Source organism: Pongo pygmaeus, chromosome 5 (assembly GCF_028885625.2).
Source record: "Pongo pygmaeus isolate AG05252 chromosome 5, NHGRI_mPonPyg2-v2.0_pri, whole genome shotgun sequence".
Lineage (NCBI taxonomy): Eukaryota > Metazoa > Chordata > Mammalia > Primates > Hominidae > Pongo > Pongo pygmaeus.
This window is the reverse complement of record NC_072378.2, coordinates 85,446,269-85,590,447: the sequence shown is the minus strand read 5'-3', so window position 1 is coordinate 85,590,447 and position 144,179 is coordinate 85,446,269. Positions and strand designations below refer to the sequence as shown.

General features: G+C 38.1%; 1 long non-coding RNA gene and 1 other non-coding gene across 6 annotated transcripts; one reads left to right on the top strand and one right to left on the bottom strand.

The window, feature by feature from the left end:
• Positions 1-45,952: 45,952 nt before the first annotated feature.
• On the bottom strand, positions 45,953-125,898 carry LOC134739739 (uncharacterized). Of its 5 annotated transcripts, XR_010126743.1 has the most exons (11): positions 124,793-125,898; positions 123,542-123,704; positions 98,323-98,507; positions 93,114-93,249; positions 89,817-89,944; positions 89,519-89,668; positions 80,683-80,767; positions 64,674-64,749; positions 63,800-64,105; positions 51,871-52,131; positions 45,953-47,391 (listed from the first exon to the last, which is right to left on the bottom strand). It is a non-coding gene; the product is annotated as an uncharacterized LOC134739739 (long non-coding RNA). The 5 variants fall into 5 exon arrangements; XR_010126744.1 differs by having other exon boundaries at positions 89,519-89,692; positions 123,542-125,898; XR_010126742.1 differs by having other exon boundaries at positions 123,542-125,898.
• Positions 52,353-52,493, top strand: LOC129039654 (U4 spliceosomal RNA). The gene has a single exon (XR_008503379.2). It is a non-coding gene; the product is annotated as a U4 spliceosomal RNA (small nuclear RNA).
• Positions 125,899-144,179: the final 18,281 nt, after the last annotated feature.

Below are 144,179 nucleotides of genomic sequence, written 5' to 3'. Positions count from 1 at the left end.
TAACCTTAAATGTAAAAGAGCTAAATGCCTCAATTAAAAGACACAGACTGGCAAACTGGATAGTCAAGACCCATCAGTGTGCTGTATTCAGGAGACCCATCTCCTGTGCAAAGACATACATAGACTCAAAATAAAGGGATGGAGTAATATTTACCAAGCAAAAGGGAAGAAAAAAAAAGCCAGGGTTGCAATCCTAGTCTCTGATAAAACAGACTTTAAACCAATAAAGATCAAAAGAGACAAAGAAGGGACATTACATAATGGTAAAGGGATCAATGCAACAGAAGGGCTAACCATCCTAAATATAAATGCACCCAATACAGGAGCACCCAGATTCATAAAGCAAGTTCTTAGAGACCTACAAAGAGACTTAGACTCTCACACAATAATAGTGGGAGACTTTAACACCCTACTGTCAATATAAGACAGACCAACATGACTGAAAATTAACAAGGATATTCAGAACTTGAACTCAGCTCCAGACCAAGGAGACCTAATAGACATCTACAGAACTCTCCACCCCAAATCAAGAGAATATACATTATTTTCAGCACCACATCACAATTATTCTAAAATTGACCACATAATTAGAAGTAAAACACTCCTCAGCAAATGCAAAAGAACGAAAATCATAACAAACAGTCTCTCAGACCACAGTACAATCAAATTAGACCTCAGGATTAAGAAACTCACTCAAAACAGCAAAACCACCTGCAAACTGAACAACCTGCTCCTGAATGACTACTGGGTAAATAACGAAATTAAGGCAGAAATAAATAAGTTCTTTGAAAGCATTGATAATAAGGGCACAACATACCAGAATCTCTGGGACACATTTAAGGCAGTGTTTAGAGGGAAATTTGTAGCACAAAATGCCCACAGGAGAAAGCAGCAAATATCTGAAATTGACACCCTAACATCACAATTAAAGCAACTAGAGAAGCAAGAGCAAACAAATTCAAACACTAGAAGAAGACAAGAAATAACTAAGCTCAGAGCAGAAGTGAAGGAGATAGAGACTCGAAAAACCCTTCAAAAAATCAATGAATCCAGGAGCTGGTTTTTTGAAAAGATTAACAAAATACATAGATCGCTAACCAGAATAATCAAGAAGAAAAAGAGAAGAATCAAATAGATGCAATAAAAAATGATAAAGAGGATATCACCACCAATCCCATAGAAATAAAAGCTGCCATCAGAGATTGCTATAAACACCTCTATGCAAATAAACTAGAAAATATAGAAGAAATGGATAAATTCCTGGACACATACACCCTCCCAAGGCTAAACTAGGAAGAAGTAGAATTTCTGAATAGACCAATAGCAAGTTCTGAAATTGAAACAGTATTTAATAGTCTGCCAATCAAAAAAAAACCATGGACCAGACAGATTCACAGCCGAATTCTACCACAGGTACAAAGAGGAGCTTGTATCATTCCTTCTGAAACCATTTGAAACAAAAGAAAAAGAGGGACTTCCCCCTAACTCATTTTATGAGGCCGGCATCATCCTGATACCAAAACCTGGGAGGGACATAATAAAAAAAGAAAATTTCTGGCCAATATCCCTGATGAACATCGAAGCAAAAACCCTCAATAAAATACTGGCAAACCGAAGCCAGCAGCACATCGAAAAGCTTATCCACCATGATCAAGCTGGCTTCATCCCTGGGATGCAAGGCAGTTTCAACATATGCAAATCAATAAACATAATCCATCACATAAACAGAATCAGTGACAAAAAACACATGATTATCTCAGTAGATACAGAAAAGGCCTTCGATAAGATAAAACACCCGTTCATGCTAAAAACTCTCAATAAGCTAGGTAGTGATGGAACTACCTCAAAATAATAAGAGATATTTTTGGCGAACCCACAGCCAATTTCATACTGAATGGGCAAAAGCTGGAAGCATTCCCTTTGAAAATCGGCACAAGACGAGGATACCCTCTCTCACCACTCGCATTCAACATAGTATTGGAATTTCTGGCCTGGTCAATCAGGCAAGAGAAAGAAATAAAGTGTATTCAAATAGAATGAGAGGAAGTCAAATTGTCACTGTTTGCAGATGACGTGATTGTATATTTAGAAAATTCCATCATCTCAGCCCAAAATCTCCTTAAGGTGACAAGCAACTTCAGAAAAGTCTCAGGATGCAAAATCAATGGGCAAAAATCACAAGTGTTCCTATACACCAATAACAGACAAACAGCCAAATCATGAGTGAACTCTCATTCACAACTGCAACAAATATAATAAAATACCAAGGAATACAACTTACAAAGATGTAAGGACCTCTTCAAGAAGAACTACAAACCACTGGTCAAGAAAATAAGAGACTACACAATCGAATGGAAAAACATTCCATGCTCATTGATAGGAAGAACGAATATCATGAAAAGGGCCATATTGCCCAAGGTAATTTATAGATTCAATGCCATCCCCATGAAGCTACCAATGACTTTCTTCACAGAATTGGAAGAACTAAAGTTCATATGGAACCAAAAAAGAGCCTGCATTGCCAAGACAATCCTAAGCATAAAGAACAAAGCTGAAAGCATCATGCTACCTGACTTCAAACTACACTACAAGGCTACAGTCACTAAAACAGCATGTTACTGGTACCAAAACAAACATATAGACCAATGGAACAGAACAGAGGCCTCAGAAATAATGTCACACATCTGCAACCATCTGATCTTTGACAAACCTGACAAAAATAAGCAATGGGGAAAGGATTCCCTATTTAATAAATGATGTTGAGAAAACTGGCTAGCCATATGCAGAAAACTGAAACTGGACCCCTTCTTTAGACCTTATGCAAAAATTAACTCAAGATGAATTAAAAACTTAAATGTAAGTCCCAAAACTATAAAAACCCCAGAAGAAAAATTAGGCAATACCATTCAGGACATAGGTATGGGCAAAGACTTTATGACGAAAACAACAAAAGCAATGGCAACAAAAGCCAAAATTGACAAATTGGATCTAATTAAACTAAAGAGCTTCTGCAGAGCAAAAGAAACTATCATCAGAGTGAACAGGCAGCCTATAAATTCGGAGAAAATTTTTGCAATCTGTGCATCTGACAAAGGGCTAGTATATCCAGAATCTACAAGGGACTTAAATGAATTTACAAGAAAAATTAAACAACCCCATCAAAAAGTGAGCAAATGATATGAACATACACTTCCCAAAGGAAGACATTTATGTAACCAACAAACTTTTGAAAAAAAGCTCATCATCACTGGTCATTAGAGAAATGGAAATCAAAAACCACAGTGAGATATCATCTCATGCCAGTTAGAATGGTGATCACTAAAAGTCAGGAAACAACAGATGCTGGAGAGGCTGTGGAGAAATAGTTAACACTTTTACACTGTTGGTGGGAGTGTAAATTATTTCAACCATTGTGGAAGACACTGTGGTGATTTCTCAAGGATCTAGAACCAGAAATACCATTTGACCCAGCAATCCCATTACTGGGTATATACCCAAAAGATTATAAATCATTCTACTATAAAGACTCATGCACATATATGTTTATGGCAACACTATTCACAATAGCAGAGACTTGGAACCAACCCAAATGCCCATCAATGGTAGAGTGGATAAAGAAAATGTGGCACATATACACCATGAAATACTATGCAGCCATAAAACGGATGAGTTTATGTACTTTATAGGAACATGGATGAAGCTGGAAACCATAATTCTCAACAAACTAACACAGTAACAGAAAACCAAACACCACATGTTCTTAATCATAAGTGAGAGTTAAACAATGAGAACACATGGACACAGGGAGGGAAACATCACACACCAGAGCATGTCATGGGGTGGTGGGCTAGGGGAGGTATAGCATTAGGAGAAATACCTAATGTAGATGATGGGTTGATGGGTGCAGCAAACCACCATGGCACATGTATACCTACGTAAGAAACCTGCATGTTCTGCACATGTATCCCAGAACTTAAAGTACGTTTTAAAAAATCAATTTAAAAAAATTTAAGAAATTAACATACTTTATGAAATTAGTCATTGAAAATTGTACACATATCTCTATTAAAATAATTTCTGCTTCAATTGTTTTATAATTTGTAGTCAAATAATTCCATATTCTTATAAAATCAATTTTTAACATACTGATATTTCAAAAGTATATTTAAATTGGAGAACCACCAAATTACATTCCTGATAAAAGATTTATCACTAAAAAATTGCTAAAGACCTACTCAGTATTACTGGAACATTGCTTTATTCTCACTGAAAGTCACTTTTTTTTTTCTGGAAAAGGCAACTTGTCTTTCATTTTTTTAACCAGTTAACCTCTTGTGACCCAGCTTCTAAACAGACACTGGAAAATAAAATTGGCCAATTCCCATCTTTCAAAATAAACCAAACAACTTAGAACAGATATTGGAAAAAAAAGGTGGAGGACTCCAACACCTTACTGACAGCGCTAGATAGATTATTGAGACAGAAATCAACAAAAAACACTGTACATAAACTGGACTTTAGACCAAATACCTAACAGACATTTACAGAACACTTTACTCAATAACCACAGAATATATATTCCTCTCATTAGAAGAATTAGAAAATTCTCTAATCTAAAATATTTGTTAGGCCACAAAACAAGACTCAATAAATTTTTAAAAATTAAAATCATACCAAGTTGCTTCTTGGATCACAACAGAATAAAACTAGAAATTAACTCCAAGAGAACCTCTTAAAACTATGCAAATATGCAATAACTAAAAAACATACTCCTCAACAATTTTGGGGTCAATGATGGAATCAATTTATTTTAAAAGAAATTTTTTGAAATAGGTGAAATTGGAAATACCAAAACCTCCGGGAAACAGTAAAATCAGTGCTAAAATTAGAGTTTATAGTATTAAATAGCTACGTCAAAAAATAGAAAGATCACAAATTAACAACCTAACATCTCACCTCAAGGAACTAGAAAAACAAGAACAAACCATATGCAAAGCTAGCAGAAGAAAAGAAACAATGAAGATTAGCGTATAAACAAATAAAATTGAGACTCCAAAAAATACAAAATATCAATGTAACAAAAACTTGGTTATTTGAAAAGATAAATAAAATTGATAGACCGTTAAAAAGAATAAGGAAAGAAGATAAAAGATCCAAGTAATCCTAATCATAAATGAAAAGAAGACATTGCAAATAATCTCAAAGAAATATAAAAGATCAGAGACTAATAGGAAGAAATATTTACCCACAAATTAGAAAACTGACAGAAAATTGATAAATTCCTAGAAACATACAATCTCTCAAGATTGAAAAAGGAAGAAATAAAAATTCTAAACAGATCAATGATAAAGTATGAGATTGAATCAGTAATGAAACACCTCACAACAACAAGAAAATACAAGACTAGATGGATTCACATGACGTACAAAAAAGAAATGGTACAAATCCTTCCCAAAACTTTTCTGAAAAATTGAGGAACAGAAATTTCTCCCTAATTCAGTCTGTGAAGCCAGTGTAACCTTGATACCAAAGCTAGACAGGAACACAACAAATAAAATAATAAAACTTTACACCAATATCCCTGATGTGTAAATACTCAAGAAAATACTAGTAAATTCAACAGCACATGGAAAAGATAATGCAACATGATCAAGTGTGTTTTATTCCAGGAGTGCAAGGATGATTCAACATACACAAATCAATAGATGTGATCCATCATGTAAACAGAATTAAAGACAAAAACCATATGATAAGTTCAATAGAGGCAGAATAAGCAAGCATTCAATAAATATCAGCATCTCTTCTGGATAAAAAATCTCGGCCGGGCGCAGTGGCTCACGCCTGTAATCCCAGCACTTTGGGAGGCTGAGGCGGGCAGATCACGAGGTCAGGAGATCAAGATCATTCTGGCTAACACAGTGAAACCCCGTCTCTACTAAAAATACAAAAAAATTAGCCAGGTGTGGTGGCAGGCGCCTGTAGTCCCAGCTACTCGGGAGGCTGAGGCAGGAGAATGGCATGAACCCGGGAGGCAGAGCTTGCAGTGAGCCGAGATCAGGCCTCTGCACTCCAGCCTGGGCGACAGAGCGAGACTCCATCTCAAAAAAAAAAAAAAAAAAAAAAAACTAAAAAATAGGCATAGATGAAACATATCTCAAAATAATAATAGCTGTATATGACAAACCCTCAGCCAACATAATACTGAGCAGAAAAAAGTCAAAAGTAATTCCCGTATGAACTGGAACAGATAAAAATATCCACTTTCACCACTCCTATTCAAACATAATACTGAAAGGTTGAGCCAGAGCAATCAGATAAGAGAAAACATATAAAAGTCATTTAATTTGAAAAAGAGAAAGATAAATTATCTCTCTTTGCTGATGATATGATCTTGTGTATAGAAAATCCTTAACAATACTCCAAAAAACTCCTATTTGATAAACAAATTCAGAAAGTTTTAAGATCTAAAGTCAATGTGCAAAATTTAAAGGCATTTCAATACCAATAACAATCAAGCTGAGAACCAAATCAAGAAGTCAATTTCATTTATAATAGCTACAAAAATCCCACCTAGGAATATGTTTTTTGTTGTTGTTGTTTTGTTTATATATATATACTTTACGTTCTGGGATACATGTGCAGAACATGCAGGTTTGTTACATGAGTATACACATGCCATGGTGGTTTGCTGCACCCATAAACCTGTCATCTACATTAGGTATTTCTCTTAATGCTATTCCTTGCCTAGCCCCCCATCTCCCTACAGGCCCTGCTGTGTGTTGTTCCTGTCCCTGTGTCCATGTGTTCTCATTGTTCAACTCCTACTTATGAGTGAGAAAATGCAGTGTTTGGTTTTCTTTTCCTGTGTTAGTTTGCTGAGAACGATGGTTTCCAGCTTCACCCATGTCCCTGCAAAGTACATGAACTCATCCTTTTTATGGCTACATAGTATTCCACCTAGGAATATGTTTAAACAGGTAGGTGAAAGATCTCTACAAGGACAACTACAAAACACTGACGGAAGAAATCATAGATGACACAAATGAGTGGAGAAACATTCCATGTTCATGGATCAGAATTAGTCTGGTTGAAATGACCATATTGCCCAAAGCAATCTACAGAGTGAAAGCAATCCCTTTCAAAATTCCAATGCCATTTTTCAAAAAATTAGAAAAAAAGAAATCCTAAAAATCATATGAAACCAAAAATGTACTTGAATGGCAAAGTGATCCTAAGTAAAAAGACCAAAGCTGGAGGCATCATATTACCTGACTTCAAGTGTTACTACAACGCTACAGTAACCAAAATAGCATGGTACTAGTATAAAAATAGACACACAGATCAATGGAATAGAACAAAAAATTCAGAAATAAAGTTACATATCTACAGACAACTGGCCTTTGGCTGTCAACAAAAATATACAATGGGAAAAGAACACCCTTTACATAAAGTGGTCTTGGGAAAATCGGATTGCCATTTGCAAAAGACAAAAATTGGATCCCTATCTCTTACCATATGCCAAAATCAACTCAAGAAGAATTATAGGCTTAACTGTAAGACCCGATACTATAAAAATACTAGCAGAAAACCTAGGAAAACTCTCCTGGACATTGATCTCGATAAAGAAGCCATGACTAAGACCTCAGAAGCATAAGCAATGAAAACAAAAATAGACAATAGGATGTAATTAAACTATAGAGCTTCTGCACAGCAAAAGAAATAATTGACAGATTTAACAGACAACCTGCAGGATGAAAGAAAATATTTGCAAGCTATTCCTCTGACAGCAGAGTAATATTCCAAATATACAGGAAACTCAAATGAGTCAACAAGAAATTACCTCCTAAATAATCCAATTAAAAAGTAGGCAAAGGACTTTAATAGGTATTTTTCAAGGAAGTCATACAAATGGTGAACAAGTATATATAAAAATTATCAATATCAGTAATTATTACAAAAATGCAATCAAAACTGCAATGAGATATCACTTTACCCCAATGATAATGGCTATTATTAAACAGAAAAAATAATACATGTGGTGAGGATGTGGAGAAAGGAGAATGCTTATACACTGTTGATAGAAATGTAACTTAGTACAACCTCCATGAAAAACAGTATGAAGATTTTTCAAAGGACTAAAACTAGAACTGCCATTCAATCCAGCAATCCCACTACTGAATATACACCCAAAGAGAAAAAAATCATTATATCATTACATTATAAAGATATCTGCACTCACACGTTTATAGCAGCACTATTCACATTAGCAAAAATATGAAAACAACCTAAGTATCCATCAGTGGATGACTGATAAAGAAATTGTAATTCAATTCTTTGCCTTCTACTTTTAAACTTAACTTCCTCGTAAAGCAACCTTTTTCAATTACCTACTCCACCCTAACTCATTCTGATCACCTGCTCCACCCTAACTCATTCTGATTACCTGCTACCTGCTCTGCCCTGACTCTTGCGAAAGCACTCACCCCATCATTCTCTTTAAATTAGCTAATCGGAATTAGTTTAGCCTGTGCTGTCTAACCCTAGTCAACAGGGGAACCACACAGCAGCAGGGGCCACGTGTGTCAGGGATAAGGACTCCTTCCCCTCCCTTGTCCAAATGTGCGCTCACCATTGTTCCATCTGTAAGGGCGCACCCTTCTATATAGAAGTAACTTCCCTTACTGAGAATTAAAAAGAAAATTAAAAAAAAAGAAATTGTAATAAATATAATAGTATTAAATACACACACACACACACACACACACACACACACACGCTAGAATACTATTCAGCCATAAAAAGGAAGCAATCATGTCTTCTTCAGCAACATGGATGGAACTGGAGGCCATCATTTTAAGTGAAACAACTCAGAATCAGAAAGTCAAATACCATATGTTCTCACTTAAAAGTGGGAGTTAAATAAAGTGTACATATGGGCTTAGAGTATGGAATAATAGTCACTGGAGACTCAGAGGGTGGAAGGATAGGAGGGGGTTGAAGAATACTCAATCACTTAATGGGTACAATGTACACTATTCTGGTGATGGATACACTAACTAAAAGCCCAGAGTTCACCGTTACTCAGTATATCCATAGAACAAAAGTGCACTTTTACCACCTAAATTTACACAAATAAAAAGAAACCAATTCAATCTACAAAATAATAAAATACCTAGGATTTAATTGAACCAAAGTGAAAGATCACTATTAGGAAAACTGTAAAATACTGATGAAAGGAATTGAAGAGGAAACCAAAAAATGGAAAGATATCTCATGCTCATGGATTGGAAGAATCAATATTTTGAAAATGTCTATACTGCAAGTGTTCTGCAGATTCAATGCAATCTCTATCAAAATACCAATGACATTCTTCACATAAATAGAAAAACAAATTTTAAAATTCATATGGAATCACAAAAGACCCCAAATAGTTTAATCAATTCTAACCATAAAAGAGGAAGCTGAGGTATCATACCACCTGATTTCAAATTGTACTATAAAGCTATAATATCCAAATCAGCCTGATAGTGGCATAAAAACAGACACATAGACTACAGGAACAGAATAGAGAGTCAGAAATAAATCCACACACCTACAGCCAACTCATTTTCAACAAAGGTGCCACAAACATACATTGAGGAAAGGACAATCTCATTAGTAAGTGGTGCTGGGTAAACTGGATATATGTATGCAGAAGAATAACCCTAGATCTCTGCATTATAACATATACAAAATTCAACTCAAAATGGCTTGAAGACTTAAAAGTAAAACCTGAACCTATGAAACTACTAGAAGAAAACATTGGGAAAATACTACAGGACATTGGTCTGGGCAAAGAGTTTTTAAATAAGACCTCAAAAGCACAGGCATCAAAAGAAAAATAGATGAATTAGATTATATTAAGCTAAAAAGCTTCTATATAGCAAAGAAAATAATTAACAAAGTGAAGAAACAGTTTACAGAATGGGTAAAAATATTTACAAACTATTCATCTGACAAGGAATTAATAACTAAAATATATGAGGAACTTAATAGCAAATAAATGAAGATAATAATAGTAATCCAATTTTTAAGTGGGCAAAAACCCTGAATAGATATTTCTTAGATGAAGATATAAAAATAACAACTAGTTACATGAAAAAAATGCTCAACATCAGGTAAATGCCAATCAAAACCACAATCAGACATCATCTCACTCAAGTTAGAATAGATATCATCTAAAAGACAAAAAATTACAAGTGCTAGTAAGGTTGCAGAGAAAACATACACTATTGATGGGAGTGTAAAGTTGTAAAGCCAGTATGGGAAATCAGTATGGCGTTCATCAAAACACTAAAAATAGAACTATCATATGATCAAGCAAGTCCACCACTGGATATATATCCAAAAGAAAGAAAATCCATTTATCAAAGAGGAATCTGCACTCCCATGTTTACTACAGCACTATTCACAATAGCCAAGACATAGAATCAACCTAAATGCTCACCAACAGATGAATGGATAAAATAAATGTGGTATATATACAAAATTGAATACTATACAGGCATAAAAAATAATAAAATTCTGTTGTTTGCAGCAACATGGATGGAAGTGGAGATCATTATGTTAAGTGAAATAAGCCAGCACAGACAGACAAATAGTGCATGTTCTCACTCACATGTATGTGCTAAAAATGTGAAACTCATGAAGGTAGAGAGTAGAATGGTGCTTACCAGAGACCAGGAAAAGAAAGAGGTGGGGGATGTAGAGATGTTGCTTAATGGGTACAAAAATACAGTTAAATAGAAAGAATATGTTCTAATATTTGATAGTACAGTAGGAAAATTATAGTTAACAATAATTTATTGTATATTTCAAAATAGCTAGAAGACTAGAATTTTAATGTTCCCAACACAAAGAAAAGATAAGCATTTGAGTTGATGGATATCCCAATTACCCTGATTTGATAGTTACACATTGTATACATGTATCAAAATATCACATGTCCAATAAAATGTACAACTATGATATGTTAATTAAAAATAACCAAAAAGGTAAAGTGGCTCATGAAGAACAAATTTAAGGTACAAAAGTTAACATCCTTAATGCATTAAAAACTCTTAAAAATGAATTTTAAAAAATTAACAGAAAATTGGCAAAAGACATGAGCATACAAGTCATACATCCAACAGAAACACAAATCATTAAAAAATACATTCTAAAATGTTCAGACAAATTGAAATTAAAGCTGGGAATTGTGACTCTCACCTGTAATCCCAACACTTTGAAAGGCTGAGGTGGTAGGATTGGTTGACCTCAGAAGTTCAAGGCTATAGTGAGTTGTGATCATGCTACTGCACTCCAGCCAGCCTGGGTGACATAACAAGACCCTGTCTCAAAGGAGGGAAGGGAGAGAGACATTTTTCATCTATCAAATAAACAGAAATGGTACTGTGGGTAAAACACTGGTGCTGTGAGAGATGAAATGTCAAAGTCTGCTAGTATGAGTATAAATTGATACTTGTTTGAAGGATAGAGAGGATTCATTATTCAGTCTTCAAATTGTTCATACACTTTCAATCAATTATCCCACTTCTTGAAACCTTATGTAAATAAAGAAAAAAATTTTAATGTGGAAAATAACATATATAAAGTTAAAAAAACTTGAAAATAAACTGAATATGAGAATAGCTAAATACATTATGAACCTCTATAAAATGGAATATAATGTGGTCATTCAAATCATAATTTTGAAGAATATTTAAGGCAAATTCTCAAGATATAATGTTAATGAAAGAACAGGATGAAAAACTACACTAAAAATAACCATGTATTTTTAAACTCTTCAGATACATATCAAACAAAAAAGACCAAAAAAAAGTTTTAATGGTTAACAGATATCAATTCTGGGTGTGGAAGTTTTAGTAGTTTTTAATTTCTTCTTACCCTCTTCAGTACACTTCAGGTTTCCTACAGAAAGCATCTATTACTTTTATTTATTACATTTGATAGCAGAAAAAGATATTATAGCATATATTGTTATGTATGAAGGGGCTCTGGAGTCTATTATATTGACTACACATTGATGATAAGTGCACCATTGGGTAATTTAAGACCAATTACTCTAAATTGCCGACACTGAGGCAAATACACAGGTTGATCTAATCATTGTGTTAAAACTGTATTTGAAATTGAGATAAGTGGTACAAACAAATCACACATTTTCAGAACCACAATCTGTTAGCAAAACATTTTTTTAACATCAGAAACCATCTTGATGTTTATTTGGGTACAAGAATTAAAAGTGAAGTAAGAGAAGATAAAAAACAAGTTCAAAATCATTTAACTGCAATTACCCAATTTAGAATTTTGAAAATTCAATAGGAATTGGACCTTGATCTTTCATTAACAGTACTGAGACTGGGACACTGAAATCACATCACTCTTCTAACTTTGACATGTCATTTCTACAACTGATTTATCACCAAAGCAAATCTGACTCCAGCCATATCTAGGGCAACAGAAGTTTCACCTCTGAGGAACAGAAAAGCAGCCAGAACATCTGATGATCTCTTTTGATTACAGTTAATATTGGTGGTTAACTTAATGTCTTCTGGAGCTAACTTAAGTTTCTGAAAATCAGTGCCATTATAATCTTCCTCTATCCTAATCCTAAAAATAGACAAAGATGGTTTCTAGATCTAAACATGTAAATCCCCTTTTACAGTTGTTTTAAAAACACCAATACATGGCAAAAGCCTGAGAAAGAGTTTTAATGAAGAATGTGAAGAAAATGTTGGTGTGGAGACAACTGTATTAATGAATTCCACTTTACATTCAGTGATACTGAGAAAGGGTTTCAAGGGTTAGGAAAAGGTTGATAGCCTTTAGACATTCACAATGATTCACTTTCCCAGCACTTTCTGAAAGAGAATCATGAACTGAGTAACAATCAATAAATACATGCAAAACTATCTTCACTTTATTCTCTAACTTTCTGGTAAGAAGACTGACATCTATATAACTATGGATTTTGAGAAAACCATAATTTATCACTTTAGAAGGAAACATGAGAATAAGAGTAGAATTGAGGCTGGTCACAGTGGCTCACGCCTGTAATCCAACACTTTGGGAGGCTAAAACAGTTGGATGACTTGAGCCTAGGAGTTCAAGACTAGCCTGGCCAACATGGTGAAACCCCATCTCTACTAAAAATACAAAAATTAGCCAGGCATGGTGGCCCATGCCTGAAATCTCAGCTACTCAGGAGGCTGAGGCAAGAGAATCCCTTGAACCTGGGAGGCAGATCTTGCAGGGAGCCTAGATCGTGCCACTGCACTCTAGCCTGGGTGACAGAGCAAGACTCTGTCTCAAAAAAAAAAAAGACTTGATTATCACTTTTAAAATTTTATTTGAAGAGAAGTAAAAGGAAAATAGCAACTGGCAGAATAAACAGATATAACTTACTGATATTTCCTCATTTTTTCACATAAAGAATATGTTGTTAATCTTTCACCTCAAAGCAAATCCTAGTAAGAAATATATTTACTTTGACTGATTTTTATAACTTCTAAAATTATGTAAAATGTAAAACACATTTTATAAGTTTTAGGAAATTTATATAAAAGGAGTCAGCATATCTACCAGTAAGTATGGTACCTGATTTTACTTGTGGTTACTTGTGATTTTCAGTAAACAAGTTTAATGAGGCATATCAAAATGGTACTAAATAGAGATTTTCTCATTTTTGCAGGCTTTACTTTGGATATTATATTATCTTTAAGAGAAAATATTTTTAGCAGGGAATAATATCACTAACATATATAACATTGTCAGGAAATGTTATAAAAAATAAAAATTCAACATTGGTTTAATGCAGTAAAATAGTGTACTTTTGATTACAGATTTTAAAAAATTGTTTCCCTAACAGAACAGAAAAAAAGTAAAAAAGCAGCAGCATTAATTCAAAGAGAAATCAAGTATCTAACACCAAAAAGATTTTGAGTCAAGACTTGACATAGTATTTACACCATAAACAGTCAAACCCTAGCATGGTGAATCTTCATACACACACAAAAACAGAAAAGAAAAAAAAAAAGTAACAATTCTCAGGGAAAGTTAATCACACAAAATAAGCATGTGAAGAAAAAGCGAGTTTATAACATGCTTTGTTATGTATACAACCAGTATTTGATGGTAAATTATCAGCCAAAAGAAAAAACATTTTTACAAACATTGTGAAAATGAGATTTATTATAGCTTAATTAAGTATAAAGAGTTATTTGTCAAAATACTAAGTAAAATCTGACTAAATCCATTACGTAATTTGCTTAAAACAATAATTTAAAATAATATCTTTTCTGAATCCTTTTCTTTTTGTTCAAATTTTATTTAAAAAGGAAAGCAACCACTAACTCTGAAGTCAGCAACTTGTATATGTAGTAATAATCCCTGGCTATTTCTGTGTGCTATAAAGATGTGGGCCTGGGAATTTTCACTGGATTGAGGGTAGATTTTTATTTTCATTTACACATAAACAAACTCATTGAGTTTGATTTAAGGAAACCTGTAACTGTTAGTATTTCTATTGACATGACATATATACTTCAAGGTTTCATTCTGTCCCTTGACAAACAATAAATAAAAATAAGATTATCATTCTATAAGTGGCTTTACACGTTGTCATGACAAAAATAAAAGAACTAAAGATGAATGAGAAGGAAGAAGAGAAAATTAAGGAATGGAAAGAGAGAAGGAGAAAGAAAAAAGCAAACATGAGCTTCATGTTCTTGAAGGAAAACTTGACTTTGGGATTAGATTTTTAAATATGGCAGTTACTGCCATAAAAGTACAGTCATCATTCCAAGGTAAGAAGAACTTATGAACACAAAGAAGAAATTATAGGCACTGGGGTCTACTTGAGGCAGGGGTGGAAGGAGGGAGAAGAGCAGAAAAAATAACTATTGTATAGTGAGCTTAATACTTGGGTGATGAAATAATATGTACAGCAAACCCCTATGACACGTTTACCTATCTAACAAATCTTCACATGTATGCCCAAACCTAAAAGTTAAAGAAAAAAAAAAAGAAAGAACTGGAGACAGACACAGTCTTGGGGAACAAATGACAATTTCTGTGCAACTCAAAATTTCTGCTTGTTTTTTAAACTAAAATTGACCACCGCTAAAGCCTAGGTAGCTTAACAGTGCTTGATCTATAGGAAACACTCATTAAATATACTTCTTGATTGACTGAGTGACTGAAGACTTTGAAAAGTCAATATTTTATCTATGTTAGTATTTATATAATCACTTTTTAAACTCTGATCTGTGGAAATTAGTTGTGTCTGGGACTTACCCTGGGATAGTAACCATATAAAAGCAGTGACCATCTAGTGACTTTTGGTAAAATAAACCCTTAAAAAAATGCACATTCTTAACTTTAAAGAAATGTATAAAAATATATTTAATAATATTAATACCTCAATGAAACATTTGACAGACAATAAAGAATTTTAAAGATACATTTAAATTTTTTCTTATTCTATTTATCATCAGTGAAAACAAACCTCATTTTCTTTTAAATCAAGGTCAAAAAAGGCAGTGCCATAATTAATTTTTAGTGCCTCTTGACTAGATCAGGTTTTTAGTTTTATTTAATTTAAAAATTATAATCACAGACCTCAGAAACTTCACAGCATTTCTCAAGGAGACTAAATTCTTCCAATATATAATTTTATGATTTCCTCTTTTATTTCAGATTCAAGGGGTACATGTGCTTATTTGTTAGGTGGGTATATTGCATGATACTGAGGTTTGGGTTATGAATGACCCCGTTAGCCAGGTACTGAGCATAGTACCTAATATGTAGATTTTCAGCCGTTTCCCCCTTCCTCTCTCCCCATTCTACTAGTCTCCAGCTTCTGTTGTTGCCGTCTTTATGCCCATGTGTACCCAATATTCAGCATTTACTTATAAGTGAAAACATGTGGTATTTGCTTTTCTGTTCCTATGTTAATTTGCTTAAGATAATGGCCTTCTGTTGCATCCATGTTGCTGCAAAGGACATAATTTTATTCTTTTTATGGCTGTGTAGTATTTCATGGTGTATATGTACCACATTTTCTTTACCCAGTCCACCACTGATGAGAACCTGGGTTGATTCCCTGTCTTTGCTATCGTGTATAGTGATGCAATGAACATAAGAGTACATGTGTCTTTTGGTAGAACAATTCATTTTCCTTTGAGTATATACACAATAATGGTATTGCTGAGTTTAATGGTAGTTCTGCTTTATGTTCTTTGAGGAATCTCCAAACTGCTTTCCACAGTGAATAAACTCATTTACATTTTCACCAACAGTGTATAAGAATTACCTTTTCTCTGCAGCCTTGCTAGCATGTTATTTTTTGACTTTTTAGTAATAGCCATTCTAACTGGTGTGATATGATATGTCATTGTGGTTTTGATTTGCATTTCTCTGATTAGTGATGTTGAGCATTTTTTCATATGCTTGTTGGCTGCTTGCATGTCTTCCTTTGAGAAGTGTCTGTTGATGTCTTTTGTCCACTTTTAATTAGGTTTTTTTTGGCATGTTCAATTGTTGCTTATAGACTGTGGATATTAGAATTTTGTTGGGTGCATAGTTTGCAAGTATTTTCTTCCATTCTGTAGGTTGTTTACTCTGTTCATCGTGGGTTTTTTTCTTTTTCTTTTTTTTTTTTTTCTTTTTTTTTTTGCTGTGCAGAAGCTATTTCGTTTCATTAGGCCTCATTTGTCAATTTTTATTTTTGTTGCAATTGCTTTTGAGGAGTTAGTCATAATTTCTTTCCTGGGTTGATATACAGAATGGTATTTTCTAGGTTTTCTTCTAGGATTCTTATAGTGTGTGGTCTTACATTTAAACCTTTAAGCCAACTTGATTTAATTTTTGTATATGGTGAAAGGTAGAGGTCCTGTTTGCATATTCTTCATCTGACTAGCCAGCTATCTCAGCACCATTTATTGAATAGGGAGTCGTTTCCCCATTGCTTATTTTTGTCAACTTCATCAAAGATCAGATGGCTGTAAGTGTGTTATTTCTGGGTGCTGTATTCTGTTCCATTGATGTATCTATTTTTTTTCTTTTTTTAATTTATTTTGTGAGACAGGTTCTCACTGTGTTGCCCAGGCTGGAGTATAGTGGCGCAATCTCAGCTCACTGCATTCTAACTTCCTGGCTCAAGCATCCTCCCACCTCAGCCTCCCAGGTAGCTAGGACCATAGGCATGCATTGCCACACCCAGCTAATTTATTTTTTATAGAGATAAGTTCTCCTTATGTTTTCCAGGCTGGCCTCAAACTCCTGGGCTCAAGTGATCCTCCCGCCTCAGCCTCCCAAAATGCTAGAATTACAGTTATGAGCCACCATACCTGGCTAATCTATTTTTCTATATCATTTCTGTAATCTATTTTTAATTTATTTTAAAACTTACATACTAATTATGAAAGTATTTTTAGAATTTAATCAAATTGTTAAAATCATTTTATAATATATTGGCATTTACCTTAAACATATTTTTGTCTTCACACAGAAAAGTGGTAACTAATATTTTTATCCACTGCTTAAGTTTGTAATTAGCTGCAAATCAAGTAATGTGGCAAATAGTAAGCAATGATTAGTATGAAACTGAAATAATTAAGTAATTCCAAAATATGTTTTTTAACCACTGGGTTTTCTCACTCTTCAATTTTCCAATCAAGTATTTAATTGGAGCTATTAAATATTTTCAATAGTCTATTTTTACTTCATATTCCATATTTCTCTCTCAGATCTCTAGTAGAGACAAGAGAAGAAAAATGACCACTAAGTAAGCATCAAGGAGACTAGACATCAACTGACAACTGTGAGAGCCAACTACACATAAGGCACTATCCTAGGCCATTTTGAATTTGATAAATTTAGCAATCTTTAAATGATTGATAATGGCAAGAGATTTCCACCTTTTCATTTTTCTAAATTAAAACATTTGAAAGCAACAACCATCTAATCTCAAAATCATTTCATGTTTAAAATAAAGATATTTTGACAACAAAAAAATGTTAAAAGTTGTCTCAGAATAAGTTACAATCCTTTAAATTCTGCATCTTCAGGTTTATGGAAGACAATGGTTTTATTTTTCTCATTTGGCTGAAGCCTAGAACAAATTTTATCACAGTTCAGTGTTTATCTATGGATCTGTTCTTAGGAAAACCTGGTTTGTGAGTTTGTGGAGTGAAAAGATGAATAATACACAGTAACTGCCTTTAATAAATTTAGGATCTAGAAGAGAGATAAGAGTAGTGCACAAAAAATTAAAATGGACACAGCAGTTGCACATAATAAAAACTGCAAAAAAGGCATAATTGGTATAGTTATTATGTATTGAGTCATTCCAGTTGCTTGTCATGAACCCATATGGTAGATACTGTTACTATTCTCATTTCAGATGAGGATACTAAGGCTGGGAAAAGGTATGTAATTTATTCTAAGTGACAGTTTCTAAGTGATGAGCTGGGATTCTCACATATATCAATTTGACACTAAAATTCTCTGTTACTGGAGGAATTCAAGCAGAACCTACAGAATTTGATTTGTGGAAGAAGTTTCAAGTAGATGACCCCTAAGAACCCTTTAACCTTTCTCCTCCATTTGTAGCAGGCTATGTTCTCACAGGAGGTTGAAAACTTAAAAAGGGATGCTTGACCAAGAATTCAGAGAGGGGTGGGTGTGTGCATGCATGCATATGCAGGTAAGCACATTCCTGTGTGTGGAGTGGTGGGGGGTGGTTGTTGTCCATATAGAGGGGCAGAGTTGCAGCAAGCTGTCTTGAATGAGACTTTCACTGTACAATGTGGAAAGAAAAGAGTAGATGATTTAGCCAAACCTTGTGGAATATTTCCATTTGGGGAACAGCAAGATAATATTGTTAAAGCAAATAGAAAAGGAATAATCAAAGTAACAGAAGAGATAATATTTATGGATAAACCACCCACAAAGAAGCATAGGCAACTGCACATGTATTGAAACATTTGTCATCCCTCTTCAACTAAGACATCTTTCCATATCATTATAAACTGAAGTCATATCACTCTAAATTTCCAGTGAAAGGCGTTTGTAGAATTATAAAATCATAAATCAGAGTGGATCTCAAATTCTGTTCCTTTTAAGGCTTAGAGATTTTAGAAAGAAATTGTTGGGAAATTTTAAATCCTTTAGAAAGAAGAAGTTGGGAAATTTTAAATCCTTTCTTTTTCTTTTCACATGAGAACCCTGAACTTGCACAAGAGAAACAACCTGTCCTTTGAATTTGATTGTCTTTATTTTTTAGTCAATTTAAGGATAAGCTTCAGAGTGTTGTATATTCTCTGAAAATAAATGTGTCTGCTTCTGAAGCACATGTTTCCTATTGAATATCTTTATAACTCATCATTAAATTTTCAGTCTTCTATTCATTTTCAACCTATCTAATTTTCCCAAGCCTTTTGCTCATGAATGCGAATTACTGGACTTCTAAAAGTAATTATCTAATTTATCCAAATATAAGTTGAAAGGCTTAGAGTTTATTTAGTCTCTCGGTGGTATCAAGGATTAATGAAAGCCCCCAAGAAAAAGCAAAGGAAATGACATAATTTCAATATTAGTTTGAGCTCAACATCTCCATAATAAAAAGGAAGAACATCTGAAAACTTTTTCTTGGCAAATCTAAATATTGCTAGGAAAGGGTTCTCAGAACCAGTGATCCAGAGTTCATCAGATCTGAAGGATTTCTCAGACAGAGCCTAAGATGCTGACTAGTGACCATTTCTAAATTATAGAAAAACAAAAACTTAGATATCATAATTAATACATTTTTGAGAAAAAGGAAGCGAGTTGTAATTTTTCTCAAGGTAACACTGTTACCTGAGTTAACATATATAACAGCAATGCCTCATTGATCCAAAAGCCTGCGGGAAAGTGGTACTGCACCAAAGCAGTGTCCAGCTAACCGAAGCTTACTCCTTTAGGCAAGATGCTATTTGAGTCATTCTTATTAGAAATCTTTTAATACCTTCATTGATACCCACCTTACTAAACAGAAAACTCTGCTCTTCATCTTTTCTTCATGATTTGAACACTCTTACTATGATCCTCAGTTATTGTCAGGAGAGATGCACAAAAAATAGTGCATGTGCAGCACATGATATAGAAGTACCTCAGAAGCTACTAGGGAATGGTGAGTCATCTGCCTTCAGCTGAGTGGTTTTTATACTTCCTCTGATTCCACTGTCAGCCCTGACAGTGTCTACTGCTGTATCTCTGTCCTTTCTATTTTCAATTATTTTTATTACTGTGTATAGAATTCTGAAAGAACCATAAAAAGGCCTATTGAAAACTTAAAATGAGTAGTGTGTGTGTGTGTGTGTGTGTGTGTGTGTGTGTGTGCGTGTTATTTTTTATTTATTTATTTATTTTGAGATGGAGTTTCACTCTGTTGCACAGTCTGGAGTGCACTGGCGTGATCTCAGCTCACTGCAACCTCCACCTCCCAGGTTCAAGCAATTCTCCTGCCTCAGCCTCCGGAGAAGCTGGGTTCACAGGTGTGTGCCACCATGCCCAGCTAATTTTTGTATTTTTACTAGAGACAGGGTCTCACCATGTTGGCCAGGCTGGTCTCGAACACCTGACCTCAGGTGATCCACTCACCTCGGCCTCCGAAAGTGCTAAGATTACAGGTGTGAGCCACCACACCCAGCCACGTATAATTTTTTTTACTATATGATAGGTTATCAATAAAGATGTCTTTTGTTTGTTCCTGGGATTAAATCTGTGTTCCAAAGAAACAGCAATTCAAACTCCAAGTAAGTACTAATTGTAGTTTTTTGTTTTCATTGCATAACTTCTCTATTACCATTTTTGTCACTGAAACCTGTCAAACGAGACAATGAGGAGTGTGCTGAGAACAGTGGCTCACTATGGCCTCACTTGGAGGTCAAGGCACTGGGATTACAGGCATGAGCTACTGCACTCAGGAAGATTGCTTAAGGCCAGGAATTTGAGACCAGCCTGGGATCCTGTCTACAAAAAAAAAAAAATTTAAACATTGACAATAATTAGTCAGGCATGGTGGCACAAACCTGTAGTCCTAGCTACTTGGGAGGTTGTGGCAGGAGGGTTGCTTGAGCCCAGGAGTTCATGGTGACAGTGAGCTATGATCATGCTACTGCACTTCAGCCTATGTGACAGAACAAGACCCTGTCTCAAAAACAAAAAAAGGTGAAACATCAATCAAAATTATACCATATGGTTATATAAGCAGAATTACCTTTCATGAACAACTTTTTTTTAATATACTTTAAGTTCTGGGATATATGTGCCAAACGTGCCGGTTTGTTACACAGGTATACACGTGCCATGGTGGTTTGCTGCACCCATCAACCCATCAACTATGTTAGGTATTTCTCCTAATGTTATCCCTCCCCTAGCCCCCCAACAACTGACAGGCCCTGGTGTGTGACATTCCTCTCCCTGTGTCCATGTGTTCTCATTGTTCAACTCCCACTTATGAGTGAGAACATGAGATGTTTGGATTTCTGTTCCTGTGTTAGTTTGCTGAGAATGATGGTTTCCAGCTTTAGCCATGTCCCTGCAAAGGACATGAACTCATCCTTGTTTTTATTATACTTTAAGTGCTGGGGTACATATGCAGAACATGCAGGTTTGTTACATAGGTATACATGTGCCAAAGTGATCTGCTGTACCCATCACCCTGTCATCTACATAGGTAATTCTCCTAATGCTATCCCTCCCCTAGCTCCACACCCACCGACAGGCCCCAGTGTGTGATGCTCCCCTCCACTGTGTCCATGTTTTCTCATTGTTCAACTCCCACTTATGAGTGAGAACATGTAGTGTTTGGTTTTCTATTCCTGTGTTAGTTTGCTGAGAATGATGGCATCTAGCTTCATCCGTGTCCCTGCAAAGGACATGAATTCATCCTTTTTTCATGGTTGCATAGTATTCCATGGTGTCTGTGTGCCACATTTTCTTCATGCAGTCTATCACTGATGGGCATTAGGGTTGGTTCCAAATCTTTGCTATTGTGAACATTACTGCAGTAAACATATGTGTGCATGTGTCTTTATAGTAGAATGATTTATAATCCTTTGGGTGCATACTCAGTAATGGTGTTTCTGGGTCAAATGGTATTTCTGATTCTAGATCCTGAAGGAATCACCACACTGTCATCCACAATGGTTGAACTAATTTACACTCCCACCAACAACATAAAAGCGTTCCTATTTCTCCACATACTCTCCAGCACCTGTTGTTCCTAACTTTTTAATGGTCACCATTCTAACTGGCATGAGAGGGTATCTCATTGTGGTTTTGATTTGGATTTGTTTAATGACCAGTGATGATGAGCTTTTTTTCATTTTTCTTGGCCACATAAATGTCTTCTTCTGAGAAGTGTCTGTTCATATGCTTTGCCCACTTTTTGATGGTTTTTTTTTCTTGTAAATTTGTTTAAGTCCCTTGTAGATTCTGGATATTAACCCTTTGTCAGATAGATAGATTGTAAAAATTTTCTCCCATCCTGTAGGTTGCCTGTTCACTCTGATGATAGTTTCCTTTGCTGTGCAGAAGCTCTTTGATTTAATTATATCTCATTTGTCAATTTTGGCTTTTGTTGCTGTTGCTTTTGGTGTTTTAGTCATAAAGTCTGCCCATGCCTATGTCCTAAATTGTACAGCCTAGGTTTTCTTCTAGGGTTTTTATGGTTTTAGGTTTTACGTTTATGTCTTTAATCCATCTTAAATTAATTTTTGTACAAGTTGTAAGGGAGGGATCCAGTTTCAGTTTTCTGCATATGACTAGCCAGTTTTCCCAATACCACTTATTAAATAGGGAATCTTTTCCCCATTACTTGTTATTGTCAGGTTTGTCAAAGATCAGATGGTTGCAGATGTGTGGCATTATTTCTGAGGCCTCTGTTCTGTTCCATCGGTCTGTATATCTGTTTTGGTACCAGGCTATTTTGGTGACTGTAGCCTTGTAATATAGTTTGAAGTCAGGTAGTATGATGCCTCCAGCTTTGTTCTTTTTGCTTAGGATTGTCTTGGCTAGACTGGCTCTTTTTTGGTTCCATATGAAATTTAAAGTAGTTTTCTCTATTTCTGTAAAGAAAGTCAATGGTAGCTTGATGGGGATAGCATTGAATCTATAAATTACTTTGGGCAGTATAGTCATTTTCACGATATTAATTCTTCCTATCCATGAGCATGGAATAAGTAGGGAATCTTTTCCCCATTGCTTGTTTTTGTCAGGTTTTGATGGGCAGTATTTTATTGAGGATTTTTGCATTGATGTTCCTCAGGTATATTGACCTGAAATTTTCTTGTTGTTGTTGTTCCATTTGATTGTGTCCTCTCTTGTTTTCTTGAGCAGTGGTTTGTAGTTCTCCTTGAAGAGGTCCTTTACATCCACTGTAAGTTGTATTCCTAAGTATTTTATTATCTTTGTTGCAATTGTGAATGAGAGTTCACTCATGATTTTGCTATTATTGGTATATAGAAATGTTTGTTATATTTGCAAATTGATTTTGTATTCTGAAACTTTTTTGAAGTTGCTTATCAGCTTAAGGAGATTTGGAGGTGAGACGATGGGGTTTTCTAAATATACAGTCATGTCATCTGCAAACAGAGAAAATTTGACTTCCTCTCTTCCTATTTTAATACCCTTTCTTTCTCTTGCCTGATTGCACTGGCCAGAACTTCCAATACCATGTTGAATAGGAGTGGTGAGAGAGGGCATCCTTGTCTTGTGCCAATTTTCAAAGGGAAAGTTTCCAGCTTTTGCCCATTCAGTATGATATTGGCTGTGGGTTTATCATAAATAGCTTTATTTTGAGATACGTTTCATCAATACCTAGTTTATTGAGAGTTTTTAGCATGAAAGGCTGTTTAATTTTATCTAAGGCCTTTTCTGAATCTATTGAGATAATTATGTAGTTTTGTCATTGGTTCTGTTTATGTGATGGATTACATTTATTGATTTGCGTATGTTGAACCAACTTTGCATCCTAGGGATGAAGCTGACTTGATCGTGATGGATAAGCTTTTTGATATACTGTTGGATTCAGTTTGCCAGTATTTTATTGAGGATTTTTGCATTGATGTTCCTCAGGTATATTGACCTGAAATTTTCTTTTTGTTGTTGTTGTTGTTGTGTCTCTGCTAGGTTTTGGTATCAGGATGATGCTGGCCTCATAAAATGAGTTAATGAGAATTCCCTGTTTTTCTATTGCTTGGAATAGTTTCAGAAGGGATGGTACCAGCTCCTCTTTGTACTTCTGTTGGAATTTGGGTGTGAGTCCATCTGGTCCAGGGCTTTTTTTGGTTGGTAGGCTATTAACTACTGCCTCAATTTCAGAACTTGTTATTGGTCTATTCAGGGATTTGACTTCTTCCTGGTTTAGTCTTGGGAAGGTATATGTGTAAAGGAATTTATCCATTTCTTCTAAATTACGATGGACTTTTCCTTTCCATTTTGTTCATTTTTGTGTAGTTGATATTTTTAGTGATTATATTTATCCTTCTCTAGAGATAAAATTATATTACATACTAAATATCTTTTTTTTAAACTTGTATTCAAATGTGTCCCTCTAGGAACACTGAGAGTCACTGATCTAGTTTTTCAACTGGAAATCAGAAAGTTTTATTATTAAATAGACCCACATATTTATTAATTTAAAAATCACTGAACATTACCATAGAAAGCTCAGGGAGAAATCTAAGACTATAAGATATACACAATTGGCTGGGCACTGTAGCTCACGCCTGTAATCCCAGCACTTTGGGAGGACGAGGTGGGTAGATCACGAGGTCAGGACCAGCCTGACCAACATGGTGAAACCCTGTCTCTACTAAAAATACAAAAATTAGCTGGGTGTGGTGGCACACACCTGTAATACCAGCTACTCAGGAGGCTGAGGCAGGAGAATCACTTGAACCCAGGAGGTGGAAGTTGCAGTGAGTTGAGATCACACCACTGCACTCCAGCCTGGGTGACAGCAAGACTCCGTCTGAAAAAATAAAAATAAAAAATACACACAAGTGAATTCTTAGAGAATTAGTGGCTGATTTTTCAAAACGATTAATGGTATTAGAAGGCTTCTTGTCTTTAGCAAGTATGATAATCACATGAACTCTGCTTCAGTGTGCTTTGGAGTGACAGAATATCTATCCCTTACCCCTGCCCAAGCCCTGCCTCAGGGATGGAAGTTGGTAATAGGCTCTGCCTTACATAGAGTGTGAGGATATTGAAGAGCTGCTAATTTTAAAAGCTAAAAATATTAGTTTGCTTGTTAAAATGTGTGTGGCCTTTAAATAGCTTTATCAAAATAGCTACATCAAAATATTTCAATGAAAGTGTCCAGTACCTATCCAGACAGTGCCTGTTGAACACTGCACACATGCTTGAGCACATAGTAGTGTTCAATAAATGGTGACTGTCAGTATCATTTATCTTCACTACAACCATTCTAGATTCCTAGTGCTGGCAAAAAATTCAGCAAACATTTGCTAAGGACCTACTCTGTCCCTAGGACTGGCCCAGCATCTACGAGGACAGAGAAGAGCTATCAGCTCCAGCAGTAGCTTTCCTTATTTTTCTGGAGCTTTCCCAGGAGCTGACCCAGCAACATAAAAACTCTGCCAAGGCTGGCATGCAGAATGCAAGAACTGGCCTGGAATGTTTTATTTGAGCTCCAACTGATTTATTATTGCGTTTTTATTTATGCTCACAGCTGTGGCTATAGTGAGTATTATTTTTAGAAGCTGAAAAACAAAAGTAAGGGGAAAGAAAAGGTGCTTTTCCCTACCAAATTCTTTAACATTTGAAAACCAATAAATTGTAAAATTCAGGGGGATATTTAGAGAAAATGGTAAAAACAGAAAATATTTTCAGATAGTTTTGTGCTTCCAATGCATTTGGAAAATAGTTCTGAAAAAAGTAATGAAAAATGCAATGCATAGATCCAGGGAGGGCAGGGATTAAAAGCTAAAACATCAGTGTCCGATGCCCCCAATATTCCTATAAAGCCAGGCACTTGGTTCATACAGTTATGGAATTTTATATTCATAAAAATGATCCAGGCATATTCATATATTTATTTAAGATGAGACATACTTTACATTATACATGGGGACCTAGTTTGTTATGGAGGAAAAATAAAATGTGCTTTCAGTCTAACTAAAATTCTCTCTAAATCTAAAGTTTGAATATACCTCAAGTAATGAGAACTTCAGAATATTCCTATAATTGAAGGTCAGGGAAAATTATACAGTTATAGTCTGTATTTGAAACTTCATGCTGAATACAAATCTACAGTGTTTTTTAGAATTCTTGAGACTGGAGAAAAGCCTTGGTTAGGTATCATCACATAGCGGGAAAGTCAGAGACCTCAAGAAAAGCAAAACTGACAGTTCAGATTTCAAAAACATACCTAGGTTAATGATTAACTGTCCAGAATTGTGGTCAAGTTAAAGTTTACAGGAAGAGGCAGGGATGGATCTAGATTTTTGTGAGATACTGAAGTTTATATAATTGAGAGTAGAGGAGTCCTCTTTAAGAAAAAGAAATAGGCCGGGCGCAGTGGCTCACGCCTGTAATCCTAGCACTTCGGGAGGCCGAGGCGGGCCGATTGTCTAAGGTCAGGAGTTTGAGACCAGCCTAAGCAACACGGTGAAACCCCATCTCTACTAAAATACCAAAGAAATTAGCCAGGAGTGGTGGCATGCACCTGTAGTCCCAGCTACTTGGGAGGCTGAGGCAGGAGAATTGCTTGAACCCGGGAGGCGGAGGTTGGTTGCAGTGAGCCAAGATCGCGCCACTGCACTCCAGCCTGGGCAACAGAGGGAGACTCTGTCTCTACAAAAAAAAAAAAGAAAAAAAAAAGGAAAAGAAAAGAAAAAGAAATAAAAATTACAAATACAAAATTAGATCCATATGAGTTAGCTATTATGCTAAATGCTGGGGATACTAAAGTTAACAAGACAGGTAAGGCCTCTGTCCTTGTGGAGCTTCATTTGAGTTGAGGATGAGAGATTACAAATGAGTAAGAAAAAGGTACAGCAAAATGCAGTAATTTCAGCTAGTGATAATACCGCTTAAGAACATAAAACAGGAGAATGGAATAAGGGGCATTCATTTATTAAATTAACTTCTCTGATATATCATTGTAAAACATGCAATTGTGAAGGAAATGTCATCATGACCCTCAAGAAGCTCATCTAGTCAAACAAATAAAATATTCTACAATGCATGGAAGGCAAGCAGCATCAAATATGGAAAGGGAAGTAGAAGAAAAAAAGTCTGGGATGTTCAAAGGAAGGAGGAAGAACAAAGAAGGTTACCTGAAGAAGGAGTTGCTATTTCAGCTGGGCTTTAAAAGATGGACAGATTTTACCTAGACAACTATAGGAGTAGAAGAAGCAGTACATCCCATGTGAGTATCTGAGATGCTAAAGTTTAAATCTCAAAGTTCAGTGAGATAACATCCCTCTTTAGAATTCACACTTGAGCATCTGTAAATGCCCAGCAAAATATTTTAACTTTTTTATTTTTTCTAGTGTCATCTATATATTCCACATAGCTATGGTACTTTCTTGAGAAAACTTAGTTGATGTGCAAGTTAGAGTTCTGTTAATATATATCAGTATTATTTTTCATTAACTGTGACATAGTTACAGCAGCTTACTAATTAAGGTGCAGTTTATTAACACATTGAAACTGTTTCCACTAATAGCAAAAACTCACTTGTATTGCTAAATAGCATTCATGTTATTTATTGTTGAGAGCATCGTAAAGATTTGAGCTGCAAGGATATTTGTCTGCAAACCAAAATAATTTGAAGACAGAGTTGACATACATTTTAAATTTTATTAAAACATATTAAATGGAAATAAAATTACTTTAAAAACAACATAAAAGATTAGGCAGCTATAAACCTACTCTAGAAGCCAGTGGCAAACTTCAAGTTCCCATTCAAAGACAGCAAGCTTTCTCCTGTTATTTTCTTCTCAAACCTAATCCTTTTCAGTTATTTGGTTGTGGTGGTGGCCGTGGTCGTGGTAATAATGGTAGTGGTGGTGATGGCTCTAGCCATCTTCAGTGCCTGTCATAATGTGAGCTGCTTGGGAATGAGGTGTGTCTGACCTTGTCAATATCAGCCAGGGAGAAAGAGGATTTCACCAGAACCAGGTAACAGATGATTAGGAAGCAATATATAGACATTATATCCAGAGCATGGTACATAAAGCTCATAGGAGGGTGAGACCTCAAGGTCTCTTGATTGCCATTGAGAGACAATCTTGCAGGTTTATCACAATCCAAGGAAATTCTGCTCTTATGGGGATGCAGTGCCTGCTCTTTAGGAAGCAACAATTAAGTAAAAACTTCTACTTGTTATTTACTATTAGCAATCAAACTGCTGATATACTTCCTGCTCAGAAACTGAAGAATTCTTGGTCTTTCAGTGGGGACAGAAAGATATTACTATGTAAATATGAAGGGAAAGGCTGGAGCTGATAGCCAGAAATTTAGAAACTGTCTTAGAGACATCTCATCTGTTTTTCAGTTGCAAGTGTAAAGTTACTTTAAATCACTTCTCATCAAAACCATGGTCACAGGCTTGCCAATGAGATAACTTTTTTTCTCACATAGAGTACAATTTTAACTAAGATAATTGCTTTCCAGATTAATACCAAAGATAAATACTACCCCAAGAAGGAAAACTGCAAAAGAGTTCTCAGAAGAAAGGGAGTAAGGTTAGAATCCCATTTTAATCATCTTTTCTTGCATTCACGGAAAATCGTTTGCAAGGCATCACTTTGGTGGTCTCTAGGGGAATGCAACACAAGAGTGCCTGTAGTTTGGTTAAGAAAAGCAACATTCAGTTATTCTTCTACTGGCCCATGTTCCAGTTATGATGATGGTCTCCCTTCCAAGCCCCAGCCCCAATAGGTCCCCAGGGCAAACAGCTTGCCACTCTCCACTCTGAGAGCCAACTCTGACACTGGTACTCCTGGACTCTCCATCCTGCTCCTGTTGTAATCACCTTCCTTGCCCAAACCCCAGCCTATATTCAATGCCTGAATCTCCTGTGTGACTGCCCCCAGAATCCCGACTAATACTCTCTGCCCATTTCTCCATTTCTGGAGACATCTTGGTACTTCATATTGAGCTCTTTGTTGACAACTGTTTGCAGAAGTCTGACTCTGTTGCAGCCTCCAATGGGTACAATTTTAAGTTCTAATCCAGCCAACTTCTGTCAATCCCAAGACACAACACCCTGTCAATAAACCCTAACCATTGCCTCACCTTTTCCATGAAAAGAGAATGCCTTGTACATCCTAGGAAGCTCATAGTCCTGGGGCATAGCAACCCAAAATAAAAATAAAGAAAGCATTTAATCAGGCCGGGCACAGTGGCTAACGCCTGTAATCCCAGCACTGTGGGAGGCCGAGGTGGCTAGATCACAAGGTCAGGAGATCCAGACCATCCTGGCTAACACGGTGAAACCCTGTCTCTACTAAAAATACAAAAAATTAGCCAGACGTGGTGGCGGGCACCTGTAGTCCCAGCTACTCGGGAGGCTGAGGCAGAAGAAAGGCATGGACCCGGGAGGCGGAGCTGGCAGTGAGCCGAGATTGCGCCACTGCACTCCAGCCTGGGTGATAGAGAGAGACTCTGTCTCAAAAAAAAAAAAAAAAAAAAAAAAAGCATTTAATCAGAAGTAAGAAAGGGGATGTATCTGTTTTCTATCCTGTGTATAACTGATGAGATCATGCCCAAGATACTCTGAGTATTCTTAAAGGGAATCTGAAATAAGCTAATAAAAACAAAAATGTGTCCAAACACGAAGAGAGTAGTTGATGAAGAAAAACCTTGAAAATGTTAAATATCTCAGAAAAGACATAATGAAAGAAGTGTCAATGAACATTTAAAAATGTAAACTAAGAAAACAAGTGTTTAGTGAAATAAAACAACCAAAAGAAATATAATCAAGAAAAACATAACATTAAAAAAGTAATAGAAGTAACAGTGAGTTGGATATCAATAATTAACTTTCAAAGGAAAGTTAATTGCTGTCATGTCCATTGCCCACATAGAGCAAATTGACTATAACATAAGAAAGCTTTGCCCAATAGCAATGAAGCAATCACTACGTAGCCAGAGCACTTGAATAAGATAGGAGTGTAAGGGCAGCATTATAACCTATTCCTCTAGGAATCGAGCTCTGCATACCTCTGATCTAAGTAGGTGTGATTAGATTTTAATATAGGCAACACCCTAAGCCAACAAACTACTAAATGAGGCTGTTAATAGATACTCAGTCTAAAACCCCAGTTATACTAGAACACTATTGAATGCCAATTTTTTTTTCATAAAGTAAAGCACAATTTTCCCCCAGAAATTGTCCCTCATCTCATCCAAAAATTGCTTTGCCTTATTAGCCTTGCAACTCTGGAAGCTAAAACTGGAAGTTAAATTCCATTCTGGCCTTGCTCTTCCAAAATCAGTGTAGGGTATGGGACTAGAACGCTAGACTTAGTATAAGGACAGATACTAGTCCTGACCCCATCATTAATAAGCTTTTTGGCCCTGAACAAGTCACTTCTCCTGATCCCCTTCTCATTCATTAACTGAGAATGCTCTTAATTAATAGCTGCCTTTCTTAAATCTTTAGTGCTATGAGTATAAAATGAGATGATGGTTGTAAAAGGGGTTGAAGCCTGGAGGATTCGAGGAGGGCTGCCCAGGGATGCCTAAGCTGACTGAAAGTACAGACAGTAGGCACATGGCAAGGGGTCATTTAAGGAAGAGGGAACATAGATGCAACCAAAATAATGTGGTTTCCAGAGAACCATAAGTGATGACTTATGTATGTCAGAAGACTGAGCTGCAGAAGGACTCAATTAAGAGAGACTGTGTGCCAGGCTAATTAGCTCACATTTTATCCTTGTGGAGAAAGTTGTGCTCAAGTTTGACCTCTTGCAGTTTTCCTCTCTCAAAGAATCAGTAAGTGCAGAAGCCTCCTAACAGCATGTGGCCACATATATTTTCATTAAAGTATGTTTAACACAGACAAAGGTTGGAGAAAGATCAGCAGTGTGCTGCCTTTTTCAGAGCATTTAGGCTACCAAATCAACAATATTCTGCTGATAACAAACTTCCATGAAGCCATGGAAATAGCTTGATTATATAAAAAGTGTAACTTAGATGATCTGGTAATCCTGATTCCAGCAAGGGTGGGTGGTAAGGGACCAGAGATAAAGCTTGAGTTCTCTTTTCCAAGGCCCTATGAATTCAATATTCAGATTTAAGGATCTTCCTCTAAAATTATAGAACTGTGATGCCTTAGGCTTTTGAATGAGTGGTACTTCCTCCTAAATTAAAAATGCTTTTGTGGAACACCTTCCACATAGCATACACTGAAGTAGGTACTTTCACATATAACATCCCTTTTAATTCTCCTAAAAACATTTTTTTTCCTTTAAATTTAGTATCAAAAATTAATTATATTCTGCGAACTTCATAATATCCTTTGAGATCATTAGCATAGCTCTAGAGGGTCCTCCCTGACACCATAAGAATCACTAGTTTATAGAGAGTCATCTGTCAGTAGCTTTGGCGTTAACTACCTTTACTCCTAATCTTTGAACACCTGTTTTGAAACAGTTATTAAATCCTCATCCATGTTGCTGCTATTTTCTCTCCTTTTTATTAAATTGCAATAGAAATGGATAGTCAATCCATCCAACATTTTAAGATGTCTCTCTTTTTTGTGAACAGAATGAGTAGCCAATAGCAAAACACATCCTTACATAGAATTCTAAGTTACACTTCATTTCACAAAATTCTGGTGCCAAAGTTGTCCCCAGAAATAAATAATCTGCAAATATCACTGAAACAGATCAGGACCGATGGATAAATCAATCATGATCATAAAGGAATAAATAATTTTCCTTTTACTTTCTCATGTCACCAACTCGGTAATGACAAGATCCTCTTTGAAAAGATATAGATTTAAAAGCTGTCTCGCCCATTATATTGTGAGTACATTTTCCCTTCCTCAGACATCTCCAGTTAAGGAGGTACAGAATACCAAATAAAAGGTGATATTAAAATTATTAGCCAAGTTTTCAGCAGTCAGCTACAATTACTGATATGTTGCAAGAAGTTTCCAAAATTATTGACTGCTGCCCCTAAAAATATTTCAATAAAAGTTACTTCTATGGACAGTGTTGTTTATAGTTTCACACTTATTGACCCTTCATAGCTTGATATATTAGGGGAAACTGCCCCCAATATTTCAACATAGGTTCTTTCTATTTTCTATAAGTGTTGGCCAGCTGAGAAATAAAGAGAAAGAGCACAAAGAGAGGAGTTTCACAGCTGGGCCACTGGGGCTGACATCATATGTGGGTAGGACCACGATGCCCACCTGAGTCTCAGACCAGCAAGTTTTTATTAAGGGTTTCAAAAGGGGAGGGGGTGTAAGAACAGGGAGTAGGTACAAAGATCACAGGCTTCAAAGGGCAAAATGCAGAACTACTACTAAGGGTCTAACAAAGATCACATGCTTCTGAGGGAATAGGACAAAGGGAAAAAGCAGAACCACTGATAAGGGTCTATGTTCAGCGGTGCACATATTGTCTTGATAAACATCTTAAATAACAGAAAACAGGGTTTGAGAGCAGAGAACCGATCTGACCACAAATTTACCAGGGTGGAGTTTTTCCCCACCCTAGTAAGCCTGAGGGTACTGCAGGAGGCCAGGGCATATCTCAGTCCTTATCTCAAATGCATAAGACAGACATTCCCAGAGTGGCCATTTATAGACCTCTCCCCAGGAATGCATTCCTTTCCTAGGGTCTTACTATTAATATTCCTTGCTAGGAACAGAATTTAGCAATATCTCTCCTACTTGCACGTCTGTTTACAGGCTCTCTGCAAGAAGAAAAATATGGCTCTTTTTGCCCAACCCCGCAGGCAGTCAGACCTTATGGCTGTCTTCCCTTGTTCCCTAAAAATCGCTATTATTCTGTTCTTTTTCAAGGTGAACTGATTTCATATTGTTCAAACACACATGTTTTACAATCAATTTGTAGTTAACACAATTATCACAGTGGTCCTGAGATGACGTATATCCTCAGCTTATAAAGATAGCAGGATTAAGAAATTAAAGTAAAGACAGGCATAAGAAATTATAAAAGTATTATTTGGGAACTGATAAATGTCCATGAAATCTTCACAATTTATGTTCCTCTCCCGCGGCTCCAGCTGGTCCCTCCGTTCAGGGTCCCTGACATCCTGCAACATTGATATGTCTAAAGTTTGTGATTCACGTCAAATTCTCTTCATGAAATTTTGATTACTTTCAGAGCTGCCTCCTCTGGAACATTTATTTATACTTGATTTTTTTTCTCAAAAAAAAAAAGTACTCCACTAGGGGTTAGGAAAACAATTATCTAATCTACTTAAACTTGTAAGTTAATTAAAATTAATAAAATTCTGTATGTTAGAACTCCCCAAAAGCACTTTTATGGCCTAAAATTTTGTGTTTGTTTTAATGAAAGCTAGTTTAGGGGCAAGGAATTAACATCATTTCAACTGATTCAAATAAAAAGGAACTCACAGGACAGGGAACTAGGGATAAGGAAGCCATCAGGAATCCAAGCAAATACTCCCTTGGCCGCTTGGTCTGTTTCTTAATCTCTCTCCCCACCACTCCCACCTCACCTGTCCTGCAACCCAGCATTGGCTTCCATCTGTTTCTCTTTGCTGTATTCTGTCACTGCATTTCTACTCTTATCCATAATTTCTTTGCCCACAGCTTTAGCTTCTAGATGGTTTTGGCTCTAAACACACAGACCCTGACCCCAATGTTACATAAACTCAAGATCCAGCACCCATCACAAACTGAGTCTTTTGACTCAAGTTCTTAAGAGGAAGAATTTTGGGGGCACATGCCAGACAATAGCGTCAGCCTGCTGTCCAGATAACCATTGTAGTCCAAACTGCTTGGCCAGATAACAAGGTCACATGGACACTTAGGCACATCATAGCACAGCCTATGTAGGGTGCAGTCCCCAGAGAAAGTGGTGAAACTGGGCAGCCTCTAGTGTTGCTTCTGAGGTATCATTAGGTTCTCTCAGGAGGCTGATGATTTACATAATTCCTCAGCTACACACCCAAAATGACTGGAGCTGGATAAAACTGAGAATCTTGGTAGCACTGGGCATGCTGAACTCAGCTTTTCCACTCCTGACACACTCTGCCTCAAAGGACAAATAAAAGCCCCCTGAGTTAGGCAATACTTTTAGTTACAAAGTGTCCCACTCTTACCCTTAATATGACATTGGGTTTAAATGAAATTTCTCCTGAAAAGCAAAACAGTTTTTAGAAATATTACTAAAGTATTGATGTCAATTGACTTTTTTCTCTCAAAATAAAAAAAAAAGTACTCCTTTAGGGGTTAGAAAACAATTATCTGAGCTACTTAAACTTGTAAGTTAATTAAAATTAATGAAATTCTGTAATACATTAAAACTCCCCAAAGGTACAGGCATTTGCTTCTGCTACAAACACAGCTGACCTCTCTCTAGCTATTCACATACACCTGCCAGATTTATCAGCCTGAAATGAGCATGAAACCTTAACAGAGCTGGGATCCTGGGACATTCGCAACCCTCCCTTTCCCCCCACCCCCCTTCCTCCCTGGTCTGTGCAGAGCTCCCAGGTCTTTCTGACTAAACCTCAGCAACAGGCTCCAAACCTTTTGCTACAGTGGCCTCACCTGCATCCCACTGCTTGTTTGTCAGAGTCTCTTTGACTGCCTTCTTCATCTCTGGGATTCTGACCTAGCTGACCCACCAGGAGCTCAAAATCCTGTCTCTACCCCACACCCCTCTTTCTTACTTCTCACACCTGTTTTCCTGTGTCATGCCTCACACTTGTAAACTGATTCTAACAACTCCAGATTTCGTTTTCCTGCCCATATCTGTGGTGTTTTTACACCCCCTCCCTGTCCAACTGCTCTAATCCCTTGGGCTGACCAGACCTTCCACATCCTGCACCAGCCTGCCTCCACACTTAATTCTCTGCCTGTTCATTTACCAGATTAAGTGCTGTTATTCAAGTTAATGTCTCAGAGAAATTAGTTCATTTGCCTCTGAGATAAGAACTAAAGAAACTCCTTGAAAGTACTGCATATGACTCAGAACATTTACCAGACTTGTCAAAGCATCCAAACATGAACAAGGAAAATTGACCTCTGAGGTGAAAGTTGCCAAACATTTCAGTCTGCTTGGAAATGCCAACATGATTGATGTTTCCTATACAAATTCCACAAGGCTGTGAATAGAAATAAAAACAAATTTGGCCAGGTGCAGTAGCTCAAGCCTATAATCCCAGCACTTTGGGAGGCTGAGACGAGTGGATCACCTGAGGTTAGGAGTTCAAGACCAGCCTGGCCAACATGATGTCTCTACTAAAAATACAAAAATTAGCCAGGCGTGGTGGCGGGCACCTGTAATCCCAGCTACTCAGGAGGCTGAGGCAGGAGAATCACTTGAACCCCTGGACTGTCAAGAGATGGAGGCTGCAGTGAGCTGAGATCACGCCACTGCACTCCAGCATGGGGGACAGAGTGAGACTTCATCTCAAAAAAAAAAAAAAAAAAAGAAAGAAAAACATATTTAACCAAATAAAAAGACGAGAAGACTAATGGAGAGTTAAAGGATGACCTGCTCTTTCAGATTCAGATCTTAAATTGCATTATAAAAATCATATTTAAGAATTAAACCTAGTAAAATATCAGTTAAATTATATATTTGAAACTTAGTCCATCAAGTAAACTTGCTTGGTAAAACTGTGTATGTACTTTGAAAAATAATGCACTCACATCGTAGAGTAGAAAAAAATTATTTTGAAGTGTGGCTTGAATCTTGGACTTGGTAACAATCTTCTATGTTAATTTCCTAAAACAGGTAAAACTTGGAAATACTGTCTTAATAGGGTCTCTCCCATTAAACTGTATTCCATTTTATAAAGCCCTCAATGGGATGACACAGAAAAGGTCTGATGTCCTTTGGAGTACTATTCTCACTGTGTTATATAATAAACTTTTTTCTTTTTATTTTTTTGAGACAGGGTCCCACTTTGTCACCTAGGCTGGAGTGCAGTAGCGTGATCTCCGCTCACTGCAGCCTCAACCTCCTGGATTCAAGCAATCCCCCTGCCTCAGCCCCCCAAGTAGCTGGTACTACAGATATGCACCATCACATCCAGCTAATTTTTGTATTTTTTGTAGAGACAGGGTTTCATCATGTTGCCCAGGCTGTTCCCGAGCTCCTGAGCTCAACCAATCACCTGCCTCAGCCTTCCAAAGTGCTGGGATTACAGGCATAAGCCACTGCACCTGGCTATAATGAACTTTTTAACGTACTTTCTATAGCCTTAAGTCTTACTTAAATGAGAATTAGTTAATCATATCGGACAAAAGCGTAATGAAGTATAGGCTAAGATAGAGAATACTGATAACCCACACATTTAAAAAGTTTTTGTTTTTTGTTTTTTTTTTTTTTTTTGAGACAGAGTCTCGTTCAGTCACCCAGGCTGGAGTGCAGTGGCCCAGGCTGGAGTGCAGTGGTGCGATCTCAGTTCACTGCAACCTCTGCCTCTCGGGTTCAAGCAATTCTCCTGCCTCAGCCTCCCAAGTAGCTGGGATTACAGGTGCACACCACCATGCCTGGCTAATTTTTGTACTTTTAGTATAGATGGGATTTTACTACCTTTCTTCAGCTTCAGGTATATATGTGCTGTTGAGAGGCCATTTTTCCCTGATTAACAAATTTGGGGAATGAGAAAAATTTTCAATAACTACTGAAACTGAAAAATTTTTGTCAAGCCAAGAGAATTATTGGGAGACTTGCTATATTAGTCTTCTAGGGCTACCATAACAAGGTACACAGACTGGGTGGCCTAAAAAACAGAAATTTATCTTCCACAGTTTTGGAGGGTGAAAGTCCAAGATCAAGGTGCCAGCAGATTTGGTTTCTCCTGAGGCCTCTTGTCTTGGCTGGCAAACAGCAACCTTCTCTCTGAACCCTCATATGGCGTTTTCTCTGGGTGTCCCCATCATGGGTGTCTGTGTGTCCAAATTTCCTGTCTTTATTAGGACACAAGTCATATTGGATTAGGGCCCACCTAAACAACCTCATTTTAACTCATCACCTCTTTAAAAGTCCTATCTCCAAATACAGTCATATTCTGAGGTATTGGGGATTAGAGCTTCAACATAAGAATTTTGGAGAGACACATTTCAGCCCATTAAACTTGTCAAGAGATGTTCATAAAATTTGGAATAATTATTAATCTAACTGAGATTCTTAAATAGAGGACACAGTCTCCTCACAGCTTCCATAGCATTATCCTGCTGAATTCACAAAACAAAGGAGGACTGTGTTATATTCACCAAGGCCACAAAGCAATGTACTTGTTGATTATGCTAGTATAGCTGTCACAGGATGCCCTAATTTACAATGCCATAGAGAGCTCCTACATTTACTAAAACTGTGATTTGATTGTTAAACTCTTAAAAACCTAGTTGTATACACTCCAAAATGGACAGTGGGGTAAAATTTTTTGCCATATATTCTGATTTTAAGTCTTGAATATTATAATATTCTCATAGATATGGATTTTCAGAGATTCTTTTTAAACAACTTTAAAGCAGTTCTTTACAGATTATAAGTGTATATAACATAATCAAAATAAATGAAATGTGGTATTAAAACTTCTTACATTATTCAACAAAAATGAACCATTAAAAAGGGCTTTACAGCTTTAATTTGCTATAGCATTAATTAAAAGGAACAAATGAAATAAATTATTGGTAATGCAGACAAAAAGTAACAAAAGCATATCAATTTCTTAAAAATCAAAGTATTAATGTTTCATATAGAAGGAAAGAATACATTTATGAACAAGAATTAAGGCAATATATGAAATAGAAATAGCAAAATAAAGTTTCTAGTTGTATAGAGTTTCACCAGTAAATCAATTAGAGATTATTTGCACTCTGTAGACAGATAACCTACAAAATGGGAGAAAATATTTGCAAACTATGCATCCTACAAGTGTCTAACATCCAGATTGTATAAGAAAATTAAATTTATAAGCAAAAAACAACCCCTTAAAAAGTGGCAAAGGACATGAACATTTTTCAAAAGAAGACATACATGTGGCCAACAAGTATATGAAAAAACGCTCAATATCACTAATCATTAGAGAAATGTAAATCAAAAAAACTGCAATGAGATACCATCTCACACCAGTCAACAGTTATTATTAAAAAGTCAAAAAATAACAGATGCTGGTGAGGTTCTGGTAAAAAGGGAACCCTTATACACCATTGGTGGGATTGTAAATTAGTTCAACCATTGTGGAAAGCAGTATGGCAATTCCTCAAAAAGCTAAAGGTAGAACTACCATTCAACCTCACTATCCCATTATTGGGTATATACCCAAAGGAAAATAAATAATTCTGTCATCAAAACACATGCACATGTATGTTCATCACAGGACTATTCACAATAGCAAAGATATGAAATCATCCTAAATGCCTATCAGTGAAAGACTGGATGTTTAAAAAATGTTGTACATTTGCATCATGGAATACTGCACAGCCATAAAAAAGAATGACATCATGTTCTTTGCAGCAACATGGATGGAACTGGAGGCCATTATCCTAAGTGAACTAATACAGGAACAGAAAACCAAATACTGCATATTCTCACTTGTAAGTGGGAGCTAAACATTGAGTACATATGGACACAATGAAGGGAACAATAGATACCAGGCCTACTTGAGGGTGGAGGGTAGGAGGAGGGTGATGATTGAAAAACTACCTATCAGGTACTGTTCTTATTACCTGGATGACAAAATAATCTGTAAGCCAAACCCCCATGACACAGTTTACCTATGACAAACCTGTACATGTACCCCTGAACTTAAAATTAAAAAAGAAATCATTTGTATTCTGGGACAAAAAATAAAAATCACTCTAAAAGATTGAAATGACATGCCAAAAGGAATTTTAAATCACAACTGATGGACATGTAAAGAAGTAGAAATAAACTAAAAATATGAACCTGAATTATAGAAGTAAATAAAATAGACCTCTTTGAAAGGAGTTATTATGGGGATTTCAATAAAAATTATAACAAAACAAGTCAAGGAAACAATGACATTAGAATTAGTGTCAACTGAGCCACGTATTTTGTTGCAATTCTCTGCAAAACAAAGGATGATGCCACCATTGAATGCCTAGTTTAAACTGTGCTTTTAAGCTACTGTGGAAAAATCTATGGTAATCAGAATAATATAAACACAAAAATCTAAGATTTAGAATCTTTCAAAAAATATAAATTTCTCCCAAAAATTTGTTTAATTTAACTCGTAGGTCAAAAATGTTTTATGTTTGATTTTTTTTTGGTTCTTTGCTAACAAAAGACAGCAAAGAGATGCCACTCCCAAAAGAGATATTTTCCAAAATGAATGAAATGAAAATGGAATTCCTACCATTTGGCAATTCAATATTTATTAAATACCTAACAGAAAACACCTGAAACCAGGCCAGGCTTTGTGCTAGGCAGATATATCAATGATTAAAATATCAAGTACTTACTAACTGATTACTATGTGCCAGGCACTGCTGTAAACATTTTATATTCATTATCTCATTAAATTTTCACCAAAAAAGCCTATGGGGTCACTCCCATGACCAGAGGCAAGGACAGGTGAATGACAGAGCTAGAGCTAGAAACTGGGACATGTGATTTCAGGGCATAAACTCTTCAATGTCACTACCAAGCTAAGGAGGACCCGTTACCTGTGGAAGGTATCTGAGTTACCGGTGGCCTATCCGTACAGGTCTGCAGCGATGTCAATTCTTGCCTCCTCAGAAGAAGGAATTCGACAGAGGGCCGTAAGGCAAAAAAGACCTAAGTGAGTTTTCAAGCAGGAGTGGGAGTTTAAAAAAAAGGCTTTAGAACAGTAAGGAAAGAAAATAAAAGAAGGAAAGTACAACTTGGAAGAGGGCCAAGCAGGCTACTTGAGAAACCAAGTGCTCAGCTTGACCTCTTGACTCCGGATTTTATATGTTGGCATACTTCTGGGCTCTTGAATTACTTCTCCCCACTCCTGAGATCTTATTGGGAAGCTGCTGATCAATTTCAGGTGTTTTCTTTTTCTTTTTTTTTTTTTTTATCTTGTGATCTTATTGGGAAGCTGCTGATCAATTTCAGGTGTTTTCTTTTCCTTTTTTTTTTTTTTTTTTTTTTCCTTTGGAGACAAGAGTCTCACTCTGTTTCCCAGGCTGGCATGCAGTGGAGTGATCTCAGCTCACTGCAACCTCCACCTGCCAGGTTCAAGTGATTCTCATGCCTCAGCCGCTGCCACCCCCCACCACCAACACTCCCCACTATAGCTGGGATTACAGGTGTGTGCTACCACACCTGGCTATTTTTTGTATTTTTAATAGAGATGGGATTTCACCGCGTTGGCCAGGCTTGTCTCAAACTCCTGGCCTCAAGTGATCCACCTGCCTTTGCCTCCCAAAGTGCTGGGATTACAGGCATGAGCTGCTGTGCCTGGCCTGGTTTCAGGTGTTTTCTGTTAGGAGACAGCCAGTCCCTGACACCAGCTGTGACCAATTATTACTCTAGAGAAACAGTTAACAACTACCTGACCATCACCTGATGGTCACCCTACACTCCTAGTGTCTGTGCTGGGGGGTTGGAGAGGGAGCCCTCTCCTGCCCTACTCATACCTAATGCTACCCACTGTAACAGACCCAGGGCTAGGTCCCAGAGGGGTCATAAGTGAGTTATAGAATCATGAATGATAAAATGCAGGTCATAAAGGACATTAAAGAGTCATTTGTTTATTCATTCAACAAATATTTGTTGGGTGGTTACTCAATAAAGGTTCTGTTTTAGATACCAAAGATCCAGCAGTAAAGACAAAATTGCTGATCTCATGGAATGTGCATTCACTTGAAGAAACACACAATAAAAAAAGTGAACAATTTCAGTTAGTGATAAGTTCAAAGAAGAAATACACAGGGTTTCCAAGAAAGCCCCTCTCTCTAAGGAGATGGCATCTGGATGGAGACTTGAATCTCAGCAATGAGAAGGCACTACTCCTGCAACTACCCAAGGGAGAAGGTTCCAGGTAGAGGGAAAAACATATGTAAAGACTCTAAGTCTAGACAAAGATGTATGCATTCCAGGTCCCAGGGAGATGGAAAAACTGAACCAGTTAGATATAAAGTCAAAGAAACAGTAGAAATGAGAGTAAACAGGAACTTTAAGATTACCTTCTTAATCTTCTTTTGGGGAAGAAATTTCATACTTGAAAGAATAACACCACAAAGGTCCGCATTCTCTTTATCCATATTTGTCTAGTGTTAACATTTAACCCATTTGCTATATCATTTGTTTTCTCTTTACATGTGTCTGGGTGTATGTAGATACATTTTTTAACCATTTCAGAGTGAGTTGCATGCATCCTGGCCCTTTGCCCCTAAACACATCAATGTGTATTTTCTAACAATAGGAATGTGTCTTACATAACCACCTGATAATAATAAACTTGAGTAAAATTAACATTAATACAGTACTTTGATCTCCCATCTGTGATCCAATTTAATCAATTGGCCTAAAACTGTCCTTTTTCCCTCTACTCAGAATCTCATCTAGTAATCAGATACTTCATTTTGTTGTCATGTCTCAGATAAAACATTACTCATTTTGGTTTTGTCCAATGGTTCTTTTGTGATTAGGTTCAGATACTGGATCCCAGCCAGACTAGTACCTTAGTGATGTGTCCTCCTAAGGTTAGTGTATATAGAGAAACTCAATGTCCATCTGCCCCTCACTGATAATGTTAACGTTGATCACCCAGCCAAGGTGTTATCTGATTTCTCCACTATAAAATTATCATTTTTGTTCTTCCAACTAATAAGCAATCTGGAGAAAATCATGCAAACATCCTAGTCTTTGTCCAAATCTCCCTCTAGATTTATACTCCATTAATGATTTGTACCTGACCCCATCTTTACTATGACAGTTGCAAAATGGCTATCTCAAACTCCAGAATTCCCTCCCCATTTACCACTGGTCTTCGGCATTCTACTATAAGCAAGAGTACTCTCTTCTCTCTAATTTAATTATGTTACTTGTCATCAGTGTGAATGGATTTGTATTCTTCCAATGGTATACAAGTTACTAATGTTTCTAATCATTTTAATATTTTCTGTTATTTCAATGCCCACATTTTCCTAGTCTTGGCCAGTATGAGACCCTTTAATCTGGTTTGTATGTCATTGTGATTATTATTTCTTGGAGCATTCCTTTGTACTTGCTAGCATAATGCTGTCCAGTGAACTTTCTGCAATGATGGAAATGTTCCGAATCTGGGCTATTCAGTAGTTTAGCCACTAGCCATGTGTAGCTATTGAGCATTTGAAATGTGGCCAGTGCAACTGAGGAACTGACTTATTGATTTTATTTAATTTTAATTAATGTAATTTTAAATAGCCACAACAGGAATGCTTCCAGTTTTTGCCCATTCAGTATGATATTGGCTGTGGGTTTGTCAAAAAGAGGTCTTATTATTTTGAGATACGTCCCATCAATACCTAATTTATTGAGAGTTTTTAGCATGAAGGGCTGCTGAATTTTGTCAAAAGCCTTTTCTGCATCTATTGAGATAATCATATGGTTTTTGTCTTTGGTTCTGTTTATATGGTGGATTATGTTTATTGATTTGCATATGTTGAACCAGACTTGCATCCCAGGGATGAAGCCAACTTGATCATGGTGGCTAAGCTTTTTGATGTGCTGCTGGATTCAGTTTGCCAGTATTTTGTTGAGGATTTTAGCATCGATGTTCATCAGGGACATTGGTCTAAAATTCTCTTTTTTTGTTGTGTTTCTGCCCGGCTTTGGTATCAGGATGATGCTGGCCTCATAAAATGAGTTAGGGAGGATTCCCTCTTTTTCTACTGATTGGAAGAGTTTCAGAAGGAATGGTAACACTCCTCCTTGTACCTCTCATAAAATTCAACTGTGAATCCATCTGGCCCTGGGCTTTTTTAGGTTGGTAGGCTATTAATTATTGCCTTAATTTCAGAGCCTGTTATTGGTCTATCCAGGGATTCAACTTCTTCCTGGTTTAGTCTTGGGAGGGTGTATGTGTCCAGGAATTTATCTATTTATTCTAGATTTTCTAGTTTATTTGCATAGAGGTGTTTACAGTATTCTCTGATGGTAGTTTGTATTTCTGTGGGATCGGTGGTGATATCCCCTTTGTCATTTTTTATCGTGTCTATTTGATTCTTCTCTCTTTTCTTCTTTATTAGTCTTGCTAGCAGTTTATCAAGACTGCTAGACTTGATCTTTTCAAAAAACCAGCTCCTGGATTCATTGATTTTTTGAAAGGTTTTTTGTGTCTCTACTCCTTCAGTTCTGCTCTGATCTTAGTTATTTCTTGCCTTCTGCTAGCTTTTGAATGTGTTTGCTCTTGCTTCTCTACTTCTTTCAATTGTGATGTTAGGGTGTCAATTTTAGATCTTTCCTGCTTTCTCTTGTGGGCACTTAGTGCTATAAATTTCCCTCTACACACTGCTTTAAATGTGTCCCAGAGATTCTGGTATGCTGTGTCTTTGTTCTCATTGCTTTCAAAGAATATCATTATTTCTGCCTTCATTTCGTTATGTACCCAGTAGTCATTCAGGAGCAGGTTGTTCAGTTTCCACGTAGTTGAGTGGTTTTGAGTGACTTTCTTAATCCTCAGTTCTAGTTTGATTGCACTCTGGTCTGAGAGACAGTTTGTTGTAATTTCTGTTCTTTTACATTTGTTAAGGAGTACTTCACTTCCAACTATGTGATCAATTTTGGAATAAGTGTGATGTGGTGCTGAGAAGAATGTATATTCTGTTGATTTGGGGTGGAGAGTTCTGTAGATGTCTATTAGGTCCATTTGGTGCAGAGCTGAGTTCAATTCCTGGGTATCCTTGTTAACTTTCTGTCTCATTGATCTGTCTAATGCTGACAGTGGTGTGTTAAAGTCTCCCATTATTATTGTGTGGGAGTCTAAGTCTCTTTGTATGTCTCTGAGGACTTGCTTTATGAATCTGGGTGCTCCTGTATTGAGTATATATATATTTAGGATAGTTAGCTCTTCTTGTTGAATTGATCCCTTTAGCATTATGTAACGGCATTGTCTCTTTTGGTCTTTGTTAGTTTAAAATCTGTTTTATCAGAGACTAAGATTGCAACCCCTGCCTTTTTTTGTTTTCCATTTGCTTGGTAGATCTTCCTCCATCCCTTTATTTTGAGCCTATGTGTGTCTCTGCATGTGAGATGGGTCTCCTGAACACAGCATACTGATGGGTCTGGACTCTTTATCCAATTTGCCAGCCTGTGTCTTTTAATCGGAGCATTTAACCCATTTACATTTAAGGTTAATATTGTTATGTGTGAACTTGATCCTGTCATTATGATGTTAGCTGGTTATTTTGCTCGTTAGTTGATGCAGTTTCTTCCTAGCCTCGATGGTCTTTACAATTTGGCATGATTTTGCAGTGGCTGGTACCAGTTGTTCCTTTCCATGTTTAGTGCTTCCTTCAGGAGCTCTTTTAGGGCAGGGCTGGTGGTGACAAAATCTCTCAGCATTTGCTTGTCTGTAAAGGATTTTATTTCTCCTTCACTTATGAAGCTTAGTTTGGCTAGATATGAAATTCTTGGTTGAAAATTCTTTCCTTTAAGAATGTTGAATATTGGCCCTCACTCTCTTCTGGCTTTTAGAGTTTCTGCTGAGGAAAAGAGGAAGTCAAATTGTCCCTGTTTGCAGATGACATGATGGTATATTTAGAAAACCCCATCGTCTCAGCCCCAAATCTCCTTAAGCTGATAAGCAACTTCAGCAAAGTCTCAGGATACAAAATCAATGTGCAAAAATCACAAGCATTTCTATAAACTAATAATAGCAAACAGAGAGCCAAATCATGAGTGAACTCCCATTCACAATTGCTTCAAACAGAATAAAATACCTAGGAATCCAACTTACAAGGGATGTGAAGGACCTCTTCAAGGAGAACTACAAACCACAGCTCAATGAGATAAACGAGGACACAAACAAATGGAATAACTTTCCATGCTCATGGGTAGGAAGAATCAATATCATGAAAATGGCCATACTGCCCAAGGTAATTTATAGATTCAATGTCATCCCCATCAAGCTACCAATGACTTTCTTCACAGAATTGGAAAAAACTACCTTAAAGTTCATATGGAACCAAAAAAGAGCCCGCATTGCCAAGTCAATCCTAAGCCAAAAGAACAAAGCTGGAGGCATCACACTACCTGACTTCAAACTATGCTACAAGGCTACAGTACCCAAAACAGCATGGTACTGGTACCAAAACAGAGATATAGACCAATGGAACAGAACAGAGGCCTCAGAAATAATACCACACATCCACAACCATCTCATCTTTGACAAACCTGACAAAAACAAGAAATGGGGAAAGGATTCCCTATTTAATAAATGGTGCTGGGAAAACTGGCTAGCCATATGTAGAAAGCTGAAACTAGATCCCTTCCTTACACCTTATACAAAAATTAATTTAAGATGAATTAAAGGCTTAAATGTTAGACCTAACCACAAAAGCCCTAGAAGAAAACCTACGCAATACCATTCAGGACATAGGCATGGGCAAGGACTTCTTGACTAAAACACCAAAACCAATGGCAACAAAAGCCAAAATTGACAGATGGGATCTCATTAAACTAAAGAGCTTCTGCACAGCAAAAGAAACTACCATCTGAGTGAACAGGCAACCTACAGAATGGGAGAAAATTTTTGCAATCTACCCATCTGACAAAGGGCTAATATCCGGAATCTACAAAGAACTTAAACAAATTTACAAGAAAAAAACAACCCCATCAAAAAGTGGGCAAAGGATAAGAACAGACACTTCTCAAAAGAAGACAGTTATGCAGCCAACATACACATGAAAAAATGCTCATTATCACTGGCCATCAGAGAAATGCAAATCAAAACCACAATGAGATACCACCTCAGTTAGAATGGCGGTCATTAAAAAGTCAGGAAACAACAGGTGCTGGAGAGGATGTGGAGAAACAGGAACACTTTTTCACTGTTGGTGAGACTGTAAACTAGTTCAACCATTGTGGAAGACAGTGTGACAATTCCTCAAGCATCTAGAACTAGAAACACCATTTGACCCAGCCATTCCATTACTGGGTATATACCCAAAGGATTATAAATCATGCTGCTATAAAGACACATGCACACATATGTTTATTGTGGCACTATTCACAATAGCAAAGACTTGGAACCAACCCGAATGTCCATCAGTGATAGACTGGATTAAGAAAATGTGGCACATATACATCATGGAATACTATGCAGCCATAAAAAAGGATGAGTTCATGTCCTCTGTAGGGACATGGATGAAACTGGAAACCATCATTCTGAGCAAACTTTCGCAAGGACAGAAAACCAAACACTGCATGTTCTCACTCACAGGTAGGAATTGAACAATGAAAACACTTGGACACAGGATGGGGATCATCACATACTGGTGCCTGTCATGGGGTGGGGGGAGGGAGGAGGGATAGCATTAGGAGATATACCTAATGTAAATGGCGAGTTAATGGGTGCAGCACACCAACATGGCAGATGTATACATATGCAACAAACCTGCACGTTGTGCACATGCACACTAGAACTTAAAGTATAATAATAAAAATAAATAAATAAATAGCACAAGAGACTAGTGGCTACCATATTGAACCCCACAGTAATCTAACAGAATGAGATTACTGATTTTAGGATCATGTATTACCTTTTCTGCTACAGCACTGGAATCAGCAATTTCTCCAACAGATCCTGTTTTGTTTTGTTTTTTTTTAACAGGGAACAATCTTAGAGACCAAGATCCACTACAAGATCTTTGCTTGTGGACCCTTTCAGTAGACAAAGCTAGGAAATATATACATGTGTACATATATGTATACATATATATTACACACACATTTAAACATACATACATAAACTTCTGGATATATACAAGCATAGACATTAATATATAACAATTTTAGAATCATGGTTCATACTAATGCTTCCAATTCCAATCCGTCTCTTCGGAGATCTTCTTTGCCTTCCTCCATTTTACTTTTCTGTGTCTCTTCATCCACTGAGAACTCTGGTTCCCAACAGTCAATATCAACTCATTTCATTGTGTGCTCAAACCTATAAATATCAAAAGTAATTTTAGAATTGTTTCACTCATACCAACATAAAAATCAAACCTATTAAGAAGAGCTGAGGATGTGTTTGCTTTTCCCTCCCTACCTTCCCCCAAACTACAATGCCACCCAAGACAGAGGTTATAGTGTTGTTCAAAAAATCAAAATTAAACAAAGAGTATACTGAGAGATGTGTGACTGTATGACCTATCCTTTCCACCCTGTTCCCCTTCCCTAACCATTCCATATAGGTAACCAACTTCATCTTTTTGTGGATGATACTTCTGGTGTTTCTTTTTCTAAAGATAGGTAGATTTGTCCATACTTTCTTCTTTCCTCTTATTTCTCACAAAAAACGTAGCATACCATATACACTTTTAGCACTTTGATTTAGCATTTAACAACAAAGGAGATTAATTTTTACTGTTAGTGTGATATGAAGCCATTGAAGAGTTTTAAGTCTGAGAGTGATGGAATCTGATTTATGTTTCTGAAAAATCACTTTGGGCTCCTGTACTGGGAGCATGAGAAGAACTGGGGAGACCATTAGGGAGGCTGTTGATATATTCAGGTCAGAGATGATAAAGGCCAGAACCAGGGTGAAATTGTACAGAGTATTATTTGTTCCCAACATTTTTCTTCCACTCGGCCTTTGTTGTGGCTTTTCTGCTGGTGAAGTGTACTTCTCTGATCTACTGACTTGTGGCTTGGCCATGTGATTTAGTTTGACCAATAGAATATGAGCAGAAGTGAAAGTGCCAATTTTGAGCAAAGCTGTTAGAAAGCCTTGCCCATTTCTACTTGACCACGTGTGCTCCTATTCTGTGAGAACAGAGAGAAACATGCTCTGACTAGACTCGACACTTTTGACCTGTGTCCAAGAATGAGAAACAGATGAGGCATACCTGAACATCACTCATAGTCTTGCAGAGTCATAGACAACCCATAGACTTGTAGGTCAGAAAAAAATTTCAGTTCTTAGCCATGAATATTTCGGAGCTATTTTTTACCATCATTACCACAGCAAAGCCTGACTAATGCAGGTGGCAGTAGTAGTGAGCTGAGAGTTGACAGATTTAGGATGGATTTTTATGATAAAGTTTATTGACACTGCTACATTAGATGCAGGGAGTAAGGTAAAGCAAAAAATTCAAGGATGAGACCTAGGTTTGGAGATGGATAGTGGTCCCTTTTACTCAGGTAGAGAAAAATAAGGAGGTTCAGAATTTGTTGGAAGCTAGAATAAAGTACTGGTATTTCATCAGAAGTGATTTTGTCCATGAGGGGAGATTTAACAACCAGGAGGTGCTACTGGCATATAGTGGATAGAGGCCAGGGATGCTTCTAAGCATCCTACAGTGCACAGGACAGTCCCCCAAAACAAGAATTATCCAGCCCAAAATTTCAATAGTCCCAGGGCTAAGAGATTCTAGAATACAGTGGTGTGTTAGGTTTGAAGTGTCTATTAAATATCCAAGTGGATAAATTGTAAAAGTGATTTCTAGAGATTAGAGGAAGATCAAGGAGATAAAAGGTTGTGAGTAATTAATATACATAGACAATATTTAAAATATGGAACTGAATGAGACCACCTAGGGGAGGATATAAAGAGAGAAAAGAAGAGGCTTGAGGATTTGTCCCTCGTCCCTCCAACATTTAGAGATTGTAATGAAGAGGCAAACCCAGCTAGGAGATTAAGAACATTTAGTCAATGACGTAGGAGTAGACCAAGAGTCTGATATCCTGGAACCAAGCCAAGAAAGTATTTTAAGGAAAAGAACACCTATTATGGTAAATTTATTATTTAACATTGAATTTCCATTGTACAATTGGTGATATTTAATATTATAAACTGAAAATAAAACCTTGCATTTTACACTTTATACATGTCAATGAGCTTTCAGACACAATGTCTTGTATGGTTCTCACTACTGCACTGAATGAAATAAGGACAAAATTTGAGGTTACTAAAATTCAAACAGCCTCTGCTCTGATTTTACATAACAAGCTAATGACAAACCCAGGCCATAATTCATAATAAGAACAATCCAGAGACTGAAACAAATATTCCTGAGAAAAATCAACACTTATTGGAGATAATGAATCAAAATGGTTACAAACATGATTTTAATAGCAACAACTAAAATAAATATTTATCCTGTACATCCTAAATATCTGTCAAAGTTCTAAGACTACAGCAGTGAACAAAACAAAATCACTGCCCTTGGAGTTTACCTTACAGGGGCTCTCCAAAAGACCTGGGCTTGTATCCCAGTTCTGCTCTGTGACCTTGAGCAATTAACTTCCTGCAAACTTAGTTTTCTTTTCTAATGGCATTGATGATTCCTACCTCAGATTTCTGATTGAACATGGTGGAGCAAACTCAAGGTTCGTCTCTACACTCTCCTGAAACTCTATACTAAAATTACACTAAAGGAAGCAAAAGGAATAAACCCACAAAGACAAAAAAATTGAAAGAAAATAAAATGATAATGAACTTTGAAACCTAGAAAATAGATCAATAAATAGTAAACAATTTAGTAAATCAGAAAGCACTCAAATCCAAGGCAGCAATAGGGGAAATCCAGAAGCAGGTTGATTCATACTGTAGTGTAGTACAGTGGTCAGTACATTTTTTATGTAAAGGTCCAGATAGTAAATATTTCAAGCTTTCCATGCCATAGGGTCTCTGTCACAACTGTCCGTCTCTGCAGTCATAGATAATACATGTCTATGGGCATGGCTGTGTTCCAAGAAAACTTTATTTATAAAAACAGGCAAAGATTGAAAGGACAAAGCAAATCATGATTTGGTTGGCAGATTACAGTTTGCCAAACCCTGGTATAACACCTCAGGGATGAAGGTAACAGATACTTCTGAAAGCAGCAGAGTAGGATCTAAAAATAGGATTGAAAGTGTGTAAAAAGAGGCAGATAGAATCCCAGGGCTCCTTTTCCATCCATCACAGACAGCTGACAGACCCCCATATCATACCAGGAGTCTTGAGGATTACCATCTGGAAAACTGAATTCAGGGGATGCCGGATGCAGGCATAGATTAAGGTGAATATGAGATTCCCTGATAAAAACAAGGGTATTAACTAAAAGAAATTCTCAAGCCCTAGTCCCCTGTCAGCTGGAAGAACCTGCAAGCAGGCTTAGATTCTTTTGACAAAAGATTAGTGGAGTCCTCTCTGGAGAAAGTTACCAACCCTCCAAAAATACCTAAAGATACTGCAAGTTGATGGCTCTCCAACAAAAAGGCCCAGCCAGAACCTCCTTGGGTAAAGCCTACCAGTTTATATCCATTCTCCATCCAAATATAGTTTCTAGTCTGTTTTGTTATTACTTCTATCTTAAAGAATCGCCCTCTCTTGAAAGACAGGACTCAAAATGAAAACAGAGGAGACAAAAACGTTAAAAAGAAAGAAAATCCAAGAAACAGAGAAAATAGCCAAGAAAGTTTCAAAATATAATAATTAATCTTGTAAAAGCAGAGAGTATATTGTATCCATGAAATAAAAACAGGAGGCTGAAAAAACAAAGAACCATCAGAGAACAAAAAAAAAAGGCTCTTGGAAATTGAAAATGCAATATAGGAAGTGAAGAATTCAAAAGAAGGGTTGAAAAATAAAGTTGAGAAAATCTGCCAGAGACTAGAACAAGAAAATAAGAAAAAATAATAATAAAATGAGATGATTGACCAAGGAGGGTCTAACTTCCAAATAACAATCATTCCAATAAGAAAGACCAGAGAAAAATATGCTGTTTTCTAAAACTTTGATGTATTTTTATGAAACCTTCCATTTTTTGGAGAACAAAGAAATAATGTCATAAATTCATAACCCTTTAGATGTCTCTGTTGAGGAGAAACCTCCAGACAAGCCAGAAAAGGATCATTCACATTTCAACTCCAGTTTCTTCCAACACATATTATTCAAATCAGAAAAGCACTAACAAGTTAGTTTCGTCTTTTCCCAGACATATGAAAATGTCTCAAAAATTTCAATAAAATTCTCTTAAAATTCTCTACTATTTCTACTGAAAGATTTTATCAAGGCTTATCATCCCACCTTCATTTGGGCCTGAGCATCCCTAGAATTCAATCTCTCCAGACATAATCCTCCAGTATTCTGATAGATGTGGGAGGATCTTTCCCTGGCTGCAGTGGTAGGACATGAATCCAGGATCCTAGCTGCCTCTTTTAAGCACTTTCAATCCATCATCCTGTTCAGATTCATTGCTCCACCACTTTCAGGTGTATCTCGTGCCTTCGATTCCTGCACCTTTTTCATGTGCCTTCTGTTAAATTAGACGTTAAACCCTTCAGACATTTGTGCACAAATGACAAATTCCTATAATCAATTAACCCCCAAAAGTTTTCCCATAAAAGTCACTAGACACAGATGCAAAAGGGCTACAGTTATGAATAGACACTTATAAAAAACCAATTTATTTGTATGCAAAAAGAGAAAAGTACTTACGGAGATGTGGCCGCCTGTTTTACAATTTCAGCCAAGGTCAAGAGCAAATACTATAGATCTATGAAAGTCCATTACTGTTAACCTTTCAAATTGTCATGGACCTTCAGATACTTTCACACAGTTCAAAGACTCTCCAGCACAAATCCTGATTTTCAGTCTCTGAACTGAACTGAACAACAGGAGGTGAATCAGGTCCACCAGGCTCTCATCCTATACACAGCTTCTGGCATCCAGACTAGATCCTTTAGAATGCAGGATTCTCTGTTTAAAAAAAAAACAGTATTTTTATTATTTAATTGATTTTCAACCAGCAGTCATGATTTTAGAAACAGATTATTTTAGTTTCAATTTTATAAATGATAGAGATGTTTTAACCATGAATGGGTACAAAACAATAGCGTGAATAAGACCTAGTATTTATAGGACAACAGGGTGACTACATTCAATACTAACTTAATTGTACATTTTAAAATAACTAAAAGAGCTTTGCACCATGGCAGTATTGTAGCCAATGAGGTTTATCTGAGGTGTGATTATTACTAATTGAAAACTTTTCCCAATACTCCACCATGACGACTTTTAACATAGTCAGTATTGGCAATTTTTGACAGTTTCTAGGGAGATGGAGACTGAATATTTCAGTAAAAAAAAAAAATATATATATATATATATAAAATAAATAAATAAAATACTAGTTGGATTGTTTGAAACACAAAGAATAAATGCTTGAGGGGATGGATACTCCACTCGCCATCATGTGATTATTTCACATTGCATGCTTGTATCAAAACATCCCACATAGCCCATAAATATATACATCTTCAATATACCCATAAAAATTAAAAATTAAAAACCTAAAAAGAGACATTTTAACCAAGACAGACATGTCAATGGCCATCTTTGACTCATGAACTTTGAAACTGAACACACTTGTCACCCTCTCATTAAAAACTCAATAGTCAGTAGTAACAGCATCAGAACATGAAAGTCAAGGAGTCACAAAAGGCTTAAAGTTACAGTTGTTGTGATATTCCTTGATCCAGGGGCTGCTTCTCTGTTACACTGCATGCTTACAAGGTGAGTGAGAGTTTTGTTTTTGTTGTTGTTGTTGTTGTTGTTGAAACCAAGAAAAATAGCAAAGATAATTTTATCAGCAATCAGAAAATCAAATATTCAATGGCACAGAAAGCGGTGTGAGTAACTTGTCAACCCCACAGTTGAGAAAGACTATTAGTCCAACTAAACCAAAATCTGGTGGCCTCAAAGCAAAGACATGGGTGTCCCAAGTGCCAGGAGATAAGACACTCCTTAAGAAATAGAAAACAAAAAGGTCATACATAAATAGTCATCTATATTGCCTGTTATCTTCTACCAAAAGCGAAGACATGCAGTGTTTTTGATAGCAAAGTCAAAAAAACAAAAACATATTCCAACATTTCCTCCATTAATGAAGGCAATAGAAGAGTGGCATAAAAAAACAGAACTAGACTTAATCTAGAATCAAAGTAAGTGAAAGTGAAATCTTTATCACAAGATGGTAAGGTTCACCCTGAGAGTTGAGAAAGGCCAATCTGGGTTCAAGGGGCCCATGAGATTGCATATCTCAAACAATACAGTGTAGGTGACTCCAATAATTGGATGGGTCTGTGTAATCTTATCAAGGTCTCCATGGTAACTGTCCAAAGAAGACCCAAAGTTTAGCACTTTCATCCCTATCGAGCTACCAATGACTTTCTTCCAGAATTGGAAAAAACTACTTTAAAGTTCATATGGAACTAAAAAAGATCCCACATCACCAAGTCAATCCTAAGCCAAAAGAACAAAGCTGGAGGCATCACGCTACCTGACTTCAAACTATACTACAAGGTTACAGTAACCAAAACAGCATGGTAATGGTACCAAAACAGAGATATAGATCAATGGAACAGAACAGAGCCCTCAGAAATAATGCCACATATCTACAACTATCTGATCTTTGACAAACCTGACAAAAACAAGAAATGGGGAAAGGATTCCCTATTTAATAAATGGTGCTGGGAAAACTGGCTAGCCATATGTAGAAAGCTGAAACTCGATCCCTTCCTTACACCTTATACAAAAATTAATTCAAGATGGATTAAAGACTTAAACTTCAGACCTAAAACCATAAAAACCCTAGAAGAAAACCTAGGCATTACCATTCAGGACATAGGCATGGGCAAGGACTTCATGTCTAAAACACCAAAAGCAATGGCAACAAAAGCCAAAATTGACAAATGGGATCTAATTAAACTCAAGAGCTTCTGCACAGCAAAAGAAACTACCATCACAGTGAATAGGCAACCTACAAAATGAGAGAAAATTTTTGCAACCTACATATCTGACAAAGGGCTAATATCCAGAATCTACAATGAGCACAAACAAATTTACAAGAAAAAAACAAACAACCCCATCAAAAAGTGGGCAAAGGACATGAACAGACACTTCTCAAAAGAAGACATTTATGCAGCCAAAAAACACATGAAAAAATGCTCACCATCACTGGCCATCAGAGAAATGCAAATCAAAACCACAATGAGATATCATCTCACACCAGTTAGAATGGCAATCATTAAAAAGTCAGGAAACAACAGGTGCTGGAGAGGATGTGGAGAAATAGGAACACTTTTACACTGTTGGTGGGACTGTAAACTAGTTCAACCATTGTGGAAGTCAGTGTGGCGATTCCTCAGGGATCTAGAACTAGAAATACCATTTGACCCAGCCATCCCATTACTGGGTATATACCCAAAGGACTATAAATCATGCTGCTATAAAGACACATGCACACATATGTTTATTGCGGCACTATTCACAATAGCAAAGACTTGGAGCCAACCCAAATGTCCAACAATGATAGACTGGATTAAGAAAATGTGGCACATATACACCATGGAGTACTATGCAGCCATAAAAAATGGTGAGTTCATGTCCTTTGTAGGGACATGGATGAAATTGGAAATCATCATTCTCAGTAAGCTATCACAAGAACAAAAAACCAAACACCGCATGTTCTCATTCGTAGTTGGGAATTGAACAATGAGAACACATGGACACAGGAAGGGGAACATCACACTCTGAGGACTGTTGTGGGGTAGGGGGAGGGGGGAGGGATAGCATTAGGAGATATACCTAATGCTAAATGACGAGTTAATGGGTGCAGCACACCAGCATGGCACATGTATACATATGTAACTAACCTGCACATTGTGCACATGTACCCTAAAACTTAAATTATAATAATAATAAAATAAAATAAAATAAAAATAAAAAAGTAATTTTATTTGCAAAATTTTATAAGGGGTTGTATCTGTTAGACAAAGTGGGTTCTCAATAAAGGGTATGCCAAATATTTAAATTTAAAAACCTCTGGCCGGGTGCAGTGGCTCACACCTGTAATCCCAGCACTTTGGGAGGCGGAGGTGGGCGGATCACCTGAGGTCAAGAGTTTGAGACCAGCCTGGCCAACATGGAGAAACCTCTACTAAAATTACACACAAAAAATTAGCTGGTTGTAGTGGCGCACACCTGTAGTTCCAGCTACTCGGGGAGGCTGAACCAGGAGAATCACTTGAACCCAGGAGGTGGAGATTGCAGTGAGCCAAGATCACACCACTGCACTGCAGCCTGGGCAACAGAGGGATACTCTGTAAAAAAAAAAAAAAAAAAAAAAAAAAACCTTCAACTTTTCAGTCTGTTTATAATTCTCTTTGGTGGAAAATAACAACTACACATAATTACCCTGTTTGCAAGGATCTTATGTATCCGTCAATATCAGCATTTTATTTAAGGAATCATCAACTTACAGGAAATGAAATTAAGGCTTCATCTACATTAGAGACTAGAAGAAAATACTGCATTCACAGGCACACGTGTGTGCATGCAGGTGTGTGTGTGGTTTATCTCAGAGTGTTTCAATGTTATTAAACAAAATTGCAGCAGAGTAGGATATCTGTTTTGCTTCCTCACACTTCTATGACCTAATTGCATCTTCTGTTTAAAGTACTTCACACATAAAGCTCATATTATAGCTAATACCACAGAGAGCTTTATTTGAATGCCAGTTATGTCTTAGGAACTATTCTAAACACTGGAAATATAGTGGTTAAGAAGATAGGAAAATCCCCTGCCCTCACCTGTGAAAACTGAGTAACATCCCCCAAAGAAAATTACTCAGTACCTCACACGTACACAAAATAGATGTCTAAGAAATATTTGCTATTAAACCTAGAAATTGTATTCATCCTTTCATGACTGGGGCCTGAGTTCCCTAGCCCCTCTCCTTCTTTTTTTTAGAGGAGATTTAGCACACTCTCAGTTATTTAAACATGCAACATTTCTTGAGTATGTATGTTGAGGCCATCTGAGCTCATAGCTGATTCAGTAACCAGTTTCATGCTGTGTCATTCACACTCACTACTTAATACTGCCATGGTGAAAATGTGGAGGAAAAATGTATCCATGTGTGTCTGGGAAGCATATACACTTGTACATTTTTTAATACTCTGATTGTGTAACATTTCTGAGTTTTGTTTTACAGAAAAAAAAAAGTGATAAAGCAATCAGAAGACCGAGAGTTTTACTATTGATGCTTAGGGTCATCTGACCTTGGCTGGCCAATAGACCTACACGGCCAAATTAATTTATGAGAGTAATAATTTTTCAAAAGCCAATTTTTTTCTGTATTTTCTGTATGAAACTGCCAATATCATGAATAGAAAGGGAGAACCACAAAGGAGAAAGAACATGATGTTCTGTTATGTTCGTGTGAACCTAAAGAAACAATGTGGAGGCAGGCGCGATCAGCCGAACTCTAGGGACTTGATGGTGTTGCTTGGAAGGCATCCATACCTGCATTTTGCATTCTTCATATGTAATCGTATTGCCAAAGACAAACTATTTCATCATTTATTGTAAATAACACTTTTCCCCAGACCTACCATAAAGTTTCTGTGATGTATTGTCTTCCAGTTGCAACAAAAATTACTGAGTTGCATCAATTGAAAAAAAAAAAAAAGAAATATTTGCTGATTTAACTGAATTTTTATTAGGAGTTGAGTTCTAAGTGAAATTGTATTGTAGCAAGCTATTTGTAAATGGATAGTTGGGTGCATTTATTAAATCAACCAAATGTGAATTAATTAAAACTCATTATTTTTCACGCACGTATACACAAATAATGAAGCTAATGTTTGTTAGAAGGAGTCAGCCAAATTAATGATTGTTAAATACTAACACATTAGTACCTAACAATAGCTGCTTTAATCTTAATCTTTTGACTATTTCCATTTCTAAGTCATTACAATTAAAAGTTCTCTTATATTTGTCCATAGACACCTGAACTCCTCCTTTTAAATTAAAAATGAAGGTCGGGTGTGGTGGCTCACACCTGTAATCCTAACATTCTGGGAGGCCAAGATGAGCAGATTCCTTGAGTCCAGGAGTTCAAGATCCACCTGGACAACATAACGAAACCCTGTCTCTACTAAAAAGTACAAAAAATTAGCCAGGCACAGTGGTGCATGCCTGTAGTCCCAGCTACTCAGAGGCTGAGGTGGGAGGATCACCTGAGCTGAAGAGATCAAGGCTGTAGTGAGCTGAGATCACACCACTATACTCCAGCCTGGGTAACTAGAGTAAGACTCTGTCTCAAAAAAAATAATTAATTAATTAATTAATTAAAAATGAATTGTTGGCTGGGGCAGTGGCTCACGCCTGTAATCCCAGCACTTTGGGAGGCTGAGATAGGCGGATCACGAGGTCAGCAGATCGAGACCATCCTGGCTAACATGGTGAAACCCCATCTCTACTAAAAATACAAAAAATTAGCTGAGCATGTTGGTGGGCGCCTGTAGTCCCAGCTACTCAGGAGGCTGAGGCAGGAGAATGGTGTGAACCCGGGAGGTGGAGCTTGCAGTGAGCCGGGATAGCACCACTGCACTCCAACCTGGGGGACAGAGCGAGACTCCCTCTCAAAAAAAAAAAAAATGAATTGTTAAAGGGATTTCATATATTGCAATTTAGCAAAACTTTTTTAATGCAAATTTGGCTCACAATGAGTACAGTTTTTTTCTTCAGTCACTAATATTGACAGATCCCTTCCCAAGTCACCCAAAGTTTGTGAAGCTGTGGGCAACTCTGAGGCAAGGACTCTCTCCTCAAAAAGTCCAGCACACCACCAGACATAGAGCAAAACTGCAGCCAATGACTGTTAGATTGGCCAAATTTATTGCTTTCCACTAGAAAGCCAGTGTTAACACAACATTGCAACTAATTTCTTTTCATATTTCTTTTTTAGAATTTGGCTTATGATACAGTGATGTCAGGAAGATGGAGTGAATCCATCCTTTGTCTCTCACATAGAGAACAACTGGACAGCTATCCATGGATAAAAATAGCTCTGGAAGAGCTCAGGAGTCCACTTAAGAAGCTACAGAAATGCAGTGGAAAAAATCCAAAAATAACCACATAAAATGGGGAGAAAAAACAGTTTTTACTTTACCTGCATCATCCTATCCCCTGGCCATCACTTCTCATCACAGAGAGGGAATATTCTAGCTCATGAGTTCCCCTCAAGGAAAAAAAGAATAAGTTAACCAACTTCCTTAGACTTCTGGGGCACTGCCTGAATTATGTTCTTCTGCTTCACCCCATCTAGATCACTGGGGAGACTGGCATAACTAAGATGTCTGGAGACAGCTTGGAACAAAGAGTGGGCACTAACAATATCAGCCACACAATGGGAGCTACCATGGTTCCCCATGGCCTACTCTGCACAAGAATTCTGAAGCCCCCTCCACTGAGGAGTTCAACAGCCCTTGAAGCCATTGTGCAACCCCACAGCTTTCACTGCTGAAGAACCATGCCCCAACCCTGCCAGAGTTTGCCATGACAGACCCCAGTGGCCTACTCTGCAGAGGACCCTAGCAGCTTTTACTGGTGAAGAAACCCACAGCCATCACAGCTGCAGCAGAATCCCACAACTTTCACCACCAGGTTGTGCCTGCCACCATCCCTGGCTTCTGCAGCTGTGTGTGCCAAGTAGTGGGTCCCAACTCCCACCACCAGTCCTTACCACCATTCTTACTTCTACAGCTGGACCCTGCAGTCAAACATATACATACCAAAAACCTGGTTCTCACAGCTGTGCACTTTTGGTATCAAAGTCTATTTTATCTGATATGAATATAGCTAACTCTGCTCTCTTTTGGTTTTAATTTGCTTCAAATATCTTCTATCTCTTCACTTTTAGTCTATGTTCACTTTTTTATGTCCTTAAAAGTGAAGTGAGTCTTCTCAGCAGCGTATAGTTGGGTCTGTTTTTTATCCATTGAGTCACTGTATGTCTTTTGATTGATAAATCCCACCCTCATCATAAGCTATCACAACCAAATATGGGACCATAGCTGGCCTGTGTAGCTATGCACATAATCAGCATCATTCCTGGCCCCTGCAGATGCAAACACACAATCAGCTGGTTCTGACTCCTATTGCCAGCCCCTACTACCAAACACATGCCTGCAGCTGGCCCATGCAGCTATATACATGTTCACCAGCAGCCCTAGCCCCCATAGCTGCATATGGGCAAGCAATCAGCCCCACTGCCCAGAACCTACACCCACCAGCATGTTTGCACTCACAGCCAGCCCCTGCAACCACACATATGCCCACTGCTAACTTGGGCCCACAGCTGCACACAAACACAATCCCTGTTGCTGTTACCTACTTTTGGGCATGTACTCATAGCTCTCTTTGCAACCACACACATGCATGCTGTCCTGGTTCCTATAGCCATGCACACGCATACCACTGGCCACCACCACCATATGTCTGCCTATAGTCTGCCCCGGGACTCTCCCCTGACTCTGGCCCTCACTGCTGTACATGTACCCTCAACTAGCCTCTATCATCACAAATGTGTTTCAGCCAGCCACTTCAGCCAAGCGTATACACAATGACAGCCCCTACTGCTGAACACCTCAGTCCCTTGATGCCGGACTCACAGGCAATATAGAGGATGACAACAGCCCTCACAGCTACTGCAGACATTCTGCAGTTCTTGCCTCCAAGGACCATGTAGTTGTCAATGTCACAGACCTCAGCTGTGTAAGAAGACAAGTCACCCTACTCTTCCAAGACCTGGAGCCACTGCATTCCCCCCAACCTTGGTGTCCCACATCTCTAGATCCAATGTCACAGCACACTTCAGCATGCCCCCCCATAGGTGAATGTCTTTTACTACCAAAGCCAGTCCATTAAGTCTGGAAGATATGAATGCATCTTCAAATGTGTAGAAAAGACTACAAGGATCACAATAAATCAGGAAACATGACATCACTAAAGAAATACAATAAATTTCCAGTAACAAATCCCAAAGAATTGGAGATGTGCATATTTCCTGACAAAGAATTCAAGATAATTGTTCTAAAGAAACTCAACAAGCTACAAGAGAACATAAATAATTTTATGAATTCATAGAAGAATAAAATAAGTTCAACAAAAAGATAGACAATTTTTAATAAAAGTTTTGAAGATGAAGAATACAATGACAATTATAAAATACAATAGAGAGCTTCAACAGTATAATAATCAAACACAAGAGAGAATAGACAACCTTGAAGAGAGATCATTTTGAATTATCTAGTCAAAAGGGAAAAAATAAAAAAATAATGAAAGTGAATGTTTTAAGCCTATAGGATTTATGGGATACCATCAAGAGACCTAACATTTACATTATAGGGGTTCCAAAAGAAGAAAAAAGGATAGAAAGTTTATTTGAAAAAATAATGCTTGAAAACTTCCCAAATCTTGGGAAAAATATGGATACCCAGAAACATGAAGCTCAGAGATCTCTAATAACATTCAACCAAATGTTTAATCAAGGCACATTATCATCAAACTCAAATATCAAAGAAAGAGAGATGAGTTTGAAGATACCATGAGAAAAGAAGCATACCACATCCAAAGGAACATAAATAAAGCTATCAGCTGATTTCTCAGAAGAAATCTTGCAGGGTAGGAGAAAGTGGGTTGACATATTCAAAGTGGTAAAAGAAAAAGAACCATGAGCACAAATAATTTACTCAGCAAATCTGCCCTTCAGAAACTAAGGAAAGATAAGGGCTTTCTGAGACAAACAGAAGCTAAGGGACTTTATCACCACTAGACCTGCCTTACAATAAATGTTAAAGAAAATACTTCAAGCTGAAGAAAAGCCACTAATTAGTACCATAAAAACATATGAAAGTATAAAACTCACTATTAAAGTGAATTTGTGCTCAGAATATTCAAATACTGTCATGGTGGTGTATAAATTACCTATAGCTCTATTATAAAGGTTAAAAGACAAAAGTATGGCACAAGACAGGGATGCCCTCTCTCACCACTCCTATTCAACATAGTGTTGGAAGTTCTGGCCAGGGCAATTAGGCAGGACAAGGAAATAAAGGGTATTCAATTAGGAAAAGAGGAAGTCAAATTGTCCCTGTTTGCAGACGACATGATTGTATATCTAGAAAACCCCATCGTCTCAGCCCAAAATCTCCTTAAGCTGATAAGCAACTTCAGCAAAGTCTCAGGATACAAAATCAATGTGCAAAAATCACAAGCATTCTTATACACCAACAACAGACAAACAGAGAGCCAAATCATGAGTGAACTCCCATTCACAATTGCTTCAAAGAGAATAAAATACCTAGGAATCCAACTTACAAGGGATGTGAAGGAACTCTTCAAGGAGAACTACAAACCACTGCTCAAGGAAATAAAAGAGGATACAAACAAATGGAAGAACATTCCATGCTCATGGGTAGGAAGAATCAATATCGTGAAAATGGCCATACTGCCCAAGGTAATTTACAGATTCAATGCCATCCCCATCAAGCTACCAATGACTTTCTTCACAGAATTGGAAAAAACTACTTCAAAGTTCATATGGAACCAAAAAAGAGCCCGCATCGCCAAGTCAATTCTAAGCCAAAAGAACAAAGCTGGAGGCATCACGCTACCTGACTTCAAACTATACTACAAGTCTACAGTAACCAAAACAGCATGGTACTGGTACCAAAACAGAGATATAGATCAATGGAACAGAACAGAGCCATCAGAAATAACGCCACATATCTACAACTATCTGATCTTTGACAAACCTGAGAAAAACAAGAAATGGGGAAAGGATTCCCTATTTAATAAATGGTGCTGGAAAAACTGGCTAGCCATATGTAGAAAGCTGAAACTAGATCCCTTCCTTACACCTTATACAAAAATCAATTCAAGATGGATTAAAGACTTAAACGTCAGACCTAAAACCATAAAAACCCTAGAAGAAAACCTAGGCAATACCATTCAGGACATAGGCATGGGCAAGGACTTCATGTCTAAAATGCCAAAAGCAATGGCAACAAAAGCCAAAATTGACAAATGGGATCTAATTAAACTCAAGAGCTTCTGCACAGCAAAAGAAACTACCATCAGAGTGAACAGGCAACCTACAAAATGGGAGAAAATTTTCACAACCTACTCATCTGACAAAGGGCTAATATCCAGAATTTACAATGAACTCAAACAAATTTACAAGAAAAAAACAAACAACCCCATCGAAAAGTGGGCGAAAGACATGAACAGACACTTCTCAAAAGAAGACATTTATGCAGCCAAAAAACACATGAAAAAATGCTCACCATCACTGGCCATCAGAGAAATGCAAATCAAAACCACAATGAGATACCATCTCACACCAGTTAGAATGGCAATCATTAAAAAGTCAGGAAACAACAGGTGCTGGAGAGGATGTGGAGAAATAGGAAGACTTTTACACTGTTGGTGGGACTGTAAACTAGTTCGGCCCTTGTGGAAGTCAGTGTGGTGATTCCTCAGGGATCTAGAACTAGAAATTCCATTTGACCCAGCCATCCCATTACTGGGTATAAATCCAAAGGACTATAAATCATGCAGCTATAAAGACACATGCACACGTATGTTTCTTGTGGCATTATTCACAATAGCAAAGACTTGGAACCAACCCAAACGTCCAACAATGATAGACTGGATTAAGAAAGTGTGGCACATATACACCATGGAATACTATGCAGCCATAAAAAATGATGAGTTCATGTCCTTTGTAGGGACATGGATGAAATTGGAAATCATCATTCTCAGTAAACTATCGCAAGAACAAAAAACCAAACACCGCATATTCTCACTCATAGGTGGGAATTGAACAATGAGAACACATGGACACAGGAAGGGGAACATCACACTTTGGGGACTGTTGTGGGGTGGGGGGAGGGGGGAGGGATAGCATTGGGAGATATACCTAATGCTAGGTGATGAGTTAGTGGGTGCAGTGCACCAGAATGGCACACGTATACATATGTAACTAACCTTCACATTGCGCACATGTACCATAAAACCTAAGTATAATAATAATTAAAAAAAACTGATCTATCAAAAAAAAGACAAAAGTATTAAAAATAACTATAGCTATAATAATTTGTCAATGATACACAATATAAAATGATGTGAATTGTGATATCAAAAACATAAAATGTGAGAGGGATAGTAAAAGTGCCCAGCTTTTGTATGCTAAAGTTAAGTTGTTGTTAACTTAAAACAGGCTTGTAAAACTATGAGATGTTTTATGTATGCCTCATCATAAACACAAAACAAAAACCCATAGTTGATACATAGAAGACAAGGGAATCAAAGCAAACCACTACAGAAAAATCATCAAATCAGAGAAGAAGGCAACAAGAGAGAAAGAAAGGAGTTAAGGATCTATAAAACAATCAGAAAATAATTAATAAAATGGCAATAGTGAATTCTTACCTACCAATAATTGCTATAGATGAAAATGGATTAAAATTTACAAATCAAAAAACATAGCATTATGTCTACAAGAGACTCACATTACCTTTAGAAAATGCTGTGATGGTTAACATTAGTTGTCATCTTGACTGGATTAAAGGATTCCTAGATGGCTGGTAAAGTATTGTTTCGGGGTGTGTCTGTTAGGATGTTGCCAAAGGAAATTCACATTTGGGTCAGTGGACTGGAAGAGGAAGACCCAGGTGGAAGAAGGCATGGGGGTAGGCTTGCTTGCTGAGTCTTCTGGCTCCCTCTTTCTTTCCATGTCAGTTGCTTGCTTCGTCTCCTCCTGCCCTTGGACATCAGACTCCAGGTTTTTCAGCCTTTAGACTCTGAGACTTGCAGAAGTGCCCTTGATATGGGAAAGGGAGTCAATGGAGATTATTTTGGAGCTTTTAAGATGTAACAACTGCCCTGCTGGGTTTTGAACTTGAATGGGGCCTGTAGCCCCTTTCTTTTCTCACTTTTGGAACAGGAATGTTTATACAATGCCTGTATTCCTATTGTATCTTGAAAATAAATAATTTGTTTTTTATTTTATAGGCTCATAGGCAGAAGGAAATTGTGATATCTGAGCATACTTTGGACTTTGGGCTTTTGAATTGATGCTGGAATAAGTTAAGACCTGGGGAACAATTAGGAAGGCGTGATTTTATTTTGCAATGGGAGAGGGACATGAGATTTGGGGGTGCCAGAGGCAGAATGATAGAGCTTAGATATTTGTCCCTGCCCAAATCTCATGTTGAAATGTAATCCCCAATGTTGGAGATGAGGCTGGTGGAAGGTGTTTGGATTGTAGGGGAGGATCTCTCATGAGTTGGTGCTGTCCTTATGACAGTAAATGAGCTCTCAAGTGATTTGGTTGTTTAAAAGTGTGGCACTTCCCCCTTCCTTGCTCCTGCTTTCACTTTGTGACTTACTGTTTCCACTTTGCTCTCTGCCATGAGTAAAAGCTCACCAGAAGCCAAGCAGGTACTGTCATCATGCTTGTATAGCCTGCAAGAACAGTGAACCAATTAAATCTCTTTTTTCAAAAATTAACCAGTCTCAGGTATTTCTTTATAGTAATACAAGAACAGCCTGATACATATGCAAACACTTAAAGTGAAGGGAGAGGAGAAGATATTCTATGAAAATGGAAAGCAAAAGCATAGCAGGGGTATCTATACTTATACCTAACAAAATAGATTTTAAGTCAAAAACTGTAACAAGAGATTAAAAAATGTTATTATATCATGATAAAGAGGACAACACATCAATAGGACACAATAAGTGTAAATATATATGCACCCAACATTGGAGAAATTAGTATATTTTTAAAATATTAACAGGGCTGATGGGAGAAATGAACAGCAGTACAGTAACAGTTGAGGACTTTAATGCCCCACAACAATGGGCAGATCATCTAAAGAGAAAATCAATAAGAGAACACTGGACTTGAACTATATTCTAAACAGACCTAACAGACATAAAGAACATTCCATCTAACAGCAACAGAACACACATTCTTTTCAAGCACACAGGAAACATTCTCCAGGATATATTATATATTAGGCCAGAAAATAAGTCCCAAAATACTTAAGAACACTGAAATCATAATCAAGTATCTTTTCTGACCACAATGTTATGAAACTAGAAATCAATAACAGAAGGAAAATTCACAAGTATGTGGAAATTAAATGACATGCTCATAAAAAATCATGAATCAAAGTAGCAATTCAAAAAGGAAAATAAAAAATACATTAAGAAACACAACATACCAAAACTTATAAGATGCAATGAAAGCAGTTCTGAGGGAAGATAGTAACAATAAACAACTACATTAAAAAAGATGTCAATTTTTTAATTAGCATGGCAGATTAGAGGCTTTTAGCATGTCTCGGCCACTTGAAAATAGCAAGATAGTGTATAAAGATCAACTCTATCAAGCTTTAATCCAAGAAGTAAAATGAGAATCCACTGAATCATGAAGGACAACACAGATCCCAGTGAGGATAAAGCTGACAACCAACCAATGCAACAGTGTCCATCTGATAAAAATGAGTAAAGTCCAAGTATGTAAGAGAGGCAGAGAGCTTCCCTCTGTGATTCATTCACCTCTCTACTGGTGATCAGAGCAACCCATGCCAAGGTAGAGCACTTTGATTTTCCCTAGCCCTTGAGTTAACTTGGGGAGAGGCTTGGAGACATCATGAAGAAAAGACACTGGGAAAAGGTGTAGACATTTCCTCGGACCCAGGACCAAGTGCAGGTTGCCATTTTTAATATGAGTGCATATAAATTTAGCCATTCTTTAGCAACCTGGCAGCATGGCCATGCAGGCATTTTAGTCTCAGGCCAGAGACAGAAGCACCTGCTCAAGAGTGGGGCAGGAGCCACCACAGACAGAACTATGGAAAGAGTCTCAGCAGTAGGAGCTGGAAATTTGTTTTCACCTGTTGCAAGCCTGGGGCAGGAGGAGAGCAGCTAGCATTGCAGATTCTTTTGAGCAGTAAGATTTCAGCCAAGGCTAGCTTGCTGTCCTGGAACTGGTCTGTATGTGACATTGCTGGGTGCCCCATACTGCTCACCAGAAATTGTGGTGCAGCAGGACCCTCTCTAATCCATCCCAGGCAGAAATCCAGGCATTTAAAGCACATGTTTGCCTGGACTAGAAGCCTGAGTTGCCCCACAGTTTATGGAAATAGATCAGGGTACAGCAACATCCTCTCTGCCCCTTTACCAGACAGATCACCAGGAATCTGGAGCACTCATGTGCCTAGTTCAGCAGCCTGAGCCATGTCAACCTTCCCATATGTAGATTGAGGTACCATGGGTCCTTCTCACTCCATGCACATTCAGATATCCAGGGATTTGGAGTACCTAGTCACCTGAATCACTAGCCTGAGCTGCCCTACACTTCCCGTGCAGAGATCCCAGTGCAAGGAGGCCGTCTCAGATTCACGCTCAAGCAGATCTCCAGGCATTCACAGTACCTACTCATCTGGCTCAGTGGCCTGAGCCACTCCACACATTCTGAACATAGATCCTGGTGCAGTGAGGCCCTCTCTGTGCCAAACCCAGGCAGATCTCCAGGCATTCGAAGCACCAGTTCACCTTAATCAGCAGCATAAGCTGCATCACCATTTCTTGTGCAGAGATCCAGGTATGAGGGGGAAGGAGGCTCTCAGCTACACACTCAGGCAGATCTCCAGGTATTCAGAGCAACTGTCTACTTGGATTAACACCCTAAGTCAGTCCACTCAATCGTGCAGAGATCTTGGTGCAGTGGGACCCTCCCCACAAGCCACAGCAAATCTCTAGGCATTCAGAGCACACACTAGCCTGCAATAGCAGCCTGAATTGCCCAAATATTCCTGTCAAAACTGTGATATAGGAAACTCTCCCTGCTCCATGTCCAAGCAGATCTCCAGGCATCTGGAACACTCACTCTCTTGGGTTAGGAGTGTAGGCAACCTCCCAGCCCCATGCAAGAACCTGGAGCCAAGGAGATTTAACAGATTCATGCCTAGGCACACCTCTGGGTACTTAGCAGCTGCTCACTAGATTCTCCCCTGGTACTGTTGTCATGCCTGTTATTTGGGGACCTGTAGGTGGACTACCCCAGTTCAATCCCACCCATTTTTGTCCCCACCACCCGGGGACTGAGCAGGGAACTCAGACCACTGTGCACTGAATTTTGTTCAGTTCTGCTTTGATCATAGTTTTTTCTTTTCTTTTGCTAACTTTGGGGTTAGTTTGTTCTTATCTTTTGAGTTTCTCTAGATGTGGTGTTAGATCATTAATTTGAGATCTTGCTAACACTTGGAGGTAGGTCTTTAGCACTATACGCTTTCCTCTTAACCCTGCTTCTGTTGCATCCCAGAGATTTTGGTACATTGTGCCTCTGTTTTCATTTATTTCACAGATTTTTTTGATTTCTGTGTTAATGTTGTTTACCCAAAAGTCATTTAGGAGCAAGTTGTTTAATTTCCATGTAATTTTGCTGTTTTGAGAGATCTTCTTGGTATTAATTACTGTTTTTATTTCACTTTTACTGAGAGTGTGCTTAGTATGATTTTCATTCTTAAAAATATATTGACGTTTGCTCTATATCTGTGCATGTGTTTGATCTTCGAGTTCCATGTGGAGACAAGAATGTATATTCTGTGGCTGATGGGTAGAGTGTTCTGTAGATGTCTATTAGGTCTACCTGGTCACATGTCAAGTTAAAGCCCAGAATTTTTTGTCAGTTTTCTGCCTCTATGATCTGTCTAGTGTTGTTTGTGGGGTTTTGAAGTTCCCTACTACTATTTTGTGGCTGTCTATGTCTTTCCATAGGTCTGTAAGTACTTGTTTTATGCATCTGGGTGCACCCATGTTAGGTGCAGATATATTTAGAATAGTTAAGTCTTCTTGTTGAATTGAACCCTTTATTGGTTTCAATTTATCCTTTTTTTACTTTTGTTGGTTTAAAGTCTGTTTAATCTGATATAAGAATAGTGACCCCTGCTCTTATTTGTTTTCCATTTGTGGAGTTGATCTTTCTCCCTTTACTTTGAGCCTATAGGTATTGTTAAGTGTGAAATGGGTGTCTTGAAGACAGCAGACTGATAGGTCTTTTTTTAGCCACCTTGCCATTCTGCAATTTAAGTGGGGCATTTAGAACATTTATATTCAAGATTCAAGATTCATTTAGATTCAGGATTAATATTTATACGTGACCTTTTGATCCTATCATGAAGTTGTTAGCTGGCTGCTTTGTAATTTCTATTGTGTGGTTGCTTTGTAGCATATATGGACTATGTACGAGTGTTTTTGTGGTTGCAGATATCTTTGCTTTGTTTCCATGTTTAGAATTCTCTTAAGCATCTCTTCTAAGTCTGGTCTAGTGATTAAGAAAATTCTCTTAGTGCTTGCTTGTCTGGATAGGATGTTATTTCTCCTCTACTTATGAAGCTTTGTTTGGTGAAATATGAAATTCTTGGTTGGAATTTCTTTTTTTAATGAATGCTTAAAATAGGCCCCCAATCTTTCCTGGCTTGTAATTTTTCTGCTGAGAAGTCTGCTCTTAGACTAATTAGGCTCCCTTTTTAGGTTATATGACATGTTTCTTTAACTGGCTTTAAGATTTTTTTATTGAGCATTGACCTTGGACAGTCTGGTGACTCCATGCCTTGGTGATGTTTGTTTTATACAGTATCTCACAGGTGTTCTCTGGATGTCTACCTCTCTAGTAAGATTTGAGAAATTTTCATGAATTATTCCCTCAAATATGTTTTCCAGGTTGTTTACTTTTTCTCTTTCTCTCTCAGGAATGCCTAAACTTATAGGTTTCCTTGCTTTACATAATCCCATATTTGTCAAAAATTGTTCATTTTTTAAAATTCCCTTTGCTTTATTTTTGTCTGACCGGGCTAGAGTTTGAAAGACTAGTCTTCAAGCTCTGCAATTCTTTCTTCTGCTTGGTCCAGTCTATTACTATAGGTTTCAATTGTATTTTGAAAGTCCTTAAGTAGGTTTATCAATTCCAGCAGCTCTGATTTATTCTTTTCAGTATGCTTATCTCTCCCTACATTTCCTGGAGTGCTTTAGAAATTTCTTTGTATTTATTTTGTCTCAGAGCTCATTGAACCTTCCTTGCAGTTGTGAAAGGAAAATATCTTGAGCCCCTTCAATCTGGGAACCACTCAGGGCAAATCTGCCTCCCATTTTATTCAAAGTCATCCCTTTTGCTCACAGAGATAGATGCATATTCTGATTACCTCCTTTGGAAAGACTTATCAGAAACTCAAAAAAATGCAACCATCTGTCTCTCACCAACCTGTGACCTGGAATCCCCCAGGGGGTGGGGGGGTGGGGTCCTTGCTTTGAGCTGTCTCCGCCTTTCTAGATAGAACTAATCTACTTCTTACATATTGATTGAGGTCTCATGTCTCCCTAAAATATATAAAACCAAGCTGTGCACATGTCATCAGGGCACCTTGGGCACATGTCATCAGGACTTCCAGAGGCTGTGTCACAGGCACGTCCTCATCCTTGGCAAAACAAACTTTCTAAATTAACTGAGATCTGTCTCAGATTTCCTGGGTTCACACAGTCGTTTCTTTGAATTCTTTATCTGTCATTTCTGAGTTTCCATTTTGGTTAGGAGAGCCAGTGCAGTCCTTTGGTGGTATCAGCACATTCAGATTTTTTGTAGTACCAGAATTCTTGTGCTGGTTCCTTCTCATCTGGAGATGTTGTACCTTCTAACTTTTGTATTTATTTTCATAGGCAGGATTTTTTCCTTTCCTTTCTTTTTCCTATAATATTATTCGGGAGTTTCTCTTTTCCTTTCCATCCCTGCCCCCTGCCCTGCTCTCTAGTGAATATGACTGTAGAGAATGCTGGGTAGGATCTTTTGGCTTTGCTTTTGCAGCCCTATGCACTTCTAATGGCAGGTTTTATACTGGGCTGTGTAGTGGACCTGCTGGGCTGTAGATGGTGCTTATAAATAAGAGTGAGCTGTAGCCATAGTGGCTGGGTAAATACTTGATCCTTGTTTACTGGGAGAGGCTCTCTGTTACCTCAGGCAATGGGCTGATCCATGGAGTGCAGAGTGGTCTGAGCTCCCTGCTCAGCCCTAGGGTGGTGGGGACAAAGATGGGTGAGACTGAACTGGGGCAGTCCACATACAGGTCCCCAGATGACAGGCATAAGCACCAGTGCCAGGAGAGAATCTTGTGAGCAGCTGCTAAGCACCCAGAGGTGTGCCTAGGCATGAATCTGTTAAACCTCCTTGGCCCCAGGTTCTTGCATGGGGATGGGACGTTGCCTACACTCCTAATCCAGAAGAGTAAGTGTTCCAGATGGAGTGTCTTTCACAATTCCAGTGCATTCCCATTTTCATCTTGAATTAAAGCTCACAGTTTATGTATTATCTTCCTCACAGTTTATCTTTCTGTATTATCTTGCTCTTTTCAACTGGCTAAGGCACACTAAAAGCCTCTAATCTTGGGGGAGAAAAGGTTCCTTACGACTTTTAAAAGTAACTCAGAAGTAGCTTTTGTTTTGTCATTTGGGTTTCCTAGATTATATTAGATGCCTCAAGTTGTTTCTTTGTTTCTGAGGAAAAAACTCAGACTCCTCGTCATTATTTCTTTGTTCTGATTTGTATTGCAAGAAAGAAAACATTTCTGTTCCTCCCAGACACAAAGCTATTCTCTCTAGTACAAAAAAGTATCTCCTGATTAAATATGTTTTACACCAGCACTTTCTTGAAAAGAGGGACAGTCTGAACATATGTATTAGGATAAATGTCCATATGTTCAGCTATGCAAAAAGCACATATTTATTCTCTTGTAACAATATAATTTTCTTCTTCCTATGAGAGGTAATATAATCTTAGGCAAACTTGCTAAATTGGGTATTTTAGTTAAAATTCAAAAAACTTAGTTTAAAAAATAGGCATAGGACTGGGTGCAGTGGCTCACACCTGTAATCCTAACATTTAGGAGGCCAAGGCTGGCAGATCATGAGGTCAGGAGATCGAGACCATCCTGGCTAATGTGGTGAAACCCTGTCTCTACTAAAAATACAAAAAATCAGCTGGGCATGGTGGCATGCACCTATAATCCCAGATACATGTGAGGCTGAGGCAGGAGAATTGCTTGAACCTAGGAGGCAGAGATTGCAGTGAGCCAAGATCACGCCATTGCACTCCAGCCTGGGCAAAAGAGTGAGACTCCATCTCAAAAAAATAAATAAATAAATAGGCATAGAACTTTCCCATCACCATTTTTTCCCTTTAGCATTTTCTAAGCTCCTGAGGCAGGCATTACCTAGCATCATGACATGAGGAAGAGGCATTTGTGTGTTCTGGATTCTCTGTCCAGACTATACTTGTTTTCCACATTAGCACCCTGTGGTTCTCAGATGTTGTCTTTTATCTACACTGGCATCTATAGAAGTGTCCACACTCTTTGCCAGACTCTGGTTATATACTCTGCTTTATTTCCACCAAAATCATCACTCATCACAACTCTAAACCACTCTAAGTTGGCCATCTCTCTTTCTCAGCCTGGAGAGGCAGAAAACTCGACACAATGGGCTAGGGCCCCCTCAGTTCCTCATACTGAAGCTCTCTTTGTCTACTATGTGCAGTGATTATCTCTACTTTCTTGCCCCCACACCAAGGTGGTAACAGGAACTGCAATGTCATGGTTTTAGGAAAGAGGAAGAAAAACCTCCCTACTGTTCTCAGACTCTCACACCTATTGATGGCTCTGTTATCCCTCCTTGGTGTGAATCTGATGGGGAGGGGCAAGAAACATAGCCTCCATTTCAGAAACCTTCAAAAGTTTCTAAGTATCTTGCTTTTCTCTCCTACAGTTTTTGCCTCCTTCCTACCTTTCAGAATGAGGGGTGGAGTTGGCAGGACTTCCTTGGCCAGTTTAGGGACTTTTGTAAAAGATTCCTGTGACTCAGTGTTTTGAGTTCTTAACCAATCGAGTGAAGGATTCAAAATTAACCACTCCAAGGGAGGACTGAAAAAGAACTACTCTCTCTGGACAAAAAGAAAGGGGAGGAGGTAAGACAGGGACATAAGCCTTAGCCACCCGAGCCAGCAACAGCAACCCTTCCAGGTCCCCTTCCACCATGTGGAGGCTTTCCTTTCACTTTGTTTAATAAACTGTGCTGCTGCTCACTCTCCTGGTCTGTGGACTCTTTTTGAGCTGTAACATTCACCGCCAAGGTCCGTAGCTTCATTCTTTGAAGTTAGTGAGACCACGAACCCATCAGCAGGAAAAACTCCTGACTCATCAAGGGGGCTTGCCTGGGATTTCCAAAGTGGTGAGTAACATCGGAATTCTTTCACTTGCTACTCTGCTCTATTTTTCTTTAGAACTGGGGGTGAACACCAGGCACCTGTCTGCCATTTAAAAGCAACAAGTGTGGTCGCCGGACTAAAGACACAGGTGGAAGGCTTTCTGGGAAAGGGCTCTCTAACAACCCCCCGACCCTTCTGAGTCAGGAGTGTTGGTTTGCCTGGAATGAGTTCTCACTTTCTCTGCATTTTCTGGTTGAACCGAGGGCCAGCCAAGGGTGGAAAACAGTAGCCCTGAGATCCCGGTACCACCCGGTCGAGATCATGGTGCTGTGTGAAACCTTTGTTAAAAAGCCTCCCAAACGTTCTTCACCCACCCTTCTAGACCCATGCCTCCTGGGTCCAAATGTCTGTAGGGAAGACTTTCTTGAGACCCTGTCTTCCAGGATTTTCTCTACCTCTGGGATGAAAACTCTCTGGATTAGGAATCTAAAACAATTAGGATGGCAACCCTCAGATCCATGTTTCTGGTATCCCATGGCTTATTCTTATGTAGATGGGCAACAGTACAAATATACAGGAACTGTTCCTCATATTCAGCACCCGAGGCAACACCCAGGACAATATAGTGTGTGCCAATGGTTACTGGAAGACTTAGGCCATTTCTCTTTTTGTCATCTCCACCTCACTGGGAACCGTTTCACTTATCATCTTTCTTGTTTGTGATCAGCAGTCCGAACTATGGAGCTCTTCTACTTGGGGTACCACTCATTCTTGTGGGAGTTAAGTAATATAATAGACCATTGACTGGGAGATCAAAAGTCATATTCTTATGATGGAAATCGGGGACAAAAGGCCTTAGTACATGAGATGCTATTTCAACCTTGGCCCAATGCCCTGTTGCCCCCCACCTTAAAATTGCTATGTCTATGTACAATCTTTAAGGAGTTTATCTTACTGGGGCAGTTTCAAGCTCAGAAATATGCTAACGGGAGCCTCATCAACCACCTAAGAATACACCCTGGACTTAGAACCCACTCACAGGAAAAAAAACTGTTTCAGGCGTGCTGGTAAGAGGCCACTAAACTCAGCAGCCTGGCCTCCTTCTTTGTGGCTAAGAGAGGGAAAAGAGTGTAGTTGAAACTGCTACGTTGGTAAGCACAATTAAATCTGATAAGCAGCGTTCCATGAGTGATTGCGCACCCTGGAAAAAGGACACTAAAACAGTATGGGACTCCCTAGAATCAGTGTCCACAGGGAATGACTAGGGATGTGGGCATCCCTATGCTCTCCTTTCAGACGGGAGACGTTGCCTCCAAAGCAAAGTCGCCCCTGAGGTGTATTCTGAATAACTGGGACCAATTTGGTCCCCAGACATTGAAAAAGAAGCGGCTCATATTTTTCTGCAGCACTGCCTGACCACAATATCCTCTTCCAGGAGGAGAACAATGGCCACCTGAGGGAAGTATAAACTATAATACCATCCTGCAACTAGATCTTTTTTGTGAACGAGAAGGCAAGTGGAGTGAGGTACCATTATGTTCAGACCTTCTTCTCATTAAGGGGTAACCCATGATTGTGTAAGACATGTAACCTGCACCCCACAAGGAGTCCTCAAAGTCTACTCCCATACCCAGGCCTCCCCACAGCTCCTCCTAGTAATGCTGAAGCCTCTCTGGCCTCTACAGCCCAAAAGGGAACAAATAAAAGAGCCTCCAAAGAGCCAAGAGACCCCATTGCTCCCTGCTTCCTGTCCCTGGAGCACGAGTTTTTCTTAATGCAGCTAGCCACCAGTTTGCCTTAGAGGAACCCCATAATTTGTCCTTGGCAAATTCTATTCAGCTCCAACCACTAGGAGTGGCTCATTAGTCCCGAAGCCTCAAATCATGGGAATGAGAAATTAATGCAGACTGACCTCAGCCCTTATTAGATTTTCAGCTACAGGGGTGTATAGAACCCCAGCAAGGAGTTTTCTCTGTGTGTGGAAGATCCTTCTATATTTGCCTCCCCACCAACTGGATGGGAACTTGTACTTTAGCTTACATAGTACCTCCTGTGACTTATTCCTTTTCAGAAGAGGCAGTAGCTGTGCCCATTCATGCTAAGCTTCAGCCAAGAGCAATCTCACTACTTCCTCTATCAGCTGGTTTAGGATTTACTACCACCCTAGGAACTGGAACCACTGGACTCACAGTGTCCTTAACACTCTCTAAAGAATTAAGAGAAAGCCTAGATGAAATCTCTGTCCAACTTATTCAAATCCAGGACCAAATAACTCATTAGGAGCCGTGGTTCTCCAGAACCGGCAAGCACTAGATCTCCTCACTGCTGAAAGGGGAAGAACATGCCTTTTTCTGAACGAGGAATCTTGTTTTTATGTCAATAAATCAAGTAGTCAGAGATGGAATTAAATGACTTCAGGATAGAGCCAGCAGACTACACAGTGGGACAACTGAAGCTACCTCATGGTTCTCACAGCATGTTCTCCCCTGGCTTCTTCCATTCTTAGGTCCCCTCCTTATGATTATTCTAGGAGTAACCTTTGGCCCAAGTCTTTTCAATTCCCTCATCCATTTCTTCCCGAATAGAATCAATGAAACTACAAATGGTACTGCAGATGGAACCTCAGATGACTTCAACCAGCACCTATTATCAAGGACCTCTAGACCAGCCTGCCAGCCCATACCCGGACGTTGACACCCAAACCACCTCTCATGAGGAAACCTCAGGTGCAGGGCCCCTTCTATGCCCCTATTCAGCAGGAAGCAGTTAGAGTGGTCATTGTCTCACACCCCAACAGCAGTTGGGCTCCCCTGTTGAGAGGGAGGACTGAGGGGTGGAGTTGGCGGGACTTCCTGGGCCAGTTTGGGGACTTTTGCAAAAGACCCTTGTGACTCAGGGTTTTGAGTTCTTAACCAATCGAGTGAAGGATTCAAAATTAACCACTCCAAGGGAGGATTGAAAAAGAACCACTCTCTGGACAAAAAGAAAGAAAGCGGAGGGCGTAACACAGGGATATAAGCCCTAGCCACCCAAGCCAGCGACAGCAACCCTTCCAGCTCCCCTTCCACCATGTGGAAGCTTTCCTTTCACTTTGTTCAATAAACTGTGCTGCTGCTCACTCTCCTGGTCCGTAGACTCTTTTGGAGCTGTAACACTCACTGTGAAGGTCCGCAGCTTCATTCTTCGAAGTTAGCAAGACCACAAACCCATCAGCAGGAAAAACTCCTAACTCAAGAATATTTATATAGTCAGAGAGGGAGACAGAAAATACTTATTGTTTATGAGAAAAAATTTGTGTCCCAAGACCTCTGCATTTGAGAAACCAAAATTCAAAGTCTTAAAGCTCGACATTTTTGTCTCTGCTTTGGCCTTGGAAAGAATACTTTAAAAAAACAAAAACACTTATCAGTAGTCTTTCACTCCTGCACTTCCACAGTGACAATCTAACCTGAAGACAACAATCTTAGTATGTTTCAGCTACCTTGGCTTTGGGAAAGCTAAGATACATGCACAGCTCAGGGTCCAGGATGTAAAATTGATATTTCAAATGCAAGAAGTTTAATACAGGAAGTTGTTTAATAGGCTTTTGAACTCAAAGCTAATAGAACAAAAATTAGAGTTTTGGGTAACTCTAGAAGGCAACCACCACCCCTAGAGCTTAGAGAACAGAAGAGAAAACATAGAGCAAAAGAGGTGGTGCTGTGCAGCTGAGGTTCTGACCATACAAGAGGTGCTCCAAACTCATGTACACCCCTGTGGACCTGGGTGGGCCCCACATGGCTGACACTTGGACCTCTGATGGGACACTGCAATTCAGTGCTTGGACTCCTAAGGAAGGCACCACATGTTAGGCTTTCAGAACATAGAGGAAAGCACTGCTAATCTGGTGCTTGGACCTGACTGGGCTCCTTGAACAACTGGTACTCAAAGATTAGAGATGGCACTGCCCATCTAATTTTTGAGTTTTTGTGGGAGGGGATGCATGTGTCTTACAAAGGCACTCAGATCTCTAAATCAGGGCTTCTTTGGGGCTGTTTTTCAAGTATGTTGAGGAAATACTGCACATCTGGTGCTTAGGCCTTTGAGGGGAGTGCCTTGCAGCTGCTGCTTAGCATACCAAAAAATGCAAGAGCTGGAGTTGTCTGTGGCTTCTGTAGCTACTGCTGTTGAGATGCTTACAAAACCTGGGAACAGGAGGAGCATGCCTTCTCTCTTCCTCCTGTTTTTGAATCTCCTGCCAACTCCTCCCAGTAGAGCTACAAAGGAGTCCTGAAAATTTAGTTTGCAGATTCAGCCTGGCATCATGAAGCCAAGGATATGTTAAGAAACAGTAAGTAAGTAGCTAGCACAGCACAAAAAGAAAACATGTCACTGGAGAGGACAATGAGGATACTCCAAAATGTTGTGAAGGACATACTTTTCAAACTAACAGATACTGCAGAAGTACTTAGACTCTGGCATGAATTTTCTCATCTGTTTTCAATTGAAGGAGCTTATATTTTTATTAACAAAAGGTTGGTATTTGCTGTCTTAAACTACTTAGACTACTAACACTTGGCTATGCTAGGCATTCAGTAACATTCTAATAAAATGAGACACAGGACAAGTATATTTTGCTGGAGAAATAAGGGAAACAAAATCCTAGCCTCTGCCCGCTTGAGCAAGACCTGCAGTGGGAAGCCTTGGGAGTTTTGATCTATTATCTTTACCATCACCCAGTGAACTAAGCTAAATCTAAAAAGGCATGATGGGGTCAAGCTCAGCATCAGTACAACTTGTATCTTGTGATTTCCCTGCCCTGACCAACCAGACATAGCTGTTTACTTCCCATCACAGACACTGAGTTTGTCTATGGCTCCTCTTAGGCTCCTGGCCTAGCTCTTCCTCTTCATGTGGGCTTTCACTGTCCCTCTTTTGGTGCCAATGGTGGTTAATTTTATGTGTCATCTTGGCTAGGCTATGGTGCCCAATCATTTTGTCAAACACTAGTCTACATATTGCTGTGAAGGTATGTTTTAGATGTGATTAACATTAAAATCAGCAGACTCTAAGTGAAGCAGATTATCTTCCCATAGTGTGAGTGAGCCTCATCCAATCAGCTGAAGGCCTTAAGAGAAAACAGACTGAGGTTTCTCAAAGAAGAAATTCTGCCTCAAGACGACAACATAAAAACCCTGACTGCCTCTAACCTGCTGGCCCGCTCTATAGACTTTGGACTTGCTAGCTCCTCAATCACATTAGCTAATTCTTTAAAATAAATAAATAAATATATATATATATTTATATATATTATATTTTTATATATACTTATATATATTATATTTATATATATACTTATATATATTATATTGATATATATACTTATATATTATATTTATATATTATATTTATATATACTTATATATATTATATTTATATATTATATTTATATATATACTTTTATATATATTATATTTATATATATTATATTTATATATATTTATATATATTATATTTATATATATTTATATATATTATATTTATATATATTTATATATATTATATTTATATATTATATTTATACATATATTATATTTATATATATTATATTTATATATATTATATTTATATATATAGTATGTGTGTGTATGTATGTATAACCAATAGAAGATATAGATAAACATATCTCCTATTGATTCTGTTTCTCTACAGAACCTTAACAAATACAGTTACCATATACCCCGCACTTCTCCCTGCTCCCTCCTACCCTTATTAATTCAAGTCATCTCTGGTTCCTACTATCTAGGGCTTCCAATTTCAACTTTGAGCACAATTTTTGAAATGCACCTTGCTGAGTTAAGTATATCCTTCACCTGATCTATATATGTCAAAACACTTTCAAGGTCTCCGGCAGCCCTAACCCAGCCTCCTGTCCACCTGAGTGACTGGGGATGGAGAGTCATTCCATTATTATTCCATGATTATTTTTTGGCTCCTAATCACTGTGGTATGACCTGCCTAGGGTTCTCACATTCTGGCTGAAATTAGTTATGTGGTTGTTGACAGCCTTTCCCCTGGTCTAACTGAGCAGCTGGGGCCCTGGCGGTCTGTTAGAAGAGTAAGTGGAGATGTTGAAATGAGGGGTCTGGGGACTTACACAGAAACCTGGCAGGGTGAGGGTTGCTGCCAGGACCTTCATCTGCTACCCCATTGTGTGCCCCCAAGGTTTTGGGGATAAGCCTGTCATGAAGGAAAGAACTGTGGCTTTATACCTATATTTTTTTAACATAACTCAAAAAGTGAAAGATTAAGTACTGTTCTCATGATGAAGCATCCAGCTGCCAAATCATTTTACTTTCCTTAGAAAAGAAAGCAAGCCTTGGGTGTTTTCAGACTGATTACAAAGGTTTTGCTCTGAATTTTATTGAAGCAGATGCATTTGGCTGCTTTTTCATGGCTAAAAGCATGCTCACCCAAATCACTCATATCTTTCTGTCACTTTAATTGCTCCACAATTCACTTTCAGAAGCTCTTAACAGCTTTTCTTTCTATTTTGAAGTATTGCATGGAGAGGTGAGGTTGGTGTTCAAGCATGCAGCCTTACCTTCAAGCCTCTCAGTGCCCAGACTGTGAAAGTTAAATATACTTACTAAACCTCTTCTCCCCAAGATCAGCAGAGACCTTCATAAAGCCAAATCCAATGACCTTTTATCCATCCTTATTCTATTTAACCTCTTACATTCATTCAGAAAAAAAATATTTACTGAAAGCTTACTGGGTATCTGGCTTTAACTAGGCAGTAGGGACAAAGAAATTGGCAAGAAAGATACAGTTACCATTCCCAAATAGAGTAAAAGAAGAAGGTTGAGATAAACATTAAATAAATAATGTTGAGCTAAACATTAAAATATAATATGATGGCTCCACAAGAGCATGTGAATTAAAGGTATGCATGAAGGAGCACAGAGAAATACTGCCTTATTCAGGCTGGGATTTAAAGGGATGGCTTCCTGGTAAAGGTAGCAGGAAATAATTTATAAAGCATAATTCAGAATTAGCTCAATGGATAAGGGAAAGAAAGGTGACCCAAAAGAATAAATCACCTGTGTAAAAATAGCAAGGCATAAGAGAGCAGGAAGCATTCTAAGAACTACCAGAAGAATGACTGGAGGAAAACAAGTTTATGGGAAGTAGCTAGATGTGAGACAGGATAAAATGAGGGTAGGGATGGGGCCCATAGGATTTTAAAAGAGCATTCTGGCAGCAACATGGAGGTAGATTGCTATCATATGGGGGAATAAGGAGCAAAAAGATTCTTCAGCAAGTTACTAGAATAGTCCATGTAAGAAATAATGAGAACCTGGCCTAGGGTATTTACAGCGAGGGTAGAAAGAAGGGCATGGAGAGGAATTGGTAGTGATTTGGATTGGGAGGTTTGGAAATGAGAAGGTAGGAGGCCAATGTTGGGGGTTCTGGGGAAAGAAGGAGTCTAAGGTGTCAGTGTGGAACTGGTTGAATTCTCCCACCATTAAATGAGATGGCACACACAAGAGAAGAAAGCATTCACTGGTGAATGGATTCAGTGTGTTGACTTTAAGGCACCTACAGATTAACCAGATACAAGGTTCAGGGTTAGAATATAGATTTGGAAAATCAGGGCATGCTTAGCAATTAAAATAATTAGTATGGTTAAGATTATTCAGTATAGAGAATGAGAGGAACAATGGCCTGCAAATGGAACTTTTGAAAGGAGCAATATTTCATAGAGGCACAAAGGGTGATGAGCCTGAAAATTAGAGAAAGAGCAGCCAGGAGAAGAAAAAAATCAAGAAACAGCAATATCAGAGAACCATTTAAAAACATTGGCCAGCTAGGAGAGGATGGTAGAATATGGGTCTAAAGGTAATTATCTCAAATTTTACAAATGTGCTTTGTTCCTTTCACTTTTCTGAGTATATCATACTTTACATTAAGCATCCATCTGGCAATAGGTAGATTAAATTTGTTATATAAGAAATGTAAGGAAAAGAACAAAGAGAAAGTTTGTTTTTTGCCCCTACATACAAATTGGACATGCAGCAAGACAATAAACTTTGCTCACCAGAATGTTATCTTGGGGAAGAATGTTTTACTTGTCTTTATTCCCTTCATTAACTTACCAACAACTTAGGCTGATGGATTTAGAATCTAGGGTTTGCTAATGTGGAGGGGTGTCTCATACTCCTACCAACAGCCAGGATCACTCTATAGAAGAAGAAAAGATAAAGGAGAAATAAAATAAGCATCTGGCTTGGGAGACAATGAGAAGAAAACAGAAAGAGGGATTGAAAATTATCAAACTGATGTCCCCCTTTTACCCTCCCTGGATTTCAGGGGGATGTGTGTCACATAAGTGAAAATAAAATAAATGTTAAAGATAAGAGCTATAGTGAACTACTTCTCATGGAAGACTCTGGAAAATGAGCACCTTTCAAGTTGTTCCCTTCTCCCTAAATACAACAGCCTGGGATGCAGCCACAGCTACTTGGCTATGCACTATGTGCAAAAAAAAGAAAGGTTATGAGGTTGAGTTTTCCCAAATCTCTCCAGTTCCTGCATGTTTGTAGCTGAGAGACAATGGGCCTGACACAGGGCCTGCTGGGCAGACAAGTGACCTCACAGAGGAGACTTGGGGGTAGACACCAGGGTGGCAGGCTCACAGAGGAGCAAGGTGAGGCCACGTCAGCCAGGAGCCCTGCTGAGGGACAGCAAATAGAGTTCCATTAGGTGTACACTGTCTATAACAGGGCCGGCAGCACTCAGTCATCCAAGAGACACTGCCCCTAAGACCAGCAGAAAACAGCAAGCCTTTATCCCAGGATGAGCACAAGCCAGGGAGCCCTGTCCTTGACACACCTTAGGGCAAAAAGCCAAGGCTGGCGAAGGCCATCTGAGAGACTGAGTAAATATTTATCCCAAAAAAGAAACCAAAAACTCAACATATTGGTCTTTGTTTATCACACATGACATGAGTTCATTTGTTTCCCTGCTACTTCACAGATAAAATCTTGGGAAAAAGAAGAGATTCATTGTAGATAAAATAATTTACTTTTTTCCCTACGTTAAAATGTCAGACGCAATACAACCTTTCTGTACAAGTAAAAATGAGGAATAATATTTCCCAAAGTATGTTCCACAGAACACTAATTCCTTAGAATACTGAAAGATTTTATATAGGTCAAAAAAAATTGTGGTCATTTAAATTGAGGGAATTGGTTTAAAAAACAAACAAAAAATTTAATGCAAAGCCTTCAGAGAGCATAGAGTAATATGGAATGCCTCATTTCCTGAATATATTTATCCACAGAACTTCATTTTCTTTTTTTTTTTTTTTTGCTTTTTTTTTTCTTGTTTTGAGACAGAGTTTCACTCTTGTTGCCCAGGCTGGAGTGCAATGGTGCAGTCTTGGCTCACTGCAATCTCCACCTCCCGAGTTCAAGCGATTCTCCTGCCTCAGCCTCCCGAGTAACTGGGATTACAGGCGCCCACCACCACACCCGGCTAATGTTTTGTATTTTTAGTAGAGACAGGGTTTCACCATGTTGGCCAGACTGGTCTTGAACTCCTGACCTCAGTTGATCCACCCGCCTCAGCCTCCCAAAGTGCTGTGATTACAGGCGTGAGCCACCACGCCTGGCCCAGAGCTTCATTTTCAAAGATCACCTCTCATAAACACTTTTGGAACTAATTCTCACATTTGAAAAATGGATATACCCCCAAATCTTTAGAACAGTTAAGATCACAAGCCCTACTCCACTGCTTCCCCTATGCTATAGTTCATCAGTTGGTGACATAAGATTTTGCCAAACAGAGGCCAGTCACAATGGCTCATGCCTGTAATACCAGCACTTTGGGAGGCTGAGGTGGGAGGATTGTTTGATCCCAGGAGTTCAAGGCTGCAGTGAGCTGTGGTCATACCCCAACACTCCAGCCTCAGCAACAGAATGCAACCCTATCTCTCATATAAAATAACACAAAATAATACCATATTGCCAAACAGAAAAGTACAGCCTTGAGCCAAATGTTAAGATGCAAGAAACAAACATTTGATGGGTACAGAATTCTATCTCCCCTCACTTTGGGCACATTTCTTCCCCCTCCCTACCTCCTAATAAAACTTAACTTGTCAGATTTCTCATTTATTCTAAACTACATTGGATCTATTTATGAATCCTGACAGTGGACGAACCACACAAATTTGCCTCATCTTTCTCACAGGAATCAAAGGAGTATTGTGTAGTGGGGGAGAGCCGGGAGCCAGACTACCTGAGTTTGAATCTTGCCTTACTACTTCCTAGCTGTGTGATGATCTTGGGAAAGTTACTAACTTTTCTGACCCTAGCGTCCTTATCTTCAAAGTAGATAGAAAAACGCTACTTACCTGTTGTACTGAGAACAGTTGTTCTCTGTTTATATATATTAAATAAGTGTGTGTGTGTTAGGACATATTTATGCTACATACATTTTAGTGGGTTTGTTTTTTATTTGGTTGTTTGTTGAGACAGGCTCTTGCTTTGTCACCCGGGCTAGAGTATGGTGGCACAATCACAGTTCACTGCAGCCTCAATCTCCTAGGCTCAAGTGATTCTCCTGCCTTGGCCTCTCAAGTAACATTTTATCTATTCTTTTAGCTTCCCAAAATATTAGCAAAGGAATAAAAATGAAATGAACTGACAACAACAAAGACAAGAGAAGGAGCCATCAATACAGTTATATCAATGAATATATAAAAGACACAAAGGAGATAAAAGAACACTACTGACAGAACAGAGCAGAGGACCTACCACCTAGTGTCAGGGATGGCATACTGTTTCTATAAATGCCATATGGTAAATATTTTAGGTTCTGTAGGCCAAGAGGCAAAATAAAGGATATTATTTAAGTCTCTGTTACCACTACTCAATTATGTCATTGTAGCATGAAACCAGCCATAGACAATATAGACATGAATAAACATGACTACATTCCAATAAAACTTCACTTATGGACACTGAAATTTTACTTTTATATAATTTTATGTGCCACAAAATATTATTTCTTGGATATATTTTAAAATTCAATTTAAAATATAAATATTAAAGTGTAATTTAAAATGTAGAAACCATTCTTGGTTCTCAGGCTATACAAAAACAGATGACTGGCAAGATTTGGGCCACAGAACATAGCTTGCCAATCCCTATGCTATGACATGTTAATGTGAGAAATAGTTAAGAAGTTTTTAGACTTAAAAAAAAATCAGACACCATGGAAAGCAGAAAAAAAGGAAACTAAAAACAGTGGGATTCACTGAAAGTCTATATATGGAACAGCCATTCCCCTGACCCTCCCTAAACTCCTCTGGAGAAAGGAACTTGACTTGAGAAATAAGAAACCCCTCTCCAGTCCCCTTCTCTGCCATTAATTGGAGGGACCATGCATCCTTAGTTACTTGCTAAGTATTTATCTTGCCCTATGTGATAAAAGGTTTGGTTTCTTTCTCTTTTTATTTTAACATGTTCCTTTTTGTTACCTATGCTGATACCTGAGTAAGTGTCATGCTTACTTGATTCCTCTCTGGGTTATTTTCAGCACTGCTGACATTAGAACACCTCTGGAAATACTTTCATGCCTTCCCTGCCCACCTAAGCTCTTCAGGGCTGGAGAGCTGCTCAAATTAGAGCTCCCCATGGCGGGAGCCTATCAGGCACCTTGGGGGATTGTTCTCCCCTGTAGCTTTTCTCTTTGCTTAGCCTTAGGCTCTGTTTCTTCCCTCTCCTTTATGAAATCCTAGAGAACATTACTGAGTTTTTGGAGATGCACATATTCATATACAAGCTACATTAAAAACTATACTACCTTTTGATAATTTCTTAATATCAACACTATTTGAATATTTTAGGAAATTCTAAAAAGGGGTCAGAGGGAAATATACCTTTTCTTTTCTATAGCAGAGAAGGAAAAGATTCTAAGAAAAAAGGGGAAAGAGTGAAGCTATATGAGATCAGGAAAGCTACCACCCAGGAAAAGTGAAGGGGCTAGGAGCAGTTGATTTTTAGAATCAAGGACATATCAGATCCTAAAAATTCTTTAAACACATTAAAAGGAATATAAAATAAATGCAATGCTTCTAGAATTGATTAGTACAGGTATTAGAAAACTATTAGAAAATCATGAATAACATAGATTTAAATATATTAATGTCTTTTTTATTATATTATTCAATTTACTTTTTCTTATGCAGCTACAGTTATACTCCATTGCCTTGAGAGACTAGGATACCTTCCCAACCAGCTAAGTTTGCAGTTAGAGTTTGAAAATCTTAAAAACAAAAACCCTATCATCATCTCAATAGATGCAGATAAGGCATTTGATAAAATTCAGTATTCCTTTGTAATAAAAACCCTCATCATACTAGATATTGAGGGAACATGCCTTAAAATAATAAAAACCATATAGGACAAACCCACAGGAACTTCCTACTGAACATGGAAAAGTTGAAAGCATTCCCCCTAAGAACTGGAACAAGACATGGATGCCAGCTTTCATGACTGCTATTCAACATAGTACTGAAAGTCCTAGCCAGAGCAATCAGACAAGAGAAGGAAAAAAAGGCATCCAAATAGAAAAAGATGAAGTAAAATTAGCTCTGTTTGCTGATAATCTTACACCTAGAAAACCCTAAAGACTCCTCCAAAATACTCCTAAATTTGATAAATGAATTCAGGAAAGTTTCAGAATACAAAATCAATGTAAAAAAAATCAGTAGCATTTATATATACCAAAAGTTATTATATTAAACTGAGAACCAAATCAAGAAGTCAATCCCATTTATAATAGCTACAAAACAAATATACTTAGGAATATATATAACTAAGGTGGTAAAAGATCTCTACAAGGAAAACTACAAAACACTGATGAAAGAAATTATAGGTGACACAAACAAATAGAAAAACATCCCATACCCATGGATGGGAAGAATCATGACCATACTGCCCAAAACATCTACACATTCAATGCAATCCTTATAAAAATTCCAATGTCACTTTTCACAGAATTAGAAAAACCAATCTTAAAATTGTTTTTTAAATTCAATTCATATTGAACCAAAAAAGAGCCCAAAGAGCCAAAGCAGTCCTAAGCAAAAAGAACAAAGCTGAAGGCACCACATTATGGGACTTCAAATTATGCTATAGATTATAGTAACCAAAATAGCATGTTACTGGTATAAAAATAGTCATAGATCAATGGAATAGAACAGATAATCCAGAAATAAAACCACATACCTACAGCCAACGGATATTTGACAGTCACCAAAAACATATACCAAGAAAAGGACCATCATATTCAATAAGTGGTGCTGGGAAAATTGGATTGCCGTATGCAAAAAAAAAAAGAAAGAAAGAAAGAAAAAGAAACTGGACCCCTATCTCTTGCCATATACAAAAATTAACTCAAGATAGATTAGAGATTTAAATGTAAGATCTGAAACTACAAAAATGCTAGAAGAAAACCTAGGAAAAATCTTCTGGATACCTGGACATTAACATGGGCAAAGAATTTATGACTAAGACCTCAAAAGCACATGCAAAACCAATAATAAATGAATGTGACTTAATTAAACTAAAAAGCTTATGTACAGTAAAAATAATAACAGCAAAATAATAACAGACGGCACCTGGAAAATCGGGTCACTCCCACCCTAATACTGCCCTTTTCCAATGATAGCAAAGACTTGGAACCAACCCAAGTGTCCAACAATGATAGACTGGATTAAGAGAATGTGGCACATATACACCATGGAATACTATGCAGCCATAAAAAATGATGAGTTTATGTCCTTTGTAGGGACATCGATGAAGCTGGAAACCATCATTCTCAGCAAACTATCGCAAGGACAAAAAAACCAAACACCACATGTTCTCGCTCATAGGTGGGAATTGAACAATGAGAACACATGGACACAGGAAGGGGAACATCACACACCGGGGCCTGTTGTGGGGTGGGGGGATGAGGGAGGGATAGCATTAGGAGATATACCTAATGTTAAATGACGAGTTAATGGGTGCAGCACACCAACATGGCACATGTATACATATGTAACAAACCTGCACGTTGTGCACATGTACCCTAAACCTTTAAGTATAAAAAAAAAAGAAAGAAACTGAGTTCACACAATATGGCAAAAAAAAAAAAAAAAAAGAAAAAAAGAAAATTGCCAACTTAGACAAAATAGAAAAAGGTATTGAAATACACAAATCACTAAAAGTTATTTCAGAAGAAATAGTCAAATGGCTTAATATCTGTTAGAGAAATTGAGTTTATTGTTTAAAAACCTTGCCACAAATAAACTATAAGTTTAGATGGTTTTACAAAAAAATAATAATAATGAAATAATGTCTTTTGCATCAACTTGGATGAAACTGGAAGCCCTTATAGTTTGTTAATGTAATAACTCAGCAATAAAAAACCAAATACTGTATGTTTTCATTGTAAGTGGGGGCTAAGGTATGGGCACGCAAAGGCATACAGATTGGTATAGTGGACACTGGAGACACAGAAGGGGAAGGGTGGGAGGGGGGTGAGAAATTTAAAAGAAAGCTACATATTGGGTACAATGTACACTATTTGGCTGTTGAGTGCACTAAAATTAGAGTTCACAACTATACAATTTATCTGAGTACAAAAAAACCACTTGTACCCCCCAAGTCACTGAGATAAAAAGTATATATTAAAAATAAACAAGTAAATAAAAATAAAATGTTGTGTTATCTATCTGATGTTCACCACTTTAAGTATACAAATTACCTTGTATATATTATCTCATTTAATCATAATCATAATCATATGAGGAATTATTCTTTTTTTTGAGGGTCATTTTCTTTTATTGTTATTATTATTATACTTTAAGTTCTGGGATCCATGTGCAGAATGTACAAGTTTGTTACATAGGTATACACATGCCATGGTTGTTTGCTGCACCCATCAACCTGTTATCTACATTAGGTATTTCTCCTAATGCTATTCCTTCCCTAGGTCCCCACCCCCCAACAGGCCCTGGTGTGTGATGTTCCCCTCCCTGTGTCCCTGTGTTCTCATTGTTCAACTCCCACTTACAACTGAGAACATGTGGTGTTTGGTTTTCTGCTCCTGTGTTAGTTTGCTGAGAATGATGGTTTCCAGCTTCATCCGTGCCTCTGCAAAAGACATGAACTCATCCTTTTTATGGCTGCATAGTATTCCATGGTGTATATGTGCCACATTTTCTTTATCCAGTCTATCATTAATGAGCATTTGGGTTGGTTCCAAGTTTTGCTATTGTGAACAGTGCTGCAATAAACATACGTGTGCATGTGTCTTTATAGTAGAATGATTTATAATCCTTTGGGTATATACCCACTAATGGGATTGCTGGGTCAAATGGTATTTCTCGTTCTAGATCCTTGAGGAATCGCCACAGTGTCTTCCACAATGGTTGAACCAAATTACACTCCTACCAACAGTGTAAAAGCATTCCTATTTCTCCACATCCTCTCCAGCATCTGTTGTTTCCTGACTTTTTAATGGTCGCCATTGTAACTGGTGTGAGATGGTATCTCATTGTGGTTTTGATTTGCATTTCTCTGATGACCAGTGATGATAAGCTTTTTCTCATGTTTGTTGGCTGCATAAATGTCTTCTTTTGAGAAGTGTCTGTTCATATCCTTCACCCGCTTTTTGATGGGATTGTTTGTTTGTTTTTTCCTTGTAAATCTGTTTAACTTTTTTGTAGATTCTGGATATTAGCCCTTTGTCAGATGGATAGAGTGCAAAAATTTTCTCCCATTCTGTAGGTTGCCTGTTCACTCTGATGATAGTTTCCTTTGCTGTACAGAAGCTCTTTAGTTTAATTAGATTCCATTTGTCAATTGTGGCTTTTGTTGTCATTGCTTTTGGTGTTTTAATCATGAAGTCCTTCCCCATGCCTATGTCCTGAATGTTATTGCCTAGGTTGTCTTCTAAGGTTTTTAGGATTTTAGGTCTTTTGTTTAAGTCTTTAATCCATCTTGAGTTAATTTTTGTATAAGGTGTAAGGAAGGATTCCAGTTTCAGTTTTCTGCATGTGGCTAGCCAGTTTTCCCAAAACCATTTATTAAATAGGGAATCCTTTCCCCATTGCTTGTTTTTATCAGGTTTGTCAAAGATCAGATGGTTGTAGATGTGTAGTGTTATCACTGAGGCCTCTGTTCTGTTTCATTTGTCTATATGTCTGTTTTGGTACCAGTACCATGCTGTTTTGGTTACTGTAGCCCTGTAGTATAGTTTGAAGTCAGGTAGCATGATGCCTCCAGCTTTGCTCTTTTTGCTTAGGATTGTCTTGGCTACATGGGCACTTTTTTTGTTCCATATGAAATTTGAAGTAGTTTTTTCTAATTCTGTGAAGAAAGTCAATGGTAGCTTAATGGGGATAGCATGGCATCTATAAATTACTTTGCGTGGTATGGCCATTTTCACAATATTGGTTCTTCCAATCCATGAGCACGGAATATTTTTCCATTTGTTTGTGTCCTCTCATATTTTCCTGAGTGGTGGTTTCTAATTCTCCTTAAAGAGGCCCTTCACATCCCTTGTAAGTTGTATTCCTAGGTATTTTATTCTCTTTGTAGCAATTGTGAATGGGAGTTCACTCATGATTTAGCTCTCTATTATTGATATATAGGAATGTTTGTGATTTTTGCATATTTATTTTGTATCCTGAGATTTTGCTGAAGTTGCTTATCAGCTTAAGGAGATTTGGGGCTGAGATGATGGGGTTTTCTAAATATATAATCATGTCATCTGCAAAAAGAGACAATTTGACTTCCCATATGAGGAATTATTCCTATCCCCAACCTAAATTTTTAAAATTGATGCTCTGAGAGTCTTAAAAGTTTACCCTAGGTTACACAACTACAAAGTAACAGAATAAGCTTAAAATAAATAAATAACTTCTCTGCTTACCTCATTTTTCAACTATTCATCTTCATTGTTCTGTTCTTCCAGGGAAAATTTCTGTGTCCCACAGCTTAAGTCCAGTGGACAAGTTGACTGAGGGAACTGTTTCAACCAAGTGATCTGAAGTAAGGTAGCCAAAGACTGGGTCCTGGAGAACTAGAAACATAGCCCAAAAAAATGCTGCCAAACATAAAATTTCAAGAGACAGAAGAGAACAAAAATGGGAAGATTGGCATGAAAGTTACTAGGACAAAAGAAGGTGCAAAGAGAAGATCACAGAGGCCAATGAGTGCCTAGAGCTCACCATTTATGCAGCACCTGGAGGAGAGCAGCTAGACTTGGTTTTCAGTTTGGGAAGATAAAGCTTGTAAAGTCCTGTATAGTCCTGGACATGATTTCCAAGTTTTTCTAAGAATTCTGATATCCTGTAGACTTAGATTAAAAGAATATAGATTTGTAGAGAAGAGTTTAAACATTAGTTATATTATTTCATGTGCCTATTTTTGAGATAGAATAAGAAAAAAACACACATGTAAAATATAAAGTTCTCCAGTTTATTTAATGGAATGAGATTTGGGGCAGAATTTCATAATTGGGGTATCCAACATATTATTCTTATATGCCTTTGAAGATCTGGGTAGAACAAGTTTAATATAGACTCTGCATCTCTTTTCAGCCTCTACTTTTATCAGTAGCATTTTAACTTTCACTATGTTTCACATTCAAATTCCTGAGAGAGAGAATTTCCTAAGCTCAGTTGATCATCATCATCTTTGCTGGGTAGAACTCTGGGTTTGATCACCTCAAGGTCCACTGCTCAGACCATCCATGGACTAGCCTTGGATCAGATGCCTGTTCTTCCTGCATCCTATGGCAAGGTGTTTGTGCTATGTTGTGTAGATCATGGCCACTTGTTCATTTTTGAAGATGATTTATAGATGAAGAGTTGTTCTACTAGGCAAAACTTTTTCTATCTATCAAGTTGTTCCCTTAAAGGTCTCTATTTTCCTCAAAAATTTTAATTATATTTTGTAAGTATAATTCCCTCCTTTTGAGGAAGGTGGAATGCCTTATTTAAACTTGAAAATAATTAAACTCTACGATTTGAAAATTCATTCATACTAACATGCTGAGGGTAAGGTCAACATGAATTTATAAACAAACTTCTTTAGGTTGCTTTGGAGTTGTCTGAGTATTATTTTAAAAGTCTAGTTTTTCATGTATGTGTTTTTCATAGTTGCCCAATTGAAAAATCCTTGAAAGCAAGAACCATAGTTTATTACTTTTTATCCCTGACAACATCTAAGATGTTGTGCTCACCAAGCGTGTTAAATATTGCTGAGTGACTGAGCCTATGGATCTCTGGGAGTTATTGAATAGTTGACTTTAACTGCTTCATTAGCTGTCTGTATCCACAGAAATTTGAGATCAGCTGTTTGGAATAATGCACACAAAAGCCTTCTTTCTGTAATGTCAGTAAAAGATATTTAAATTAGAGCAATGGAGTCCTAAATGTGAACCATAAAGGAAATTATTTCCACTCTATGTGAGAAGAACTGGATGCTCCTTATTTCTTTGCAAACTAATAAAATTCTCGTTAATAGACCAATAGCATGTAATTGAAATTTTCCAGGCCCAGAGCTAATTTTGTTTAAAGTGACCCAACCCTGTTTCTTAAGGTTCCAAAGCAAAGGGAAAAGTCAAGCAGGCAAGGATTTTTCTTTTCATGTCAGGGCTTCCTCCTTTAAATGAATCTTGCCCATCTTTGAGATTTTGTTTTTAAGAAACATGCCAGCCCAGTAGAAAGTTATTTTAGGCATTTAGCAAACCCACCAAATCTAGGTGACTGTGAATAGTAAAATAAACTTGGTTTACTGCAGTGGCTCTCTTAGGCCTTAGCAGCAAGTACATACGCCTTGTAATCAAGCTTTATATACCATTAAGAGTAATCTGAAACTTTGTATACATAACATTTTAACTGCAAAGTCACATAAATTTTTTTAAAATGCTCCATTTGTTTTAGGTAAAATCTTTGCTTGGAGACTCCCTCCCTCTTTTGCTTTTTTCTTTTCTTTTCTTTTTTTTTTTTTTTTTTTTTGAGACAGAGTTTTGCTCTCGTTGCCCAGGCTGGAGTGCAATGGCATGATGTCAGCTCACCACAGCCTCCGCCTCCCGGGTTAAAGTGTTTTTCCTGCCTCAGCCTGCCGAGCACCCGGGATTACAGGCATGCACCACCATGCCCTGCTAATTTTGTATTTTTAGTACAGATGTGGTTTCTCCAGGTTGGTCAGGCTGGTCTCGAACTCCCAAACTCAGGTGATCTGCCCACCTCGGCCTCCCAAAGTGCTGGGATTACAGGCATGAACCACCACACCCGGCCTTCTTTTGTTTTTTGTTTTTTTTTTTTTGAGTCAGACTATTGCTCTGTCACCAGGCTGGAGTGTAGTGGTGCAATCTTGGCTCACTGCAACCTCTGCCTCCTGGGTTCAAGTGATTCTCCTGCCTCAGCCTCCTGAGTAGCTGGGGCTACAGGCACGCACCACCAAGCCCAGCTAACTTCTGTATTTTTAGTAGAGACGGGGTTTCACCATGTTGGACAGGATGGTGTCAATTTCTTGACCTCATGATCCGCTTGCCTCAGCCTCCCAAAGTGCTTGGATTACAGACAAGAGCCACTGAGCACGGTAAACTCCCACCATCTTAAAGAGCTGTAGAGATTTTTAGTTGTCCCTCTTATTGAAGAGATTAATAATAGGTTTCTTCACTGTCACCAGAAAAAAAAAATCTCATTTGTCTTTAACCTCAATATATCAGGGTTATCTCAATATTACAATCAGCAAATAACATGAGTTTTTGTTTTTCAATGTGGAATCAGTTCTCCCACGCAAAAGTTAGATAAAAAATTAGATTTTTCTTTTAATCTGCCACATTGGGAAGGGTCTTCTTGCCAAAAATCTTCAGCTCAGAAGTCATGACCTCTCCTCAGTACTCTTTATAACTCCACTCACAAACAAATACAAAAGGAAGAAAAATTATACATAATATATAAAGGTACAAACTACAACCCTATGCAGGAAGCTACCTGTAGAAGCATTTTTAACTCTTCCCCAATTGTAATATGCCATGCTTCAAATGTACAATACTACACACTAGATCATAAGTTCCTCCAAGTCAGGATTTTATCCATATTTTATAATTTCACTGCTTCACAGTACCCTTTCCTCTGGCAATTACAGTCTCATATACTGTAGGCACTGCTTAACAAATACCTTGAAACGTCATTAAATGGAAACAAACTAAGCTCCCAGTACAGTTATTTGCTTTGATATAGGAAGAGAAAGAGAAGAAGTTTATCCCAGCATTCCCCAAACCATGTACCCACATTTATAAATAAATAAATAAATAAATAAATAAATAAATAAATGGTAGTCAAAATGATTTTAGATACTTCATACACCAGATTACATTCCTGGAAATTCACAATGTGCATAAGCATATTGTAGGCTACAAGGTATGTTGTCAAAAAAAATTGTTTAAGTTGATTTAGGACATAATTTCCCATGAGTATTTGACAACAGAGCCCTTTGCAGAGGATACATACCTACTAACATTTAGAGGAACATCAGTATCCTGTGGAGCAAGATTTGAGAAATCTTTAGTTGTCCAGTATTTTTGTTGTTTTTTTGTCTGTTTGTCCAGCTTTTTGTTCTTCTCCAAAGGAAAGACTACCCATTTCCCTTAGGAGGATAGAAGAAAGAGGAAAGTAGCATTCCCTTAGGATAGTAGTTACTTACAGATGTGGGAAAATTAGGAACAATTAGGAATCAGTTCTCTTGTCCTGCAATTAACTGAGAAAACAAAACATAAAATTTATTCTAAAATACTAACTTATCCATGCTAAGAAAAAAGTATAATGGTAAAAGCAAGAGAAATGGGAGATATGGGAAAGACCCTTTTCTGCCAGGCATGTGAAACAGTGAACTTCAGAAGACTGTCTGTGGGTTTGCAAAAGAATAGAACAGCATTTGTATCAAACCCAAATTCTCTGAACATTCTGCACACTTCAGAGCAGGACAGGCTGAACATAAGGTTTTTGTCACCTAACACTGGGGATTTGGGCCTAACTCTAATTCATCAACTGCAGAAATCCAGTCCAACCGAGATATTCAGTTTCTTTTCAGTTAGTATTGATGTGTGGTAACAATATCTCAGTCCTTGAAAAAGAACAGCCAGCCTGTACCACAGACAGAAAAAAAAAAAAAAACACAAAAAAAAAAACTCAAAAGCATTACAATTGGAAAGACAGATTAGAAAAATTTACTCACCAAATCTCCAACTACTGCATTAGACTTGTCAGTATGTTACACAGGGGTTTAATTTAGTAGCTTTCTGACATATGGGCAACAATATGGTCTCAATGGTTCCCTGCTACTGGCGTGGTTGAGGAGGAGGGAGAAATAATTAGACATCTGACAGGCAAGTGACTGCTCTCACAGCTCAGCCAAGGCTTTTGCAGAGGACACTAGGTATTTTTAAACCACACTTCTGTGACAGCTAAAGAAATTGTACATTTTTTTTTCCACATAAATAGGTATTAGTTTCTTTCAGAGTCTGATGATAAAGAAATGAAAGAAGTCATAAACCCTCTAATCCTAATTCTTTCATCTAGTTTTCCATGAAAAATTATGTATGCTGCATATAATATACAAAGGGGGATACTAGGAAGCAAAAACATTGATATTATTTTTATTCTCCTCTTCTTGAGAATGCATCCATCTAAACAATTTGTTTTTAGTTGTCAGAATCTTCATTTTGCACATTAAATGAGGGGGAACCTGAGGATTCTGTACAAAGCCAGCAAAACAAATCATAGACATATACATGGGTGAGAGCTAGAGCAACAAATGCTTTCCTCCATCAACCTGTAAACTGCTCAAGGCCAGTGAATCTACCTTGATTCCCACCCACAACACCACCACAACATGAGCAACCAGAATAGGACTGGGTATCCAGCAGCATTTCATAAATATCGACCAATGTATTGATATTTATTCATTATGTAGGCTCTGTGTGCATGAATTCTGGGAAAGTGCAACAAAATCACCCAGGATAAAAGTGTAATGCTTTTTCTTTGAGCTCATCTGTCTTACGACACACAACAGGACCTGACAGAAGGTTAGCCCACAGGAAGGTTTAATTTGTCTGAGATCAGACACTTTTTTGAAAGTAAATAGGATTTTCTCCAAAGAAACCCACATATAAATTTCAACCAAGTTTTACTTCTTACGCTTTCTTTGTAAAACAAAGAGTGTGTACTTTTACGATCTAAAGAAGAAAATTTCTTGTCTAATGCTCATCTCTTGTTCTTATCCAGTGTTGGAGACAATGTTTGTGACTCCACAAAATTCATATGTTGTAGTCCTAAGCCCCCAATGTGATGGTGTTGGGACATGGGGCCTTTTGGAGTTAATTAGGTTTAGATGAGTTCATGAAGATGATGCCCTCTTGATGAAACTGGTGCCCTAATAAGATGAGATACCATCAAGGTTGCTCTCTCTCTCTCTTTCTCTCTATCATGTGAGGACACAGAAAGAAGTCTCCTTCTCCAAGTCAGGAAGAAGGCCCTCACAAGAACTCAATCATGCTGACACCCTGATCTTGGACTTCCAGCCTTCAGAATTGTGAAAAAATAAATGTCTGTTGTTTAAACCACTTGGTCTATGGTATTTTGTTATAGAAGCCCAAGAAGACTGACATCCAGTAAAACAATGACTAAGAAACGTGATTAAGAATACAGCTAGTGGTCACAAGGGAAAGGACAGCAGTGATACATATATTCATAATACCAGGATATGTTTTCCCCTTCTAATCTTTTAAAAGATTAGAAGTTATAGGAATTCTCAGAGTCAGAAAAGGTAAGTCTGCCTTTGTCAGAGGTCACTTTGTTAGAGGGTTAGGCATTACTGCTATGAAAATTTAAAAGTTCTGTGACAGGACACAAAACTTAGTGAGCTTGAAGGTGAACAAACAGGTCTCCAACAGCAACCCTATGAGACAGATACACACCAACAACATTTGAAAACTCAGATCTTTGATGCAATTTCCAGACTCATTGGAACTTAGTTCTATGGATTCAAAAGTCCAATCAACTCTCAGGCTTCTATTTTCATAAAGAGGAATGAGAGGTCGTTATTATCTAAAACCCCCTAAAGCATTTTACTTGTCTCTATAAATTTGCTCTAGAGAATGGCATTGTATTAGTCAGGTTCTTCAGAAAAACGAACCAATAAGAGATAGACATAGATACACACACCCACACATACATGATAGATAGACAGATAGATAGATATAGAGATATACACAGAGAAATTTATTTCAATGAATTGATTCATGTGACGTGGAGTCTGGCAAGTCCAAAACATACAGGGCAGGCTAGGAATTTAGGTAAGAGTTGATGTTGGCCGGGCGCAGTGGCTCACTCCTGTAATCCCAGGACTTTGGGAGGCCGAGGCGGGTGGATTACGAGGTCAGGAGATTGAGACCATCCTGGCTAACACAGTGAAACCCTGTCTCTACTAAATATACAAAAAATTAGCCGGGCGCGGTGGCAGGCGCCTGTATTCCCAGCTACTCGGGAGGCTGAGGCAGGAGAATGGCGTGAACCCAGTGGGCGGAGCTTGCAGTGAGCCGAGATCGCGCCACTGCACTCCAGCCTGGGCAACAGAGCAAAACGCTGTCTCAACAAAAAAAAAAAGAGTTGATGCTGCAGTCTTGAGTTTGAAATCTTCAGGCTATCAGGTTAAAAATTCAGGCAGCAATTCTGAATTGTATGCTTGAGAACTTCTTCTTTGGGAAACCTCAGTCTTTGCTCTTAAGACCTTCAAGTGATTAGATAAGGCTTATCTACATTACGGGAGAATAATCCGTTTTACTCAAAGTCTACTGATTATAAATGTTAATCATGTCTAAAACATACCTCCACAGTAATGTATAAACTAGTGTTTAACCAAACAATTGGGCTCCATAGACTTGTCAAGTTGACACCAAAAATTAACCACCAAAACATAAAATGGGAAGTGAAAGGGACAACAAACTTCCAAATTCTTCAAATTTCTCATCTGTCCTCACTAGCAAATGTTCTTAGGTATCTGCTTTATTCATTATCTCATTAAACAGCTCCCTGAATGCAAGATGGTCTATTATGTCTAAATGAGTACCTTGCATTTTTACTAATGTCAACACTGCAAATGCAAGATCAGTTATCTGGAATGCAAGAAATAAACATGGTCAGCCCTGAACCATGAGACATCAAAAGAGTCAACTAAGGCAAAGCTTATAAAAAAGATGTGCTCATGAAGGATGCGATACTCCTTCTATGTTTAGCATTTTAGCCTCATGGGCTAGCCTTATGCCCTGGCACATGGTTGGTGCCCCAAAAATATTTGTTAAATGAATACATGAATGAATTAGGGAGTTAAAAGAGCTTAAAATTATTGAAGGTGCTTCCTACTTTGAGATAACATTGTTTACCTGTTTTTTGCACATCATTACAAAATAGATATTAATAATTACTTCTGCAAATTCAACAAGTTGTGAGTTTACTGTAACTACTCTTAGTTCTTAAGTCAGTAAGATATCTTGGGTATTTTGGACCTATAAACTTTCATTCATGTTGTAGCATTCAGAATTCAGTAAGCATTTTTATTTTTTTTCAGAGGCAGTGTCTTGCTCTCTCGCACAGGCTGGAGTGCAATGGCACAATGTCAGCTCACTGCAACCTCCACCTCCCAGGTTCAAGCGATTCTCCTGCCTCAGCCTCCTGAGTAGCTGGGATTACAGGCGCATGCCACCACACCTGGCTAATTTTTTGTATTTTTAGTAGAGACGGGGTTCCACCATGTTAGCCAGAATGGTCTTGATCTCTTGAACTCGTGATCCACCTGCCTTGGCCTCCCAAGTGCTGCAATTATAGGTATGAGCCACCATGCCTGGCCACAGTAAGCATTTTTACTAGCTGTGTGACCTTGGCTAATAACAATAATAGCTAACATTTATTGGGCATTTACATAATGCCTAGTCCTGCTCTTATTGTCTATATTTGCCCATTATATTCCCATGGTATGAGTTTTATTATTAGCCCCCTTTTTACAGAGAGGAAACTATAGCAAAAATAACTTCAGGAACTCACTCAAAAGTCAGACTAGTAGTTAATGGCTGAGTTGGAACTTGAGCTCAAACAGTTCCACACATCTCTATACTGCAGTTACTTACTTACTCAGAGCCTCACTGTGCTCACTTACAAAAGGAAGATAATAGTTCTCCCCCTGCAGAATTCTCTTAGGATTGGAGCCAATTTATATAACGCTCATAGCACTGTCCTGGCTCACAGCTTATAGACCCTGAGTAAATGACAGTAGTCAATAGGACATGTATCATCTCTACAACTTGATTCATAAAATTAATAATAAAACTCATACTAATAAATGTGAATTCAGGAATGCAGATTAATCACTTTAAATTGTTTGTCATGCCACTCACTGTTAACACAAAATTTTAGACTAAAATTTTAGAATGTGGTAGATTAAAGATGACCACAAATTCTTTGCTACTCCTCTTATTGAAGGCTAGATTTTAATTTCCCTCTCCATGAATCTGGACTAGCCTTAGTGAGTGGCTTGGCCAATAGAATGTGACAGAACTGACAGTTCGCAAATTCTAAGACGAGGTCATGGGAGCCTTTCAGCTTCTTCCTGGGCCACTTGGAATACTTGCCCTAGGAGCCCTGAGCTTCATGGAAGGAGTCTACTTACCTTGAGTTGCTAAGGTCAGTCTTCTAGCCATGTCCATCAAAGTGGCAGACATCTAAGTAAAGCCATCTTGGGGTCTGCAGATCAGTCCATCTGCCAGCTGAATACCACCAAGAGACCTCCATTAATGCCACAGGAAACAGTTATATCACCCAAATTTCCAAATTTCTGATCAAGAAGATAGTGAGCTGTAATAAAACAGTTGTTTTAAGCCTTTTGTTCTGTGGGCAGTTTGTTAAATAGTTTGTTAACTGGACAAAAAGAATTCAAAAAAATACCAAATGAGAAATTGCACAGCACTATGTCCTGAGAGAGAATACTTTTGGATTCAGCTGCCAATCAATAAAATCCACATGAATGATGCTGAGCAGACAGCCCTCACTGGAGAGGAATATTTTTACTGGAAAAACATTTATCAGGATTAGTAAGTAGGAGTAGAATATGTGATGTCAGTGAATTCAAGGTAATGCTTACAAGTCACCAAGACCAGCTGGAGATAAAATAAGACAGCAGAAACTACATAATGTTTTCATTCTTGCTATCACAAAATTGAAACAAATCTAGAACAGAATTTGATCAGATGGAGGATCCAACTGAGACTAAAATACATGTGTCATGTAGATTCCCTTACAAACAGGACTATCTTAGGTTAATAATATTGCAGTGAGAAAGTCAGATGTAAATTAAGTTTACAGTAGTTAAAGGCGAGATGCATGTGTCTTGCCAATGCCACTTTAAGAGGGTCTGGAGAGGAGTGAGGGAGCCATTTCTGCAGCAGACAGAAGATGAGATCCTGAGTACAAAAATCACTACAATCCAATACCAAATTATATATAATTTCCCAGCAGTATGAAACCTAAAGAAATTCTGACCCACAAATACTGATTTCTTTATCTGCTAAAAAAAAAAAAAAAAATTACATTTGAGGAGATATACAGCTTCAGAAATGTCTTTTGCTGGTTTTAGAAATAAAAGAGACCAAAGATTTTGTTATAAATAAAGACAGTCAAAAATCCTTGAGTCACAAACCATTTTCTAAACTATTTAGAAAAAATATTCTCTTCCCTACGTAATGTAAACATAGGCTTAAGACAGCCCCAAAGAGAAAATAAAAGATTTTATTTTTAAATGTTAATTAATAAAATACCAAGTTTTATCTTGTAACTTAAAAATAAATACATAATAAGCTGCCGGTAATTTCTTTTGGATCTATAATCAATTACTGGACAGCTGCCAGTAATTTTCTGTTTTCTTTTGGATCTGTAATCAATTACACCGTCATGTATTGTTTCATCTTTCTTTTCTCTCCCAGAAGGTTTTGAATTCTGAAGCTCAGGAACTGTTTCCGTTTGAATTCTCACTACTGAAAGTATAATTCTAGAAATACAAGATAATCTGTTTTTCTTAATCTAAACTTCACACAAATTGATATAGTACATGTTTGATAATGTGTGATAGATCTTTTTCCCAGAATTATGCAAGCTTTTTAGAAAGTTGATGAAGGATTCTTTATACAACTATTTAAAACAATTTATTATTGTTTATTAATAATAAATTTATATAAACATGATTAACATTTTTATCCTAGAAAGCAAAAGTTTCAAAGATCAAATAGTGAGTATTACTAATTCCAAGCACATATGCTAAGACCATTTAAAACACTAACAGAAATATTAGAAATATTTTCTATTAATATCTTTGAATATTAATAGGAAATATTTTACTAAAAAAATAAATGGAAAAAAATAGGAGGTGAGATATTTAGGCTGTAATCACTAATGAAAGAATGATACATAAATTATAGTCTACTAAATTTCCACAGAGATGTCCAGGAAAAAAAATGTGACATATATACCACTGTGATTTCTAGAAGCCTTATCCTTTTTTTTTTTTTTTTTTTAGAGAGGAGGTCTGGCTTTGTCAACCGGGCTGGGATGCAATAGCATAATCATAGCTCACTGTAACCTTGAATGCTTGGGCTCAAGCAATCCTCTGGTCTCAGTCTCCCAAATAGCTAAGTCTATAGGCATATGCCACCATGCCCAGCTAATCTTTTTAAGTTTTTTGTAGCAACAGAGTCTCATTATGTTGCTCAGGCTGGTCTGGAACTCCTGGCCTCAAGCAGTCCTCCTGCCTCGACCTTCCAAAGTGTTGGAATTACAGGCATGAGCTAACGCTACTGGCCTCCATAAGCATTTTAAATGATTGAGTTTGAACTTCCAAGTTAACATGTAGACAGATTTTACGTAATAAGATAAACCTGAGGGCCAGAAGAAGTGGCTCATGCCTGTAATTCCAACACTTTGGGAGGCTGAGGCGGGCAGATCACTTGAGGTCAAGAGTTCAAGGCCAGCCTGGTCAACTAAAACTACAAAAATTGGGCATGGTGGTGGGCACCTGTAATCCAAGCTACTCGGGAGGCTGGGGCAAGAGAATCCTTACACCCAGGAGGCTGAAGTTGCAGTAGCTGAGAGCACACACCACTGCACTCCAGCCTGGGCAACACAGCAAGACTCCGTCTCCAAAAAAATAATAATAAATAAACCTGATAGGCTTCTTCTTAACTTTCTAATAAAATACTTAGGCTTCTTCTTAACTTCTTTTTTTTTATTATAATTTAAGTTTTAGGGTACATGTGCACAACGTGCAGGTTTGTTACATATGTATACATGTGCCATGTTGGTGTGCTGCACCCATTAACTCTTCATTTAACATTAGGTATATCTCCTAATGCTATCCCTCCCCCCTCCCCCCACCCCACAACAGTCCCCAGTGTGTGATGTTCCCTTTCCTGTGTCCATGTGTTCTCATTGTTCAATTGCCACCTATGAGTGAGAACATGCGGTGTTTGGATTTTTGTCCTTGCGATAGTTTGCTGAGAATGATGGTTTCCAGTTTCATCCATGTCCCAACAAAGGACATGAACTCATCCTTTTTTATGGCTGCATAGTATTCCATGGTGTATATGTGCCACATTTTCTTAATCCAGTCTATCATTGTTGGACATTTGGGTTGGTTCCAAGTCTTTGCTATTGTGAATAGTGCCACAATAAACATACGTGTGCATGTGTCTTTATAGTAGCATGATTTATAATCCTTTGGGTATATATCCAGTAATGGGATTGCTGGGTCAAATGGTATTTCCAGTTCTAGATCCCTGAGGAATCGCCACACTGACTAATACTCTTGAAGACAGACAAAACTGTGAAAGCTTGGACTTGGAACCCCGTGGTAAAAGAAGACCTTGGAAAATACGGTGGAATTTCTACTAAATGCATCACCATTCAAGATAGAGTAGTATGTTATTGAACCACATATTACATACTCTATCCTCTGAAATAGAAGAGAAAGCCACCCCACCCTCAGCAAGTCATTATTGAAAAGCAAGAAGCACAATAGAAAAACAAAGAGAAAACAATGAGAGGAGATAATATATTTGGAAGGTAAAGGACAAACAGCCAGCTAAGATTATAAATGTTTCAATAAAAGAAAAAAAGTTATTTCTCTGATGTGCTGAACAAAAAGAAAAAAAAATAAAACAGAGTAATAATCAACTAGAAGAAAATATCTTAGCCACAAAAATATCTGAGCCTATGTGTTCTTAGAGTCCTAGGAAAAAATAGAATAAAATGCAAAAATTATATATATAGATGTATACATATGTATGTATGTAGGCTGCAACATTTCATAATTTCAAAGATAAAGGAAACACTATAAGCATCTGGAGAAAATATCTGACTTCGTATTTTTCCCCAACTCTAAATACACCAGAAGACAGTAAAGCAATCAAAGTCTACTGAATGATGAGATAAAACAGCTGTGACCTAGGAATTACATATTCATCCAAGTAATTATTTATTTGTGACAACAACAGAAAGACTTCCTCAAATAAGTAAATAGCAAAAGTTATACTACTGAAGAATGCTCTTTTTTAAATTTGAAGATAATCACAAGCATTTTGTTTAAATAATACATCTGCAGAGTAATTTTATTTTACCTCAACCATGTGAAATAAAAAGGAAATACCAAGGCTTTCCTTCAGACTTCCAGAGTTCACAAATCGTATACCTTTTATGAGAAAGTGATGTCTACATCCAAATTATTTCCAATGAAACACATTATTAAGTAAAACAACCAATCAAAGTTAGTTACTAACTTTTCAGGAGTTAAACATTACTGTCAAAGTATTTAGCAACAATCTCTGAAGACGAGGTCTCTTATAAGAATTTTTATCTAGCGTTAATATAAATGAGAACAGTTTCCATTTTTCTCTGCAAATGCAGGAAAAGAGGAACAAATATTTCCTTCTTATATTGAAGTGTCTTCTTTTATTCATTATTAGAAGGCTAAGACTTAAGTACTGGGATTTCATCAATTAACACTGGCAGAAAAAGAAGCAGACCTGAGAATCTCAAGGCATATAATAAGGAAAAAAAAAAAAAGGAGAAAACAGCATTATATACAACGGAATGTGGGATGTACAACGCTTTGCATCTAAACTTTCCAAAACATGCTAACAAGAGATTGATTCCAACTGTCTGAAGAATAAGTCAATATGGGCCACATGTGCTGTTTCATGCCTGTAATTCTAGCACTCTAGGACTGCTTGAGCCCAGGAGTTCCAGTCCAGCCTGGGCAAATAGCAAGATCCTGTATCTACCAAAAAAGTTTAAAACATTAGCCAGGCGGGAGGGTGGAGCCATGATGGCCAAATGGGAACAGCTCCAGTCTACAGCTCCCAGTGTGAGCGATGCAGAAGACGGGTGATTTCTGCATTTCCATCTGAGGTACCAGGTTCATCTCACTGGGGAGTGCCAGACAGTGGGTGCAGGAAGTGGGTGCAGTGCACCGTGTGTGAGCCAAAGCAGGGTGAGGCATCGCCTCACCCGGGAAGTGCAACGGGTCAGGGAATTCCCTTTCCTAGTCAAAGAAAGGGGTGACAGATGGCACCTGGAAAATTGGGTCACTCCCACCCTAATACTGCACTTTTCCAATGGGTTAAACAACCAGCACACCAGGAGATTATATCCCACACCTGGCTTGGAGGGTCCTATGCCCATGGAGCCTCGCTCATTGCTAGCACAGCAGTCTGAGATCAAACTGCAAGGTGGCAGTGAGGCTGGGGCATCGGCCATTGCCCAGGCTTGAGTAGGTAAACAAAGTGGCCTGGAAGCTCGAACTGGGTGGAGCCCACCACAGCTCAAGGAGGCCTGCCTGCCTCTGTAGGCTCCCCCTCTGGGGGCAGGGCACAGACAAACAAAAGACAGCAATAACCTCTGCAGACTTCAATGTCCCTGTCTGACAGGTTTGAAGAGAGTAGTGCTTCTCCCAGCACGCAGCTTGAGATCGGAGAACGGGCACACTGCCTCAAGTGGGTCCCTGACCCCCGAGTAGCCTAACTTGGAGGCACCCCCAGTAGGGACGGACTGACACCTCACATGGCTGGGTACTCCTATGAGACAAAACTTCCAGAGGAACGATCAGGCAGCAGCATTTGTGGTTCACCAATATCTGCTGTTCTGGAGCCACTGCTGCTGATACACAGGCAAACAGGGTCTGGAGTGGAACTACATTAAACTCCAACAGATCTGCAGCTGAGGGTCCTGTCTGTTAGAAGGAAAACTAACAAACGCAAAGGACATCCACAACAAAAACCCATCTGTACGTCACCATCATCAAAGACCAAAGGTAGATAAAACCACAAAGATGGGGAAAAAACAGAGCAGAAAAACCGGAAACTCTAAAAATCAGAGCACCTCTGCTCCTCCGAAGGAACGCAGCTCCTCACCAGCAACGGAACAAAGCTGGACAGAGAATGACTTTGACGAGTTGAGAGAAGAAGGCTTCATAAGATCACACTACACTGAGCTAAAGGAGGAAGTTCAAACCAATGGCAAAGAAGTTAAAAACTTTGAAACAAAATTAGATGAATGGATAACTAGAATAACCAATGCAGAGAAGTCCTTAAAGGACCTGATGGAGCTGAAAACCATGGCACGAGAACCATGTGAGGAATGCACAAGCCTCAGTAACCAATGTGATCAACTGGAAGAAAGGGTATCAGCGATGGAAAATGAAATGAATGAAATGAAGTGGGAAGAGAAGTTTAGAGAAAATAGAATGAAAAGAAATGGACAAATCCTCCAAGAGATGTGGGACTATGTGAAAAGACCAAATCTGCATCTGATTGGTGTACCTGAAAGTGACGGGGAGAATGGAACCAAGTTGGAAAACACTCTGCAGGATATTATCCAGGAGAACTTCCCCAATCTAGCAAGGCAGGCCAACATTCAAATTCAGGAAATACAGAGAATACCACAAAGATACTCCTCAAGAAGAGCAACTCCAAGACACATAATTGTCAGATTCACCAAAGTTGAAATGAAGGAAAAAATGTTGAGGGCAGCCAGAGAGAAAGGTTGGGTTACCCACAAAGGGAAGCCCATCAGCCTAACAGCTGATCCCTTGGCAGAAACTCTACAAGCCAGAAGAGAGTGGGGGTCAATATTCAACACTCTTAAAAAAAGAATTTTCAACCCAGAATTTCATATCCAGCCAAACTAAGCTTTATAAGTGAAGGAGAAATAAAATACTTTACAGACAAGCAAATGCTGAGAGATTTTGTCACCACTAGGCCTGCCCTAAAAGAGCTCCTGAAGGAAGCACTAAACATGGAAAGGAACAACAGCTACCAGCCACTGCAAAAACATGCCAAATTGCAAAGATCATCCAGGCTAGGAAGAAACTGCATCAACTAATGAGCAAAATAACCAGCTAACATCATGACAGGATCAAATTCACACATAACAACACTAACCTTAAATGTAAATGGGCTAAATGCTCCAATTAAAAGACACAGACTGACAAATTGGATAAAGAGTCAAGACCTATCAGTGTGCTGTATTCAGGAGACCCATTTCACATGCAGAGACACACATAGGCTCAAATAAAGGGATGGAGGCAGGTCTACCAAGCAACTGGAAAACAAAAAAAGGCAGGGGTTGCAATCCTAGTCTGGGATAAAACAGACTTTAAACCAACAAAGATCAAAAGAGACAAAGAAGTCCATTACATACTGGTAAAGGGATCAATTCAACAAGAAGAGCTAACTATCCTAAATATATATGCACCCAATACAGGAGCACCAGATTCATAAAGCAAGTCCTTAGAGATATACAAAGAGACTTAGACTCCCACACAATAATAATGAGAGACTTTAACCCCCACTGGCAATATTAGACAGATCAATGAGACAGAAAGTTAGCAAGAATATCCAGGACTTGAACTCAGCTCTGCACCAAGTGGACATAATAGACATCTACAGAACTCTCCACCCCAAATCAATAGACTGTACATTCTTCTTAGCATCACATTGCACCTATTCCAAAATTGACCACATAGTTGGAAGTAAAGCACTCCTCGGCAAATGTAAAAGAACAGAAATCACAACAAACTGTCTCTCAGAACACAGTGCAAACAAATTAGAACTCAGGATTAAGAAATTCACTCAAAACCACTCAACTACATGGAAACTGAACAACCTGCTCCTGAATCACTACTTGGTACATAACGAAATGAAGGCAGAAATAAAGATGCTCTTTGAAACCAATGAGAACAAAGACACAACATACCAGAATCTCTAGGACACATTCAAAGCAGTGTGTAGAGAGAAATTTATAGCACTAAAGCTCCACAAGAGAAAACAGGGTGTCTAAAATTGACACCCTAACATCACAATTAAAACAACCAGAGAAGCAAGACAAAACACATTCAAAACCTAGCAGAAGGCAAGAAATAACTAAGATCAGAGCAGAACTGAAGGAAATAGAGGCACAAAAAAAAACCCTTCAAAAAATCAATGAATCCAGGAGCTGGTTTTTTGAAAAGATCAACAAAATTGATGGACTGCTAGCAAGACTAATAAAGAAGAAAAGAGAGAAGAATCAAATAGATGCAATAAAAAATGACAAAGGGGTTATCACCACCTATTCCACAGAAATACAAACTACCATCAGAGAATACAATAAGCACCTCTATGCAAATAAACTAGAAAATCTAGAAGAAATGGATAAATTCCTCAACACATACTCTCTCCCAAGACTAAATCAGGAAGAAGTTGAATCTCTGAATAGATCGACAACAGGCTCTGAAATTGAGGCAATAATTAATAGCTTACCAACCAAAAAAACTCCAAGACCAGATGGATTCACAGCCGAATTCTACCAGAGGTACAAGGAGGAACTGGTACCATTCCTTCTGAAACTATTCTAATCAATAGAAAAAGACGGAATTCTCCCTAACTCATTTTATAAGGCCAGCATCATCCTGATACCAAAGCCTCGCAAAGATGCAACAAAAGAAGAGAATTTTAAACCAATATCCTTGATGAACATTGATGCAAAAATCCCCAATAAAACACCGGCAAACTGAATCCAGCAATACATCAAAGAGTTATCCACCATGATCAAGTGGGCTTCATCCCTGGGATGCAAGGCTGGTTCAACATATGAAAATCAATAAACGTAATCTGGCATATAAACAGAACAAAAGACAAAAACCACATGATTATCTCAATAGATGCAGAAAAGGCCTTTGACAAAATTCAACAACCTTCATGATAAAAACTCTCAATAAATTAGGTATTGATAATAAGAGCTATCTATGACAAACCCACAGCCAATATCATACTGAATGGACAAAAACTGGAAGCATTCCCCTTGAAAACTGGCACAAGACAGGGATGCCCTCTCTCACCACTCCTATTCAACATACTGTTGGAAGTTCTGGCCCGGGCAATCAGGCAGGAGAAGGAAATAAAGGGCATTCAATTAGGAAAAGAGGAAGTAAAACTGTCCCTGTTTGCAGATGACATGATTGTATATCTAGAAAACCCCATCGAGTCAGCCCAAAATCTCCTTAAGCTGATAGGCAACTTCAGCAAAGTCTCAGGATACAAAATCAATGTACAAAAATCACAAGCATTCTTATACACCAATAACAGACAACCAGAGAGACAAATCATGAGTGAACTCCCATTCACAATTGCTTCAAAGAGAATAAAATACCTAGGAATACAACTTACAAGGGATGTGAAGGACCTCTTCAAGGAGAACTATGAACCACTGCTCAATGAAATAAAAGACGATACAAACAATGGAAGAATATTCCATGTTCATGGGTAGAAAGAATCAATATCATGAAAATGGCCATACTGCCCAAGGTAATTTACAGATTCAATGCCATCCCCATCAAGCTACCAATGACTTTCTTCACAAAATTGGAAAAAACTACTTTAAAGCTCATATGGAACCAAAAAGAGCCCGCATCACCAAGTCAATCCTAAGCCAAAAGAACAAAGCTGGAGGTATCACACTACCTGACTTCAAACTATACTACAAGGCTACAGTAACCAAAACAGCATGGTACTGGTACCAAAACAGAGAAATAGACCAATGGAACAGAAGAGAGCCCTTAGAAATAATGCCGCATATCTACAACTATCTGATCTTTGACAAACCTGACAAAAACAAGCAATGGGGAAAGGATTCCCTATTTAATAAATGGTGCTGGAAAAACTGGCTAGCCATATATAGAAAGCTGAAACTGGATCCCTTCCTTATACCTTATACAAAAATTAATTCAAGATGGATTAAAGACTTACATGTTAGACCTAAAACCATAAAAACCCTGGAAGAAAACCTAGGCAATACCATTCAGGACATAGGCATGGGCAAGGACTTCATGTCGAAAACACCAGAAGCAATGGCAACAAAAGCCAAAATTGACAAATGAGATCTAATTAAACTAAAGAGCTTCTGCACAGCAAAAGAAACCACCATCAGAGTGAACAGGCAACCTACAAAATGGGAGAAAATTTTTGCAACCTACTCATCTGACAAAGGGCTAATATCCAGAATCTATAATGAACTCAAACAAATTTACAAGAAAAAAACAAACAACCTCATCAAAAAGTGGGCAAAGGATATGAACAGACACTTCTCAAAAGAAGACATTTATGCAGCCAAAAAACACATGAAAAAATGCTCATCATCACTGGCCATCAGAGAAATGCAAATCGAAACCACAATGAGATACCATCTCACACCAGTTAGAATGGCAATCATTAAAAAGTCAGGAAACAACAGGTGCTGCAGAGGATGTGGAGAAATAGGAACACTTTTACACTGTTCCTGGGACTGTAAACTAGTTCAACTATTGTGGAAGTTGGTGTGGCGATTCCTCAGGGATCTAGAACTAGAAGTACCATTTGACACAGCCATCCCTTTACTGGGTGTATACCCAAAGGATTATAAAACATGCTGCTATAAAGACACATGCACACATTTATTGCCACACTATTCACAATTGCAAAGGCTTGGAACCAAGCCAAATGTCCACAATGATAGACTGGATTAAGAAAATGTGGCACATATACACCATGGAATACTATGCAGCCATAAAAAAGGATGAGTTCATGTCCTTTGTAAGGACATGGATGAAGCTGGAAACCATCATTCTCAGTAAACTATCGCAAGGACAAAAAGCCAAACACCGCACGTTCTCACTCATAGGTGTGAGGTGATCAGTGAGAACACTTGGACACAGGAAGGGGAACATCACACACTGGGGACTGTTGTGGGGTGGGGGGAGGGGGAGGAATAGCATTAGGAGACATACCTAATGCTAAATGATGAGTTAATGGGTGCAGCACAACAACATGGCACATGTATACATATGTAACAAACCTGCACGTTGTGCACATGTACCCTAAAACTTAAAAAAAAAAAAAAAAAACATTAGCCAGGCTTGGTGGCACACACCTGTGGTCCCAGTTACTTAGAAGGCTGAGATGGGAGGAGAATCACTTGAGCCCAGGAAGTTGAGGCTGCAGTGAACTATGCTATGCTCACACCACTGCACTCCATCCTGAGTGACAGAGCGAGATCATGTCTCAGAAAAAAAAAAATAGGATATCTCAACCTAGTGTGGCTTCTCACTTCTGACTGTTGCATTATAATCCTGGCTTTCAGGATTATACATATCTATATGTATATGTATAAGAATCTTGTAAAAATCCTTATCTAGCATTAATATAAAAAAGAATAGTTTCTATTTTTCTCTGCAAGTGCAGGGAAAGAGGAACAAACATTTACTTCTTATATCAAAGTGTCATATATTTATATTCTTAATACATTTATATTCTGAATATAAAATCTAATAAATTTGCTTATTTAATTACTCTCAAGCACCTATGCTACTTGACTATGAATCCCTGGGGTATTTTTGCATGATCAAGCTCAAGGTCCATTGATAAGAGCATGGTATTGAGCCACGGTTGATAATCCTAGATCATTCAATTAACCTAACCTAAAAGCAGAAAGGGAACAGAGCCTGTTACAGATTGTATTAGTTATCTATTGCTGAGTAACATTACCACAAATTTAGCTGCTTAAAATAACATAAATGAGTCTGGGACCCAAAGGCTTCACTGCTGAATTTTAGCAGGCAATGAAGAAGAACTAATACCAGTCCTATTCAAACTATCCCAAAAAATACAGGGGAAGGAAATACTTCCAAACTCATTCTACAAGGCAAGTGTTATCCTGATAATAAAAGCAGACAAAGACACTTTTAAAACTAAAACTACAGGCCAGTATCCCTGATGAGTACTGATGCAAAAAATCCTCAACAAATACTAGTGAACTGAATTCAACAACATATTAAAATGATCATTCATTATGACCAAGTGGGATTTATCCCAGGGATGCAAGGGATAAATGTAACACATTGAACCATCCTTGGTTCAACATATGCCAATCAATCAATATGACACATCGTATCAACAGAATGAAGGACAAAAAACATAACTGATGTTGAAAAGGATTTGACAAAATTTAACATCGCTTTATGATTTAAAAAGAAAACTCTAAAAACTAGAGTTAGATAGAACATACCACAACATAATAAAAGCCATATACAGCAGACTCATAGTCAGTATCATACTGAATGGGGAAAAACTGAAAGATTGGGAACACAATAAGGATGCCCACTTTTGCCACTGTTATTCAACATAGTACTGGAAGTCCTACCTAGAGCAATCAGACAAGAGAAAGAAATAAAGCACATCCAAACTGAGAAGGATGAAGTCAAATTATCCTTGTTTGCAAGTAATATGATTTTATATTTAGAAAAACCTAAAGACTCCACCAAAAAAACTATTAGAACTGATAAACAAATTCAGAAAAGTTGCAGGATTCAAAATCAACATACAAAAATCAGTGGCATTTCTATATGCCAATGGTAAACAATCGGAAATGGAAATCAAGAAAGTAATTGCATTTACAATAGTTATAAATAAAATTAAATACCTAGGAATAAACTTAACCAAAGAAGTGAAAGATCTCCATAATGAAAACTACAAAACATTGATGCAAGAAATTAAAGAAGACACCAAAAAAAAAGGAAAGATATTCCATGTTCATAGATTGGAAGATTCAATATTGCTAAAATATCCATACTACCCAAAGAAATCTACAGATTCAATGCAATTCCTATCAAAATACCAATGACATTGTTCACAGAAATAGAAAAAAGCTATCCCAAAATGTATATGGAACCACAAAAGACCCAGAACAGCCAAAGCTATCCTGAGCAAAAAGAATAAAACTGAAGGAATCACATTACCTGACTTCAAATTACACTATGGAGCTATAGTAACCAAAACAGTGTGATAGTGGCATGAAAACAGACACATAGACCAGTGGAACAGAATAGAGAACTCAGAAACAAATCCATACACCTACAGTGAATTTATTTTCAACAAAGATACCAATAACATACATTGGGAAAAGGACAGTCTCTTCAAAAAATGGTGCTGGGAAAATTGGGTATCTGTATGCAGAAGAACGAAACCATATATGAAAAGCAAATCAAAATGGATTAAGAACTTAAATATAAGACCTCAAACTATGAACATGATCAAAGAAAACTTTGGGAAAACTTCCCAGGACATTGGGACGGGTAAAGATTTCTTGAGTAATGTACCACGAGCACAGGCAACCAAAGCAAAAATGGACAAATGGGATCACATCAAGTTAAAAAGCTTCTGCATAGCAAAGGAAACAATCAATAAAGTGAAGAGACAACCCATAAAATGGGAGAAAATATTTGCAAACTAGTCAGCTGACAAGGGATTAATAACTAGAATACATAAGGAGTTCAAACAACTCTATAGAAAAAAATCTAATAATGTGATCAAACATGGGCAAAAGATTTGAATAGACATTTCTTGAAAGAAGATATATAAATGGCAAACAGGCATATGCAAAGGTACTCAACATCACTGAACGTCAGAGAAATGCAAATCAAAACCACAATGAGATATCATCTCATCCAAGTTAAAATGGCTTTTATCCAAAAGACAGGCAACAACAAATGCTGACAAGAATGTGGAGAAATGGGAATCTTCCTACAGTCTTGTGGGGAATGTCAATTAGTCAAAGAGCAGTTGGGAAGTTCCTAAAAATAAATAAATAGAGCTATTATATGATCTAGCAATCCCACTGCTGGGTACACATCCAGCTGGGTACACATCCAAAGGAAAGGAAATCAGTATATCAAAGAGATATCTGCACTCCCATGTTAACTGCAGCACTATTCACAATAACCAATATTTGGAAGCAACCTAAGTGTCCATCAACAGATGAACTGCAAAAGAAAATATGGTACATATACAGAATAAAGTACTATTCAGCCACAGAAAAGAATGAGATTCTGTCATTTACAACAGCATAGATGAAACTGGAGGTCATTATGTTCAGTGAAATAAGCCAGGCACAGAAAGGCAAACTTTACAGGTTCTCATTTATTTGTGGGAGCTAAAACAATTGCCATAATTGAACTCATGGAGATAAAGAGTAGAATTATGTTTACCAGAGGCTAGGAAGGGGAGTGGGAGTAGGAGAGTGGGGATGGTTAATGGGTACAAAAATATAGCTCAATAGAATAAATAAGATCTAATATTTGCTAGTACAACAGGGTGACTAAAGTCAGTAATAACTTATTGTACCTTTTTAAATAATGAAAAGAATATAATTGGAATGTTTGTAACACACACACACACACACACACAATAAAAGCTTGAGCTATATGTAGAAAGCTGAAACTGGATCCCTTCCTTACACCTTATACAAAAATTAATTCAAGATGGATTAAAGACTTAAATGTTGGACCTAAAACCATAAAAACCCTAGAAGAAAACCCAGGCAATACCATTGAGGACATAGGCATGGGCAAGGACTTCATGTCTGAAACACCAGAAGCAATGGCAACAAAAGCCAAAATTGACAAATGGGATCTAATTAAACTAAAGAGCTTCTGCACAGCAAAAGAAACTACCATCAGAGTGAACAGGCAACCTACAGAATGGGAGAAAATTTTTGCAACCTACTCATCTGACAAAGGGCTAATACCCAGAATCTACAATAAAAAACAAATTTACAAGAAAAAAATCAAACAACCCCATCAAAAAGTGGGTGAAGGATATGAACAGACACTTCTCAAAAGAAGACATTTATGCAGCCAAAAGACACATGAAAAAATGCTGGCCATCAGAGAAGTGCAAAATCAAAACCACAATGATTGCCACACCAGTTAGAATGGTGATCATTAAAAAGTCAAGAAACAACAGATGCTGGAGAGGATGTGGAGAAATAGGAACACATTTACACTTTTACACTGTCGGTGAGACTGTAAACTAGTTCAACCATTGTGGAAGTCAGTGTGGCAATTCCTCAGGGATCTAGAACTAGAAATATCATTTGACCCAGCCATCCCATTACTGGATATATACCCAAAGGATTATAAAACATGCTGCTACAAAGACACATGCACACGTATGTTTATTGTGACACTATTCACAATAGCAAAGACTTGGAACCAACCCAAATGTACAACAATGATAGACTGGATTAAGAAAATGTGGCACATATACACCATGGAATACTATGAAGCCATAAAAAAGGATGAGTTCCTGTCCTTTGTAAGGACATGGATGAAGCTGGAAACCATCATGCTCAGCAAACTATCGCAAGGACAAAAATCCAAACACCGCATGTTCTCACTCATAGGTGGCAATTGAACAATGAGAACACATGGGCACAGGAAGGGGAACATCACACACTGGGGACTGTTGTGGGGTGGGGGGAGGGGGGAGGGATAGCATTAGGAGATATACCTAATGTTAAATGAAGAGTTAATGGGTGCAGCACACCAACATGGCACATGTATACATATGTAACAAACCTGCACGTTGTGCACATGTACCCTAAAACTTAAAGTATAATAAAAAAAAAAAAAGAAAAGAAGAAAAAAAGCTTGAGGTGACAGATATTCCATTTACCCTGTGTGATTATGACACATTTTATGCCTGTATCAAAATATCTCATGTATCCCATAAATATATACACCTACTATGTATCCATAAAATTAAAATAAAATATAACACACATGTATTATCTTACAATTTCAGTCCAAGCATCTAAAGGAGAGGGTCACTATGAATCCAAATTGTTTTAAGCATATGAATAGGTGTCAACAAACATCAATTGAGCACTTAATATTTGCAATGTCCCATATCATACATTGTAGAAAACTAAAATAAATAAACCATAGTCCATGCTTTCAAAGAGCTGACACTTTAGCAGAAGAGAAACAGGGACATAGTTACAAATCACTATAATAATGTAGAATGCAATAAACATTGCTGAAAAAAATTAGAGATGACACAAACAAATGGAAACACATCCCATGTTTGTGGATAAGTCAAATCAATATTGTGAAAATGATCATACTGTCAAAAGCAATCTACAAATTCAATGCAATTCCCATCAAAATAATACCATAATTCTTCACAGAACTAGAAAAATGCAATTCTAAAATTCATGTGGAACCAAAAAAGAGCCTGCATAGCCAAAGCAAGACTAAGCAAAAAGAACAAATCTGGAGGCATGACATTGCCCAACTTCAAACTATGCAATAAGGCCATAGTCACCAAAACAGCATGGTACTGGTATAAAAATAGACACATCGACTAATGGAAGAGAATAGAGAACCCAGAAATAAATCCAAATACTTACAGCCAAATGATCTTTGACAAAGCAAACAAAAAATAAAGTGGAAAAAAAGCACCCTATTCAACAAATGGTGCTGTGATAATTGGCAAGCCACATGCAGCAGAATGTAACTGGATCCTCATCTCTCATCTTACACAAAAATCAATTCAAGATAAAGGAAGGACTTAAATCTAAGACCTGAAACTATAAAAATTCAAGAATGTAACATCAGGAAAACCCTTATAGACATTGGCTTAGGCAAAAATTTCATGACCAAGAACCCAAAAGCAAATGCAACAAAAAACAAAGCTAAATAGGTGAGACTTAATTAAACTAAAGAATGCTTGCACAGCAAAAGAAATGGTCAGCAGAGTAAACAGACAACCCACAGAATGAGAGAAAATCTTCACAATTTATACATCCATCAGAAGACTAATATCCAGAATCTACAAGGGACTCAAACCAATTAGCAAGAAAAAAATAAACAACCCCATCAAAAAGTGGGCTAAAGACATGAATCAACAACTCTCAACAAAAGATATACGAATGACCAACAAGCATATGAAAAAAATGCTCAATATCACTAATGATCAGGGAAATGTAAAACCACAATGCACTACCACCTTACTCCTATAAGAATAGCCATAATCAAAAAATCTAAAAATAATCATGTTGGTGTGGATGTGGTGAAAAGGGAACACTTCTACACTGTTGGTGGGAATGTAAACTAGTACAACCACTATGGAAGACAGTGTGGAGATTCCTTAAAGAACTAAAGGTAGAACTACCATTTGATCTAGCAATCTCACTACTAGGTATCTCCCCAGAGGAAAAGAAGACATTATACGAAAAAGATACTTGCACATGCATATTTATAGCCACAAAATCTGCAATTGCAAAAATGTGGTACCAGCCCAAATGCCCATCAATCAACGAGTGAATAAAGAAAATGTGGCATGTATATATACCATGGAATTCTACTCAGCCATAAAAAGGAATGAAATAATGGCATTTGCAGCGACCTGGATGGAATTGGAGACCATTATTCTAAGTAAAGTAACTCAAGAATGGGAAATCAAACATTGTATGATCTCACTCATAAGTGGGAGCTAAGTTATGAGGATGCAAAGCATAAGAATGATACAATGGACTTTCGGGACTATGCGGGAAAGGGTTGGGGGACGGAGGAGGGATAAAATACTGCACATTGGCTACAGTGTATACTGCTTGGGTAACGGGTACACCGAAATCTCAGAATCACCATCAAATAATTTATTCATGTAACGAAGCACCATCTGTTCCCCAAAAACCTATTGAAATAAAATAATAAAAAATATTTAAAATTAAAAATTAAAAAATCAAAGTTATAATAGAAAAATCAGAAAGAAAAGTGGTTGGAGCATAGAGGATGGTAAAGTTATAAAATAGCAGAGTTGTAAGTAGGTAATCATTCCCAAAGAATGGACTGCAGAATGGTCATGAGGAGTGTGAAAAGACAAAGAACAAATCTGAGAGCAAGCAGGCCAAGGACAGCACACCAGCTTTCATCTAATCTGGGTTATCAGCCCTTGCTGTCTCAAAGAAGAGCTGTGAAAACACAACATATTGAAGAGGACACAGAGCAACCAGGATCTCAGACATTCATGATAGGAGAATATAACGATGCAACCATTTTGAAAAACTGGAAGTTCCATCAAAAACAAAACATACATCACCTCCCACATCCCAGAAGTTCTACTCGTAGGTATTCGTTTAAGGGAAATGAAATCTTATGACAGCAAAAAGCTTCCACAAGAAGTTTTGTGGCAACTTTACATATAATAGCCAAAAACTAGAAACAACGCTGATGTCCATCAACAGGTGAATGGATCAATAAAATGTGATACAGTTATACAATAAAATACTAGTCGGTAATATAAAGGAAAAATAGATTATAAATAGATAATTAGATAGATAATAGAGATAGATATGCATGCAACAAGGATGAATCTCAACATTGTGCTGAGTGAAAGGGAAGAGTTCACTTAAGATCTGAGCATTTCATTGCATGTAAGTTGTATCTTATATCTATCAGATTCCGATCAGGAGACAGAACCACACAGTAATTTGAACAGGGGAAGTTTAACATAAAAAATTATTAACTATAAACGGGAATTACCTATTAATAGATAAAGACAAGCTTAAAGGATAAATACATAGAAAACATACACAGCAATCAATACCTCTAGCACTGAAGCATAGCACCTAGGCATGAATCAAATACAGAAGAGGCCTCCAGAGCTGAAATCCAAACTTTCACTGGGAAGGACACCATCCACCTGTGTGTGGATGGTGGAGAAGTTCATGCAGATGCCATGCTGGTAGAACTTACTGAGAAGCTGCCTTCTGGGATGCTGAAGGAAGCCTTCAACAAGGTGTTGTACCTCAGAACTCACTGCAAAGCCTCCCACAGAGATGGTGAGCTGGGAAACTACTTCCTTGGTTGCTAGGTGAAGCTGCCGAAAGAAAGATGCCATGCTGCAGAGCTCACTGAGAAACTACCCATAGGGGTGGCCCAGTAGGAAGCAATCCCCTGGGGTGCTAGGGAATGCTTCCCATGGGGAAGTAAGTATCAGCCAATTGTCCTATATGCTCCTAACTGTCATGCACTGCAGAAGCAATCGCGCAGAGCACACTAGGAACCAGAAGAAAAGCCCTTTCATCCTCCAGCATACCTCCAGTGCCCTCTGGTGACAAAATTTAACATTGTGCCAGCTGATAATGAAAAAATGCTTCAGTATCACAAGCAGGGCAATGAAGGATAGACCTAAAACTGAGAGGCAACAAATAGATAACACATGCCTCAAGGAGATGAAGAAGGGGGCGGGAGGAGAAGAGGAGGAAAAGGAGAAGGAGGAAGAAGAGAAGGTCATCTGTGGGATTTAAGGTATTATGGAAGATGAGAGACTTAAACAGAATAGATATAACTGGCTAAACATGAACAATAAATGATAGCTGGTGAACCCTGAGTATTTGCAAAGAGTGTATCAGGCACAGTATTTCATTTAGTAAAATATTTCTAGAAGTTAGTTATTGTTATTCTCATTTTGGTGAAGAAACTAGGACTCAAAGGGGATGGACAACTTACCCTAAGATCACACAACCAGATACTAATAGACCCAAAATTTTCACCCAGAACTCTGACTCCAAAGCCTCACTACATTGCATCTCATTGATGATACATAATCATGCCAATGCCAAAACGGAAAGTCAAGATTCTGGTCCTCCCAGTAGTTGCTTTTATACTTATTCCTAAGTCTGTCATTGAATACAAGAAGCTACAGGACTGGTTTCAAGTGGTGCTACATTTTTATAATCTTAGTGCAGAACTGGAAAGATCAATTTGCCCATTCACCCAAGTCTAACATCTGGCATCAAGTGAATTGCTTCTGTAGACAGTAAACGAGAATAAGCTGGTATTTTTTTCTAAGTCAACTTTAGGACAGCTTTTCAAACAAACACACATTGTCTTTATTCCCAGGACAAAAACCAGAAACTCTGACTAATAGTCCCTGGCTGTTATAATTTTGATGCTTAATATACTTCTATCTATGTAAGCCGTATCACGTACCTTTCTAATAAGGCAAGGAATAGTGAATAACATCAATTATATCATGATTGTTTCTCTTATAAAGTTAACTAATATTAATAATGCTTATTTATATTGGTGTTACCATTATCATTACCTTATATCATTCAGTACTTATTCTGAAACTCAAAGAATTATAATGGGGGTGGAGGGGTACTTGGAATTGTCTTGTACAATCACCAGTGACCTATGAGTGCATGGTGAACTGTTAAAAAAAAATAAGCTAATGCTCTCTACTCAATTATTATGCCATAACTGAATCATAATATTTATTCACTTTCTCCCTGAATGACTTCATCCAATTTCTAGACTTTACATATCTATGTTGATAATTTCCAGATTTGTATTTTCAGCACTGAACTCTCTCATGATCCAGATTTCTTATATCTTTTTGACTATTCAGATCTCAAATATACTTCTCAGATTTAACAATTCCAAAACAGAACTTTTGGTCTGTTTTCCTCCAGTCTTTTAGAGCTAATGAATGGCATTATTATCCACCTACTTGCTCAAGCTGAAAACCTAGAAGTCATTCTTGATTCTTTTCTTTCCCTTATCACCCAAATCCAATTCATCAGCTAGTCATACTATCCCTACCTCAAATAATGTATTAATATATCCATTTCTTTCTAGCTACACTGCCATCTTCCTAGTCCAATTTACTATCATTTCTCATTTAGACTATTGATATAGAACTGCTCACCTTGCTTATACCTACCTATGACTGTCCTCAATTCATTCATATTACTGCATGCTGCCAAAAACTACCCAAAAGATTCTTAATGCATTAAGAACAAAATCCACACTCTTTATCATGGCCTATTAGTTCAAACCCTAATTGCCTCCCTGTATCAGGATTCAATCAGAAAAGAGATCCACTATAAGTGATATAAAATAAAGTTTACCGTAAGGGTTTGACATTGAGCCCCTAGCAATTGTGAGAGCTAGTAACGATTCTATATAAGGATGTTGCTTCTATATCTGATGCTGGACTGGAAAGAAGGATGAATGGGAAATGTGAAGTGGGGAGAGCAAGAATAAGCTGAAACCTGCAAGGATGAGCTGGAGCTCATGAATATGAACTAGAACTTGTATCTATCTTTTGCTACATTCAGGCCTCAATTTCAACATTGTGGGTGACTTGCAGAGGAAGCTAACAGTTTATCATAGATTTAGGCCACATACCTGGCAGAACCTGACTGAACACAAACCATCTGAACACAAATGCAACTGAAGCTTTACTTATGTCTCCCAAATCTCATGCAAATTTTTCTTGTCACCAACCCTAAACAGAACTATACGGGAAAGGGAATTCTTGTAAACGTAGTTCCAGCTTAGCTAGATTAACAAAGTATAAAGCCACTACCTAACCACTCTTGTCAATGTGGCCCAACCATACTTCTTTTAAACATACCTAATTTCCAAATAAAAATAAATTATGCTTCTGCCTCATATAATGCAACTATCCCTTGTAAAACTGAAAATATGTTAAACTTCTCAAGGGTCTATAAAATTTCTTTGTATATTTTTGGGTAGTATTTATTCTTCTCGTAGCTGAGTCACACTCTCCCTTTGATATTCTGTAATTTAAACACTGAGCTATAAGAAGTGGTTCACTGATAAATGTTTAGCAACCAGTTTTCCAAGGGGGAAAAAGCCCTTACATAGATTTTGCCAGTTTCTATGGTATTAATACTTCCACCATGGCCAATTTTATCCCACCAAATGTGATATCACTGAACACAAAGTGAGGAAGAGGTAGGCGGTTTGCACATCAATATGTAGTAGTTCCATTATACAGATACAGTATACATAAATAATTTCCAGAGTACAGATAATACTAAACTATCATAAAATAATTTAAAAATGATGAGACTTTTGGAGCTGGAAAGTATATCTGTAGGGCAAGCTTACAGGTTGGAAATTTAGGTAAGAGTTGATGTTGCAGTCTTGAATCTTAAATCTGCAGGGCAGACCAGCAGGTGGGAAACTGGCAGTGTTTTTACATTACAGTATTGAGACAGAATTCCTTATTTTCCAAGAAACCTCAACTTTTGTTCTTAAGGACTTCAACTGATTGTATGGAATGCATCCATTTCATGAAAGGTAATCTTCTGTACTTGAAATCAACTGATCGCAAATGTTTGCCATCTTTATAAAATAGCTTCACAGCAACATCTTTACTAGTGGTTGACAAAATAACTGGGCAGTAGCCTAGCCAAGATGACAGATAAAATTTACCTTCACACCATCTGAATGCAATTGCTCTTAATTGTCTTTACTAACAAATATAGGGAAAAAGGCATCCATCAGTTCAATTGCTACGTGCCATGTGCCAGGTAATATGTGTTGATTTGTTCCTGTTGAGAGACAATTCTCTAGGGATCGCTCACATTTCTCCACATTATATATTAGCTTTTGTTATGCACTATCTTTTCAAGAATGTTTGTTTAAAAACATCTAAAGCAATTGCAACAAAAGCAAAAACTGGCAAACGGGACCTGATTAAACTAAAGAGCTTCTGCACAGCTAAATAAACTATATCAGAGTGAACAGATAACCTATGGAATGGAAGAAAATCTTTGCAATCTATCCATCTGACAAAGGTCTAATATCCAGAATCTACAAGGAACTTAAGCAAATTTGCAAGAAAAAAACAAGCAACCCCATCAAAAAGTGGGCAAAGGACATGGACAGATACTTCTCAAAAGAAGACATACATGTGGCCAACAAACACACAAATAAAAGCTCAACATCATTGACCATTAGAGAAATACAAATCAAAACCACAATGAGACACCATTTAACATCAGTCAGAATAGTGATTAAAAAGTCAAGAAACAACAGATGCTGGCGAGGCTGTGGAGAAACAGGAACACTTTTACACTGTTAGTGGGCATGAAGTTAGTTCAACCACTGTGGAAGACAGTGTGGTAATTCCTCAAGGATCTAGAACCAGAAATACCATTTGACCCAGCAATCCCATTACTGGGTATATATGCAAAGGAATATAAATCATTCTATTATAAAGATACATGCACACATATTTGCTATTTACAATTGCAAAGACATGGAATCAACCCAAATGCCCATCAATGATAGACTGGATAAAGAAAATGTGGCATGTATACACCATGGAATACTATGCAGCCATAAAAAGAAATGAGATTATGTCTTTTGTAGAGACACAGATGGAGCTGGAAGCCATTATCCTCAGAAAGCTAACTCAGGAACAGAAAACCAAACACTGCCTGTTCTCATTTATAAGTGGGAGCTGAACAATGAGAACACAGGGACACAGGGAGGGGAATGATACAAACCACGGCCTGTCAGGGGCTGGGGTAGGGGAAGGGAGAGCATCAGAATAAATAGCTAATGCATGCTGGGCTTAATACCTGGGTGATGGGTTGATAGGTGCAGCAAACCACTATGGCACACGTTTATCTGTGTAACAAACCTGCACGTCCTGCACAAGTATCCTGTAACTTAAAATAAAATGAATAAAATTTTTTTAAAACAAGTTTGCTTAGCAAAATGCCTTGAAAGATAGAAATAGTGTCTCTCTCTTAGACAGAGGACACATTTGTTTGTTGTATAAGATAGTAAAGAAAATGTCTTCCTCCAGAGAAAATATTGGACAGGTTTACCAGCAATACTTTTAAAAGGTCAAGGTTCCCTAAGCTTAGGGATCCTCAGCTCTAACATAAATCCATTGAATGTTCAGATTCCTCCTCCACATTGCTTTATGAGGGTCCTCCACATTGCTTTATGAGACTTTTGAAGCAAGGAGAACCAATGCAAACAAGAAACTCATGCTGTTTGCTGTGATGTGAATCATACAAAGGCTACAGCCTCTGATGAAGGAGTCTCATATCATCTGCCAGTATGTATAAAACTATAGTGTGCTAACTTATTACCTTGCAAATATAGTAAAACCTCAGACACTTCACAATTCTTGATAGCTCCAGCCATGAAATCATATTTGGAATAGCAGTTGTAATTGGTTACATTTATGATAATTTGGCATTATTCTCCAAGACCCATTATCTTCTGTACAGGACCAAATAGCAGTTTGAAGGAGGATGCTGTAGGAATGACTGTCCTGCATTCTTAAGCCCTTGATTATTGCATTAATGTCTAGACCTTTTACAGAAACAGTGACTTACTATTGGTAGGTAAAGACAGTTCTAATGGCTTCTACTTGGCCTTTCCCACCATAATAGCCTTAATTCCATGGAGTAGGGAATCAATGTAGAGATTCTTCCAGGCGCCAAGTATGTCTGGCCTAACTCTGCATTCTGGAACTGAAGAAATAAACCACACAGTGGTTTCTGAGACCCACTTGACTCACTATGAGAAAAACCTGAGCTAAAACTGGTTTTACTCTGACTGGTGGACCCAGTAGTATTTTGGGTCTATAGAAATTAGTATCAGCAGTGAGTATCCAGTAATATCCAAAAAGTTTCATTAGTCCCCTTTCCCCAATGCACAGTCAACTTGGAAAATGGCTGCAGGTCCACTTGGGGAAGACTAGGATGAAGATTTTCAATACAAATTTTTGGCATGAAGCAGGGTCTTTTCTCAAGGTAAATGGCCTCTCTTCCATTTACAGAACTCTAGGTCATGAGCTGGCTCAAATCTGGGAATTGATTGGGAACTGCAACTCTGTACTGTGATGATTCAAGTCAGACTTCTATCCACCAGACCTAGAGTTTTTCAGCATCAATAAATCCAGGAAGAATTTAAAGGCTGCCTATCTATTTCAGTTTTAGGTAATTCATGATCAATTAGTCAATGCCAAAAAATCTCTGTGGGTTAAACCGTTTTGATTATTACTTCCTTTTGTTGCCCATTATGATAACCACCCCCACCTTAATTCTGGAGATTCAACGACTAAACCTGGTCCCTGCCACTCCTTTCCATCATAGCCATGAATAAGGAAGCCAAGCTGACTGGCAGGTCCACTATTCCCAGCCTACAAAGAATAAGCACCACAGAAGTCTTCAATGATACTGAAGCTCCCCTCACAAGTTTATCTCCCACCACCTTGGTGAAAGAAGTGTCCTCTGGACTCTCTGAAAGCACATGTTTAAGAGGTAGGTGAGCAGAGCTTACAGGATAAATCTAGTCAGCATTCCAAATCTTCTGAGTCTTTGGATACCCTCTTCTGCAGCATATCAGGAAAGTTTTAGTTTTTCACCTTCATTTAGTATATATTGCCTTTGGATTCAGGTTTTGGTCACAATTAAGCCAAATAAGAGCCACTCCCAAATGCTCAAGCTGATACATTGAACCCAGAATCTGAACTAGTGAACCCATATTAATAAATTCAGCCCATGCCAGCATTATATTTGTTCTACCCCGATTCAACACCTTCAAGATCTACTCCCACATGTTTCCCAGATTTCTGTTTATACAAATTGGCAAAATACTGCAAATATTTTAGTATATATCACACTTCCATTTGGGTTACACTTTTTACCTTGCTCCCTGGAGCTTGCAACTTCAGTTTAGTAATAGGTCTAGAAGCGATGGCAGGTATTTGGGAGAAGCTCCTGATGAGGATAATCAGTCCCTTGCAAATACATCAGTAGAGGCAGGAGAGAATCTAATATTCTCAGGTAGGAGAAGAAGGGTTGCTCCTACTGGCAAGAAAAATGCAGCATAATTTAGAAGTTGGAGATCTTCAGTTTCATCAAAACGAACTCATATTTCCTTATCCTAATTTTCAGGGTACCACTCCTTTCCAATCAATGTCCTAAAATTAATACAAAAGACATAGAGAAATTAGAAACCCAAATTATCCTGTCAATCAGCCCCTCCTGAGCTCAGACTTTAGGTTTTCTTTTCAGAAATCAGTCCTGCAGCTATAGGAGATAAGTGTGTTTTTAGAACAGTTATAGAAGTTTCTAGGAACTTGAAGCCCTGAGCTCATCATTTTCTTTCTACTTGTAGAATCAACTACCCAATCCCATTACACTCCTTGTTTTCATTTAAATGTTCTATGGCAGGGAATGGTGAGTCACCTAAGGACTTGTCTTCTATAGGCATTAAATTACAGGTGTCTACAGATGGTGATGTAAGTTAAGTGTTTTACCTCTGCATGTTATGAACTAACAGTGTGTCCTTTACCACTGGAAACAGGATTATCATGCCTGTAAATCTAATCTGAAGAGAGAACTGATTTCAGAGAATCCAGAACCAACTCAGAGAACTTAGAACTCACTCAAAGAACTCTTCCTTAAGCTTCCATTCCTCTAGAACTACTTCCTGTACTAAATTCTGTGTTAGTTTATGTTTGATCAAGATTTATTATAGGAGTTTGACCTTAGGCAATTATAGAAGGTAAACAGTCTATATAAGGTTGTTTCCTGTACATTTGGTGCCCAGCCGGAGTTAGCAAAACAGGTAATCTGGAAGAAAAGACAACTGGAGGAGAGCAGGAACTAACAGGAACCCCAAAGAACAAGCTGGAACCCAAAGAACAAGCTGAATGCCAACAGATTAACTGGTACATGCATCTCTCTCTCACCACCTCTAAGCTTTCAGCTTGGATTATATTTGTGACCTGCAGGAAAATCTAGTGCCTTTCACCACATACACATACACATGAACATGTACACAAACACACACACAGCACAGTATTCAGAGAGGCTTAGGAAAGATTCTGGCAGGAGCTAAAGGAGCTGCAAGCTGTCCCACACCACCAAGTTGAGCCAGCAGAGCAGCTAACCTAATGTGTCTCTTTTCTATCCTTCAGTCCATAAATGGTGACTTCATCTTAGAGCTGATGTTCTCAGGGTTGGAAGATGTTTGTCAGCAGTCAGGGTCCAATGCATCTTAGTTCATGTTCAGCAAGGCTTCCATCAGAGCATTCTAGTAAAAGGGACTGGATTCATTAGCTTATGTCTTGTGTTCATGCCTGTATCAATGACTGAGGCCAGGAATAAAATCTTCTGATTCATTTAGCCAGCTGGGGACCTGGATGTGGTGAGAGACCGACTCAGGCACCAGAGCAGGGAGAGAGGGGCTGCATGGGAAAGGGTTCCTGAAAAAAAGATCTGCCTACTATTAGTAAGAAGAGAGGGAAGGAATTGATGCTGGCCAAGCCACTAAAAGTGTTCACTTCGGAGAGCAATGAGGAGCAAGAAATACTTTATATAGGGGAAAGAGGTGATATGAAGGTGGAAAAGTGAATGATAAGAAAAAGCTATGTAATGAGATATCTAGGGAAATAACACTTGCAGAAGAAGAAGTACCAAGTACAAAGGCTCTGAGGTGGAAATTCCAAGAACAGAAACATGTTGGTGTGATTGGAGTGGTGGGCAATGTCAGAGAGATGGGGCAGTGTGGTAACCTAGTATTACATCAATTTAGCTAAGCTGGAGCTACATTTCCCAAAATTCCCTTCCTTGTATGGTTTCAGATTAGGGCTGGCCACATGCAACATTTCTGTGAGATTTAAAAAGCAGAAATAAAGCAGTAGCCATGTTTATATCCAGAAGACTGCTGTATGATCAGGCACTGTTGCATTTCTTACATACTTGTTGTTCCTCCACTGTCTCAACTTGGTGGTGTTGAATAGCTTGCAGCTCCTTCAGCTTTTGCCAGAACCTCCCCTAAGCCTCTCTGAATACTGAGCCCTGGGCTCTAGGCTGTGGGGGCCACAGGGAAGTAGGGTGAAGGGCACTAACTTTTCCTGGAGGTCACTTATATCATCCAAGTTAAAGATCTGGAGGTGGTGAGAGACAGATATAGGCACCAGTTCATTGACTGAGGGTGTCTTTTTTTTAATTTTAACAAAAATCATCATAAATGATGCACCCTTATCACACTATACTGTTTTATTACCTTCAAGGCAAGTGGCACTTCACTATCTGTAATTATCTTGTTTACTTTTTGTCTTTTTTTTTTTTTTTTAATGGAGTCTCACTCTATTGCACAGGCTGGAGTGCAGTGGCGCAATCTCAGCTCACTGCAACCTCTGCCTCCCAGGTTCAAGTGATTCTCCTGCCTCAGCCTCCCAAGTAGCTGGGATTACAGGTGCCCATCACCATGCCTGGCTATTTTTTGTATTTTTAGTAGAGATGGGGGTTTCACCATGTTGGCCAGGCTAGTCTCGAACTCCTGACCTCAAGTGATCCGCCCACCTCAGCCTCCCAAAGTGCTGGGATTACAAGCATAAGCCACCACTCCTGGCCCTACTTTTTGTCTTGTTTTTAACTTCTGCATCCTCTGCCAGAAAGTAAACTCAATGAAAGCAGAGACTTTGAGTCTTTTAATCCAAACTCCCAGAGCAACACCCAACACACATTAAGAATTCAAAAATACCTAAGGAATGAATGCATAAAATGGATCTACATAAGGTCTTCTCTTTCTATAGAAGGTAAAATGCAGAAGAGGTACTATGCTGCCATCAAACACTGACATGTTTTAATTCAGTTGGGCCAGAAATCCCAAATGTGCCTTTCTTTTGTTCTGATTTGATCATTTTCTTTAGAGCTGAGCTCTACATGAAATAGTTGTGACCATAATATAATTGCTAAATGGCTAGCATGCCTGGCATTGTAAAGCATCATGGGTGTTTGACTGAAAATGTATAGCCAATGATTCAGATTTCTATGTAATAAAACAGCTAACCTTTAAATGTTTCTCAATTCCCTAACAGCAGGTGCTAATTTTCCACTTAGGCATTCTAGAAACACAGGCATTATTTTTCCATTGAAGAGTATTTAAAGACTCTCTAAGAATTTCATCAGCTGACTATATTTGTTACAGTTTTGAAAAGGAAGACAACAACAACAGAGACTACAGCTAATCCTTAGGAAATAAAGAAATAAACCTCCTCATCCACCCTCAGGATTTATTTTCTAATTTTCTTTTTGCTTTTCATCATCTGATTTTACGCAGCTTAGAGAAGTACACAGTAAAAAGGGTCACAGTTTCCAAAACATATGCTTTCTCAGGCAATCTTTATTGTGCCAGGAACTATGGTAACTAGAAGTGCAAACATGGAGAAACATAGTGATCAACTCTGTGGCTCTGCTGTAGGACCTCTGTGCAGGAGAATGCTTCTAATCTTTTTTTTTTTTTCTCCCATGTTGTGGAGTCCTAAACACTGAGATTTTTATACCACCCTGAAGCAGTGTGTGACATTTGATAAATATTTTAACAATAATAATCATACTTACCTGAAGAGTCGGCCATCCCAAGAAGAAGGTAGATTTCAGATACCTGCATTCCAACTATTTTCTTCCTTAAAGTCATATACCTATATGGCTTCCTCCTGAAACCATCTCTCAACAGACACAAGATACCTCCCAAAAAGTCCTAAGTATAACAGGCAGGAGAGGATAAGATAGAATTGAAGACTACTTGAAATGTTCAATACCCCAATTCCAGACAATTATACACTAAACCATTGCACACATGTGCATCTCAACACTATTTCCAACACCCCTAAAAATAATCTGATTTTAACATCTCATTTTCCTCCATAACCAGAAAATGTTGTAGATAGCTTATAATTCTGTCTGGGAGGGTAGTTGTTAGAATTAAATTGGGTAAGGTGCGTAGAAAGTGCTTAACTCACTGCCTGTACCAGGACATGTCTTTAAAAAGACATAATAACTATCTCCCAGGTATAGTAATTAAGAGGATGATAGTAAACTGTTAATTTGGTCTATCTGCCCCATTGCTTATACATAATTAGTGTGTTTATTACAAGATTGAAATTGTTCAGTATTTTATATAGAGAGAAAAAGAGCACTAACATGAACTTTTGATATTTTAAGAAAAAAACTGTAGTGTTTCCTATGAACCTAAAGCTATGGTAAATAAAATCAGAGCTCAGAAAAGTAGAAAAAAGGAAGAAACAGTGCCTTTGTCTTTCTTCTGCAGTTGACCATTTCCTCTTCTTTTGTACTTATACAGAAGGAGATGAAATACCATTGGTACTTAAAAATTGTACTTTTAAGTAACTGCTGCAGATTCAATGTTTGTGTCTCCCCAGAATTTATATGCTGAAGCCTTAACTCCCAGTGGAGTTAAACAATAGAAATTTATTGTCTTTCAGTTCCAGAAGCTAGAAGGTAAAGGTCTGGCAGGGTTGGTTTTTAGTGAGTGTCCTCTTTGTAGCTTGCAGACAGCAGCCTTCTAACTGTGTTTTCACAAGGCAGGTGAATGATAAACACTTGCTGGTGTCTTTTCCTATATGAAAACTAATAATTTTGACCTAATTTAACCTTAATTACACTCCTAGAGGCCTCATCTTCAAATATAGCCCTGCCCAGTGAGGAAGATGGATCCAGGTCCCACCTACAGAAGCAGTCTGGCCACTATCTGCCACAGTCACTGTGCTGTGCTGTGGGGAATACTGCCTAGTCCAAACCGCCCAGCCTCCCTAGCCCTGGCAGGGGGAAACCACCGACTAGAGCTGCAGTAGTGGTGGTCACTTCTCTCACTAGGGACTCGGTCATCTTAGGCAGACTCCAGGCTGCTGTACTGGCCAGCCAGGATTCCAAGCCAGTGGGTCTTAGCTGGTGGGGATCCATGGGAGTGAGACCTGCTGAGCAAGGTTGCTTGGCTCCCTGGCCTCAGGCCCCTTTCCACAAGAATGGACAGATCTGCCTCTGGAGTTCTGGAAGCCACCAGATTATGTAAAAACTCCTGCAGCTCAGTGCCTGCCCAAACAGATGCCCAACAGAGCAGCTATGCCATGAGTGCCCAGTTTTGTGCTTGGGGCCCAAGGCCCTGGTAGTGTAGGCTCACGAGGGAATCTCTTGATCCACGCATTGCAAAAATCCATGGGAAGAGCACCGTGCACCAGGTAGGCAGCACATTCCCTCACCTCCTCCCTTGGCTGGGGAAAGGAAGGTCCCTTTGCCCCGTGCAGCTGCCAGGTGAAGCTGTCACCTCATCCTGCTTTCCCTTGCTCTCCATGGGTTGCACCAACCACCTAATCAGTTCCAAAGAAAAAATCTGAGTACCTCAGTTGGAAATGCAGAAATCACTCACCTTTTTATTCATCTCAGTGGGAGCTGTAGATAGGCGCTGTTTCTACTCAGCCATCTTGGCTCTTCCCCCTTCTTTTCTTCTTATAAAGCCACCAGTTCAATCATGAAGGCCCCAACATGATGACCTTATCTAATTCTACTTATCTTCTAAAGGTCATACCCCCAAATACCATTAACATACAAATTAGGAGATTAAGTTTCCAAAACATGAGATCTTATAGACAAATTCAAACCATACCACAGTCCAAGCAGACTAACACAGCAAAAATCACCAGTTCTTTTTTCTTATTTAAAATTTACAGTCCATGATATATTTGACATAATATATTTGAAAATACCCTGAAAAGAGAACAAGTGCAAAAATGAAAGATGATAGTCACCCTACTTGAAAATGTGAGTTTTTTTAATTTTTTTTTTTTGGTCTTTTGTCACTTACTATATTTTGGGTATGTTTCTTTTTTTTTTTTAATATACTTTAAGTTCTACGGTACATGTGCACAACGTGCAGGTTTGTTACATACGTATCCATGTGCCATGTTGGTTTGCTGCATCCATTAACTCATCATTTACATCAGGTGTCTCTCCTAATGCTATCTCTCCCCCATGCTCCCACCCCACAACAGGCTCCAGTGTGTGATGTTCCCCGCCTTGTGTCTAAGTGTTCTCATTGTTTAATTCCCACCTATGAGTAAGAATATGTGGTGTTTGGTTTTCTGTTCCTGTCTTAGCTTGCTGAGAATGATGGTTTCCAGCTTCATCCATGTCCCTGCAAAGGACATGAACTCATCCTTTTTTATGGCTGCATGGTATTCCATGGTGTATATGTGCCACATTTTCTTAAGCCAGTCTATCATTGATGGACATTTGGGTTGGTTCCAAGTCTTTACTGTTGTGCATAGAGCTGCAATAAACATATGTGCACATGTGTCTTTATTGTAGCATGACTTACAATCCTTTGAGTATATACCCAGTAATGGGATCACTGGGTCAGATGGTATTTCTAGTTCTAGATCCTTGAGAAATCACCACAGTCTCTTCCACAATGGTTGAACTAGTTTACACTCCCACCAACAAGTGTAAAAGCATTCCTATTTCTCCACATTCTCTCCAGCATCTGTTGTTTCCTGACTTTTTAATGATCACCATTCTAACTGGCATGAGATAGCATCTCACTGTGGTTTTGATTTACATTTATCTGATGACTGAGAATGATGAGCATTTCTTCATGTGTCTGTTGGCTGCAAAAATGTCTTCTTTTGAGAAGTATCTGTTCATATACTTTGCCCACTTTTTGATGGGGTTGTTTTTTTCTTGTAAATTTGATTAAGTTCTTTGTAGATTCTGGATATTAGCCCTTTGTCAGATGGGTAGATTGCAAAAATTTTCTCCCATTTTGTAGCTTGCCTGTTCACTCTGATGGTAGTTTATTTTGCTGTGCAGAAGCTGTTTAGCTTAACTAGATCCCATTTGTCTATTTTGGCTTTCACTCATGATTTGGCTCTCTGTTTATCTATTATTATAAAGGTATGTATCTTAAAGTACAGTACTTTATTAGGGAAAAGAAGTTGCTTTTAAAAGATAAGAAACTCGAATATGTTCCAAGATGGCCATATAGTAAGAGCTCTGATCTACAGCTCCCAGTGTAATCAACACAGAAGATGGGTGATTTCTGCATTTCCAGCTGATGTACCTGCTTCATCTCATTGGGCCTGGTTGGATAGTGGGTGCAGCCCATGGAGGGCAAGGCAAAGCAGGGCAGGGTGTCACCTCACCTGGGAAGTGTGAGAGTTTGGGGGAATATCCCTTTCCTAGCCAAGGGAAGCCATGACAGACTGTCCCTGGAAAAATGGGGCACTCCTGCCCAAATACTGTGCTTTTCCAATGATCTTAGCAAATGGCACACCAGGAGATTATATCCCTTGCCTGGCTCAGTGGGTCCCAAGCCCACAGAGCCTTGCTTTACTGCTAGCACAGCAGTCTGAGATCCACCTGCAAGGCAGCAGCCTGGCAGGGGGAGGGGCATCTGTCATTGCTGAGGCATGAGTAGGTAAACAAAGCAGCCAGGGAAGCTCAAACTGGGTGGGCCCACTGCAGCTCACCAAGGCCTGCTGCCTCTGTAGAATCCAGCTCTGGGGGCAGGGCATAGCTGAGCAAAAGGCAGTGGAAGCTTCTGCAGACTTAAACGTCCCTGCATGACAGCTTTGAAGAGAGCAGTCATTCTCCCAGCATGGTATTTGAGCTCTGAGAACAGACAGACTGCCTCCTCAAGTGGGTTCCTGACCCCCGTGTAGCCTAACTGGGAGAAATCTCCCAGTAGGGGCCAACTGACACCTCATACAGGTGGATGCCCCTCTGGGATGATGCTTCCAGAGGAAGGATCAGGCAGCAATATTTGCTGTTCTGCAATATTTGCTGTTCTGCAGCCTCCACTGGCAAACAGGATATAGAGTGGAATTCCAGCCAAATCTGAAAGACCTCCAGCTGAAGGACATGACTGATAGAAGGAAAACTAACAAACAGAAAAAATAGCATCAACATCAACAAAAAGATATCCACACAAAAACCCCATCTGTAGGTCACCAACATCAAAGACCAAATGCATATAAAACTGCAGAGATGGAGAGAAACCAGAGGAGAAATGCTGAAAATTCTAAAAACCAGAGTGCCTCTTCTCCTCCGAAGGATCACAGCTCCTCACCAGCAACAGAACAAAGCTGGACAGAGAATGACTTTGATGAGTTGACACAAGTAGGCTTCAGAAGGTCAGTGATAACAAACTTCTCCGAGCCAAAGTAGGATGTTTGAACCCATCAAAAGGAAGCTAAAAACCTTGAAAAAAAGATTAGATGAATGGCTAACTAGAATAAACAGTGTAGAGAAGACCTTAAATGATGTGATGGAGTTGAAAACCATGGCATGAGAACTACATGATGCATGCACAAACTTCAATAGCTGATTTGATCAAGTGGAAGAAACAGTATCAGTAATTGAAGATCAAATTAATGAAAAAGAGTGAGAAGAGGACTTCAGAGAAAAAAGAGTAAAAAGACACAAACAAAGTCTCCAAGAAATAGGGGCCTATGTGAAAAGACCAAATCTACGTTTGATTGGTGTACGTGAAAGTGATGGGGAAAATGGAACAAAGTTGGAAAACGCTCTGCAGGATATTATCCAGGAGAACTTCCCCAACCTAGCAAGGCAGGCCATTGTTCAAATTCAGGAAATACAGAGAACACCACAAAGATACTCCTCAGGAAGAGCAACCCCAAGACACATAACTGTCAGATTCACCAAGGGTGAAATGAAGGAAAAAATGTTAAGGGCAGCCAGAGAGGAAGGTTGGGGTACCCAAAAAGGGAAGCCCATCAGACTAACAGTGGATGTCTCAGCAGAAACCCTACAAGCCAGAAGAGAGTGGGGGCCAATATTTAACATTCTTAAAGAAAAGAATTTTCAACCCAGAATTTCATATCCAGCCAAACTAAGCTTCATAAGTGAAGGAGAAATAAAATCCTTTACAGACAAGCAAATGCTGAGAGATTTTTGTCACCACCAGGCCTGCCTTGCAAGAGCTCCTGAAGGAAGCACTAAATATGGAAAGGAACAACCAGTGCCAGCCACTGAAAAAACATGCCAAATTTTAAAGACCATACATGCTAGGAAGAAACTGTATCAAATAATGGGCAAAATAACCAGCTAACATCATAATGACAGGATCAAATTCACACATAACAATATTAATCTTAAATGTAAATAGGCTAAATGCCCCAATTAAAAGACTCAGACTGGTAAATTGGATAAAGAGTCAAGACCTATCAGTGTGCTGTATTCAGGAGACCCATCTCACATACAGAGACACATATAGGATCAAGATAAAGGAAGGGAGGAAGATTTACTAAGCAAATGGAAAGCAAAAAAAGCAGGGGTTTCAATCCTAGTCTCTGATAAAACAGACTTTAAACCAACAAAGATCAAAAGAGAAAAAGAAGGTCACTACATAATGGTAAAGGGATCAATTCAACAAGAAGAGCTAACTATCCTAAATATATATGTACCCAGTACAGGAGCAACCAGATTCATAAAGCAAGTCCTTAGAGACATACAAAGAGACTTAGACTCCCACACAATAATAATGGGAGACTTTAACACCCACTGTCAATATCAGACAGATCGATGAGACAGAAAGTTAACAAGAATATCCAGGACTTGAACTCAGCTCTGCACCAAGTGGACCTAATAGACATCTACAGAACTCTCCACCCCAAATCAACAGACTATACATTCTTCTTAGTATCACATCGCACTTATTCCAAAATTGACCACATAGTTGGAAGTAAAGCACTCCTCGGCAAATGTAAAAGAACAGAAATCACAACAAACTGTCTCTCAGAACAGTGTGCAAACAAATTAGAACCCAGGATTAAGAAATTCACTCAAAACTGCACAACTACATGGAAACTGAACAACCTGATTGTTAATGATGACTCGGTACATAAAGAAATGAAGGCAGAAATAAAGATGTTCTTTGAAACCAACGAGAACAAAGACACAACATACCAGAATCTCTGGGACACATTTAAAGCAGTGTGTAGAGGGAAATGTATGGCACTAAATGCCCACAAGAGAAGCAGGAAAGATCTAAAATCAACACCCTAACATCACAATTAAAAGAATGAGAGAAACAAGAGCAAACACATTCAAAAGCTAGCAGAAGGCAAGAAATAACTAAGATCAGAGCAGAACTGAAGGAAATAGAGAGGCAGAAAACCCTTTAAAAAATCAATGAATCCAGGAGCTGGTTTTTTGAAAAGATCAACAAAATTGATAGACCACTAGCAAGACTAATAAAGAAGAAAAGAGAGAAGAATCAAATAGATGCAATAAAAAATGATAAAGGGGATATCACCACTGATCCCACAGAAATACAAACTACCATCAGAGAATACTATAAGTACTTTTATGCAAGTAAACTAGAAAATCTAGAAGAAATGGATAAATTCCTGGACAAATACACCCTCTCAAGACTAAACCAGGAAGAAATTGAATCTCTGAATAGACCAATAACAGGCTCTGAAATTGAGGTAATAATTAATAGCCTACTAACCAAAAATAGTCCAGGACCAGATGGATTCACACTGGAATTCTACCAGAGGTACAAAAAGGAGCTGGTGCCATTCCTTCTTCTGAAACTATTCCAATCAGTAGAAAAGAGGGAATCTTCCCTAACTCATTTTATGAGGCCAGCATCATTCTGATACCAAAGCCTGGCAGAGACACAACAAAAAAAGAGAATTTTAGACCAATATCCCTGATGAACATCAATGCAAAAATGTTCAACAAAATACTGGCAAGCTGAATCCAGCAGCATATCAAAGAGCTTATCCACCACAATCAAGTAGGCTTCATCCCTGGGATGCAAGGCTGGTTCAACATATGCAAATCAATAAACATAATCCATTGCATAAACAGAACCAATGACAAAAACCACATGATTATCTCAATAGATGCAGAAAAGTCATTTGACAAAATTCAACAGCCTTCATGCTAAAAACTCTCAATAAATTAGGTATTGATGGGATGTATCTCAAAATAATAAGAGCTATTTATGACAAACCCACAGCCAATATCATACTGATGGGCAAAAATTGGAAGCATTCCCTTTGAAAAGTGGCACAAGATAGGGATGCCCTCTCTCATCACTCCTATTCAACATAGTGTTGGAAGTTCTGGCCAGTGAAATCAGGCAAGAGAAAAAGATAAAGGATATTCAATTAGGAAACGAGGAAGTCAAATTGTCACTGTTTTCAGATGACATGATTCTATATTTAGAAAATCCCATTGTCTAAGCCCAAAATCTCCTTAAGCTGATAAGCAACTTCAGCAAAGTCTCAGGATACAAAATCAATGTGCAAAAATCACAAGTGTTCCTATATAAAAATAACAGACAAACAGAGAGCCAAATCATGAGTGAACTCCCATTGACAATTGCTACAAACAGAATAAAATACCTAGAAATTCAACTTATAAGGGATGTGAAGGACCTCTTCAAGGAGAACTACAAACCACTGCTCAAAGAAATAAAAAAGGACACAAACAAATGGAAAAACATTCCATGCTCATGGATAGGAAGAATCAATATCATGAAAATGGCCATACTGCTCAAAGTAATTAATAGATTCAATGCTATCCCCATCAAGTTACCATTAACTTTCTTCACAGAATTAGAAAAAACTACTTTAAATTTCATATGGAACCCAAAAAGAGCCCATGTAGTCAAGGCAATCCTAGGCAAAAAGAACAAAGCTGGAGGCATCACACTACCTGCCCTCAACCTATACTACAAGGCTACAGTAACCAAAACAGCATGGTACTGGTACCAAAACAGATATATAGACCAATGGAACAGAACAGAGACCTCAGAAATAACACCATACATCTACAACCATCTGATCTTTGACTAACCTGACAAAAACAAGAAATGGAGAAAGGATTCCCTATTTAATGAATGGTGCTGGGAAAACTGGCTAGCCATATGCAGAAAACTGAAACTGAACCCCTTCCTTACACCTTATACAAAAATTAACTCAAGATGGATTAAGGATTTAAGCATAAGACCTAAAACCATAAAAACTCTAGAAGAAAACCTAGGCAATACCATTCAAGACATAGGCATGGGCAAAGACTTCATGACTAAAACACCAAAAGCAATGTCAGCAATAGCCAAAATTGACAAATGGGATCTAATTAAGCTAAAGAGCTTCTGCACAGCAAAAGAAACTATCATCAAAGTGAACAGGCAACCTACAGAATAGGAGAAAATGTTTGCAATCTATTCATATGACAAAGGGCTAACATCCAGAATCTACAAGGGACACAAACAAATTTACAAAAAGAAAACAAACATCCCCATCAAAAAGTGGGCAAACAATATGAAGAGACACTTCTCAAAAGAAGACATTTATGCAGCTAACAATCATGTGAAAAAAGTTCATCATCACTGGGTCATCAGAGAAATGCAAATCAAAACCGCAATGAGATACCATCTCATGTCAGTTAGAATGGTGATCATTAAAATGTCAGGAAACAACAGATGCTGGTAAGGACGTGGAGAAATAGGAATGCTTTTACACTCTTGGTGGGAGTGTAAATTAGTTCAAACATTGTGGAAGACAGTGTGGCGATTCCTCAAGGATCTAGAACCAGAAATACCATTTGACCCAGCAATCCCATTACGGGATATATACCCAAAGGATTATAAATCATTAACTATAAAGCCATATGCCCACATATGTTTATTGTGGCACTGTTCACAGTAGCAAAGACTTAGACCCAACCCAAATGACCATCAGTGATAGACTGGATAAAGAAAATGTGGCATATATACACCATAGAATACTATGCAGCCATAAAAGAGGATGAGTTCATGTCCTTTGCAGGAACATGGATGAAGCTGGAAATCATCATTCTCAGCAAACTAACACAGGAACAGAAAACCAAACACTACATGTTCTCAGTCATAAGTGAGAGTTGAACAATGAAAACACATGGAGACAGGGAAGGGAACGTCACACACCGGGGCCTGTTGGGGGTGGGGGGCTAGGGGAGGGATAGCTTTAGGAGAAATACCTAATGTAGATGATGGGTTGATGGGTGCAGCAAACCACCATGGCACAAATGTATACCTACGTAACAAATCTGCACATTCTGCACATGAATCCCAGAACTTAAAGTATATTAAAAAAAAAAAGATACATACCTTATAAACATTTTCATTAGTGAATGGTGATTTTGATTTCTTTTAGGCAAGCCTTGATTTCTCTTCCTATGTGATTTTTGCCTTCATCTTGACATTGCAGAAAATCATTTGTCTAATCTAAAATTATTCTTCCAATATGAATAATAGTATTCAGATCTACTGCTCCCTCAATAGCTGAAGGGCTTGGGATTTCCTAAATAATGTCTTACAATGAAGGCTTTAAAGCTCAGAATATGTACTTAACAACTTTACATAAGTTTAACACATACTGGATAGACTTACAGAAATGACATTATTCAACTGTGTTCTGAATACGGCTTGTGACTTTTATCCAAAAGATATTTTCAGAATTCAATGTCCTTCATAAAATCTGTGGTGAGAAACAAATCAGATAATCTGTGTAAGATAGACTGGAAATCATACTATAATGAAGTTATTGATACTGTGGAAATATTAAATACAACAGTAGGCTTCACCATCAATAGTAGTAGTGGTGATACATTTGTATTCCTATTGTTAACAATAATAACATGGCTAGCACTTACTGAGCACTTACCATGGACTGGGACTGTACTAAATTCATGACAGGAACTAATACAATTAATACTCACAACAACTTTTTGAGTAGGTAATACTATTATACCCATTTTAGAGGCAAAGTAACTAATGCAGAGAACGGTTACATAACTTTCCAATTAAGGGTCATAGTGCTAAAAAATGAAGTAATATGCCATGAGAAAAGATACCTGGGTAAAGGGGGACATCAGGGAACTACTGCTGTGGGATTAGACTGTACCAGACATAACTGGTATCTGCATCAATTTCCCCTCTGCTACTCTGTGTTCAGCAAGCTGTTATGCATTCTGTGTGGGTTTAGACTAAGCTCTACTGCCAGCATCCTGCTTCAAACCTGGGCTTCTTATCTTTTTGCATTCTACCTCAGCACCTTCTCCCAGGCAGTCTGAGGTCACTAGGTTCTCTTCCTAGGGCAGCAGAGAAGGTAACACTTTCAGGGGGAAACCTGCAACCAATGGAAGACAGAACTAGTGGACAAATGCTCTGGCTGCCACCTTTCATGTGGCCAATCTGGAAGGCTTTCTGTACATCCCAGAGATCCCAGGAGGATCAAGCCTTGTGGCCTACCACAGAGACAGGTAAGATACCATAACTGGCTATTCCTCCTTCCCTGTCTCACTCTGCCTACTCTCTTACTCCTGTTTTCTGAAATACCTCCCAAATAAACTATCTCTCCCACAGGTGCATATCCCAGGCTCTGCTTTGGAGGATCCCAAACTATGAAACATTTAACCCTTTTAACTGAATGATGTAGGATACCCAAACCTACAGGTTTAATCCTTTCACTTTATCGAAATTAGGTGGCATTCTCATTATATGGTGCTGATAATTTTTAATAATTTGTTTTCTAAATCCTAGGAATGAGCAGGAGATTAGGGAATATATTGTGAGGCTCTTAAAAAAAACTATTTTTAGTACTTGCTGAAATGTTTCACACTACAGAGAAAATCCTTTCACTCAACAAGATACTGATTAGATTTTCAGGTAACTGTTTCTATAGCAACACTTTACTCTGCAATACACTATTATTTTTCAAGCCCACCTTCTCAACCAGAGAGTAGAGTTCATTACACATAGCCGTCTTTTCCAACTCTGTCACTCAGTGACATGCTTCCCATTTTTTAGCTTATTTCCTTGTTTTCTTTATTTCTTATTTTATTTCAATCATAAATTTAATTGAAAACAATTCACTAAAGCTAGTCTGTATATTCTGTATATTGGTATAAGATGTCTAATGACATAAAAATAGTAATAGCAATTTCTTAGAAACCAAATATTCAACAAATGTGTTCCAACCTACCTTTACTGGCAGAGAGGGTGAAGAATGTGACAACTCACAGGAGTGGAAGGCTCTCTAGCCAGGATGATCAATTCATACATTCATTTATTCAGTAGATATTACTAAGCACCAAGTATATTCCAATCAAAGTGGTAACATCCAATAGGGAGTTGGATATATAAGTCTAATGCTTTGGTTTCTCTTTAGAACAAATAAATAAATATTTCACCTTTTACTAAAGACATATAGGTCTGGAGCTCAGAGGAGAAATCTGGGCCAAAGATGCAAATTGTGAAAGCAACAATATATAGATGCCAACTACAGCCATGGATAGGAGTGGCACCCTGAAGGAAGTGCATAACATGAGTCAGAGCTCACAGAAAAATAAACACTTAAGGCATAGGAAACATGTTCTCCTCTTTCAGCCCTCCGTTTCTCCACCTACAAAATGGAGAAAATAATACTCCCTAGCTGATAAAGTATTCTAAGAATTAAATCAGATTATTCAATTTAAACATTCATGTAAATATTTAGCACACTGTCTAGTATAGAGAAAGGGATAAGTAAATGTTTCCTGTTCTCATCAACCTTGGGGTTGAAAACAGCATGTGTCATTATGCACAGTGGCTAATGCCTGTAATCCCAAAACTTTGGGAGGCCAAGGTGGGTGGATCAGTTGAGCTCAGGAATTTGAGAGCAGTCTGGGCACATGACAAAACCCCATCACTACAAAAAAGTACAAAAATTATCTAGGCATAGTGGACTGAACCTCTAGTTCCAGCTACCTGGGAGGCTGAGGTGGGAGAATGGCTTGAGCCCAGGTGGCAGAGGATGCAGTGAACCAAGATCATGCACTGCACTCCAGCCTGGGAGACAGAGTGAGATTCTGTCTCAAAAATAAATAAATAAATAAATAAATAAATAAATAAATAAAAAACAGCATGTGACATCATGTAAACTAAGGAAAGAGAACATGTCAAGAAGAGAGGTGTTATTTACAATGTGGAATGTGGCTAATAATTAATTTAAAGTTCTGTATGAGTCCTGCAAGAACCTCAAAGAAACAGATTTTGTCTCCCTTAATGCCTTCCTTTAGTCCTCTGTCAATGCTGGATGCTCCTGACAACACCACTGGTAAATGGATCACTTCTGTGTTTCCTGGGCATTGCAGTATCCTGACTGTAAGTGGAAAGGCAGAAGTGGAAACAGCCTCAGAATATTTACTTGGCTGATTTGACTGCCTAGTTTGCAACGATTTCCCCTCCTCTTGCAAGTACCTTTCTCCCAGCATGTGAAATAATCTAATTAAAAGGGCCCAGAATCTAATTAAAGTAATGCACTTTAAAGTAAAGGCACTCCCATGGCCTTGTGATTGCCGCAACCAGTGGGCAGCTGACCCCATGTTTGACCAATAAGTCTCCTATTCCCAACAACTTAAAACTGAAGTGAGAATGAGGAGCTGTTGCTCTTTCTGGAGGCAGGAAACTTGAGCTGTAAGATATACTTGTGTGCTGTTAGCAGCTGTGAACCCTGAAAATTTGAGACCAGTCTCAGTTAATTTAGAAAGTTTATTTTGCCAAGGTTGAGGATGCATGCCTGTGACACAGCATCAGGAAGTTATGACAACATGTAACCAAGGTAGTTGGGGCATGGCTGTGTTTTATATATTTTAGGGAGACATGAGACATCAACCAATATATATAATAAGTACAAATTTCATCCAGAAAGGTGGGGACAACTCAAAGAAAGCCCCACCCCCGGGGGCTTCCAGGTCACAGGTAGGTGAGAGACAAATGTTTGCATTCTTTTGAGTTTCTGATAAGCCTTTCCAAAGGAAGCAATCAGACTATGCATCTATCTCTGTGAGCAGAGGGATGACTTTGAACAGAATGGGAGGCAGGTTTGCCCTGAGCAATTTTCAGCTTGAATTTTAGCTTCATGATTTTGGGGGCCCAAGATATTTTCCCTTCACATATCCACCCCCCAAACTTTTCTTTTTAAAAAGGTTTTGGAGAAAGCATTTTAGAAGAAAATGAGTCTCTGGTCTCAGTTTTTATCTGATCTATCATGGTTACGATGGTTTATTCCTAGATAGGTTAGGTCCTAAGGTTTTTAGCAGGTTGTGAAGTCTCATATCATATGAAGAGAAAATAGGGGGAGGAAGGGAGAAAAACAACAACAAACAAAAGAACAGTCCTGGAAAAATTGATACAGGCCACGTTACTCTGAAGTCCATACATTAATAGACAAGTATGAAAGTGGCATATGTATGTAAATAGGTTGCTGTTATTTTCTTCCGAAGTTTAAGTTGTCTGGCTTCAGTTCACAGGAATTTAAGAAAGCACAGCTTAGTTTTCAGTGACTCCAAGTTAGGAAAAATGGGGAAAAAAAGAAGGAAAAAAACATTATTTTGAAGATGTGTAGCCAAGAAAAATTAGAATTTGCTCCAAAATATAGAAAATAATAAAAACTGAAAAAAAATTAGGCAAGACTAGAATCTACCAACAGGTGTACTATATTTTGAAACATAATTTTTCTCTCTCCAGTTTCCCATTTTTTCTAAAGACAAATTATGATAGGACTGGTTTCCTTTATTATACTTGGCCTAATTATTTGTATACAGTGCAGCAAGAAACATAGGCTTCCAAACTGGCTTTGATGGAACTCGTTCCATAAGAGGAATCTCAGATAAAACTTAAAGCTGAGCCCAACCATGGATTTGTGTCATCAAATATCTATAAGTTGGGTGAATTTATTCTCCTCTTGAGGTTTCAAGATAAGCCTGGGGCTTCTTGGCCCATCAGAAAGTGACATTCTTTACTTACTGCAGGTCAGAAACCCTGTACAGAGACTGTGCACACAAAATATGAGGCCAGTTTTTCCAAGGGCTTTATTTGCTACATAAGTCAAGTTTGATTCCTTAAATGAAAGAACACCATGTCAGTGAAAGCCTTGGTAAAATAACCAATTTATCTGATTGTATCCTGCTACAAATGGAAACATTCTTACTGCATTTATGCAAATAACTGTATTGCCATAAGTTAAGAATATCCACAGATTATTTCCAAATTCTTGAGAAATCAGGTAGAGAGAAAAAAATCTGCTCCAAATTTTGTTCACAGGAGTATACTAAATTGTTAAAAGCTGTGAATAGCTCAAAAGAAATTTCAAGACTCTAAGACAACAAAACAAAGGATTAGCAATGTTTAAAGCAAAAGTCAGAAAGATTGCTTTAGTTTTCTATCAGTTCAGTTTAGGCATTTAATTCCTATTCTGTTTGATGTTCATAAACATTTCAGCTCTCCATGAGTCCTGAAAGTTTTTTTTCCTCTATACTCATGTCACAATCTCCAAAGTTATCAGAACTTGCATTTAAGAACACTTGTTAGAGTTCTGTAGCTGATTATAGAACCACCTCATAAAGAGGACCAAAACAAGACAACAATTGTCCATGGATGACAAAAAGTTTTAGGGCAGCCATAGTGAAAGACATAATTGACAAGGAAATTTGTTACCTCTGTGGCACACAATAATTTATCATAAAATTATAATTATTACTAATAATGTAAACTAAGTTAAATCAGAATTATAGGAGTTTTCCATAATTCTGGAACACATACCAATGATATTTGTACAAATACAACCCAAAGAAAACCAAACACAATTTTATATTTGACAATGCTTCCTGTATAATTTTTGTATCAAAAACTGCCAACTTATGTCATTTTTGGACTTTAGGAACGTAATATCTTAAAACATTAATTAGGTCAGAAAATAATTTATAATTTAATTTTGGAAAGTTTCTCAAATATCAAAGATGTAACACATGATATCACAAAATAGGATCACAGGTCATTGTAAAATCAGTCATTCATTTAACCAATGTGATAACTCAAGGATTTAAAAAATAATGTGAAAACCTTCATTCTTTGAGAGAGGAGACTTCTGTTTCCAAACAATAAGCCCTAATAAAAACAGCATGAAGTCAATTAAATTTCTTTTTCAAAATTTTATGAACAATCTGTAAATTTTTAATCTTGACCATAAGATACAGCTTCCATTATATAACATTTTTGTGTTTTTCAGGGGTGGAGCCAAGATGGCAAAATAGAAACAGCTCCAGTCTACAGCTCCCAGTGTAAGTGACACAGAAGATGGGTGATTTCTGCATTTCCAACTGAGATGCCAGGTTCATCTCACTGGGGAATGTTGGAAAATGGGTCCAGGACAGTGGGTGCAGTGCACCACGCATGAGCTGAAGCAGGGTGAGGCATTGCCTCACCTGGGTAGTGCAAGGGGTCAGGGAATTACCTTTCCTAGTCAAAGAAAGGGGTGACAGACAGCACCTGGAAAATTAGGCCACTCTCACCCTAATACTGTGCTTTTCCAATGGTCTTAGCAAATGGCACACCAGGAGATTATATCCCATGCCTGGCTTGGAGGGTCCTACACCCACGAAGCCTCACTCATTGCAAGCACAGCAGTCTGAGATCAAACTGCAAGGCGGCAGCGAGGCTGTGGGAGGGGTGCCCGCCATCGCCGAGGCTTCAGTAGGTAAACAAAGTAGCCAGGAAGCTCGAACTGGGTGCACCCCACAGCAGCTCAAGGAGGCCTATAGACTCCACCTCTGGGGCAGGGCATTGCCAAACCAAAGGCAGCAGAATCCTCTGCAGACTTAAATGTCCCTGTCTGACAGCTTTGAAGACAGTAGTGGTTCTCCCAACACGCAGCTGGAGATCTGAGAACAGGCAGACTGCCTCCTCAACTGAGTCCCAGACCCCTGAATAGCCTAACTTGGAGGCATCCCCCAGTAGGGGCAGACTGACACCTCACACAGCTGGGTACTCCTCTGAGACAAAACTTCCAGAGGGACGATCAGGCAGCAACATTTGCTATTCACCAATATCCGCTGTTATGCAGCATCCACTGCTGATACCCAGGCAAACAGGTCTGGAGTGGACCTCCAGCAAACTCCAACAGACCTGCAGTCGAGAGTCCTGTCTGTTAGGAGGAAAACTAACAAACACAAAGGACATCCACACCAAAACCCCATCTGTACGTCACCATCATCAAAGACCAAAGGTAGATAAAACCACAAAGATGGGGAAAAAACAGAGCAGAAAAACTGGAAGCTCTAAAAATCAGAGTGCCTTTCTTCCTCCAAAGGAACACAGCTCCTCACCAGCAATAGAACAAAGCTGGATGGAGAATGACTTTGACGAGATGAGAGAAGAAGGCTTCAGACAATCAAACTACTCCGAGCTAAAAGAGGAAGTTTGAACTCATGGAAAAGGAGTTAAAAACCTCGAAAAAAAATTAGACGAATGGCTAACTAGAATAACCAATGCAGACAAGACATTAAAGGACCTGATGGAGCTGAAAAAAAAGGCACGAGAACTACGTGATGAAAGCACAAGACTCAGTAGCCAATTCGATCAACTGGAGGAAAGGGTATCAGTGATGGAAGATCAAATGAATGAAATGAAGTGAGAAG